This window comes from Amphiprion ocellaris, chromosome 6, assembly GCF_022539595.1.
Source record: "Amphiprion ocellaris isolate individual 3 ecotype Okinawa chromosome 6, ASM2253959v1, whole genome shotgun sequence".
NCBI lineage: Eukaryota > Metazoa > Chordata > Actinopteri > Pomacentridae > Amphiprion > Amphiprion ocellaris.
This window is the reverse complement of record NC_072771.1, coordinates 20831167-20975345: the sequence shown is the minus strand read 5'-3', so window position 1 is coordinate 20975345 and position 144179 is coordinate 20831167. Positions and strand designations below refer to the sequence as shown.

The following is a 144179-nucleotide window of genomic DNA, read 5'->3' as shown; positions in this document are numbered from 1 at the left end:
TAGCAACAGACTAGAGGAAATAACTGCTGAGACAGCAGGAGCAACACAACAAGATGTGACACCACACCGTCTGCTACTGGGCCCAGTAAACACACACATTAAAACACAGGCATGCTGGCAGGGACTAGTACACTACGCAGCATGCAGGCAAGGCAGACATGCATAATAGACCCATCTGCTCTCATAAAGTCCAACACCTGCTCGGCATCAACAAAACGGAGAACATCATTGGTGCTCGTGCACTTTTGCCCTCTCCTCTCCACAGTAACATCCGCGTTCTCCTGATCAGACCGTACCACAAAAAAAGGTCCATTCATCTAAGATACAGGTGTTAATTTAGACTCAATCCTGCACTAAATCACTTGGTACAAATAGCAACTCAATATGTGCATCTGTCACCTTTTAACGTGCATTTTGTTGGTCATTACATGCAGTTCTTCAGCAGTCAGAATGGAGGTGACTTAGCTTGAACTCATCACTTTGTGTCTCAGTGAGATTGCACAAAATGAAAACAATAGCCCGAATCAGTGCAGGAATGTGCAACACATCTAACCGCCACACACATATGCCCCTCTAAGCGTTTCACTGTATTGATTCCTCACTCAGTGCATTCCTCTGGATGAAAGAGAGACCCTGACTCCATCTATTTCACAATAAAGTCAGATGGTTATGTGATGGATTGGAGCAAAGGATAAAAAGCCTCTTTGTACGGTTAAAAAAAAAAACATGAAAGAAGAGACCTGAATAGAAAGAACAGCAGAAAAGGTGTAGCACAGTGGGCTGACATACACGTACCTCGTGTTCTTTAGCCTTATTGAATATGTGGAACTGAAGGTTAATGACTTGTCCCTGGTGAGGCACGACATGTTGTAATGAATTCACACAGTGTAAAAAATGACTTTATTTTTCACTAGTGTCCTATTTAGTGTCAATATAATATAAGATGTAGCAAAACCGAGATCTACCGGCTTTGTATGTTATTCATTGACCCAACATGACACCAGCGGGATAAAAATTAAACAAACTAATCAACTTCCGCTTTAAGATTTAGAAGAAAACAACTGAAAACCGGAAAATTTTATATCTCATGAGCTCAAATGCCACAATTAACATACTAATGCCACCATTTCTATTTCTTGAATACTGTCCAGCTCAGCATCGTAGTCAGATAATATCTCCTCATAAAGGGTCTCAAGTTTCTAAGACTCCTGTGATAAAGGGGCTGATGACAAGTGTCCTGGACTGTAAATGACACCACACTCTGGAATCTGGGTGTGCATGAGTGTGTCTTTTTGTCAATGTTCAACAGAGCTGTATTCAGTAGGGGGTCTAATGTTCACAGGAAAAAGATAATGCTGGCATGAGACAGTCAGGTTCTGTTGCATAGTCTGTTGGCGCTGGGCTCAGTAGGTTAAGGTTAAGGTCTCTGGTGGAGACAGTCCATGCGGGGAAGAACAATGAAAAAAAGATGGAGAGATAAAAGGGACATAAAACAAATAGTAATCTTCTATGGCTGTCTGGAGGAAAAGACAAAGGTGTACTTCCTCGGTGCAATCTGGATCAGGAAAGTGGGTTAGCACTGATGTACATGGCAAAAAGGACCCATTTTCCTGCGACATCTGGGGACCTGAGTCTGAAAGTTGTGGAGTGGCCCACATAATATAGCTCTCCTGGGGAGGGAAGGAGTTTAGGATGATAGATGCAGCAGAATAAAACAGTGGAAGGACATGGAGGTTCACAGGGAAAGCTGGAAGAGAAGTAACAGTTTACCTGCAGTATGTTTCTTTAATGTCAAACATTCTTATTTAATCCAGAAGAAATTACACCATTTTACTGTAGTGCTTCATTTAAGCGCTATTCTAGTTTCTTTTATACCTATTTAACTCTGCCTCGGTGCCATTCATATTGTCTGGTACAGCTTAGCTAATAACAATGGCTGAATTCAAATCCTTCCACTGTGATCTATTCCTCAGTATTACAGTGAAACAGGCAAGAACCGACTTGCATAGCAACAGTTCAGGGTTAGTTAGATTCAAAAGCTTCATCCACTTCACTAACCAGGGTAGTAACTGAATGAGACAGGTTTGATGATGCATGGAAGAAGTTTCCTATCTGTGGGAGTGGGAAAGATTCCACTGATTATGCCTCCTCCATATATCTCTCTGCCTGTCTGTTAAGCGAGTCACTGGCGGTGATAGCCTCGCACAGGACAGTGTATGCTGAGTGAACAAAAGCCCGTCTATATCTGAGAATATGCAGTGGACCTTGCTGAAGGAGACACTGCTGATTAGTCACTGTCTGAGGGTGTGTGTGTGTGTGTGTGTGTGTGTGTGTGTGTGTGTGTGTGTGTGTGTGAACCAGAGGCTGAGAAACTGCAGTTACCATGAATGAGTAATGACAAGTTCAAAACATAAGCTTTCATTCATAACTCTGAATGGTAAAGGAGGAGAGAGGGGGTTGTGAATGTGCAGACCTACACACAGATGCAGACATGTGTGAACCGGCTACTGACAGCATGCGTGACTCACTTCCTTTGTGGGTCTTTACACTGTACACGTTTGCTATCTATGTTCACAGCTTGTTCAGACTGAAGCGCTATAATGCACAAGAATATGTATCTGTGGGTTGGGTGGGGTTTTTTCTTGCCACATAAGCGTCAGACCATCAGCTGTTAAACTGCGCAATGCCTGACACCAGTTGCCACATAAAGACACCAACCAACATTCCAAGACTGAAACACTTATATCCTCACACAAAGGCAAAGGCTACTCCATTTACAGTCTAGAAGGCATGGAAATAAATGACTGAATAGCATGGACAGGCTGTAAGAAAGCTGCAAATAATGGAAAAAGACATAATATCATGGGCTAAACAGGAAAACTCCCTATAAATCCTGAAATGAGATTCATATTTTCATATTTTAGGAACAAGAGGCCAGTTTTCCCATCTCTCCAAGTCAAGTATTAAATTGCTTGTCCGGCATGGTCGGCCAACGGGGCTTAGATAAGATAAGGCAGTGAGGAAAACGCTGTCCTTGAGTCTATGTAGCAGACCAGTGAAGGGTCAGCACTAAAGGACATCCTGTAGCTGTGAGACTAATGTTTTGCGTGTTGGTCACATAGAATAGAATAGACCTTCAGGGCTTTTGAGGCCCAACAACAAGTGAACGTATCTACAGTGTAGGATGACTGTCAGCTGATGCTTCGAACAGCTCAGTGTGGAAAATTAATAAATTAGAGACTGACAGAGATTATGACTGTAACAACAAGGACACACTGTGAATTATAATTGATGCATAAAATATCCCTGCAAACAAAAGGTCCTCTGTGTTAAATAATAAAGTACAATACAACCTTGCCTTGTTGCATAAAAAGATAAGTGTGTATGTGGGTTCAATAGTAGAAAAAAGCAAAAGAAGAAACAATCTTTATTAAACACTTTGAACAATAAGGCTTTGTTCTCTCCATCACCAAACTTATTAGGCAAACAGTCCAGCTATTGCCATGGGAACAACAGTGGGACATTGGTTGAATTTTACTCACAGCTTGAAGAAACTGAGATTAAACAATTTTTCATTTGTGCTAGTACTCAGAGGCTGTGTGGGAACAGTACTCCGCAATGATGTACACACAAAGCCTGTGTAATAAGAAAAGTTAAACATTTGCTAGTTAAAATACCCCTCAGCATACCAAGAAAGCCTCCAAGCAGAAAGCTCCAGTGGCCGGGCTTTGTTTGAGAAGAAGGATCTTAGAAGGGGTAAACTTTTCCCTGGCATCTCCCCTGTACCCCTGCAGTGTTAAATATGCCAGAGAGCCCTGAGGGTACGCACACACGCACGCACGCACGCACGCACGCACGCACGCACGCACGCACGCACGCACACACAACTCTATGTAGGGCAGTCTTGGCAACTTTTACACTGCAGTTCTTCAAGAAATCAAGAAAGTAGAGTGCATCCACTCTTTAGAACCCTCAGGCCTCCAAGCTCCTTTCTCTGGCATTTCATGCCTCTCAACTGTTCTTGGTTTTGGGCTGCAGAGCAGTGATGGACTATTGTTTTCTGAGTACACAGAGCTGCTCTAAATGCGGGAGTCGGGGGACGTTTTAGGATTCTTTGAAAGCGGATCTTTACTCGGTAGGTTCATGGATGGAGGTGTTTGGTCTGTGCTGGCAAAAATGTTGCCCTGACAACATTTACATGACCTCTGGTTTGTGAGAGATATGCTTCCATGAACAGACTTAGATCATCACAGTTCTCTGTCAGGCCACATTAAACACCAGCAGAAGCCACACCGAGAGGCTGCTGAACATGAGGATGCATACAGTGCTGGGCCTGCCCCTGTGAATTATAAACCATACATCTCAGCATCTGCAGAAAACATATTGGGGAGACAATATCTCTAACTTTGGACAAATAACACCAAGATGCAGCAGTTTCCATTGATAAAAGCAAAATATTCCACATCCATAAAAGTTGAAAATATGGAAAAGATGAAAAAACAAGTAACTGCAGAGCTGAAACAAGTTCAGATACGGAAAGGCTGCATCACATTATCAAAATTTATAACCAACATTTTCTTTTGAGGCTGGGTAAATATATTCTAACCAAAGGGAGCATCGATAGATTCCAAAATTTCACTAAAGCCACGACTATGTTAAGCTTGGATATTTGCTGGTGAGTGTGTGGATCTACTGGGTGGAGAAGGGCATAGCACCAAAGCCAACCAAACCGCAACCCAAAGCTGTTAAAGCTTTTACTCGACACAAATGGCAGACTCCCAGACCTTGCCATACACTCCAGCAGGCTGGGAAACAGTGTGGGTGGATGGGTGTGTCATCGCACACACCTAACCACTTCCTGGCCCTGTACAGCTGGAGGTAGCCACAGCGGTGTGGAGCAGTGTGGGCCATCCTTGAGATAAACATAACAAGAAGTCGTAGCGGGCATTGAAACAGAGGACATTCCATCCCCACCTCCATAATAATAACTGCACTATCCTGGGCTCCCACTGCATGCCTGGGTGGCTTCAGCTGAAACAGCAGAGCTGGTGAGGACAGTGACTGTGTACAGAGTGCAGAGGCTCACTGGTGGCCTTGTGGATCAGAGACGAGGGATGAAGAAAGCAGATGCGTTCTCTGCTCCCACTGAGAGCAGCATGCCAGGGATCGACAAGACGGCTGCAGAATGGATATCTGGACAAATGCTGTGTGATAGTGTCACTGCTCGCTCAGTTTCTCATTCTTCTGTTCTCTGACCATATTACCCTGTCAATTTGTGATATGCACACAGCAGAATGATTCCACACTGGACCTCAGAGGACATCGAGGGAAAACACAGCAAGACAGACTAGCAGGACTTCTTTAGATAACACAGACACTTGAATAATATTTACACAAAAACAATATCTTGCCACCATTGTACTATGTCTATCTCAAGGCCTTGCAGTATTTTAAACATTTCTATCTATTATTTACATAACTGATTGCTACACTTAGACACACAGTTTGTAGAAATCCCAAAAGCCGTGCACCGCAGTCTTTGTACTAATATTAGCAGAAATTTGGTTCTATAAAATCATGTTCTTATCTTTATTGGCCTCCAGGCACAGCAGCACACATACATTCATTATGTGAGTACGTGCATCTTTAAATCATTTCACTCCATTTAAAAAGATACTACAGTGCTTATTTAGCAAGAAAATTATGTATTAAATGCTAAATTCATAATCTTATTCGACAAACATGGTTCTCTGCTGTGAATGCTGTCAAACACACGAGGCCAGATTTGATAAGTGGAGCGTGCAGGGAGAATCCTAAACTGTGTCTCTTCTGCTGATAACATGTCACTGACAGAGAAATTCCAGACAAGACACCTTCACATACACACATTTACATAAGAGGCTCAAATGCTGGCACACACACGCACAAACGTGATATTCCCTGGCACGGTGAAAACAGGGTGCTTTCACACAGCTTCATTGAAATGCCACAGACCGGTTCCCCGGTGGCACTGAGAGCCCTAACACACAGAGCCAGAGGAAAGTCTCAGTCTCTGAAAGAGGATCATTAGCATGGGCAACAAAGGCAGAGACACAAATTAATCTTGTATGAGAACCAGCGGAGAGCAGATTACAGAGTTAGGGAAGCAATGACTGTTGTTGTTGTGAAAAGAAGGGAAGTCTTTACCCTGATAAATAACTAACAGAGAGACCAAACAGGGGGAAGTAATATGAGTTAGGGGTGGAATATCCACGAAGTGTGATTTAAATATTAATGTGACAGTTCAGAATCTTCTTTGTCACTCATCTCTTTTTGATTTAATTCCCTAAAAGAGTCAATGGGAGTAACAAAACTACTTAAACCCTGACCCTCAGCCAACCCTGATTGCAAAACAAACGTATAAATAATTATTACATAAAAAGAGGAATATATTTCTGCCCTGCCCTCAGAAAGACCACATGCCATTGCTCATCTCAGTGCCTCTGAGTAAAAATTGCTCACACTGTTTGAGCTCATCAGCTCTCACCATCTGAAAATAAACCAGAAAACATGAGATCACTCGCTCCCGTCTCAGACTTAACCACATTAACACAACTGCACCTCCATCAAGTGTCATGTGTTATTGGCCCGCGCAAGATTGCGTGTCAGAAATGAACTCTCACGACTCAGACACCCGATCAGAGCAATTCTGACTGCGGATCGATACGATGGAGTGTGTCTGACCTCCCAAGGGTCAGTAATGTTTTCCTGTGACATGAATTATAAACAACTGGTCGACATAAACTGACAACGTTTGTGCCTGCACACACACTGGGTGAAAAACCGAGAGAGATTCAGGGAGGGGAGGAGAGACCGAATCAATACTCAGCCTTTTCCTTTTTTGCTATATTGCACCATTAACATTCCTTAAGTATCTTCTTACAATTGAGTCTCCCTCATTCTCCCTCACACTCTCTTCCACAACTCTTACTTCTGTCTGGGAAAACAGAAATCCCTCGCTGAACTTCCACAACACCTTTAATGAAAACAAACATAAACAAGAACATGTTTCTGACTAAATAACTAAAGAGCCGCACTGTAGAAAGGAAGCTAATCTGCAAGCTGATGAGGCCTCACAGGCAGGCTTGTGTGATCGGAGGAGACAGTGAAAGGAAGCAGAAGAATGGAGAGGGGAGGACTTTCCATCAAAACAGTATTAAAAGTGGACCGTGAGTAAAAAATAATTAGAGGTTAGATTGGAAGTCACTTCTGAGGCTGTCTGCACCGCTGACAAACAGTGGCTAATATGAAGCAGATGTTGACATGGGAGCTTTGCAGAGAGGAAAAGGAAAAACATGCAAGAAGTATATCAGGATTAATCCAGTGATAAACAGCTGAGAGGGGGGAAACAGACTACGGCTTTGCCCCAGTTCTCAACTTTGAAGGGGGATGCAGTCTGTTTTTAACTATTCCCTTGGAACTGACTGTCCACAGACTGAGGCAGTTAAAAGAAACACAAGTGAGCCAGCCATCCATGTGTTTTGCAGAAGTTTTGAAACTTTACAAAGACTTATCCAAAGGGTAGGTAAAAAGAAACCTGGAATGTCTCGAGGGAGGACTTTAGATGCATTTAATAAAAATTCAAATGGGAAATAATGAAAGACAAATATCAGTCAGTAACCATCTTAAGGTGGCAGCATCCTATCAAAACTGTGAAGGAACACAGCACATTTAAGTTACTGTCTAGCCACTAAGGATGTTTCAGGTCTGTGTGGGAATATTATTGTTTTGTTGTTTAGAGTAAAGTGGTTCGGAGACGCCGCAATTAAGGGCATTAATTCAACACAGCTCTCCAGTCCAATTTAATTAAATGTCGTGCAGAGCAAAACAGAGAACACAGTCAGAACAAGATTAAAAAGTGTGCCAAATAAGTTAGCAGAGGAAGAGACATCAGTCGGAGCTGTGAACAGACGACCCCCCCTTTACTGTGTGTGTGTTTGTGTGAGACGGTGGTGATAACTGGCGCACAATCAGAGTCTACCTGTGATGTGTCCAGAAAAACGCTCTTTCTGAACTTCCCTCGCCGTATCTCCATTTCAAGGGCAGAGCCGCGGGCGACGGTCGCTCTCGCTGTTTGATTTCGGCAAAACATCGCCTCTGCTTTACTGGCAACTTCACAGATAGTCTAGTCCGAGCTACTTCTTCGACTTAAACCGCGCGTAAAAGGAATGAACCGCTTCGGAAAACTTCAGATCCAGGTGGCACAGCGCGTCCACCCCCACCGGCGTAAACTCCCCAAGAGATCTGGGCAAACCCCGCATGAAACAGAGGAGTTCCCTTCTGAAGTGGGGGCTGAGACTGGAGTAAGTCCACTAGCAGGAGCGAGAGAGAGGGGAAAAAACAAGATTTACAGGGTCTTCCTTCACTTCACAGCTGATTTTTCATTTTCCCAAACACTGGCCCGCATGCGTCCCGCAGTGACACGGTGACACCCCATGTGCTGCAGCTGAGACCTATAACTTTGGCCTGTCCTGTATCCGGAGACCTCTACCGGTAGTGAATGGCACAGATTTACTATGGCAATATCTCAGATGGCTTTTGAAGGCCTTTTTATGCAAGTCATTCAGCAGGGATGAATTATGCGCAAAACCCACTTGCGCGCATTTGGCCACGACACCAGTTGCTTCAATATGATTTGCTGAGTAATTCAGAATATGCAAAATATGTACAATCTGCAGCCATCATAAAAAATAAACTCAGTGAAACAAGACTCCTGTGGATGAGTTCTATCTATAGTTCCAGGTTAAATCTAAATAGAAAAAAATTAGAAAATGTTGCCACAACACTGGCTCATATTACCTACAAGTTCTAATAATGTTTTAAAGAAAACGTTCTAATTATTATCTAATGTTCAAAGAACCTTTCAAGGATATTTATGATTTCAATAAGGTTAAATGTGAACTAACACAGAACGTTTTAACAGTCACAAGAAGTTTGGAGGAAGTTGTCAGATTATTGAGAAAAGATGTTATCAAGATGTTCTGGAGGCCCCAGATAACAAAATGTTATTTTTTTTAAATACAATGTTCCTATGAAGTGACATATTAACAAAATAGAACATTTTGCCTTCAAAATCCTGAGGATGTTTGGGGATGTTGCTGTTGAAAAGCTCTTCTATAGAACTTCCCCACAATGTTACATGACAAAGGAAGGATGTTCTCAATGCAACATTCAGAAAACGTTTGAGGAACATTGCCCTTTAGAACATTCTGGGAACTAAAATAAAACGTCATGCTGAAAACATTACTGGAACTTTGCATACCTTTTTCAGAACGGTTTTAGAGCAAAACGATCTCAAGCTGTGAGAGGTGTTTTCTGTATGCATTTTGCCACTACAGGTCATTTATTCCTGAAACTGTTGTTGCTATTAAAGTTTCCCTTAAATATATTCAGTGTGAACTTCACCCCCTGCCATAGCACAGTATTCACTGCAGTCATTAAACTTGCCAACTTAAATATGTGCTTTCACCGGGCTATGCACGAAAAATTATTTAAAGACAGAAGTTGTAAATTTAATTAACACATTCCAAAAGGTGTCTCTTTTTTGACAGTTTATAACTGCTAAAAAAAAAAAAAAAAAAAAAAAAAAAAAAAGCATTATTGGAAAGCTTGATGTTTTGACTATAACATTGTGCTTTCAGGCCAGTAATGTTTATTTCAGTGATGGGTTACCACTGAGTCCAGCTTTGATGAGGTTAGCAGCACATAGCCCCCATTGCCTCTCATGTAAGGAGGATACCAGGAGCTTTTAAAATGTACAGTCTGTTTTAAAAAGTCATTATTTACTCTTGCTTGAACTCTGGGAATTCTTATTTCCTTAATACCAATAATGCAGCCTGTTTAGGCGGCAGTAAAGATGGGAAATATGGGCTTTACTTTGATTATAGAACATATTTGTGTGTACCTGCAACATACCATTGAGATCCAGCAGGAATGTAAATCATAATCTGTGGCGGCACCGCAGACTTTTCTGGACCTGCTGTGAGTGGAATTCTGAGAGGTCAGGAGGTTACAGAGGATCATTCTCACTAACACAGAGGTCACATCCAGAAACACAGAGAGACAGAGGTCAGCTCCTGTGGCCGAAGGTGATAAAACAACACTGCTTAGTCCAGTCAAAAGCAGAGATTATCCAGATACTGTTACCTGCATTCAGACCATCAGAGCTATGAACTGTTTGGTTTTTGAATTTACCTCATATTTTGTATATCTTCTCTGAAACTCCTTCCTCAGTCCCTCCTTTCCCTGATACGTTGTGCAGTTTAGATTTGATATTACTGTTTTTCAACAGCAACAGAGCTGCTGTTTGTTCACTTATCTCTTTTATACATTCTCAGCTAGTGTGTGACTCAAACTCTGGCTGTCTGAGTCACCTAATACTATCCACAAGAGAAAAAAAAATCAGATACCCAAAAGCTATAGATAAGTTAAAACACCTTAGGCTTTTCAACTTGTTAAGGCTGAAAATCCCTGCATTGAAATAAAGTCTTTATCAGTGTGTGTGTAAGTGCGAATCATTCTTTGCTGTGACTTTTCTTACTATTTACAAGATAACTGCTTTAATATCGAATAGGCAATTAACTGTGAAAATTCACAGTCTGACATCATGGTATCGTGTTTTGATGCCATCTTCTTTGTTTGTTTTTGTCTGAAACAGAAACAGCTTAGATACTACAATTTGCCTGCCAATCACAGAATCTGAATTTCGATACTGTTTGCACATTTTTTTCCTTCTCAGAAAATAACAAAGATGTACCTGCTGATAAATTTCAAATGCTGTGTTTCATTCAGGTTACTCAACAGGTTGGTGTTCTATGCTGACTGCGAAACAAGTCTCACAAACAGTTTAAATCTGTGATTTACCTGATAGTCCAAATGTATGCTTTCCTCCACCAATAAACACTTGATCTCCTGGGCTGGGGCTAATAGTTTTTGCACCGCAATTTTCAACATGTAACAGTGTCTGCAGTGAGTGTTTGGTGCTCTGTAGAAAAAAGCCAAGCATTTTGAACAGACCCTGTTTCTCGAATATCCCCCCAAGTCTCTTATTTAAAAGCAGGATGTTTGTTGATGTCGGGACTTGAGTAAATAGCTGAAGGCGCTGTAACTCATGCAGCAATGTGATCTCACTTGGATGTCTGTCTGTTTCCTAGAAGGGACTAAGTGAAATGCAGATTATGTTTACACGCCTCATGCCGCTCTGGTCAGTAGGGGGTAGACAGTCACAGAGGGGAGCAGTGCTTTCCCAAGCTAGGTCTGACCCCCTTTTAACTCCTCACTGGGCTCCACTGAGCCCTTTGGGCAGCTCAGTTTGCTGCAGAGTCAGGCAAGCAATGGGCTTATGTGCAGGCTTTGCCGTGGCAGATTTTAAACCCGTCTGTGGGGAAAAGATAGGGGCTGGTTTATCACCCCTCGTTTATAGTGCATATTCTATTTGTAAATCCCACAAACTACAATTTCTCCTGTTACCGTCCCGCTTTCTTCTCCTGTTTTCCCTCCTTTGCCCACACACATGCACACAAAACAGCAAAAACAAAAGTGACTGCTACAGTGAAATCAAATACAGCAGTAAACACTGGCAGTCACAGTGGGCTATAAAATGCCGACCACAGTCAGTGCACAAACAAAGGGGCCGCTCTTAACTCAGAAAGCAACGGCCGTGGAGCAACTGAAGGAAGATCACACGGCATAAAAAACAGGAGACAATCATGCTGTTACATCCAACCACAAAACCCTATTCTGTTTCCCCCTCTCTCACACAAACATATATACGGAATGATCAATTGCCCACCAGTTTAAAACCAGAGGAGTGGGTGTAAGCAGGCAGCAAATCGCTAGTATAGGGAATACGGGAAATCTGTTTGCTTCCCTTTCATGGAATGAAAGCACTACAGGCTCAGCAGAATGATTGTGGCTATTCCCACTGTAATTACATGTGGTTTTCTATACTCCAAATATAAACTTGCATACTGCATCTGCAACCATTGCCCTACTTCCTCTTCTGTTCTTAGGCTATTAAACCTCAAACATTCCTGCATCAGTTTTCAGGACATGGGAAAAAAATAGACAAACAGTTATCATTGTCCATTATATCAGAGCCAAGAAAGTCATAAACATCATGTGCTGACATATCGAGCTGTGAAATTGAAGAACATCTTCTCAAAAAAAAAAAAAAAAATCACCATGTTTTTTTTGACCGTCTAAATTCCTTTCAGTGAGAGGCTGAATTTGTCAAGTGCAAAAGACATCAAGACAAACTATCTTTCAATGATCGTAATGTCATGGTGATTTTGTTTAAGAATCAATCTTTATCTGTGCGGCTGGTTCAATGTGTCATACTGTCTGTAGCTAAAACCATGCCTACCATCAACCTGAAATATGCACCCTTCTGATAAGAGCTGAAAAACATTATGATGGATGTGATCCTATATTGGGTAGTAGATGAGGGAACACCTCAGGGAAAATAGAGAGCTTGAATGCAAGGCATACACTGGAAAGATTCACTGAATTAACTGCTTGGATATCACCAGAGGGACTAAGACAGGACTCGGGTCTCACTTGCAATCAAATTCTTAGTATGCCAAGAGACACAAGGGATACACACAGGAATAGAAGCAGAGAGTGCGGCACAATATAGCTGTGATGTTGTTCGGGTTTAAATACCAGTCTATTATGCATTCAAACCACACTTTTCTATAATGTTAATACATTACACTAGTCTGACTTCTGCTGGACAGTATTTGCCATTACAATCACACGTCACTGGGTCTGTCGTCCACAAACAAGAGTAATCCTCAGTAAATGCTTTTCTCTTTTGCCAACTTGTTAAACAAGAAAAACAGATTTCCAATGACAGAAAGAAGCAGGTTTAATTATACACAACCACTGTAAAATAAATGTTAATTGTATAACAATGTAGTGTAATAAAAAAAATAAATCAAACCAGTTAGCAACTCTGATCTGATAGCTTTTATTTCATCTATTTACAAACAATACAAAACGTCCTTCCATGAAGTGACATGAACAGTTAGAAACAAGAAAAACACACAACAGGTTGCTGTTCCATGTGAGGCCACAAGAAACCCAAAAACTCATCTTGAGTAAATCATTTCATTTGTGATGCAGTTTTGTCCAATTGGCAGCTTCTTTGCGTCCTTGTTTCAACCCCTATAAAAAAAAAAGAACATTATGCGAATATAGCGCCTCTTTAAAAAAAACAAAATCAAGGATTTCCACATATGAAGCTGATAAAGAGATTTCTCTTACTGAGAAGCAGAAGAGCAAAAATGGAGCAACTTTACCCAAAAAAAAAGCATCAAGATTATCACAAACGCCTACTGCTTTTTACGAAAGAATGCAAGAGTCTGAATCTGGAAATAAAAGCTGCAAATCCCTTTTCTGCGCCCGGCATAAGCCAACTAGCCTCAGTGCACATACCAGGTAGTATCCTGTGTGATATCCACTCATGTACCAGGAGATGAGCACGCTGCCCAAGGCTTCGTCATCCACCATGTCAGGGCTCATTGGTGGAGGTGGAGGGATCATCTGAGGCAAAAACATCAACAGTGTGATCAGCATGCAGAAGCTGGAGGCTGATGATATTTGCTGTCAGTCGCTAATATGCTGTATCTAGTTGTTTCTCGATTTACCAGCTGGATGAGTAAATGTGCATTTTTTAGTAATATAACAGTGTCTGCTATAGATTTTGGATTTGTAATCAGCAGTATAAAGATTTATTTCCACTCACTGGTGGTCCAAAAGGCATCATGGGAGGCCAGGAAGGAGGTACAGGTCCATGACCACCATATCGTCTGCTTCCCCCCTGGCAGAAGACACAAAAGACAACTCATTGTGATCCGAGTATTACCGAAAAGCACCAATGATTATTTTGCTTTTAAAAGGAGGCTTAGAGAACACTCATCAGTCCTCAGTGAAATTTACCTGAAATAAAAAGGGTGCAGTCTAGAGATTTTCACTTCTTGTAATCACCATTACTACCACATGTACCATATGCAAGGTTTTAGATAAAAAATTATTTTTAGATATTTTTTTTTTGTTCCACTTTGGACTGCTTTATACAGAGTAACATCAATACAGAGTGTAGACCTACTAGGATAAATGCCAGTTAAATGTATTGCAATTCAATCCAACACCTTTGTGACAAATGCCAACTCTGAAAGGCTGTTGTTTATATTCTGTTTTTATTGTCCACTTTGTAGAGGCTTTATTATTTACATGTCATTTTACTGACTCTACCAAAGAGCCAAACTTCTCAGTCTAAAAGTCTAAAACGATTCAGTCTCAGTTTTAAAAATTCTAATTAATAATATGTATTATAAAAACTGTCGATTATAAGCTTTGTTTGGAGAGGAAAGCATATTCTAAGGAGTCTTTTCTTACCCGTCTGAAAGCGTGCATTGGAGGTGGGCCTGGGGGAAACCCAGGGAAACCAGAAGCCCACACAGGAGGTGGTTCTCTGGGAGTCTTGGGTTTTTGGCCTTTACTGTGTGCCTGGTGTTTGTGTTGGTTTGGTGTAGTTGACCTGTCACTCTCCTCTGTTGATGACTCTCCCTCTTTTTCCTACAGATTGCAGAGATATACAGCTTTAGTCTCAATTTGCCATGTTTAATATGACAGTGATGAAACACTGAGAAGTTCCAGAAATATCTTGAAATTTATTTTTGGAAACGATGAAAAAAAAGGTACACACAATAACCTGAAGAAAAAAGTTATCTGTAGTCAAATTGATTTACACTCCACATAGGATGCAGGAGCTTTACTAATTACAACCTAATCCTCAGCTTAATTAGACTATGAGACAGCAGTTTATCCCAGTCACTGATTCCCAGGGTTTATTATCTGATAAAGATTAAGTTCTTTCAGAGACGCTTTTCTCACTTTGTCTCAGCTGACCTCACCTGTCAATAATTTTCCACCATCATATCCATATTAAAAAGACAAAGTAAAGTTTTTTGGGGGAAATAAATGTCTTTGATGCGCTATTTTTTAAATCCAATTTGTCTCCCATAGTGTTTGTTGTATCCATTTGAAACTCATTGTGTGGACATTTGCAAAGTTAAAGACATGACTCTCTGCAAACTGTATCAGGAATAATCCTCCATTTCTCCAATGAATAAAGGTTACAGAAAAATTACCAGATTTGAGCTCACTGTGAATACTGCAGCATTATTCAAAGCCTGTATGGAATGTACCACAGATATCAAAATCTAAAGTTGCTGCCCTATATATAAATGAAAGTGCGTGTGCGAGAGGGGTTTACAAGTAATAAAAATGTAAATGTTCAGTCTGGAAAGGGCCCCTTACCTCTGATTCTGACTTTTAAAGTAGGAAATTTCTGGTGTAACACTAAAATTACTGTTTTAACATGACATCATATCTTCTAAATTCAGCACAAGAGAACGATGTTAAGTAATGTCCGACTCAATAGATGAAATGTAAAGTACATCACCTGTTAAATGCAGAGGCAAAAATGTTAAATAAATTAAATAGAATAAAACAAATTACTTCAATTATTTACACTAGTTTACCTTGGTATTTGATTCCTCATCACCCTCAGAGATTTCTGCCATTAAGTCCTCCAGGTTCTGCTCCTCTTCGTTGCCATAACCTGTATAAACAACTATACACGTTCCTCTGTTCTCGTCAATGGAGGAAATGGTGGCTGGATAGAGCTGGCCATCCTCTGACCAGTATGCAGTACATGAGTCCCCCACCTGCCACTGTGGCACAACACAAATTGTAGGTAAGGTCCAAGTGTTACCATATTGTGTTGTTTTTTTTCTTCATCTTCAGTAAATTACATCTAGAATTGCAAAGAGAGTAAACAAAACACTAATCTAGAACAATGAAATACACTAGTTCAACTGACTTATGCAAAAATGTATTTCACAGCTATGATGTTAATTTCAATGCTCCCACTGAAATAGAAAATTATTAAACCTAAACTCCCTTTCTGAAAATTAATCTGCCTTTCATAGTTGTAGTTCTTCACCTCTTTATCCGGTGGTGAGTTGGTTCTCTTCCTGCTCTGGTTCTTTTTGTTGTTCTTGCGTTTTTTCCCTGGTTGATGTTTCTTGAACTCTTGCTGATCATCTTCTCCCTTCAGGGCAGTCTGGCACACAAAGGCAGAGCAGAACTTTCAGAGGCGAGCATCAACATTTTACAGACACATACACTGAAAACTAAATTCCAGTTTACCTTGAACGATGCAACTGCCTTGTCATAAGCCTTTATCAGTGCTGTGTCATCCCATATATCCGAATCGTCACTCTAAAAAAAAAGAGAAAAACACATTAAGAACCTATGTTGACCTACGATTTTTTAACACTCGTTCCCATTCAATGCAAGCGAAGAAACCAGAGAAGTGCTACAGGACTCTGCTAATTTCACAGTGCCCCTCAGGCAGTTGACTTGACTTCTCATCTGACCCGTTTACCTTTACGTCGACAGTACGATCCATGGATGCTACAGTAAGTAAAGAAACGCCATCTTTGTGCAGTTACAGTTAATTCTTGTGATCTATGTCCACCACTTTGCTTTACAATAAGCCAATATTGCTTATTTTGGTTCCGCGTTTTCTGTTATTTCCTCTTTGTTACGATTAGCCGAACTCAACGTTGCTTTGTAGCTTAGCTTCATAGCTCGTTACCTCAACCGAAGCTACAACGACCTGAAAACGTTTACATGTGTTGTCGTCTCACACACAGAAATGTATTGTAACTCGCCTGCCCAGTTCCACGTGTAAACAGCACGTCTTTGCATCCATTCGCCATGTGAAGATGTGTTGAATTCAGTGCTAACTGTTAATGCCCAAACAACTAACTAGCAACGTGCGTCGGAAGTCGTGACGTATAAATCCTGCGACGGTGCGGTTGGCTTGGCAACGGCTATAGCTAAATATCGACAGTATTTCTGGAAGACTCGTTAACAGAAGAATTGTTGTGTCTTTTCGTCGAAACTGCTGTTATTTTCTTCAGCCAGACATCGCCGGACACCACGATCTTTGTTGTGTGAATTGCTTATGATGATTGATTCCACTTTAAGTTCTCTGGGTGCAAAAGTTGTCCTTGCTGCATCCAGCGATGAGAACCACCCGCCAGAAAACATCATCGACGGGTGAGTATTGACTCTGAAATGGGGGCTTTGTTAACAATACATGTCTATAAGAGAAGTTAAATGCAGGGGCTTGTTTACTGTTGAACACCCAATACTATTTTTTGATATGTGTTTGTCCTTTTCGCCCAGAAACACTAGTACGTTTTGGATGTCCACCGGGATGTTTCCTCAAGAGTTTGTCATTCGCTTTGCTGAACCCACGACGGTTGCTACTGTGGCAATGGACAGCTACAATGGTATACAGTGATACATATAATTTCACTAAGGTTAAGCACCATATTATTTTTTTCTTTGAAGTGGGAGGAGGTGATTACAGTCCCTAAAGCAAACAGACACAAACATGAGAGTTTGTTCAAATGCTATTGCCCTGCTGCTTATAATTTTCACAGCCTGCACACCCTTCCTGTTGCCAGCTAAGAATTTTCACCTACTTCTTACAGACCAACTCTGAAATATCTTTAGGTTGTCTTGTACTCACAGCATATTTGACATCTACCTACAGATTTTCAGAGATGTTAAGGTCAGCGGACTGACAGTGAAGGCCATTCCCACAGCTTCAGCCTGTGTTCTTTGCAGTTGCTCATGGTGGATTTTAACATAAGCTTTGGATCATAGAGCTGTTGTAGAATCCAACCTCTTTTCAGCTTTAGTTTCTTGACTCACAACATGAGATTTGCATCCAGAAATTGCTGATATTTATGTTAATCCATTCTTCCCTCTATCTAAGCAGTGTTTTCCGTGCCACTGGCTGCCACACAATGCCAAAGCATAATATTTCCACCCCCATGCTTAACAGCTGGCAAGGTGTTCTTTTCATCAAATGTTGCTCTTTTTTTTTCCAACCATACCTCTTTGTGATTGTTGCCAGAGAGCCCAATTTTAGCTTCATCTGTCCTCAGCACTTGTTTACAAATTAGTCTGGCTCATTCAGATGTTGCTTTGCATACGTTAGTCGTTGATTTTTGTGATGTAGTTACACGTGAGGGTTCTGATGACTTCATCATGAGGACATTGTTTTTGCCATCAGTGCCATGTGACAGCTTAACCTTCCTGCAGCTCCTTTTTCAGTCATAAGGAGAGTTCACTTTGTGTTTCTATCCATCAAATGTGCAGTTACATCAGAGAGTTCTTTTAGTCTTCCAGTTCGTGCATTGACTTCAACAGTTCCCCTCAACTGCCCTTTTCCTAATGACATTAGTGAGAGTTGATATTAGAAGCTGGAAGCACTTTCATATCATTTTAATATCCTCCCCCTGCCTTCCCTTGCCACTTAGATTCATTTTCAGAACTCCCATCAGTTGCCCAGAGGAGCCCATCATTGTTGAGTGTTACTGTGAGGTTAGAAGAGTCAAAGAAATTATCAAACTCTGTAATCGTCATCAGCTAACATCTGACCAAGTTTGGGGTCACCCAGACAATTTTATGTTTCCCATTAAAACTCACACTTTCATTCATGTGCTAACATAACTGCACAAGGGTTTTCTAATCATCAATTAGCCTTTCAACACTATTAGCTAACACAATGTAGCATTAGAACACAGGAGTGATGGTCGCTGGAAATGTTCCTCTGTACCCCTATGGAGATATTCCATTAAAAATCAGTCGTTTCTAGCTAGAATAGTCATTTAGCACATTAAGAATCTCTAGACTGTATTTCTGATTAATTAAATGTTATCCTCATTGAAAAAAGATGTTTTTCTTTCAAAAATGAGGACATTTCTAAGTGACCCCAAACTTTTGAACTGTAGTGTATGCATATCACATCATTAACATATATATACAATCAGCTTTTATCTCACCTCCTTTTCACTTTGTCATGTCTTCTATTTCAAAAGAAAGTGCCATGCAATCAATATTTCTGCCATGTCTTTAGTCGTGATAAATCTATTCATAGAAATCTATGTAGTCCATGTAGTCAGTAATGTCAACGTCATTCACAACAAAATATAAAACTATATTATAAGCTATGAGAAACAGACATTCTCACTACATTTCCGAAAACCTTGGATTATATATGTGTATTATACATGAATTAAACTGTTCCTAGACAGATTGATTTCTGATCTATTCATAGGTTGTTGGGCGGTCATTTGAAGGAGGAAAAACATGATTCAAAATAAAAATAAAATCCTGCCGCATTTTACAACATCCATGCTCATTGTCAATTTCCTTTCTAAGCAGATGTGTTTTTCTTAAAAAATATATATACTAAGTAAATTTTTTTTGTCATATTAATATTTGGTTCATTCTTAGTCTTATTGTGTCTTGTTTTCTTTTGCAGTAAAACATCTAAAGATTGAAAAGAATACGTCACAAAATGCTTTTCAGTTTGAGCCTGTTACAGAGAAAGGTAAAGGTATTTTGTTTGCATTACATTAGGTTTAAATTCCAGAGAACTGAAACTGGGATTAACAGACTGACTGTCTTGCAGAATTTGAACACACTGAGGGACATCTTCAGTCAAATGCTATTTCAGTAAGTTAAAATGGAAATAGTCTTATGTAAAGCCTGTGGATGTACAGAATAAGAATTTGTTTAAAAAAAACAAAAAAAAAACCTACTTGTCTTTATTTCTGTCTTTCAGCTAAACGGCAGCAGTGCAACTCATCTTCGTTTTCTCATCATCTCCGGATACGATCACTTTGTCTCAGTGCACAGAGTGACTGTAAAAAACTGATGCATTTAATTGTAATTGTTGCAAATTAAATCCTTCTAATGTGCATACACGCTTTGTGGCATTATTTCATCGTGTTAATCATAAATAAATCTCATTGTATGCTGTTTGACAAAGATAGCTGTAACAGTAACTTGAAATCTGAAAAGAATCTTCAGTTGATATTTTAGGTCAGGGGTAGTCAACACGGTGCCCGCGGGCGCCTGGTTGCCAGCAGAGACCATGTGAGTTGCCCACAACACATGTTCTAAAAATAACACTCGTCACCAGGAAATTCCTTATAAAAATTATAGTTGCTGTTCTTTTTAAATCGGAAATACTTACATTAATGCAGATTTCAAATTACATTATTTATGATAATTTAAAAAAAAAAAAAAAAAAAAAACTAAAATGTCTTGTCCGAATCAAAGTTCACTGCGCATGTCAAACCACACGTCACTCTGAAGCGTCCGGGCGCAGACACTTTGGGAAGCTAGATGTGGTTTTTACCCCCAAAATATGACAGAGAAGTGAAAGAGAAAACACGATTTTCACCATGACTGGGAGGAAGAGTTCTTTTTCACGACAGTGAAAGATAAATGTATGTGTCCTATTTGCGGGGCGACTATTGCGACGGCAAAGCGGCACAATGTGGAGAGACGCTACTTTAGCCGTTACAAAGCTTCCATGCTAACTAGCCACCTGGTAGCGCACATAGACTGTATGCGCACTACAGACAGGAAAAGCCCAGGACTTGGGTTTGGGACGTACGGACAGGAAAAGCCCAGGACTTAAAGGCAGGTTTGACGTGTACTACGCGGCTAAAAGTTGCTTCGTGGAGAAAAATGTACCATTAGAAAAGCTTGTTTCAGTTACGACGGACGGGGCTCCTCCATGACGGGTCGGCATGCAGGCTTCACTGTACGATGCAGAGGTGATCCACACTTCCCAACATTCCTACATTACCACTGTATCATTCACCAGCAGGCCATGTGTATGTACAGTGGCTGGATTTGATCGTAAATGGCTCCAAAGCCAAACAACCAGGACATTGAAGGTGCTGCTGGAGGAGCTGTCAGCTGAACATGGTGACATGTTACTACACACAGAAACCCCATGGATCAGCAGGGGACCAGTTTTGCAGCGTTTTTTGTCACTGTTGGCCGAAATCAAAGAGTTCATGCAGTCCAAAGGGGAAGACACCTTGCTGCTTGAGGACACTGAGTGGATTCTTGCCCTTGCATTTTTAACGGACATCACTGGGAAACTGAACCATCTGAACTGTGAGCTGCAAGGTAAAGGTAAGACATGATAAGCTCTGCAATGCCAGGCTTCCCACTAACACACATTTACAGACAAAGAAAGAGGTAACATGTTGTCATTCAAAACACCGTGCCATTACACAAAAATGTGAGAAATAATTTGTTGAAAACATGTAATGATTTGTTGTTATGATTTGTTAAAAATGTTGCAATGTTGGTGAAAAACGCTGGTGATTAATACTAATGTGATAGGATTCATTTCAAAATGTGAAAGAGTTGATTTTTTTTCTTACATAACTGATAATTTGTACAAACATGGGACAGAGTTCATGAATTGTTCAAAAATGTTACAAAGGTAGTAGTCTGTACAAATGAAGCATGATTTGATGACAGTTAATGATTTCCTAAAAATGTTAGAAGTGACAATTTGCACAGAAATGTAACTGGTGTGATATTAAACAAAATGCTGCAAATATGCTGATTCATACAAAACTGCCAAGAAAGATATTTACAAAAGTTTCAGCGATGGGATACCTCTGACTTTGAAATATTGGAACAGATTTCCATATATATGTGTGTCTGTGTGTTTGTGTTTCCTACCATCATTGTTGTGGAAATCGTCATGAATAATTATTGTAAGGAATAATTAACATAAATGTGATCAGACAGTCTTTTTACATATTATTTTCATTATTATTGTTTAAAGATGATGCGCAAGTTTGCTATTGAGGAAGTTTGTATCAAACAAGGTGCCCTTCGTACTACTCAGTACCCTTGAAGTTGCTCTCAGGTTCAAAACGGTTGGTGACCTCTGTTTTAGGAGTGAAACTCCAGTTGCAGACAAAGCGTATGCCTGGAAGCTGTGGTGCTATTTAAAATTTGCCTTTTAATTCTGATATTTGCTTCAACCTCATTTGACTGTTTGTGCTTATTCGATGCTATGGATTCTATTTGTATCCCATATTCGACTGTTCCTGCTAATTTCGCAAGCTGATAATTGGCAAAGCTTTAGAATAAAAAAGTCGGATTGTGATGAATGGTAGAATTACTTACAAAGGAAGTTTCTCTCTGTGTGAGAGATAGAGTTAATTAACTAATTTTGAGCAGCATGGACTTATATTGGCATCCGGACAGCTTCTCCCCCGCCACCACCTACACAACCACCACCCACACATTTCCCCATGAGCAGAATATAACATCCCCACAGATATGGGTAACCATGGGCAATGTTTCTGGGGGGGGGCACCAGATGGTTTCCCAGCCAACCAGCGAGTGTCTAAAAAGCACGGGCCTATTCACACAAAGTGCTCAGGCCACCTCCTGCACTTATATCCTTTACACACACACATGCTTACACACAAGCACTGACTCCTATCTACCTCTATTGCCATTTCAAGTTGTCAGTAGAAAAGGCTTCAGCAGTATGTGAGAACCCTTTGAGACTCCCTCCCCAATTACTTTGCTGACTGTAGAGGAGCTTGGGGATTTGCAGAGGCAGTGTTTGCTATAGTCTGGTCTGCATGCAGGGCACCGAATAAACCAATAAAAATATGAAATACATGCCTGAGTAACTAGCCCCCTGGTATTTTAGAGCCACTAATTGCTTGGGGGTATGGTTTGGATACAGCACATTTGAGTATGTGAGTGTGTAATGAGTAATGAGGGCAAGGTAGAAACTGATACAGTGTTATTGACTCATCTATTATTTACTGGTATGGAATATTTATTATAATGTTAGAGGTGAGGGCTGGGCTTTGATATGAAGTGCAAACTCCTGGTTTATCGGAGAATTTGTTTTTTTTCCCCCCTACACAATAGTTCAGTTTATGAATTTCTTGCATTTGTTTGCTGCGAGTAACCAGAGATTCCGTTTTTGTATGTGGAATAGGTTTGCAAAAGCACCTCCCCGTTACTAATGAATTCAGGCCCCTTTGTGCTTGACTGTCAGCCGATCAGGAGAGTCACAGCAGGATATGAGTGCATTATTATCATGTCACTGCAGGGCAGGGCTAAATTATCACCCGGTGTCTTCTGATGGCTGCTTAACTGCTGTCCAATCACACCGAGACATCTGCTAGACCAACAATTCCGTGTAAATCACAGCAAAACACTGCAGCAGGGATCTGTGTTTATTCTATGCAGCTCCGTATGTATAGGTGATGCGTCTTACATGGTTATTTTGAGGAAGAAATCCCCCATCCGCGCACCTTTGTTATTTTCTTTCATGCCAAACCAGCGACTTTGAATTTCTTGTTATCTCTTCGGTGTGGCCCTTCTTTCATGTCAGTGACAGAGCCCCACACACTGACAATGGGCCTTAATTTGATTTCAGTTTTGATTTGGCTCAGTTATGACAGAAGCTGAGATGCAAAGAACTGTGAGGAAGGAAACAGTATCAAAAGGCTGAAATCAGATGATTAGATGGGAGAAGAAAACAATCTTCTCGTTATTTAAGTCCAAGAGGAATGGGGAATGATAATGAGGAATTGACAAAGAGTGCAGTTGAAGACAGCTTTGAATACATATCAACAGCAGTCATATTTATTTCTGAGTCTAAATCCAGCATTTACTCGTCAAGTTGTGTTATAAATAGTAGTATCGGTTGACATTTATTTTCTACATCTAACACCTCTATACATTAATAACTGCAGCACAGTGTCTAGTGTGGTGTAGTTAATCAAAAGTATTCATCCATATACCTTTCAACTAGGAGTGGATTAAAGGATGGTTTGAGTGATCATCAAAAGCAAGCAGAATGCAGATTAGACCAAATACAATGATTGCTGATGTTGGAATACAGATAAAAATGCTCATCCTTTTTTTTTTGGGGGGGGGGGTTGGATATAAAACGCCTCAGTGAATAGATGAAAAATTCACTTTTACATCAACAGAATAGAGGAGAGTAAATGAGCAAAAGTGTTGTGCAGCGATGCACAAATGACAAACATTTGTTGCTTTTCAAATCACCTACGCATTTGTACCCTTGTTTGTTTGTTGGCACTCATTTCCAATTCTATTTCAGCGCACAGACCAATTCACTGAGGGGGTTTTGCCCAAGGTATACAAGGTCCTCTACATTTGATTGATTTATTTTTTAACATATTGGATTTCAAGCATTCTTTTTCCTTTACTGGTACCATAGCTGCAATATTAACTGTCCTTTTGCTACTTCCCTATTTAACCACTTCTCTGAGTTTAGGCCCAGAGTAAAGGATGGAAGCACTTATCAGTCACTTGAGCCTGAGTGCCACTGGTTACAGTACCTCACCTTAGATTCCACTAAGTCTGTCTGCTTCCAAAGTCCTCCTGACCTGCTCTGGTAATGTAACATAATGGTGGGTAGCTGAGCAATCTCAAGCAGCCTCGTCACACAGATTGCTGCACATTCTTGACCAGCGCTGCGTCTGCGTATACCTCAGCCTGACAGACTGTCTATGTGAGCCCCTGAGTACTGAGTAGGTGGAGTAGTTAAACTTTTGCTTCCCAAACTACTTTTTCCCTTGTGGGAAGTGGAATAGCTCCAAAATAGTAGATCCAAATGGCCGGGGCTGCTGCTAGGAAGGATTGTTTGTCTCCAAGTGGAGCTGTGCCAGCTAACTTTTGCAAAGTTGAATGAACAGTGTAGGGAGAGAGATAGACACTACTGGATGATTACCCTTTTTCCCTTTGTTTTTTTCTCCTAAAATATTTGCTTTTATTGTATACCATCCAGCCCTTTTTAATCCCTCTCCCTCTAAACACTCACAGAACACCAAGTGAATGTCAACATTTGCCCTTGGCTTCTGTTTGAAGGGTTCTCTGGTGTATATTGCACTGCATTATGTTTATTCTTGAACCTAGCAGGAGTTATGAAGGCATATTCCATGTCCCAGCGTTCTGTTTTATATATGCAGACAGAAGATTTGCTTAAATACAAACTATTCACAGTTCACTGATCCAGCATTTCAGTCCTTGCTTTGTGTTTGTGGTATTGGCCATCGTAAACAAGCATAGACAAATATATTAAAAAATATATGTGTTCATTGGAGTGATGTTGTTGTAGAAGTTAATTTAGGACTTTATATGGCACTTTCATTGGCAAAGCCTTGCAAGATGAATTCAGTAATGATTGAAATATTCTTGGTAACAAAACTTCAATTTCACAAGATCTGCAGAGTGACAAAAATATACTGACATTTTTAATAAAATATATTAACTTCACTGTTTGTCTCTTTGCATAATATGTTTAAAGGGTGAAACTGCATGAGAGCCTAACAAGATTTCTGTGTGTATTTTGAAGTGGAACATTTGAAATGGAACTTTCTTTTTTCTTTTTTTTTTTTAACATTTGTGTGACTAGTAATTATATTGACAACTTAAAAAATGTTTTAAAATGACTAATGGAATGGTTTAAAACTACTTGCCATGCTCTAACCCTTTAAGAATAGACATTGTGGGAGCATACAGTGGCCAAGATTTAGGAAGCTACACTCACAATAGATGATATATCACTGTCATTGTGTCATGCTGGAAGAGACAGATGCTCAGCAACTATCATGCTTATCATGTGTTACCATCAGACATTCATCATGGAACAGCTAAGTCAGCTGTTATCTGGTCTGTATCAATTATCAGCTAATAAATGGTATTTAAATTACAACATCGTGGATGATTTGAATGTGAAGTGATTCTGTTAGACAACATGTTTTAAAAAACAATCTCATTTGAACATTTAATAACTTACTTTAAAATAGGTAGTAACAGTGCCTTCACCAAACGCTATTTTTAGTACTGTTTTCGTGTCCTGGACACAAAAACCTCTACATTATGCACATTCTATTAAATAACCCCTGTAAAACAGTGCATGAGCTCCTGTTGCTGTGATGTTGTGTGACGTCTAGACAGATAATTATCTGTGGCGAAAAAAATAGGCAAGATCCAGTATCACATTTACAGAAAGCATGCGAGTGAGTGCTCCCTTCAAATCTCTGTGGCTATGACATCGTCATAAGTTTGTAACCCTGAGCTGTAGGTCATGTCCATGCCGAGCTCCGTTCGGCTTTCTAGTTCAGCCGTCAGCTCCTTCAGGATCCTCTCCAGATCCTGGTTCTTCTTATGCATCTGCAGGTAGTTGATCTGGAGCTGCTTCTGGTACTTGATGACCCTGTCTTTCTCCTTGTTCCACGTCTGCTTTTCTTGCTCGAAGCTGCTGGCCAGCTTCTCTTGAGCGTTTTTCTCCTCCCTGAGCTGCTGCTTTAGTCTCTCCACTTGCCTTTGGAGTGATTCTGTGGGGATGTGTTCCCTGTTCTCCTCCGTCTGGCCCTGGTCGGGGGAGTCTGGACCTTGGATTAGTCTTTCCAAGGCCTGCGTTGGGGAAAGGGCATCGAGTTGCAAACCATGCTGCAGCCTCTGCTGTTTGGCCGTGGCCACTTCCTGCTTCATTCCCTGAATGTCTTTCTCCAGTTTGCCCACTTTCTCTCTCAGAAAATCAGCCTCATTCTTTTTGCGCTGGAGTTCATTTTGGCACACCTGAATAGAAAATGGAAAACATTCAGACGTAGGCAGCAATTAAGAAGATTATTTTGAGTGATATAACAGCGCCTAATTATATGAAGTGTCAACTACGCTCAGTTTTTAAGACTGTGATTAAGACTGCTAAAACATGGAAACTGAGAATGCTGCACTCAACCCGTCAAATGTGGCGCATAGCACAAGCATCCTTCCTAACCAGAAGTGTCCTATAAGTGCCTTGTGGGCATTCTGAATTGTAGAGTGAATTGCTATCAAGAGACTGACCTCAACTTCTATGGTGCGAGAGTGGAGTTTGTCCTCATGGTCTTTATTCTGCTTCTCCAGCATCTCCATTTTTGCCGTGTTTCCCTTCAGTGACGCCCTGAGGGTGACTATCTCATTTAGCTTGTGGCTGACATCTGCTTGGCAGTCTCTTAGCTGCTGCTTCAACAGTGAGATCTCTCCGGTCTTCTGGCATACCTACATTGGAACAGAGACAATTATGAAGATGAAATAGTGAAGTGATGTCTGTAATATGTGCTAAATGCACGTCTAACAGAAAAGAAAGCCATTTGGTACCCTGACACTGTTATATCACCTGTTAATAATGTGCATTTTCATTTTAATGAGTTTTTCACAACTGAACCTCATTTACATTTTTCGCAATTATGAATTTTGTGCATTTCCCACAACAATACACAGAAAATGGTTGCTAACTGTAGATCTGGTTTTGAATACAGTTGAAAATTATCATACACTCTGAAATGCTGAATGCTTGTAGTGGGCATGGAGTATTAGTAAAATACATTCCTCTACCAGGAAAGCATTGTGTGACATTGTCATCATGGGAAATAACACATTTTCATCCCATGCTCACAGTAAGCTGCTGATTTAGCAGTACAAGAAATTCACAGCAGGTTTAAACATGCATTAACTGTGCTTCTTTCTTTGGCCAAATTAGGGCAATGCAACCAGCTGTGACGTGTACACTGAAATATTAACACCATGTAAAGTTGTTAGGGCGTAACGTGTCAAGAAACAGTCTGCTATTTACATCAAGCAGACACAGAACTGCAGTGCGAGTCCAGTGTTCACATTCCTTTTATCTCTGTTTTTTTGATCTCCACCAACTCCTGGGGGAAACATATCTAGTTCTTGAGTTGTTAAATGCTGCATCGTGTTGCCCAGGTGGTTGATAACTTTGTTTGCTGTTTGGTTTTGTGCGGGTAGCCTGCAGTACCAGTTTATCATGGCTTGTTGTTGCTAAAACCTCTTAGTAATGGGTGAGACTGAAGTGAAACAGTGAAGTTATCAAACCAGTGACGTGAAATGTGTCAAAAAGCTCTTTCTGATAATTCTGTGAGCAACCCATTTCAGACAGTTTATATATAGAAGTCTGTTTAAGGAATATATAAAATAGATTCTCTGGAGATTTCTTCGCACCTAGATATTGTAGCTATAGTGACAGCAATGCAAAGGGTTTCAGTTTTAAAAAATGGAAATAATGTTGCGGATGTAACAGCAGCAGCGTGATTGACTTTTATGATAGATTTCTTTAAAGTTAAACACGATGCAAAATGGTTTATTTTTCTTTTGGTGATGGAAGACTGTATGTTATTGCACCTCAGCACAGCCTTCAACTTTGTATCACATTGTTTTGTATGCGACAAGGTTCCATATCCATCTCACTGTATATTACGCATGTGAGGCAAGGCTCACCTCCCACTGAGTTTCCTCGAGTGTTGGAGCGAGTTGTGTGCTCTGTGTCTCATATGATCTTAGTCTGAGCTGGACAAGGTCTTTCTCTTGCGTCAACTTGAAGACATCTTCCTGAAGCCTTTCCTTCTCTGCCTGCACGAGAGTTTAAATGACATTTTCATACAAGTGTGCAAGGTAGGCATCTGTTGTTGCTTTGTTTCTTATGTAAAATTAAGGTAAAATGAATGTATGAAGATGAACCAATATAACAGCACTGAATAAAGGCATGCAACGGCTGACCTGGAGCTGGGTGACCTGCAGCTGGAGTGCTTGATGTGTCTTTGCGGCCATTTGGGACACTTGTCGTAGCTTCGTGGAGCATCGCTGCTTCAGCCCCTCCATCTCCTCAGCACAATACCTTTGTCTTTCCTCAAACAGCTGGCAGGTGTCTATCTCCTTCTCCTCAAAACTCACCTGTTGAAAGATAAAGCCATCTTAGCAAGAATTTGCCAGACAGATGTACTGTCTAAGTACTCATGAGAAGCATTCATCTTGATTAAAAGCACATTAGTTTTTTTTTCCTGTGACAGTTTGGTACCTGTAGCTCCTGCAGTTCAGTTTCTCTCTCCAGCAGCCTTTGTTCCAAACGTTCAATCAGTGACTCATCTGTAGTAATGGGGGACTGAATCCCACCTGCAGTTTCAGAGAGAGAGCTTGGCTCATCTGTAGAGAATGGGGAGCCAGCATCCTCATTAGCCTTAGATGCCAGCCCGCTGCTGTTTAAACCAGCCCCGTAACTACAGTCAAGGTTAGTGCTGTTTCCGTTGACCCATGGAGGGAAATTGGATTGTGCTCCCTTGCTGAGGCTGTTTGCGAGAGCTGAGCTGCCATCGCTGTGACTGACAGGGCCTGTGGAAGCACTTAGGCTGCCGCTGGTGCTGTGGGTGGGCAGGCTAGACATAGAGTTACGCCCGGAGTCGGACAGAGTCCCTGAAAGAAAAAGAGACGACACTGTACTTTTCTATAATTTGTCATTCAACCTGCGTAATCTAATTTTAAAGCAACATTTTGCCAATATAATATAGACAAAAACCTAAGGTATCTTGCTTGTGTCTAATATTTGGACTGCTCGCTCTCTTCAGAGGATAAAGGATGTGGTCCAGGCTGTTGTGGCCCGTCTCTGTGGACACAGTCCTTGTGGGATTCACGGGCTTGAAGGCAGTGGAACGGACCAATGACTTCTCAGCAGAGGTCTAGAAGAGTGAAATGACACACAGTCAGTCCCTATTTTTGTTTTTATATTCAGTGGCTCCTCTTAGCTGACAGCCCACACAAAGTCCTCACGTACTACTGTGGAGAGTAGAAAGGGCTGAGGATGAGTCACATTCTGAAACTTAAAAATCATAATGACTGGTTTTCACATAGATAAATATTGTCACATGCTGGAAGACTGTAGAAATGAAATGGATAAAAAATTTTTTTCCAGTGCATCTCTTCATATTAGAAATAGAAGCAGTGAAGCATGCAGAATTGCTTCACTACAAACTGGCAGTATTAAAAGCCACACAGCAGCGGTTGCAAGTAAAATCCACTAGACTGTCATAAAAGAGAAAACTCATTTCAGAGATGAACTTATACTCCACGTGCCCCATCTGTGCTGTCCAAGAATGTCACAAGCAGCCCCATACCTCCCCTTCTTTCTGTCCTCTTCTCCCCTCTGCATCCCACATCTCTCCTCCATGTGCTGTCTGAGGGAAGATAAATAGCCCTTCTCTGTGATATTAATAATATGAGCTATTGCTGAAGTGTAAGAGGTAAAGCTTGTGAGCTCAGCATTCCTTCTCACTGACTTCATGGCTGGGATGCCTTTCCTTGTTTTTTCTTTCTATCCCTCAAACGCTCTTTGGCTCTCTCTCTCGCTCTCTCTCTTCCTCTTTTCTCCCCGATTCTGTGCTCTATCTCTTTTAAAACCCCCACTTGCCCCCGAGGAATAAAGGCCTATTGAAGAGGATGCAGTTTGCCTACGTATTCTTGGCACAGAAATGCCTTCTCCGAGAAGATCAAGGCATTCTTAGGCCATTAATCTGGGATGAGGTGATTAATAAGCTGGGAAGGTTCAACACAGGTTATGAAGAATGACTGCTACCTATTAAACTACCTGCTGTGCATGTTTTATTCTCTGGTTCACTGTGAGGTTTTCAAAGTCTGTTACAAGTTACGCAGTATGACTTCTTAATGGTTGTAAGAATAACCATAGCAACTGTTCCAGTGAAGAAAGGCAATGACAGTACATTTTTTGATGGCACAGGAATGGACATAAAAGCCTGATCTCAAGTAGTATCTACATCCTACACTTTAAATAATTGTTTGAGGTTTTCAGGGTTTTTGCTGGCTCTGAATGGGCCTTTGTGAGGTGACTACTTATGACAGCAAGCACAATCTCTCAATAAAGGGAATGAGTCTGCGCTACCTTATTTGAAAGGAAAAAAATTGCTTTTTCCTCTTATTTCTGGCCATTTCTTAAGCAAAAACATCACTTAGGCTTGCTTTTAATGGTCAGTTCTAATAATTTTGGTGTTAGTGGGTTTTCTTTGGTGCCTGCTTAAACCTCTTTGGGACTATGTGCAGGAAGAACCCTAACTTTGGAGAATACACTTATTTACTTTTCAGGAATTCAATGACAAGATTGATAGCACTCTTATGTGTGCTACATGTGAAGCTACCACCAGACACGAGCTACCTGGAAGCAAGAGTAAACTGCTAGCCTGGTTGTAAGGAAATGTGCTCATATTAGCATCCTTTCAGTTTATTACTTAGCACATTATAAAAGCAACAATTTGCTGTTTTATAAGCACTGGACTGTGTCTTGGCTGGGGATACTAACTTCAAGGAGTCTCCGCTGATTGCCTGGCAACAGCTTCCAACCAAGAAATAACTGCATCATAATCCTTGTAATATGGTTAATTGTGTTTGTTTTTTGTCTGTGGATGAAACAAACTGAATTTAATGCGTTAATTAATGAGACTGGCAGGTGTAACAGGGAATTGTATTACCTATGGAAAGAGTCACACTTCCTGTTTCTGATTGTTGGTTTTTATGCTAAGCCAAGCTAACCATGCTGGGTCCAAATACATATTTTTATAAATAAATAAATACTGATTTTTACCATCAGATGTGAGTTTTTTCATGAATCAATTAGTTCTCACAAAGACAGTAAATGTGGATATTTCCCAGAATGTTAAACATTCCATTAAAATCTAGCATCTAGAGAGAAAAAAAATCTGAGCTCACCTTCTCCTTATTTTTTCCCGACATGAGCAGCAGTTTTGGTTGCAGTCGCCCATCTGATTCCCCATCTTTGTTCACTCGCTCCTCCATTGATCTTTCTCTGTGGTATGCTGACCTCGGTTTATGGCTCACCTTATTTGCAACAGAATAAGCATTTTATACAAAAAGCAATGTAATAGGCCATACATGTTGTCATTTTACTTCACTTCATTTACAGATATAATTTATACATGTGATCTCACCTTGATGTAAAAGAAATCTTCACTTCTTCCCGACCGTGAGTGGGAGAGGCCCTTAGAAGGATGAGTGGAGCTCTGAGCGAAGCCACACTTCAGTAGGCCGTCAAGGCTGCAACCTCCGCTCTTTCTGTGGTGGTTTGTTCCTTCCTTTAACCTGTACTCAGATGCCTTGCAGTGTTTGTTATTGAGGCTGTTGCCAGTAATGACGCTGCTGACACTACCCATGGTCCTGCAAGCATAGGTGAAGGCAGGATGGGGCCGAACTCCAGGTGGTCAAATTATATAGAAATGAAAGGAAGAAATGTCTCATGACCCCTGAGAGGTTCTGTCAGTGGGTTGTTCTGCAAGACAAGAAAGGGAAAATACATATGAAACTCGAATAATATTTAGTCTCTGACCCTTAAAGATCTCTTGCAGTGATTATCAAGTTTTTTCATCTTGGTCATGGAATGTTATTTTTTTTTTAATTTGAGAAGACACACCATGAGTGAAATAAGCAGTTATCACCATGGTTGTGCCACCATAGTTCATTTCCACCTTGAAGCTGCAGTTTCCTAATGACCATGTCAAAAACACAAATTCAGTCATTCAGGGTTTGTAACAAACCAAAAGAACCAGTTTTGTCACCTTGCAGGGTCAGTAGATAGATGTGTTAGCGGTGAATCAATTTCTGGCTCAAACATGTAAGGCTAAATTTCTCCAATATTACAACTTGCCATTGTGTAGCACAAATAAATTTTACAGTGTTTGAACAGAGTTGTAGGTGAGCAGGCATGCTTCAGCTGCAGTGAGTAGGAATCAGTGGATGGAGAGAGAGGCGGGGACTTCTCAGGTCTGCACAATCTAAATCAAGCAATTATGTTTAGGACATTTTAAGGCAGGTAGGGAGTGTTTTCAAGGAAATAAAACTCCCTTTCATAAAAGGACAAAGTCATGTCATAACATATTCTGATGTTTATCAATGTTCTTTAATTATATTGTTTCCTGTTCAGTTGAGGCATGCGATGTTGAAGCAGGTGTGTTCACATTTGCAAAACAAACAAACTGAAAAAAAGCCCATCTTGGCACTCTGCCTGGCTTTGTGTGCCTAGATTTATGGCTCGACCGTTGAATTTGACAAATAACCCTTTGGGTGCCCTTCCTCTAAACAAACTGGCAATTAGGCTACTTACTACCTACTCAACATTTGGCTTGTGCTGCCATCTGAATAACAGTACAGTATACAGTCACTCTGTAATTTGCTATTATACTTGACATAAAATGGATCACACAGTAATATTAGGTTTTACTACGATTGGCTGAAATAATGAAGTAAATGTTAAGCAAATAGAACATGAAAGGATTTTTGTAGTAAATTCTTCTTGAAGGCCACTTATTGATAAACTTAGAAGGTACTAGTGTTGGTGTGTCTCTGTCCCCACCTCCTTTGGTAGACAACCAGACCCCAGATGTTGCTAACATGATCTCTAACCCACAGGGGAAAAGTCCTCTCAGCAGTCACTTTCAGTGGCAAAGGGTTCCATATTGGCTGATCACTGCAGGCTCCTTCAACCACCTGGTCCTCAGCCTTTAAGCATTTTATAATAATCACAGCAACAAAGCATGGGGCTAACTGCTTGCTATAAGTCACATGTTAGTTTACATTGCATCTGACTTGAGGTTAATCCATATTATTGGTTGCACTGTGGTATTGTAAAGAAACACATAGCTGTCATTGTCCTGTTCCAGAGGTGTGTGATGTTTGAGGAGCAAAATGCTGAGTGAAAGTGGGAGCTCTGATCAAGGCTGTCACTTTTCATCACCTCCCAAACAATAATAAGTGAGATGAGACATGTATAAAATGATTGCTTGATGATGAGGAGAATAATAGTACCATCAGTGACAGACAGAAAGTGAGAGACAGAGTAGTATGCATACAGAGGGAAGAAAGATTTTTCCGAGTCTGAGTGGTGACAGTGGCAGAAAATAAACAGTTTTAGTCTGTTCTTGGTGAATACAGGAAAGATAATCTTAAACTACATGAACCCTCCTAATCATGAAAGTTGTCTTCCAGCAAAGCTTCAGTTTTGATTTCCCTTTTTGCCACTGAAAATGTTGAGAAATGACATATGCTGTTAAATTTGTACCTGCACAAGCACAAAGCAGAGCAGTCATCTGTGCCGCTGTAGTAAACAGTCTTTGACATGGCTGGGTCTGCCTCTGGTTTATTGTGGCTGGATGTGTGCTCCTAAAGCTGAGCTTCAGCCTTCACTATCACTCTCAGATATTAGCATTCACCACTGACATGGGACTGATGTAATGAAACAATAGATTTTACTTACTGCCTGGTCAAACTAAGCATCCATCTCTAGCGAGGCCCCTGCAGAGTCATCTATCCAGTCTTGAGGAAAACAAACAGGCAGGCGTTGTGCACGTCTGTGTGTGTAGAAGCAGCAACTGCAACCACTATCACCTCGGCCAGGAGGGTCTGCTAACTGTTCTGCAGAGGGGGTGGGTCTTCCTGCTTGTCTCGTCAGCCTGTACCCAGCTTTGCATTATAACTGACATGTAAATTCAAGTGTGTGTGTGTGTGTGCGTGTGTGTGTGTGTGTGTGTGTGTGTGTGTGTGTGTGTGTTTTGGGACCTCCCATTTCTCTCAGGGGAGCCGGTGTACAACATGTGCTCCCATAGAACTGGCGTGTGCCGCTCAAGTGATTAACTCCCACCCCTCACAAAAGATCTTTTACACCCCCCCCCTCCTCCCCACACAATCACCCACAGACTCCCCCCATTTGTGCATCGACTAACTGTGTAATAACCATTCATCCTTCCCTTTCGCCCTCCCATCAGTCCCTCCCTCCATCCATCCGTCCTACTTGGTTCCCTGCACCCACCCTGAACAAACAACTCTTCATCTGAAGTTAAAAAAAAAAAAGGCGCTCGCCCTCTATCTTTTCGTTCTTTGTCTGTTGAAGTGTGCCCTCTTTGTGTGGACTCTCGTGTGCGGGTTGATGTATTCTCCCCAAACAGCCCAGGACCATATTTGAGTGTTAAATAAATGACTAGTCCTCACAATAAGAGGGCTGGAGAGCCTCAGTTTTAGAGCGATTTACCACCATTCTGCCTTTATGCTGTTTGTTCAGACAGACACACACAGACTCACTCTCTAACACACACCTTTACAAGTCCACACAAATTACACACACTTTCACAGTGTCGTTGCTGGAGTCCCTCTAAGGCAATAGAGCATTCAGCATCCCACAGAGTGCACACAGTTGACAAAACACCTTGTGGATGAAATACAATCACACACCACGACAGGAAAATATACAAGGCACTGTGTTCCAAAATGAACAAACAAGAACAACAGAAAAGATATGGCCCCACTATGCGGCTGACAAAACAGGTGTAAATCTTCCACCCCATTTTGTCACGAGTAAACGTATACTTTCCCTTAATGTGAAAAAAACAGAGTGCTTTACCATGTTTCTAGAGATGGAACACCACTGATTTACTGATAACATCACATGGAAATCCATTTTAAAAAGCCGTTTGGTAAAATTGAACTAATAACAAACTGTGGGAAGTAACCCTGTGCTAAGATTTTTCAAGATGTGCAGACAAAATTGCACAAAAGTTACCATCGTATTACATCACACTGTCTGAAACCTCTTACCATAAAGTGTTTTCACCGTCTTTTGACCCACTTATCGCTGTAGATCTGCCATAATCATTTTCAGCAGCACTGCTCACTCATCCCTTCAGCTGACTACCATTGTTCCGCGATTAGTTCTATTCAGACCCTGAAGCCTGTTTGTCTGAACAATGATCCTGACATTTCACTTTTATGCTCCTGCTCACTTGCTACTGAGAATTGGTCAATTTCTCTTCTATTTGATGCAAATATAGAGGTGATTTGAAAATCATTTCATTGCTCCATCACTGCAAATTTTAATAAGCAGTACAAATGGTCTGACCCCGCAGCGCTTGAGTGGACAGCGTGATTTAAGACCTTTGGTGAGGCGGGAGAAGTGTGTACGAGTGTGTGTGGATGCATGAATATATCTAATCGTATATCTGATTGGCTGCATATTTTTCAGTGTCTGCACAAAAGAGTGTTGTGCACTCATTTATTGTGTGTGTGTGTGTGTGTGTGTGTGTTCCTGCGTGTGTGTCAGTGTGGGCGGGGTGTCCTCATAGCTTTTGAGCCCCAGCTGACCTGCCTAACACAAAGGCCTGTCCTGCACAAGACCAGCTGACAATACAACCCCCTCCGAATCCACCCTGAAACACACAAATACACACTCACAAAAATGCATGCACACTCACAGAGCATGGCCAATCCATTAGCACAGCCAGTGGAAGGCAGCAGCGTGTTATAAAGGTTCAGGATTTATACCTGTCTCACAATGACCATGAAACTCTCCTCTGTTCTCACTGTACCTCCACACTGCCACTGCGCCAGATGGCATCACTTTAATTCTCACTGTCTATATGGTAATTTCTAGCAGATGCATGTGTAATCTATCTAGTTCAGTGTGTGTTTTTTTAGGTCAGACTTGGGAAGCTTATTGTTCTTTGTTCATGTGTGCAGTCTTAGGTGAATATGGAATCTTATATAATATCTTCTTCTTTGAGGGCTCAGGCTGCTTTATGCAGTTTATTCGCAAGGTTAAACTTAATGTATTTTTGGAATAGCGAATTTAAACATGTAAAATAAATTTGAAAACTAAAAGGAAAAAAAACTTTAATACTTTACTCCATTAACTATAAAGTTTGGGTATTTTATAGTTGAATTACTGCAGCTTGTGAATGAAACTGAGATATTCTGGCTTTTAGTCCTATGTATGAGTAAAAATCCCAAAGCCGATCAACAAAGCAGTTCTTTATAGTTTCTTTTCTTAAACCCTCCATGTAAACAAAGGCTTATGCCTACAGATTGAAATACAGAATTTCTCACAAAAAGTAAAACTGTAAAAGCCCAAAATAAACTGGGTGATATCATAAAAGATAATTTATTAAGACTCTATGGAGATTGTATAAAGAGCCACAAAAGTAATACAGCAGGTTACATAGATTATGAAGCAATAGCCATGAATGATTAATGAACTGATCTTGATGTTTGAAATCTACAAAGTTGCCTTTTAACATGAACTCCACACAATTCTCAAAACCTCACTACTCAATACTCTTGACTTTTTAGAAATTTGTCACGTCAGTACTTCATTTATAGATTTATTAATCTGTCAGTAAATATTTAATAGTATTTTTGTATGTCAGAGCTGTGCTATTACGGTGAGTTAATGGAGATGAAAGCACATGTTTTTCCATTTTGCAAAGGCTTCCAGCGGGATGCAAGTCCTGGTAGGGATGTCTGACATGCAAGACTCCTGAATAAAAACCTTTTACATGCAAAAACCTGCCAAACTGACATTATCATTGCCACAGAATCCATGTTTGCTCATCAACATGTGAGCCAACAGGAGGCTATATCAGACTGTGATTTACTGCTGGTTTTTATACTGCCCACAGGAATGTTAAAAACAAAAAGTAAATATTTTAAGGGCAGTAGTGTGCCTTAATATTTTACTTTACAAAACAAATTTTAAAAAAAAAATGCTGGACCTTCAATTACCTTCAATTCTGGTGGAGAAATCAATCTAAATAAATCTTTACACTGTTCGATCCTGTGAATGCTGAACATGTTGCTTACAGTGTGATGTAACACATTAGATAACTGCAATCGATTTGCGGTTCACACAAAGTAACTAATGATTAATAGGCAATGGAGCAGGCATTTCCTATTATCGGGCATGACAGTGGAAATGAAACTCCCAAATTACATGAGGGGAAGAAGAAACGGCACACGTGTGACAGCAGAGAGTATATTTCCAGAGAGTGATGGGCTAGTAGGTTGAATTATTAAGAAGTAATACTTTGTCTCTTTCTCTGTCATCCTCTGCAGCCTGTCAGGCCGAGACTCACACACACACACACACACACACACACACACACACATAGAAACACAGAAACACACACACTTCCCCGTGTTGTGTCTTACTCACAAGAGAGGGGATGAGTAATGTGGCCTCCAGCACAACATCAACTGGGAATGAAGTGTGGGATAGAGACAGTCATCTATCTTTCACTTTCACTGCTAACACATCTATCTACTGACCAAGCACACACACACACACACACACACACACACACACACACACACACACACACACACACACACACACACACACACACACACAATGGCATCCAATAGCAGCTAATTGGATAATCCTTTTAGTGCATTGTAAAGGAGATTGAGCATGAATAGGGCTTCAATGCTGAAGAGCAGAATACCAGACACTCATTACCGCCCCAGAGTAAGGAGATGGAATACCAGGCACGGAGAGGGAGGCACGAGCAGAAAGAGAACGAGACAGACATGGAAAGACAGCCTGAGTGTGTGTGAGAGAGAGATTTATATTCTGTGGAGCTAACATTGTATTACACATTGATAACTGGTGCATTGTCCAGCGCACAGTCAGTGTATCCACTGTTCAAAGTTTAAGGGCTCTGGATGCAGAGGAAAAGCTCAATCATATGAGTAAACATTTATTACTCATTAATTTGATCTCAGTGTCTTCTCTTGGCAGCTAAGCAAGCCAAGTGGCCGAATCCTTGACAAGAGGCCAACTTTTAGTGAAGGACCCTCTGTTGAAATTAGATTGCTTTCAGATGGTGTTACGTGCATCCAAATGAGACATTAGGTCAACCAAACAATCGACCTTCTTGGGTTTTAATAGATAAGGAGGTTGTCTGCACTGCTCAGTGGGTTTGCATAGCTGGCCAACTACTGCTCCTGTTGTGCACACATTTGCATAACCTTGGCAGTTGGAGTATAGAGGAAAATGTATTTTTAATGGAGGCTAAATGGGAGCCTTTAGTGCTGCGACAAGGATGGGAATTGATGCTCGTGAATTTAAAAAGTCCTAAAATTAAATGTCTTAAATGTCCTTTTATATTACTTTATTGAGCTGCATTCACCCATACAAGATTGATTATTACCTTACAATATGTCTCTGCACTTTTCTGTAATAATTCAAACTTATGCGTTGCCCTAGAATCTATCCAAAAATGGTTTTAAAGAGCATGCGTCTTCCGTTAGATACGGCTGATCACCGTCCAGCGCCACAGTCATGAAATATTTACTTCTCGGGCTTTTATTCCACTCTAAAAACAGCAAGTGAAAATGCACTGCAACAAATGGCGATATTTTTAGACGTTTGGAGTTATTGCTCATCCATTACCCATGAATATATACTTTTTCCATTAACCGTTACTTGTTTTGAATAATATGACTGCCTTATTATTCTGAAATCTAAACTTGACGCATTGTCATAAAAGCTTTGTTGTGATGTCAGATGACTGTGCAGAAATTGAAGTTTCAACAATGGAGGCACGCTTGCTGTCAGAATGTGGAAGTTATATTCGTAACACATTATTCTGATGTCAAATAAGGTTTCAGATAATAGGTTTTTCTTCTTTTGTCCTTTTGTACAAATATTACAAAATCAGATCATAAAATTGTCTTTTAAATGCAACTGAGCGATGCAGTGTCAGTGAATAAACCTCCCCGAACATTTCTCACATAACCACACATAGTCATTGCACCATGCCTTAAAGCTCTGTCTTTGATACAGTATAACAGTGGGATGACATGCATAGGTAGGTGGAAAAGAATGAGGCCTTTCCTGGCACTGGGGCCCATTGACCCTGCAAGCTGAAGACTCAGTGATAAGGTTGTCATTCTTGAGCATAACCATCCTCCCATCCTCCTAATCTGCTGTGGCTGTGTGTGTGTGTGTGTGTGTGTGCGTGTGTGTGTGTGCGCATGGATGGTGTAATGTGGGAGTAAGAGAACACACAATGAGCTCACTTTAAGGGGTCTATATCATCCTGAAAGCAGCTGGAAATATGTGCTGCAGGCGATACCTGTGCTCAGCTCCAAAATAAAAGCCCTCTGACCTTGTAATGCTAAATTGTTCATTGTAGGGAAAACTCTGCAAGCTTCTTTCAACAGTTCAAGCTGCCATATCTGATATTCACCTGCCATTCTACCTTAAATAGAAAAGGAACCATTACTGAAAAGTTGACAATGCTGCAACATCATTATGAGCTTAGACTCACAATGCTGGTGGGATGCTGCACTACCCTGACAGAGTCTTCATTCATGAGAGGATGCTGTATTTGGGTATCTGGGGCAGTTATTTTTGGAAGCGTTTTCTTTGGCAGGTCATGAGAGCACCGACTGATTGTCACATGGTACAGATATGGAACTGAGCATCAATTCCCACAGCAAAATGCAAAAAATATATAGATAGGCCTGTGAAATAAAGATACTTACATCCATAAAAGGATTTCTGCATTTCACATCGGAAAATCAAATTGCTCAGCCATGACACGACAGGGGAAATGTCTTTGCTGCTTTTATCCTCTAAACCTTCTCTTTGTGATGCCGTCTATCCCCTGTGGTCTTCTATGCACAATAAGTTACAGCACATTGCAAAAGCTCAACGTGCCTGAACAGGTGCCCTATACTTACCCAGTCACCTTGTAACCAGTATAAATGAGCTGTAATTCATGATCCCTGCAGGTCTCAACACATTCATTAGTGCACACAGGTGTGACAGCTGGGAGGTGTCAAAAAAGCCACACTTTTTTCAGCCGATCTCTTTCTCAGGTCGCAATGAATTATGCAACAATATCATAAGAATATTTGAGATCACTGGGTCCAGTTACTTTCTTGAATCACAGGGTGGGACATATATAGATGGACACAATTTAAATTCACTGTGCAAACACCTGCAACAAGCATTTAGTCCCTAAATTGCTGTGTATAGTATAACATTTAAATTGGACTCCATCCTGGTCCCTATTATTTCATATTTTTCAAAACACTGGTTTGTGCAGTAATGACTGTGCTGAGACTGTGTGTATGAGAGTGTATGAGAGAACATGATTAGCACTTTTCTTCAAAGAAACAAAGCTGAAAGCGGACATTTCATTCGGAGCTGGCATGTCCTCAAACGCAGAGATGCTTTTACTTTGAAATTCAGTTTGCATATTAAAAGTAGCAAAAGACTTGGACTGCATCCACGCTTAGAAACTTTGGTTCAGTCAGAATCTTTGATTATGTAAACAACAGCCATAATTCAGTATGATTCTAAAATGAACCTAGTTTACATTTTGCGCCTTGTTTAAAACTTAATCCACTTAAATCGCTCGCACTCAAATCCTTGTTCATCAAACAGACTCACTCCTGTTTGCAGTTAGAAGAGCTGTGAGCACCAACTTGAGTCTCCACCATCATTTTTTCCCCACCATTTCACATCCAGTCAAACAGCCATACTTCTTTTAGTCCTCTCTCGGGGTGACTTACCTCCATTATAGTCCACTTGCCCTCATGGTCACAATCACTGTCGCTTCTGCTCCCAAACTGTGGACAAACCACCCTTTAGATGGACACTAGCTATCAGTGTTTCTGGTGTGGAAATAAAGTGGTGTCTGCCTTTGTTGCTGATGTTCCCCTCCTCACACCACTCCAACACCTGGCACGGTACAATCAGTCCGTCCCATCTCCCATACACTGAGCGCTGTCACATTCCTCCATAAACACGCTCTTTCTCTCTCTCTCCTCCCTCTCTTTTACACTGTATCCTTGTTGCCGCCCTCCTGAACTCCCTCCCACTCCCTCCTTCACTCTGAACATCCACCACTCTGTCCCATCCTCCCTCCCTTTGCTGTGTGCAGCGTCCACCTCTTGTATGCATTCTCCATTAGTTGTGCACTATTTCTGGAGTATTTTCACTCTTTAATCCCTCGTTCCCTGCATCCATCTCTCTCAACTTGTCTCCTCTCACTTGGTTGACCCTCCTGTTTTCTCTTTAACTGGCAGTAAGTCTGTGTGTAAACACAACACATCAACCCTGAGCCATGAACTGTTTCAGTACAGTAAATAGTCAAGCTGTCTGTGTTTGAAGGGATGCAGAGTAAAAAAAAAAAAAAAAGAAGTGAGAATTAAAAGCAGTTGCAGTCCATCCGTGTGACACTACAATCACATGATCCTGTATACCTGTGTGTGTGGGTGCACCAGCAAGTAAGTCAGTAAGTGGTTGCTGGGCTGATGACTCATTCATGCTGTTACCCACCATGCTCTGCTGCTGTAGATTTTACCTGCTTCACTGCTCCAACTGACTTTGTTGACTCACAAACTCATACACACTAAGAAGGCTCTGCTGTGTTTTGGTTTATTTCAATAACAGATGAGTTGAATAAAATGCCAAGATGGTAGTGTGCAAGTTAGAACCCCACAATGACGTCTTAACAAAATACCCCTTTGACTTGCAAAGACGTCCTCTCACCTTCCCCCTCAGCTCGTGTTTGTTTCTATCGGTGCCCATCATGTTCCCTTGTGCTCGTCCACTTGTCTTTATTTGTTCTGGTTATTTCATCCCTCTTCGCTCTTTCCTCTTTTAGAGTCTAGCTTCGTCTTTCATTCTTAATCTTTTGCCCCAAAAGTCTCAACAACTGCTGCATCCCAATTAGAGACATCAAAATTTCCCGATTCTGTCAGAATTGATATAATGAAATAAAAGTTTGAAGCTACTCTGCAGGCTGTGAACAGAAAGTACAATACTCCTCTTTACTGTCTGGGCATGCTTGGTGAAGATATTAGGACTTCCTCCGGTGTTCCTGGTGTGCTAATTTGTCTTGAAATGATATCCCCCTCCTTTAGCCTGGATAATGATATGTAATCAGCAGCCAGGAACACAGTCAGAGATATCACCTTTACACTCAGTGGGTGCCAAGGATGTCTCCGTCTGTATTTAACTGTGTTTGGGTGCTTGATACAAGCCCCTACTTTTACTAGTGGCTGAGGTGTCTTTGAATCTTCTTGTTTCGCAACTTCACAGTATCATTTTCCTCAATTTTTTTATTTCCCGATACTGTAGCCAAACATCCGCAGGTTGTTACTGTGTGCGTGTGATAATGACAAAACTAATATCTCTTGTCTTGAAAAAGTACAAACTCTTCTTTGCACCTCCATCTAAAGGTGGCAAAATGGTAAACAGCGTGGTTAAAAATAATTGTTGATTCTTCGCATACCTCAGCTCCCTCTTTGAGCATTTGTTTGTATTGTAATATATGTGTGTATAATTCTTCGTGTCACTGTAAGCTCACTGCCATTCAAACCTGCTTTAAAATCTCTCAAGATTGCATTACAGAAAAAAAACAATTAAGAGATGTTTGTGTTTTCTGCCAAAGTGAATGAACCGGTGTGATTACTCATGTGAGTTTTGTGTTTGGTGTTTTCTCTACTTGGAGGAGCAACTCAGGCTGTCAGGCTGGGAATGGTCTGCAGCAATTGATTGGATTTTTATGTCAAATTTGCTCTTCCAGAACGTGCCTCCTTTTCTTGGCCTGGCCCCATCTTCTTCCTGCTTATCTTAACTCACCCCCACAGACACACGCGCGCGCTCACACGCACACACGCACGCACGCACGCACGCACGCACGCACGCACGCACGCACGCACGCACGCACGCACGCACACACACACACACTTAACACATGGAAGAAGATCAATACTTTGTTGAATAGTTTGTTGAATAAAAAGGACCCAGCATAATTTTGTTGACCCAGCTGGCACAGGAAACTGACCCCGGTTGTGTATCCTGGTGCTGGAGGCAGGACGCAACTAAGATGCACACAGAGACACATACACACTCACGCAATCATTACATGCACACATATGTCACACACATAATTGTGCAGGTAAAGCCATTTTCATGTATACATGGGAAACCTTAAATACATGGAGTCATACATGCACATACATATAAACCCTCTAGGATTTTGGCACACCAGTGCTTTAACAAGCATACAAAAAGCCACATACACACAGACATACACACTGCCGATCTCAAAATCCAATTTCTTATGTAAGCTTGCTCACTGTTTGCACATAGACCTTTCTGGCAGACCGGAGGAAGCTGAATGCGTATCCAATGTGAATCCATATTACAGTGATGATAAAATAGACACTGTAAAGTCATGACAAACCACGCATGAAACAAACATGTACAGAAACTGTCTGATTTACAGGCATTACACTAAGCAGCTGGAAAGATTAAGAAATCTCTTGCTAAAATAATGTCTGACAAAAGCTCCGACAAACATTCATGTAAAATTAAAGTAAATGAAAGCAGAGTAAATTAGTTTGAGATTTTTAATCTCATACCAAATTAGATTCTTAAAAAATGAGTAAAACATACTTGAGTGATTGCTGGCACTAAAGTGTAGTCTTATATTCTCACGCACAGTTGTTTCTTGTTTAATTTGAAGGACAGAATAGGGATAAAATAAATTAAAATGATTCCAGAATAACCGTAAAAGATTTTAGATTCCATCCCTTCATCTATACTTTACAACTTCCTCATAACTATTATCTCTGAAGAATCATTTTCACGGGGAAATATTTCCAGGAGAGATTAAAGTACCAATTCCTAAAATAAAATCCAAGTCCTTTGTGGGAGGACGTCATAACGGTAATCGGCAGTAATAAATGCAAGCCAAACCTCCTCGCCACAGGAAACTGCTACTCTTTTGGGTTGTAAACAGGTAGCGGTAACGTTGACGCTCCGGTTTAATTACTGTGAACTACTCCCCAGTGCTCCTTCTGTCTCTCTAATAGCGTTGCCACTGCTGTCTATAATCGTTTGTGGGTACTACACAAGGCCCTCCATCATTTAAACTGTCTTTTTGGGGAACATTCACACCCCCCAGAACTTGAATCACTCAGGCCCTCAGAAAAAATTAAGTATGCATTTGTCTGATGTAGGTGCCTCTGCACTAACAAGCTGAATGGCCTTCGGTAATCCACAGGCCTTGGTCCTTTCTTCCTTTCTGAAGTTTTTTTCTCTTTTTTCCCCCATCTCCTGTCAAGGCTGACAACTCCACTGTGTATTAGCATGTCGACCTGGGGCTGAGCAGAACTGCATATAGAGATAATATTGACAGAAGGTGTTGTCCAGCACAGATAAATGATGTCGCTCGAAAACGCCAGAAATGAAGGAAAGACCGGACAAGAAATGTAAGAAGAGAAGGAAGAAAGAGATAGAATTTGAGAAGAAAGGAGGTAAAGAGGCCAAGGTGAAGTCTGAGTGCACAGAAGTAGGGCTTGAGCTAAGGCTTTATTGATTCTGTTGGCTTTGTCTGTCACCGCCTCAGAGGACACAGTTGGCCTATGATGTATGGCTGCTTCATTCTCTGCTGCTGCAGCAAGGGATACGAGTCAGGGAGTCAGGCACTACAGGGACCTGGTGTTACGCTGCTAGTACAGCAGGGGCAGGGCAGCCCTCCGAGCCCTGTACATCACAACTCCACTGGGAGCCGGCTTGAACCAAGGAGAGAGACATTCACCTGCTTGTTGACCTGTAAGAACGTGAGCTTGATTAATCTCCAGCTCTCACTTTGTGGCAACAAACAATGTAAACATGCCATCAATAAATAAAAACCCATTAATAGTTTTAAATTTTGCTCTGGTGTAAGACTTAACTTATTGTGAGTGACAGGGTGAGAACAAGCGTGCACACATACACCCACGGATGCTCACACTTCAAAGCAGTGATGGCTGTCTCTGTGGAAAGGCAATTTGCTTTCCCCAAGATCTCTCTCACCGGTAGCATATAAATAAGGCTGGCATCAAGCGGTCAGAGAGCACAGTAACAACCTGCCAGGTTAGATGAGGACAATGAAGTTGTCTGTATGTCAGATAGACTTGGTGAGTGGCACAAGTCGAGAGTGTAGTGCTGATGTTGTCACTGAGACACTCACACAAACACACAGAAGGATTATTAGTATTGATTTAATGTACCTTGCCCAACTCCACTAAGCTGCAGTTTGATGGGGCTTTAATTCATCAACATGCTCTCTGTGTGGAGGGTGTCGAGCACGGAGCCAGGGCATTGTCTTGACACATGAAAAAGGATTAAGTGACTTCAGATTAAAGTACAGGTGCGTAAAGATCCCCTCATCAGTATACATCTTCATGTATACTCATGTTAGGACAGGGATGCCTGTGGCACACGCTGAATCTTTCTTTGGAGCTCCCAGCTGCTTTTTTCTCCCTCATCTTACCTTTCAAACCAGATTTGTGCATAATCCTATTAAGTCATGGGTTTAATAAAAGAACTGTTGCTAATAATTTAAGTTTTTGATGCAGGAGTGTAGAGTTGTAGGTTGGCTGTGCCTGCATGCGGCGCAGATGGATCACTGCTAAAAGTCAAAGTCATTGAACTCGCTTTGCCTTGCAGATGTTATGTGCACAGTGTAAATACCAGAAATAAAGTCATTCATCTCTCCCCGTGGTTAACACTTCAGAGGCTGACAACGGTTAACTACTTTGAGAAGTCTTAAGCATCTGTTAATAGGGATTATATGGAGTGTAACTGGGCTATAAATTGCAGCAAGGTGCACACCCAGGTAACGTGAACAGAATAATAGAGTATACAAAACACCTCTTCCCCCCAAATATCTGTTTGCTTCATCGTGCAGTGTCAGATGATGTTAGGTCTACATGACAATTTTATTGGCTAGTTTAGTTTGCTTTAAAGATTGATGGTGTAATCTATGTAAATTGCAATAATAGCTAAGCTATCACTGACTCTTTGGCCTCTTGCCAGCTCTCAACTAGTGTCTCAATTGAATCATGAAAATAGCGGTGTGTAAGCCAGTAGTTATTACTTTGCGAAGAGGCCAAGCTGGTGAAAAATGGCCTTCACTATCCTATAATCAAGCGTCTGTGAACACTAGCGCAGCACTAAACAAATGTGTTAATACTTGCTACACTAATTAAAACTAAGACCCTGCTGCACTAATGCACTTATAAAAATGCTGCTATAGACATAATGCCAGCCTGTGATTGCACTTTATTCATACTGTCTTTTATTCTGTGCCACAAATGGCTCTTAAGCTGGTGTCTTTAAAAATAAACCCACTTCACATAGCCCATTTTCCTCAGACATTTTGTCAGTCCTGATCTTTCCTCATCACGTTATCCTTTTCTTGCATAGCTAAAGCAACTAAGGTGTACTGACAGTATGAGTGTGAACTGCACAAATCAGCTTCTTAATGTGTGTAAGATAAGAAAAAATTTGGAGCTCTTGCAAATATTTGGCTGGAGTCTCACTTGAATGCAGAGAAGTTTCTTATCAGCTTCACAAGGGGGCACTGTTGCCATTCACTTCATGCACTCAGTTCTTTTCATGCATTATTTTTCATTTTCTCCTCCTTCTAGATGATATCATACACAAAATAAAATTATGTTATTCCTTATAAGCAGGAGGGAAGTATTAACAACAGCTTCCCCGTTTCTCTCCTTGGTTAAAATTAGCTGAGTGCTGATACAGGGGGCAGTCCCTCCATTGTGCCTGCAACACACTGGGTCCCTGTTAATTTCCTAGCTCAGTGGCGAGGCAGTCATTATCTGAGGATGGGCATCTACAATGGATAATTATCCTGGGAAAAGGATTTCAAACTGTGGAGAAAATACTGCTTTCAGCAAGGGGGCCCGGATGCACAAAAACACTGGCTAGCAGTTAGTCACTGCCATTACGTCTTTCTATTTGCCTTCATTCCAAACACCCAGTTGCGATTTGGACCAACCCCTGACAAAATAATTTTAAAATCACTCTCTTTTAGTTTCCCCCCCCCCCCCCCCCCCCTGCATGATTCTATATTTATTGCTGTTTTAAATCTCATTTCTAAATGAGCTTTCTGGCCAGAGAGAGACCAGATAATACAGTGTGTAATTTAAGTGGACCATTGAGCAGAGCAGGAGATACAAACACATATACAGGCAAAACATGTGAACACAGGTGCATACACAGAGACATACACACAAATGCACTGTGACAGCTCTGGCATGTTTTCACTAACTGTTGAGCTGATATCAGTAATTACATCCTTTTGTTTCAAAGGCAGCTTTTTGGTGGGTTGGTTGTTTAAAGTTGGCTCCCCCCTTTATGAGAAATTATAGTTAGCATCAAACATTCTGTGAGAGAGTCCATTTATCAGCACAGACACTCTCACTTTCACGCAGTGACTTGTAATTTTGATGAATAGGAAGGCTATACTGCCGTGATAAGCCTTCCCTTCTGCTGTCAATCTTTTCAACAAGTTGAAAGATAAATTACTTGACATAATGTTATGTCAATGTTATCTCGCCCTCTTACGTGCAGATCAATATTGTGGTCAATGTCTTTGTCTCGGGGAGAACTCCATTGCGATAGTTAAAGCAAAGACTGAATGTCAAAGGTGTAAAGAGATCCTGGATCAGACGTGGTGTCGAAAGAAGTTCAGATGCCTCAATTGCCCTATGAACTGGAATAAAAATTCTTTTTGCTGTGAACCTCATATCTTGAAAAAAATGCAGATATTGAATTAATGCCTCGCTTTTCTGTGTGGTAAACTCAAATAAACTCAATCATGTTAGGCCCAAAGAACATTATTAATGACTTGGAGCAACTTCACACATATACAGACAGATTTTTGTTCATGCACTCTGCTCGATTTCCTTTTCCCAAGCTGCAGCAGTGATTGACCCTAGCGGGCAAGTAGGGAAGAAGCCAGATCCTGAAAAACACATTATATCCTAATAAGGTTAGCCCCTATGAACAGATAAAAGTTAAATAAAATAACAGGAATTCTCTCTGGATCGGGACTAAGCGGATGACAACACTGTTTTCTGATTTGTTTCTGGAGTACTGGTTTAGCTCAATATAATTGGCCATACGGTCTGCAGAACACAGGTGATTTACAGATAAGTGGGTCTGCATGGGGCCTGGTTCAGGCTAATGCTCAGCCACTAACGTCAGCAGTTGGTCTCTTTTTCGTTTCAACTCATTAGACTTGAGTGCTGCAGGGGGACGGAGCTGGGAACCGTAGAGCTGCAACTCTTAGAACAGCCTTGGAAGTGTAGATCTGTAATTTCTGAAATTAAAATAGTGTGAAACTTTAGAGTGGACTCAGCTGTATTCACTTACTGTCTTATAGTAACTTGCAGATCTGGGTGTTGGGGGAAGTGAAAAATGAGAGGAGACAGTGAGTGAGAATAAATATCATAATAAATTTTAAGCTCTGTCACGCTAAACCTGCCGCTGTCATTTGAATGCTGTAGTTAAGGATGTTTGGATTCTTTCTGCTCTTGCCTCCTCGCACTTTCAATCCCTTTCCCAAAGATGCATCTTTATACCTGTGTCAGTGGATTACATGTCCCAGTTGGCTGGAGATTAAAGCAAAGATATGCACAAGAAAGACAATTTCAGCCAACATCTTTGCAGTCTGGTTATGCATCATATAGTTTTTTTTAATATGTATAATAATATTTACAGTCTCCAAGCTAGAGTCTGGGTTTATATTCAGATGTTCCCACTTTTCTATTAGTCACTTAAATTTGGATCAGAAAGCCAACAAAGATTATGGATAGCTGTTGAATGCCATGACCTTGGCTGGAGTGTCTGCAGTGTATTAGCTATGAGAATACTTTGATGTTAAACAGAAGGAGTCTTCATGCTGTCATCTGCTCATAAATCTTGCCTTAAAATCAAAGCAAAAGACAAACACGACTGTGCTGCTGTTGACAGGAAGCATTTGGAGGCACCATTTATATGAGAACATATCATCAGCTTTGCATTTGCCCATTATTGTCTTATTGTCTTCCCCATTAACTGCAAGCATCAACAAGCAGCCGTCTTCCCTTTCAGTGTACTTGACCTCCTCAATTAATCACCCCTCCTCTTACGTTTTCCATGAAATGTTTTCCCTCTTTGTCTCTGTCCAGCGCTGTAACTCTCTATCTTTTCTTTCCATTTCATGGAGTCTCCAGTGATGCCTTTGTAAAAGATGGAGCAGACATCACGCCAGTGATGGAGAGCCAGCCATTTATGGCAAAGGCATGTATAAATTCACTTCATTTTGAATCTAGCCTCCCAGTCGTGCAGTTTAAACTTTAATATTTTAAGGAAATGTACTTTTATGCCTTTTGTGAAGAGTTAAATTAGAAAATCTATGACACTTTTGCATTTGTCGCTTAATTTTGAGGCTATAGCCAGGAGCTTTGCACCAAGACCAAAAACAGGGCATATCAACTAGCCTGACTTTGTCCTGTAGTTACATAATATATCTACAGGCACTTTAAAGCTCACTAATTAAAATATAATATATAGTTTGTTTGTATATTACATACAAAAACTGAAGCATAAAAATAACAATTTTCCATTTTACAGGGGGCTTTGTACCAGATTATTCCATTGCTGGAAGCAGTGTTGTCTCGAGTGGGCAGATTACATTATCTACAGATGGGTCACAAATTAAAGGAAAAACTCACATAAAGTAGCTCCACAATCTGCCAGAAAAGCTTTCATACACATTGACATTGATATTCCAAGTCTCTGGAAACCTGCTGGAGGGGTAAACACCATTCTTTTAAAAGGTATGCCCTCATTTGATGTTTTCATCATAGTGGTAGAGTGCACTTTCTAACACATTATCCCAAAATCTTCCACAGCAGTTCATTTGAGTTAGGATGGTGTGTGCCATAGCACTTGATTCATATTATTTTTAGACTTGTCAAACCATTCAGTGGCCCCTTGTGCCTTATGGACTGGGCTGTTGCATTCCAGGAAGTGACCATTCTCATTAGGATAGAAATGTTTCATTATAGGATAAAGGTGATCGCGCTGAACAACTTTGGATGGATTTGCAGAGAATTTTCCCTCCAAAGGAAAACCCATGCAAGAAAAATGTTCTCTTCTGCCTAAAAAAGCCACCAGATCCCCTCACCCTACAGGTTGAGCATTCAGGCCTGTACTGTCCTCTTTGTGTGCATCACACATGCACTCACATCCTTGTTGAGAGTCTGATTAAGGATGACTCCTTTGACCGTAGCCCATCTTTTTTTCACATCTGTAGTGCCCCGGGTTTTCTCACCACTGAACTCTGAAGCATGCATTCATCTTAACGAAGGCTTTATGCAATGCAATTCCACCATTTTTATCTCTTTTTATGTAACTAACTCAGCCCAATTCCCCCCTCCGTTGACATTCTCAATCACCCAAATAAGAGTTACCCTCTACAGATTGCACTACAGCACATTTTGGTCACCAAATGTGCAGTCGACCACAATTTCCAACGCTACTTCATGTCTTCCCCACAGATCTCACAGATATTCCTTAGTCACTGTTCTTGTTGGAACATCAGCCAGTTGAGCGATCACAGTGACTAAAGCTCCTGCCATCCGTTCCCCAACAATGAACCCTCTTTTAAAGTCACTTAGATCTTTTCCTCTTACCATCTTGATACAAAATCTGAATCTTCTAGGCCCGCTTAGCCTTTTAATACACGCCACAGAGCACGATTAGATGTTAATTGCTTAACTGTACCATGCAGTGCGCCTAAATGGAATCATATGCAGTAATTGTTTTTCTCCAGTCATTTATTCAGGCTTTTCCTTTCATTTCCAAACCTCTGTAAAGAGTAGTTGCTTTCCATTACCTTTGTGCTAAGATGGTGTGTGTTTGCTGCAGAATATAGAATAGGACAATAAGATAATATAGATAGCTGCTTCCAGCCAAGAAATATTGCAGGCCAAAACAGACCAGAAAAAAGGCAAATTATTTTTTGATTAAATTTTTTCTTTGTGTTTCCCTTGTTTTCCCTTTAGATATAATGTGTTGATGTGTGAGATTTAGAGGTGCTAGTAGACAGATTTGTGAAATGAAAATGGTCTGGATTTCTCATCCAACCCTCCACCAGAAAACAAATAAATGTATTTCCCAAAATGCTGGACTCTTCCACAAACATTTCCCAGTGGAAATGTTTTGTAAGCATAGTTTTCTTACATTTGAAATCAAATATTACATATGCTGTTTGTTGATGATTTAAACTCCCTTGGACTTCACTTAAAGCTGCAAAGTACTGCTTTCTTTACACATCTGTGCTGTATCGTATCAGTATTCACTACAAAACTGCTGTAGTGGGAGAAAGATCCAGAAAACTGACTTGGTGGGGGGGGAAAAAAAGAAAAACAATCTTCAGCCAGGTTCATGATTTCTCACTTTTGTGCGTTTTTTTTTTTCTCTTGGTCTCTGCACCCCTCTTTATGGCCAGCTTCCTTTTTACTGCCTTTCTTTAGTTCTCCACTTTACACGTGCATACACACCACACACATCCACACAGCATATATATATATATATATATATATATATATATATATATATATATATATATATATATATATATATATATATATATATATATATATATATATATATAGTGTAAGATACCACCCCTCCCCCACCACACCTTTTATTTCCCTTCCATCTCTCCAACTGCCTCATTATTTCTCAATGTCTGCATCTCTTCCTCCACCTTTCCTCCCTGTGCTCACCCCTCCTTTCTCTCTCGTACGCTCTCTTGTTCCCTCTATCGCTGCACAACCTGATGTGTGGTTCTAAGAGGAGGTGCTTTGACCTGACATTGGGTTTGTTCGGCACGTCCGTCCATAGCTGCTGGAGGCCCTGTGGGGTCCTCTGGGGTCGGGGTTTGTTGGTTGTGGAGTGTGGTTCTCCAGCCAATAGACCCATTCAGAATACAAACCTGCTGCTCACCTCTGAAGGAGGGAGACAGGGACATGGGGTAAGAGTCGGGGGTTCAATACCGCCTCCTCTTACCTCCGTTCCTATCTCCCAACTTTAGGTCCTCTGTCCCCCCCCCACTCTCTGTTCACCTCCCTCTCTATGCCTCAATGCATACATAAAGTACACAGACTCGGGGTAGTGCAACGGCCCTGGGCAAAGACCTAAAAATACAAGCTTCAACACACCCTTCCATGAAGCTACACACACACATGCACACATATACATATCACACTGAGATTTCCAAGGGCCCTCTCTACCATTGCACTGCACTCTGTATAATGTTCCCCTTTACTCAGACTTTGCGTCCCACTAAATAAATCTCTGTCCACGCTTTCTCGCTGCAGTTTTTGATCGGAGCTTAAATCTCTTGTGTTTTTATCTGGTCTACAAATTAGGCATTAAGATGTTTTACATGGCAGACTCTTTCTTTTGTCTCCATCTTTGCCCCTTTATTCTTTAATTCATGAAATGTTGAAACATTGTATGAAATTTTTAGCTCCTGATGCTGACAAATGTTCATTATGATAATGCCTTCTTATCAATACTGCTTCATATGTGGGCATGTCGTTTCAGTCATGATGAGTGATCTAATGTAATGACCGCTTTATGCCAACAACTCCACACCTATACGTTTCCCTCCTGCTTTTGGTTGTGCACTTAAATGTTTATAATTCATTAATATTATTTGCAGCTGGGTATGATATGACTGTTAACATCAAGAAATAAATAAGACCACTGACACAGTTGCGGCAGATTTGCTGGAGCAGCGAAATACACAGTTTTACAGTAATTGATGACGCACTGGTGTACAGTATTTCATATGCTGAGTAATTTTCTAATTGGTTGAGGGGTAGCAAGTTGTTGTGCAGCTCTGCAGCACCCTCACTGAGGGAACACTTGTTCATCAGAGAGAAAGAAAAAAGAAAGTAATGAATTGTTAATCTCCTTAAGATATGGAGAATGAAGTGTGTGTCTGAATTTTTATTAAAAATATACATTTTTCCAAATATTTGTCAAAAAAGATGGACTGCCAGATTACTCACTGTACGTTTTTTTCCCTCCTTTGCTTTGAAACGGCAATATTTGACTTTCTGTTGACCCTCAAAATCCTTCCCCACTGATTGGGTCTCATACAGTATTCCTGCTAGAGTATATACAGTGCATGTAAATATGATTACAAGCCTGTATGAGACTTGCATCAGGTTAAATGCAGTGTGCACCGAACAACTGTAGAGAAGCCCCTGTATGGGGCCCCTTCAACACAGAGATATGGGTTGAATATTTTTGCATAATGGATTTTCACACTCTACAGTTTCTTAAGCCTGATGTTTGAGATGAAATTGAAGTTGTAGAAATGCAATATCATGGAAACTGTTGACACACAAGATAAATTTTGATCACAAAAGGAGCACAGAAAATGTAATGAGCAGATTTTCAAAACGGTTGCTGTCTAACAATACCTGCTTCAGACCTCATTTAGAAAAGACTGTAATCATGTAATTAAAAATTTGAAAGAAGTTTGCAAAAGCCAAATGGCATTGATAAAAACGTTTGTTTTTTTGCAGGTGTTTTGTTTTATCTGCAGAAGGTATCTTGAAGCGTCATCTTGTCTCAGTTCAAATTCAGCAGAGAGAAAAAACAACACTTTTTGTTCTTGGGAGCTCAAAAAAAAAAAAAAAAATCCACCCATACGGTTTTAAATCACAGCAGGCAGCAGGAATAATGAATCTTTCACTATGTGTATGTCATAAACATGTAAACACGTTGGGCCGGGAGGTGCAAGAGTAATGAGGAGCAGTCTAAACAGTCTGTCATCATCTATGCTTTTAGAGTGGGTCCTTTACCCAGGCTCCCGCAAAGTATATTGGTAGCATTATAGCATAGCGGTCCTCAATTTATCAATAAAAGAACCAGTGTGTCACTCCAGCAAACACACAGCCAGCATTTGCATTCAAGATAACCAGACCTGTCATGTGAATTTTATACTCTGTCTCCTCGCTCTGTTTGTGCTGTCCCTCTTTCTCACTCTCTTGCCTTTCATTTTTCTTCCCTTTGGAAATTCGGATGAAAGCTCTTCCCGTGGCCACAACGCTTATTCATGTGCCAATGTAATATTCAGATTCCATTGTAGTTTATTACTGATAAATTCTTTGCGTCATGCCATTCCTTCTACTTTATTTCTCTTTTTTCTATTCTATTCTATTCGGCTACTTCGCTGTTTCTCCGTCCTCCCCTTAATGCCACTTGCAGACCTCTTTCCATCAACCATCTGTTGTTGAATGTTACCTGCAGCCACTGCTGATACCAACTCTGCTTCTAGTTTTCTACTTTTTTCTGTCCTGTGTGTTTGCATGCTGTCTTTCTGCTATTGCCAAAAAAAAACCTAACATGATTTCAGAGAGTGCAAACACAATTTAACTTATAATTCAATTGCCGGCACTCTTCTGAGAGTAAAAAAAACAGTATTATAATACAGTAAAATGCACTGTTGACAGCCCAAATCAAGGAGGGTAAACAACAGCTACAGTGGTGAGCGGCAATATAATCCCTGTGTGTCGAACTTCATAGGGGTGTGTGTATTCGTTGTGTATATGTATATGCCCTCCACAGGACGGCTGTGGCTGTTCAATAAAGGCCAGACTACAGCTGTGAGAGAGAGACAGAGATCCCATCACTAAATCCAATAAGAGGAGTAGAATTTCATAACAGATGTTCAGCCTGGATATGACGGCTCCATCAATAACCACCCCACATGTGAGAGGCAGAGGGGTGAGCATGACGCAGTCAAAGTCGTACAGCCATGGCAGAATCTATATCGGATTGTTTCACAGTTCCGCTAGCCTGAGTCCTCTTCTCCCTCTTTTGCCTTCTCCAACACTTCTTTGTTCTTGCTGATGCCTCTCTCCCATTCTCCCTGTCTTTCTTTCACCCTCACTTTTTTTTTTTTTTTGTCTTGACAATAGAAATGTCCAGTCTTTCTTCAATGGAGCAAGGAATTACATCTCAAGTGGTTTGGTTCAATACTGCTGTCCACTCTTCTCACAAGACAACGAAGATGTTTGGTTTAAAAAATATGTAGCCCTTGTTTTGATTTCCATTACGGTCTCTCCCCCTGCGTCTGAGTCTTTCTCTTCTTGACTGAAACAATTTTCACTTGTCAAAAAGTGTGGCATAAGTAACATAATTTCTTACATAGCAGCTGCAGAGACAGTTTAACAGTTAGTTAGCACAACACACAATATAATGGGGGAAAAAAAAATCCCCTTTTTTCTCATACAAGATCATCATTCACTTCGAAAATCAGCATCTTCCGTATTATCAAAGGTGATGCTGATAAATAATTGGAGAATTATGTATAGTATGAGCTGAAGTTACTAAATACTAAACTTTTTTATTACATGTTTTGTTTGTCTGTTGGTGGCTTTTATGTGTGAAGGTCTTATGAAGGTTGAGTGAACTTCACTGGACAGTGAATCGTCACAAAAGACGGCGTTGTCTGGCAGAGTTGTCATTCCACTTTAAAGTTTTTGTTTGAACAGTCACATGAAGTAATATGAAAGTCTGAAGAAATCCAGCAATTTTTCAACCCATTTCACTTTTTCAATCGCATCAGACGTTTGCTTTTTTTAGACTGAGATATCTGAAGGCTTCAGCCTTTTCTCTCCAGTCTATCACTAAAATCGTTTTGTGTTAAGAAATTCATAGGCTTCCTGAACACCTAACACAGCAATGACACTGATTTGACCCTCGAATCTGCTCTTCACATTGTGAAGAGCTTCTTTTCATTATATCATACTAATGTCATTACATCATGAATGGCCTCCAACTTGACACGATTTTCTAGACGTGATGAAAATGTTTCTCAGAAGTGACATAGACAAGAGCAGATTAGACGGCAATGTCTCACATATTTTCCATGTTGGTTATTATATAATACAAAAAGAAAGGTCACACAAAACAAATGTGTCATTTACAGTGATCAGATTTATCTTGTCATGCAGGAAATCTACTGGAAGGGCAGACTTATTTGTGCAGCCAACGACTGGTTTGGATGAGACCGGCGTATTGAGTTCACATTTTTCAATTACATCTCACTGCCATCTGGAACTGCCGCCATTTATGTCCTGCTTTGGAGTCGCCATTTGTTTTATTTAATGTGTGTTTAAAAAAATACTTTATTTAATGGAAGCACAAGATTCCAAAATGCATCATTAATGTTCTACTAAACAAGATTTTATCATTTACAGTCACCTGTAGTAACAGCTAGAATCACAAAGTGCATCAAAAAGGAGCATCCCATGTTGCCTGATTAAGACTTGGTGCATTTGCTTCTTTTTTATTTAGAGCCTTCCTCATGGTGATATGCAAACTTCACAGGAAAGAAACTGGTGGCTGAACCAATGTGATGTGCGTGTTACTGGGACGTGCTCGGTTTAGACATGACAGATCTGCTTTCACACTCATCTCTCGAGTTTCCCTTTTCTGGTTTATCTTTTAAAAAGAGGCCCCCAAAAAAGTCTTGGTTACAATAGGTGCAGTCTGTCACGCTGGTGCTGCATCCGTCTTCCTCTAATCACTTTATTCCCCTAAAACTGCCATTAATATCGTACTGCAATTTGATCAACCAGAAAGGATTTATCACATAAGGGTAAAATACGAACTGCTTCAGCGGAACAAATGAAACCAGAAAAATAATTGGGCTTACTGCTTGTGACAAAAAGTGTATATTCTTTTTGCTGGCATTAAAGTGATATTTAATCTCACTAGGATATACTGTATACTACACGCATCAATGTGAGCACTCCATTACACTGAATTTATTTGTCTGCTGCTCTTTCTTTTCTCATTTTCTCCCTGTGATTTATGCTATTATATTCACAGTACAATGCAGTGCTAAGAATACATGCTGTGGCTGGGATTTTTCCCGACCAGGCATCAAAGCACTATCGTTCTCAGCTCATATCACATTGGTTTTGAGAGCCATTAGTGCATGCCATACATATTTATCTAGAATCAACACATCCGGGCTGCATATCGAACTTGATCAACAGGAGTTTATATCAAACGTCCAGTTCTGTCATGCGTGAAAGTGCTATATTTTCAAGCACATCTCTATCTGCTCCCAAATATTCCACCAGCAGATCTTTTTCAGCTGTCAGCCAGCAGCCTACTATACTTTTCCTTCTGCATGATGACATAAGCCACATTAACAACTTATTACAAGCGTTTACATCAGTTCCTGTGGTAATCTCCAAACAAAGACCATGATACACCCTGTGAACTCCACAGTGGCAGATGTATCACACACTCTGCAGACAAAAACCCACTGGCTCCTTACCTAACACAGGGCATAAAGGGTCCAATTTCATCAGCTACAAACTGCTTTGGAGCAGAGAAGAAGAAGAAGAGCACCCGACAAAAACAGGTGGGTGAGCAGAGAAAGGGATGATGGGACGGCAATGGGAGCCATCTGTGATTGGAGCATTCCTAGCCTCAGTAAACCTTTCTTCTCTCTCCGCCATGTGCAGAGCGTGATAAGAGACATCATCCCACTGACTCATTAATCAACTGTGAAATGTACAGCTACCTGCCGCTTTCTTATTCCCGTGCCCCCAAAACCTCTCCACTACCTGCCTCCTCCGCTTCTCCTCTTCTAGTTGTCTGTGAAGAAAAGAAACAAACTGGACTCCACAAGGATTCCTTTTGAGTAAAAAAAAAAAAAAAAGAAAAAATTGCTCTTCTAGCAAATTTCCTGTTTCAAGATTTTTTTTTCACTCCCTCCCATATCCACAAGCACACAGCCTTGTTTATACGTGCATTCACACAAGCTCGAGCACACACTGCTTAAACACAGGAAGGCAAGGACATGGGACAAAAGCGGCACCAACAACTCTACTACCGGTTTGCACTTGAAAGTTGTGCAGCTGAGCACTTTGCTCGACACACACAGACACATGTCCTACGCATTTCTGTCTCAGTAGCTTAAATTATGCTCATGCAGACAGATAACCATATCATTTTGGCTTTACATCTAGCATCCAAGCCCGGCTGTCACAGTTCACTTTTCCTCTTATAAAAGCGCTTTATTCTGGCTCTTTTCAGCCTGTCCCACTGCTGCTGCTCCAGCACTGGTGATGTCTCCAATAATATATGGGATATTTTTCCAAATTGCACTGTATAATGTGTAGGTCTCCTGCATTTACATTCTCCTAAACTGTGGAGGAACTGCTGATATGCTGTCTTTTTCACCCTAAAGTCAGAGCCACTCCCGGGAGGAGGGGGTAAGAAAGGGGGGATTTGAATTTTGATGAGTTTATTTGCATTTTCTGCATGTCAAAACCTTTAATTTATCTGCCAGTTTTGATTGCCTTTATAGGAAGCTGACCATGTAATCACTCACGGTGTGTCATCAGTTTTTTCTGAAAAGTAAGCAACAAACTGACCAAATCAAAGTTTGATTAATAGGCAGGGAGGTATGGACTTGATTGTTCTGGTGACAGCTGCTTAAACAGGAAGCCTTGAGAGCTTTTAGTTGTAAATTTTCTGATTGAGCAGACGGTAAAATATACACAATGGGCCAGAAGTTCACTTGCAGGCTGCATTAATGCAACAGAATATACTCCGAACAGGTAAATGCTGTGTCATTTACATCTAAAGGGTGCTGCAGAGATGTGCAGAACTCCGTTTGGTGAAAGACCGAAAATAAAACTTTATCTTGTCAAATGGATTGAACATTAAGTGTCAGTCAGCGACTTCTTGCAGTACACAACCCAGAAACATCACCAGGTTCTTGTTATCATCCATGTACAAATGCTGCAGTCTGTTTGCATTTTACCTTCTCCCAGTCATAATCCAGCTGTAGATTCTACTGAACTCTAAATAATTCAGGCCCAATGTAAAATACATCAAGTTGTTAGTGACTGCAGGTAAAGGAGGGCCTAAGCATCAAAGTGGACAAACACATCTTGCAGTAGTAAGCTCAAAAACACGATATACGTAATTCAATATGAAAACGTAAGAATATCAAAATAATAAGTTTACTTGCTATAAAAAGAACCAGTGTTTGCTAGAGAAAACTGGCCTGTGTCTGTGATGGGGTCTGGACTATATTATGACTGTATTGCATTATGGACTAGTGAGGCTGTTCTTGCTGGAGAATTGACAGCTCTGCTTCATCTTTGATGGATTTCTCCCTAAGATAAGAAACTCCATTTATTTATTTTTTACTTTTTTTGGACTCTCCCACATAGAGCCTGACATTTACTGGTGATGCTGTAGATATGTTTTAGATGGCGAATATCATCGAAACTATTTTGCCCAATCAGACTTAGTTTGTATTTTTACTTAGATGACCGTATTGACAGAATTGATGCCTTGAGTGAAATACAGAGCAGCTTGTAAACTTCTACAGTTACATTATCATTAAAAGTTTTTCAGCATTGCCAAGAGCAATAGCAGATAAAAAGAGAAATGCTTGATGTATGTGTGAGTTGTAGTTCAGTGTTGACACCTCGCACAAATTACTGATGTATTCTGCATCATTTTATCTTTCAGTATATTTTTGTTGTCTGAAATATTGATGGATGTTTTTAATGTGTGTGATTATTTGTTATAAGGCTGGTGTAAACTCCCGAAAATTGAATTGTGTGTGTACAGTTAACATCAGTGTGTTATTGTATCTTCTGACATCCGAAAGGCTGAGGCCGAGCCATAATGTCAAACATGGTGTCACTGTTCAAATGTGTTGAATGTGTAGCTCGCAAAGAAAAAATATACATGTTATATTCATGTCTCTGATATTTTATATTCCCAGAGGCCCAGAGCAGTAAACTCACCAGTTTAGGAAATTGCTGTAATTTCTGCCAGACCTGACCGTACTGCGCTTCAGTCACAGTTAACAATAACACACTGAGCACAGTTTAATTATACATCTGTAAACCTTTTCTAAATCAGCCGGTAACACAAGCTGTTTGGTTCTCTAGCATGCATTTATGTGGCATAACAGTACACTTGATGTGCTGCCTAAAGACATAAACAATTTTGTGGAAATATCGGTTGTAATGGTCAGCATTCGTTCACTGCAGGGATAAAATAGTGCAAGAAAAGGGATAGAAAAATATGTCCTTCATCTGCACGCATGCCATTAAGAGTTTAAATGTGTTGTCAGCACGTCAGAGTGTATGTTTAGCAAAGGAAAGCAATATGTCATGGGCAAGATAATATTCTTAGTGTATGATTACACAGATTTTCTAAATGAATGCTCCAATATGATTCACTCATCTTATTTACAAAATGTTCTCCTACAGTGTTTTAAAAATAAATGTGGTTTAATTGAACGTTGTATCAGTCACACACAGAAATACTTTGAAGGCCTGCTAATAGTGGACACTGAGCGGCTGAAAACACCAGCTACTCTCGTTCAAAACTTTGAAATCTGCCGGCTGGAGACTTTGTAATTCAAATGCAACAAATAAGCCCGTGTGGAACAATTTCCAATGTGGGAGCTATTCAAAAGACAGGCTGACATTTTGTCAAGTCTACCTTATTAATAATAATAATAATAATAATAATAATAATAATAATAATAATAATAATAATAATAATAATAATAATAATAATAATAATCTGCCTTAATAAGACACTTGCACGTCCGCATGTAATATAAACTGTATGCATAAGTTATAAACTGACTTCTTAAAGGGCAGGTTCACATTTTTTAATAATATCTTTTTTTTGCAATTAGATACGGTGATATATGTATGTGAATTAACAAAAATTTTGTTAACAGACGGTGGGACCATTAAAATACGGAACAATATAACTGTTGGTTCTTTTGGTTGGGTCACACAATCAGGCTCTCTGAAAGACTTAATTACAATCTACATTATAATGTCTGCTCTCTGAAGGGGGAAAACAAACCGTCACACTGGCAATTTTAAAACACTACGTACAAACTACTTGTATGTAAACACATACACACGTTGTAATGAGCGAGTACACGCACTCAGTAAACATAGCACAATATTCACACACGGGTTATGGCTTTCCAAGCAGTTTGAGCTCATTTAATCTCATCCCTGTATACATTCTTTGTGATCAAACCTTAATAGACAAATATAAATGCAGATAATGAAGGCCTTCCATTGGTACCATATACACAGCCACCTTAGCATACAATAATGTCCTTTCAAGACACTAGATATCATTAGGTTGAACGAAAGAAAAGTGTTGTTTATATACATAGAGACAGGAATATACACATGTGCAGGTGAACATATGGTGAACACCCACAGTCACCAACAACAACATCTTAAATGACCATAGAACCACTGACTTTTAACATCGTCACCTTAAGGTCTTTTCAATGCCTGCTGAAAAAGGATACTGTAGCACCCAAATGAAAGATCTGTGCTGTAGATTGATTATGGTCACGGATACTATACCAACACTTAGAACACTGAGTAGGCTTTACAGTTTAGAGTTTACACTAGTGTTGAAGAGACAGAATGTAATCATCCCCCATCCCCGCCCCTAAATTTATGGTCTGTTCGTCCAAGAGAAGATTAAGTCAAGAACCAATTCAAGACAAAAAAAAAAACAACAAAAAAACCAAAGTCTCTCTTTTTTTCGCTCTCACTATACGACATTTACTTCATGCTCATTCCTTTTCTCTCTGCAACAATCTCTTTTCTGTCAATCCTGTCTCCTTTTAATTATGTTGTTCATTCCCTCTGTCCCTCCTTTGGTGAGAAAAGTGCCGAAGTCTTTGACATGAGCGGCTTCAGTCGTCCATGTTTTTGTGTCTCAGTCAGGAGGCAGAGTCGTTCCCAGAGAATGGACGTCATGGCCTCTTCTACCAAGGGTCCTTTGTAAAGCCATGTGCTCCATCACAGTTGCGGTCTGCCCCGAACAATACATCAAATGAACAACAAATTCACAGTTGTAAAATTTCAATAATTTCCACCTCTCTTGACCCTTCTTTTCCCTCTTTCATAAATGCCATTCGTGTCAACTATCCAGAGATTCAGCCTTCTTAATATCAGTCTCAGAAACAACACCTTCTGCATTTGGGATCAGCTTGTGGGTGGATGACCTCTTTTTTTCTCCTACTGGGGCTTCTATAAGGCATGCTGGGCCAGGACCAGAGCCAAAGCGAGGCTGGGAAGCAGAGCCCAGACGTTGGCACAGAGACAGGGAGAGTGATCCTCTCCCAGGTCCAGGCCACCGTCTCTTGGTTCAGGATACTGGGCAGATAGAGGGGACACACAGAGGGAGAAAAAAAATGTGTAAAGGTTAGACGTGACTCAGACACTCGTGCTGCTTTTCTGTTCTGGCATTTGATAAGGGAGGAGGAGGAGGACACGGGTGGGAGGTGACACTGGACAGGGTCAGAGCTGACGGGGGGTGGGGAGAGAAAACACAAGTTAGAAAGTCAGAATGAGGAATTACATGTATCCATGGCACACCCACTTTGGCATGAACATGAAGTGTTTGATCCACCAAATGTTTTGATATGTGAAGTATATTTCAAGCCCCTGCTGCTTAGTATGCTCACTGCTTCTTAAACAAGTTGGCAACAAAGGAGAGCTTCTTGTGAGCACTTTCTATTTTTTCTTAAAGTCTTTTAGGTTGTGCCAGCAAGTCTCTAAACAGTTTTTAAAGCTATCATTACAGACTTTATTTACAAGGAAAACATGCTACGAAGCCAAACACACATTACAAGAAGCCAACAGCAGCTGTGAATTTCTTTTCAATATTTCATAAGGCATATCTTACAGCAAGTAGAGGCTAAACAAAACAGTTGTGAGACCCGTTGTTTGACTGTGCACAATCAAAAAACAACAATGTTTTTTCTTACGCACAAGAGAAAATAAACTTGTGTACAGTGTGCAAACTGAGAATAAGCCGTGCAGTTTGCCACACTGTTCATGTTATGGCAGGGAGGAGAGGGAATCAGTCCAGATATTAAATTCTATGGCCTCCAGAGTTCCACTGTTATATCCACACTACAATGGGCTTTATTATGTGCTGTTCCATAAAATTGTTAGCATTTTGAATACTTTTTCAATTTTCTCGGATTCTTGTAACACAAAGCATAACCATTTGCCTTCAAGTTAAAGTAGTCCCGCTCAATTTGTGGAGGCACCATTTTCAGTCCAGCACAGCAATACAGAGGCACATCATAAGGAACATGAAACATTTTCTCCTCCTCCTACTCCTCCTCCTCTACCACCAACCCTCACCTCATCTTCACCAACGCAACCTTTGCAGAGATTGCACTTTGGTCCATTTCTCGGTACACAGAGAGGGGGGAAAAAACATCTACACAGATGTTATCTATCAGCACCTCATCTTCCACCAGAACAAGCTAACACCTGAATGTGAAAATAAATAATGAAACAAGAAAATGCTTTTGAATAATATTAACAAGAGTGCCATTTTTTCTCACTGTTAAGGGAAAGGAAGAAGGAAGCTAGAGGGAGAGTGAGGATCCAAAATAGCTGCAGTTATCACAGTACCTGAGCTTCTGTATTCACACTTTACAAAGAAATGATTGAAATGACAGTTGCCAAAAAAGAAGGGTGTGCGGAGGGACAGCAATGGGTAGCTTGACAATGCACCAAACACATCCGCGACTAAAAGCCAATTAATTAGCAAGGGCAGTGATGTGTGGCAGCAGCCTGTTGACATGAGTCCAGATCTCTGGCTGCAGCCAATATCCACACATACTACTCTGGCTAGCGTAGAAGGTACACATACACATAAACCAGTGGCTAAAGCACAAACACATGCATACATATGCATAAACCGTGACGGAATACAGACAATGTCAAAACATGCACTCATTTGCTCACGTTATATCCCAAGCACAGAGAAAGAGGATGGAAAATGCTCCAAACTAATTATTCAATGTGTTGAAGAACTATCTCACTTGTCATTGAACAAGTAACTGCACACATAAGCAGCACATGCTTTATTGTCAATCAGCACTATTGTCAAATTTACAGTGAAACAGAGCTGCATTTCCCCAGGCTACTTATCGAGTAACGCTGAGTTATGTGGCTTCTGTTCACAGTCAATTCCATTCAATTGAGTTGAAAATCAACAGAGACAGTGTTACATGGAAACAGAGATGACAGCAGCTCCCCGCTGTTACGAAGTTGGTGGTGGGGAAGGTGGGGAGTCACATACACAGGTTGCTTTATATTACATTGCAAATGACACTCTATAGCCAATAAAAATGAACAGTTCACTTAAAACAATTACTTATTTGAGAATTTGTCAAGTGAGGGAATTAAAATTCAAATCAGGAGACAATTGGAAAACAATTGTCTTTCTCTGAATAAACAGAGCCTGTGATGGATAACCCCTGATTTAAAGCCCTCCATACTTTCTACTGTTGCACTGTGTCAAGTACCTTTGAGTCTGAAGTTTAGGATGTTTGATTAGTGTAAATGTTGCATTCTGTATGTGGGCACAGTAAAACGATGTATGCTTTTGGTAGAGGTGGAGCTGCTGTTCCAAAATCTGGAAGTATAGGTCAGTATCACTTGCCACTTTTCAAACATGACCCTCACTAAGGGATCACTGTGGTGTCACAATGAAATTGAAAATTTACTAAATATTTGGTCTGACAAAAGCATCCAAAAATCAACCTCACAGAAACCGTACAAATTCCAAGTCGAGTGTCCTGCTTGTCTGTGCAAGTGTCTTGTGACAACATAAGTGTACTTAGGGACAAATCTTAAAGGTCCCATGTTACACCCCCTTTAAACAACTTAGTATTAAAAAGGTCTTACATGACCCCAGAATGTGAGTTTCAAGTTTCAGCTTAAAAAACCACACAGATTGTTCATTCTATTATGCTATTCCTAATTTTAGTATGTACCCAGTGGGCTGTTTCAGTGTCTGTAGTTTCAAATTCAACTTAGCTGCTGCTGTCCACACCCCTTTTCAGGAAGAAGACTTTCTCTTTACAGCCACTCTGTTCACTGAGTGGCAGAGAGGAGCCCTGTAGGAGGAAGACATCCCAACAGCCTGTAAACCTGAATGGCTCTTTCAGAGACACATTTTCTGATCTATGCACGGAGAAAAGAAACGAGGGGGTGGCTTTTATTCATTTTTGTAGTTCTATAGACACACTGAGGACACAACATTATGTCCAAAAACAATGAAAACTGTATTTTTACAAGGCATGGCCCTCTCAATGTAAACACTCTGGTGCAGTATAGATCAATCAAACCTAATCTCCAAGCGTCCTTACAATGCTGAAAGACCCAAGCTTTAGCCCACGTTTACTCAGCGAGCTTGGGATAAAGCCCATAATGACTGACACTGACATTGTGAATAATTACACAAAATTATCTGAAAATACCCTATAGTGTATAGGAGAGCAGTGTAACTGCCATGAGCATTCACAAGCGGCAGATTCTCCTACACCCTATTATCCTTGTGTGTCATGGTGATAGTGTCTATCCATCCACCACAGACCGCATATATTTCACTCAGATCATTTGTAGAGATGTGTACTCACACATCTGTGGCCACGTTGGCTGCCATGAGATTTACAGCTCTGGACAGTCGGTCTTTTGCCAAGAGGACTCATACCATAACAACACTCCCCCAGTTTATCTGCCATGGAAGTTTGACAAGTTTTAATTGCCAAGCATAGTTGTCTCAGAACGCAGGGCCACCCAAAATGTCCCTACCAGCTCCCTCTCTAATTATAAACTTCCTGCTTGAGTAATCACACGTCTTATTGTTTCCTAATTACCATTTTTACAATAAATTAAACACCATGCTGCAGTGAGACAGGCACTGAGCAGTGCATCAATACTGGCATACACACATAAAACCTTTGGAAAAAGCAGTTCCACCATCTATTCCCTCCCTGCCATCCTCCTTCCCCACCAGTACCTTTCCTAAACATACTCACTGTTATTGTTATCAGTGGTGCTTGTTCATTAATTCTCCTCTTTGCAACATTCTTAAGGTTTTAATTTGCTGTCTTCCCAACAATGAGGGTTTCTGTGTAAAGCACAATACTGCATGACTCGGGTGCAGTGTGACCATTTAATGGCTGTGATGTGAGATGTCTTAATGGGAGTCATTCATTCAGCACACAAATTTGCATTCATAAACACTGCACGCTGCATGGATTTAGATCAGTAATAGTCACTGAAAAATGACACAAACAATAACATTAGCAGAAGAATGCTTTACAAAGGACACTTTTATACTACAGTATCTAATTCAGTCAAGCTTGGTAACTGGGTCCCCTGAAAAGGTGAAAAACATCATTAGTCTTACACTAGAAGACTGCAATGGCACATCTAAACTACATCTATAAAACACAACAATATTTCATTATGAAAACAAATCAAACTAAATGGCTGGATTAAAAAAAAAGAAGAAAAACCCTGTCCTTGGCCAAAAGTGCAGAGTGATATATTTGTCACCTGTTCAAGAAAAACAGAGAGAGGAAGCCTTTGGCGGACAATATGGTTCTGTCATTTTCACATTTATTTGAGGAAAGAATGAAGTGCAGTTCCATTAAAAGACAAACACATATACATTTGTGCAGTACAGTAAACAGTAATGTATTTTTCTGCTCCAGACAGTGGACCCAGTTATAGTTGAGTTAACTGCAGTCTTCAGAGTAGACAGTATTCAGCAGAGAACAGGCCCTGGGCCAGTATTTTAGAACCTCTAATCCAGATTAAAGCTCCCACCTCCCATTCCTTTCACTATTTCATTGTCTGAGAGAGAAATATAATATTTCAACCACATGTCATCATCTTGGGTGTAGCATAAACTGTCTTATCATAAAGCGCCTGTTTTGATGTGCCAATTGCTTTAACAAGCATAGAGATGGAATGTGATGCGAATGTGAATGATGAAGCATGTTGAGCTTTATGATTTTGCCACTGTACAAAATCCCCCTTTCATGGATGCAGGGTGGAGTGCTTTTTTTTCTCACTCTCTCTGAAATAGGTCCATTTGAACAAATTTATGCAAAAAAGTTGCTGAAAAGTGATGGAAATATATGGAAATCTTTTAACAGGAAAAACAAAAATCACATCTGTTAAAATTTTAGACAATGAGCTGTCCTACATGCGACTCCCAGATTAAATCTCTACATTCTAAGAGTCTACCTGATTGACAAGCAGGCATTAAATGATACCTCTACATTACATTTTTCACATAAATTTAAAATTTGTAATACAGCATGCAATGAAACAGTAAGTGCAAACCTATTACCTTTGGGATAGTGACAGAAGGATGCTCTGAGATGCCTGTTGACCAGTCGGGCCCTGTCTTCGATGTTGCAGAGGGACCTGGGACAGACACGTTTTTGTTCTGTGTGTTGTCTATCCCATAACCAAAGGCCTGAATGGCATTTCCTGCAGGGACAGAGATGTAAAGTCATTTGTTTTTGACTGCTGTCCCAGCAAGAAGCCAGCTAGCAGACAGACAGCTCTAAGTCAACTTCTTGGTCCCCTGCCCAATCTTTGGCAACTGAGGGAATGAGGCAGAGCGGAGTGGGACTGAGAAAGGAAGGAGTAAAAAGAGCACAGAGAGTCAGTCATTTTGCTTTGTCAGTAACCTTGAGAGTTGTGAAACAAACTAATCACAACCGGCGATCAGAAGATTTGTTTGTGAAATCTGTCACAGGGGAGGCTGCTCATTTTTTTACTCTTGCAAAAAAATATATCTGCCACATGTTTAATGTTGTAAGCTGTGTCTCAGTTTGAACTGCCTTGCATGTTTATGCTATCAATTTAGCTCATAATCATCTTTCTATAGGGGAATCATGCAGAGGCACAAAGGACACATTCATCAAATACAAACAACTGCAGTTTGCGGCTCATTACAAAAGCCCTTTTATGTTGCAACACTCGTTCTAGTATTGCAACAAGCTGACCAAATAGTGGCATAATGTCCGCACTTGAGATGATGAGCCCTAATTTGTTTGCCGGCATGGAATGGCAATAGAATCTTTTAAAAGTAGCAAATCAATCAGTTCAAACAGAGGACAGTGGTCTGTGAATACGCATGAGTGCTTGTGTATCTGCGCCTGCAGATGTACTGTATGCATGTGTGTAATTTTGTGTCTAAGTGCATGTGTGAGTCTCTGCAAAAATGTGATAAATCCCTGTTCAGTCAGCTTTCCAGCTAGATATGGTAAAATAGAGGCTGAGTACCTTTTCACTGCTCATCCGTTTAAAACACGAGGCTTGTTTCTCTTTGTTCTGCCAGAGAGAAGGCAAGGCATGTAATTGCTTGGCAATCACCTCCATTATAAGGTCAGCATGCAGAAATGACTTTGAATAGATTTATGTGACTGATCAAATTCAAAACATTCCCAAACAAAGGAGAAATGGCATTTCCCCGCCACCACACAAAGGACAAATAGGATAGGTGTGGAATGCACAGGCATAATCAGATGGCCACACAGTCCCGAGGACTTCAGATGCATGGCCACAAAGATTTGTCTGTCAGATCACACACAAGTACATACAGTATGTGGCATAGCAAAACATACAGAAAGGTAGAAAGGTACATATACATATGCACCTGCACATACAACAAACATAAAAGCCCCCTTCGTGTTTTTCATTCTGGTTCAAACTGTGATTTGGGCTTCTGCAGGAGGATCACAGCTCAGAGAAGGAAGCAACTTCATTCCTAGCAGTAAAGAGCTGGTGGAGTACTGCTGAGACGTGTGATGTTACACATCTGTTTGTCAGGGTTGGCTATAGCTAGCTATCCCCCTACAGATACTGTAAGATGAGGGAATAATGTCATAAATCAAAGGAGATGGCTGGAGGGCCTCCACCCAGGATGTTTTACTGCACCCAAATGTTCCACTGAGTGATTAAGCTCATTGTCAATTCAAATTTTTAATGACTGAATAAGTTTTCCTTTAACCCCTGGGCATGGCCTGTATTGTCCTACCTGCAGGGGCTGATGAAATAAGAGATAAAGGAAGAGAGAAAGAGAGAACAGGAGGAGAGACACTGTGAGAGAAGAAGGTATCGGAGTTCAGACTATGTTTGACTATCGTTATTATTCTTTTAGCTGGAATGTTCTTGGCCTCTGCACATATTTTAGTCAAATATATATTCGGAAAGTATTCAGATACTCCTTTGCTTGAACCTGTGAGAAAAAATAGGAAACAGAGTGAGGATAGAAAATGATTTGTCTAGCACGTGGTTTTCATTTGCAATGTCCTTTGATTTGTCAGTCAGTGTTAATATGTGTGTGTGTGTGTGTGTGTGTGTGTGTGTGTGTGTGTGTGTGTGTGTGTGTGTGTGTGTGTGTGTGTGATTGACAGAAACACAGACAGAGAGACTGAAAGTGGAAGACTAGTGGTGTGACCGAGGGGGTGAAAGAAGAAGCAAAATTTCTCCAGGGAGAATAATACATTCAAAACAACAAATGCTTACCACAAAAGACATGCAAAAGAACAATTCTGATGAAAGCAGGAGCAAAACTGTCAGTACCACAGGAAGGGCACTAAACAAGGAAGGACCTCATACCAAGAAACCTGGCTGTGCTCAGTTCTTGACCAAAAAGCACATAAAAGACTAAACTGGGAATGTTTAGTCCCATTTATAGTCCCATTGATTGCATAAGAAAGGCAAGACATGCTTTAGAACAAGAAAACCATCCAACAATCGAGCATGGAGGAGGATCATCCTGTTGTGGGGGTGTTTTTGCTGCTTCGGGAACTGGTTGACCATGTGACTGTCATCTTAAATTCTTTGGAACTGCAAGTCATTTTATAGATTAATATGATAGCATCAGTGCATCAAGCTTTGGTAAAAATCTGCCTTTCCAGCAAGACAATGGTGATCTTAAACATAGTCAATTAAAGTTTGGTTACTGATAAATATTGACTTTAATGCTTGAATGATTTTGCTGTTCAACCTTCTTCAACTAGATGTTTTCATAAAATGTAATTTTAATGTCCTGCAGTTTAGGGTGATCGAGTATGTATCATACTGCATAGTGACTTTGTGTTTCTGTGTATATCCTACTCCCTGGTGTGTGGAAGTTTATCGCCTGTTCCCCTTGACTGCAGAGAGGAGATGCTGCATTTTGTGTTATTTTTCAAGACGCCTCCTCAGCTCCCAGCCTCATCCCTCATCCTGCACACTCAGCTAAAACGGTAACCCAGCAATCTATTGAAATGGTCAGAAAGCATTATCCACACAATAGAACATGTTAAAGGCAACGGTGTCTTGTAGCGCTGATGACACTCCTCGCTACGCCATAGCAAAGAGGGAAGCTCGCTATATTTGACTTTTCGGTGAAAAAGGCGTGAGGTTATTTGAAGTAACCCCTCTGTCGTGCTGCACCCTGTGTGTTATGCATTAGATGTACAGATGATATGTATTTTAGCTTTCCCTATTATTCCATTTGTGCGAGTCGGTTCCTTTTCATGACATTTTTCTCCCCATAAGGGATAAGCCCTTTAACTCCCTCAGATTGAATGTGAAAATGACATGCAAATGGTTTCTTTTGTATTAAAGTCTGGGCAGATCTTGCCCAAAGGAGGGATGAGAGGTGATAAGAAATTACTTGCTTCTGAGAAACTAAAAATGTTTAATTCCAACTTAATCAGTGGACATGGGAGTGTATGTGGAAAAGTTGTATCCAAGTGTGCAGCAGACATAAGACATTAGGATTCCAAGTCCATTCATCCATGCATTCATCCGCAAATATTCTCCCTTAATCCTTCTGCCTTAATTTCCTATTTGTCATAACCAAATTAACAAAAAATATGTAAAATAATCAAATTAAAAAAAACCTTTCTTTTAGCATTTTATACTAAATTGTTTGAAGACTATCCAGAAGCCCCCTGCTACTAACCCCACCTCTCTTTATTTCCACATTCTGTCTCCTCACTAACATCGCATCTACAGTTATTTCACTGGAGAGCTCAGCGACATTGAAAAGCAGAAACTGACATAAAACCATTAAAGTTGCATTAGATCGAAGTTCATGGCTCACTCTGCTCTTACATAGCATCTAAGAGTAACTACAGCATCGCACAGGTTGTGTGCGTATTAATATTACATGACTGCTGGAGCCATATCAGTTACAAAACACATTTCAGATGGATGCAGAGTGTGCATGTGTCAGGGTGGCTCACTTAGGCATGTGTTATCGGTGAAGTACCGCAGGAAGTTCAGACATTCCTCCTCCTGGTTTCCACTACCCTTGCAGGTGCACCATGGGGAGATGGTCCAGTTGGAGAAGCTGCTGTCAACATAGTTGGGGGTGATTTCCGTCCCTGTGAGGACAAATGCGCACACACACACGAGCACACACACACACACACACACACACACACACACACACATTAGGACAAACAGTTGCAGGTCACTAATGGACAATAATGGATTACATTTATTGCAAATATTATGTAAAATGAACAACAAGATGTTAGTCACAGGAATGGTCTTTCACTGCTGGAGTTTATGGGAAGGTGAACCACTCTGTAATGCTTTATTTTACATGTAAAGAGGCCATTATGTTATAAATATTGTTCAAAGGAAGTTGCTTTAGGAAGTGTGTGAATACAACCCTACTGCACCAAAACATTTCACATCTCAAATGTCTCTCTGTGTCAGTGCTTTTAGCTGGAGTCATGAGTGTTAGATACATTTATTTTTGCATTTTCCACAGAAAACCAGGAAGCACTGTTGCATATTATCACTTTATGCTGCCTGATTTATGACACACGGTGAGAAAGCACTGACTGATACTGAAATATAGATACTTCAGCAACCATTAAGCAGTGAAAAAAAACAGTTCTATTGTGTAAATTTGCCTTTGGAAATCTTTGAGAGCTCTGCCACAACATCACGTTGGTGCTGCTGGCTCGGAGTGAAAAATATGCATATACTAGCCTGCAAACATTGTTTGCACAACATTTATTATGAGCAAACAGATGGTCATCAAGTGTTTTAATTAAGTAAACACTCTCTGAGCGCCTCTACTCCCAAATTATTTCTAGTACTAAGCTGATGTCCAGTGTGCTTGTGGAGATATCAGGCCAGGAAGTACAAAAAAACTCAGTCTAACTCCTCTGTCTGGTCCTCATGATAAATGCAGACTAGACTATTGCTGCACCGTCTCTTCTTATATACTATTATAACATCACTCATTATCTCACCATGAAGCTGCAATTTCAGAGAGATATAGTGTGATTGTGCATTCTTGTATGTACCCCTCCGTTTCACTCCCACATTTAATTTCTCTCTCATACACAAACACACTCTCAATCCATCAGTGTCCCCCACAGCCCCCTACTGACCAATGAGCCTTGCATAGGAGGCCAAGCAGGCTTGGTGATTGTCTTGATTGGGACAAGTGCTCACTGTGTGCGGGGTCGTCCAGCAGTTCACTATGTAATCAGCCAGTCTAGACCTGCACAGCAAACATGAAGCACACAGGAAAAAAGAGAGACAGGAGGTCAGTCATAAACTCAAAGCACATGACAGATGAACACAGTGTACATAAACAAATTCAGACGCACTGGGCCTAATTTTTTGGCACCATTTTTTACTACAAAGCAGCTGGCAATTGTGACCAGCATCAAAGTAGGAAAGTCGATGCAACATCTGTTTCCTGGTTGCTACAACAGGTGTCCTGAATAGTAAACCGGTTTCGACTTATGCCTCACTACAAGTTATTTAGCATCTTCACAGCATTATCCTGGACATCTCGATGGTCTCCCGAACTCGTTTTTTCCCCACAAATGGAGGAAACTGATAAAAATAGTATGTTTTGTTTTGGTGTGTTTGTGATAAGAGCTTTAAGTCTGTGGAGGCCCCCAGGGTGGCAATGCTAATCTACTTAAGTAGGTTTATTGGGAGTAGCGTGTGCAAAGTTGCTCTGTCTGTACTGTTCACATCATAGCTGCCCACTAAGTGAATCACAATCCATTGCACATTTCTCTCCCTCTCCTTTCCTCGTTCTGTGTCTCTGTCATGATTCATTCACTCTGACCCGCTCTGACCATTTTTTCAGTCTTAAGTTTAAAGGTACTGTAATATACCTGCGGCTGTCTTGTCCTTGGTGAAGACATACACACAAACATATAAACAGCAGATTTTGCAGATTTAGTGAATGCAATTTATGAAATGCTTTGTCTGGTTGTTCGACTGGTTGGATGGCAAATATCGAGCATATTGACAGGTAACTCATAGGTCAAATTAACTGTTACATGTTAGGCACTCTGACAGCATTCTTTCACTTACTCAGTCTCTTGTATGGCCATTTGTTACTGTGCTTTTTAAACAGCAATATGAGGCCAGTTTTTAAAGGCAATAAATTCTTGTCACGTTGTGACATTTTAATTACAATAAAGAAATAAATTGCCAGCCAGATGCCAACCACAACACCAGCAGCCTTTATCTCAAACCAGTTGTTGGTACTGCTTCTCACCACTATTTTAGTAAATCACACTGGGAAAACATTTACTTCTAATATTATGATAAGCTAATGATCGCTTGGCAACATTTTTATACTGGACAGACAGTTCCTCTCATCTAACTGTTGGCACAAGAGCAAGCTTCCCAAAATTTCTTCTTTTCTTTTCTCCAGGTCCAGAGCTTTTTTTTTTTTTTATCCAGTCAAAGATTCTCTTTTTCACTTTGTAGAAGAAGGTGAGAGTTTTTCAAAAGAATTTTTCAATATTATTCTAACAAACCTTAACACCCTGTCTACACTGGAGTCAGGCATGTCTTACTGTAACCAGGTTTTTCATTCGTCTGACAGAACCGATTGGTTTCTGTACACTTAGCTGTCCATATCAGACAGACACACAGACACAGTACAACTGGAGCTTTACGTATGAGATTACATTTGTTGCTGTGGCACCTTTCTTTGCTCATTGTTGTTGCTGTGCACCCACTGCAGATAAGACACAAAGAAAAGAAAAAACCTCGAAGACTTCCCATGAAATTCAGGGAAAATGGATCAAGTGTTTGATGATTGTCTCCTTCAGATGATTGTCTCCTTCAGGTATGTAATTAAGTTTTTCAAAATCAATGTGCAACAGTCACTTCATGATAAAAATTCCCAAGATATCTCACCTTCAAAGCATATTTTCCTCACAAAAAAACACATTACATTACAAAATATGTGAATTATGCGTTCGTACATATTTTTATATTCACATTTCACTGATGAGCAAAAGCTTAAATGATTCGTTATGACTCATTGCTAATTTATTCACTGAATTATACTGTAGTTGGTGGGAAACTTTGACTGATGCATGTACAGAGTCGCATTCATGCAGTGAGCAAGAGACTCGGAATAAAAAAAACAACAAAGTGCTGATGGTGCAAATCACTGCATACCACAATAGCCTAAAAAGGTGGAATGTTAATGTCACAGAAATTTACATACTGCCTTGTCTTTAAATATGCATTGCATCACTTATTATACATTCAACAGTGGCACTACTTGATCACTTACTCATCATTTTGTTCCTTTTCCATGAGGCTCTAAAGTAATTGGAGTAGATGAGATGCATTGTGATGATACTGAGCCTCTACCTGCATGTTTATCTGTAAACACAGAATCAATTGTTTCCGGCAGGAAGGTACATTGTCATTCAGGAAACTTAAGGAGGAGAGTAAATGCATCCAGAGTGCAGTCTGTTGGTGAGAAAGTCCCTCTGTTGTTGGAGTGACCAATATGCTGTTATTCTGCGTCTAAGTCTGCAAATAAGGAAACGAGCAGTTGGCTGAGAGGGAATGTGATAGCAATCTCCCTGTCTGTCTATCTGTCTGTGTCCTTCTTTCTGTGCCTTTCACCATCGCAGACATGCAGCCAGTGTGGTGTGATAGGTTTGGACCTCCAGCAGCAAACACCACTCAGACACACTTCATTACTCCATCTCCATCCGCCCTCCTCACAAATCACCCAGAGAGCCTCTCAACGGGACATGTTGCTAACACCACATGTAAAACCTCGCTTCAGAAAACTGGACATATGCTCGCGCCACCGCTGCTGCAGAGACAGATCCACACAAACACACAATGCATATGAACACACACAAATGCAAAGCTCTCCCTCTCAACACTTGTCCCCCTCACTCAAAGCCCTCTCTCATCCATTTCCATTCAGAGGGAAAAAAAGCACTTGTACCCACAATCATGCTACAGATGATAAAAAAGATACAACAGACAGAAGAGGGGAGTGGGAGCAACTCTATTGTGCCTACACAAAGCTACCTTTAGGAACACCTTGTTCATTTTGCCATTTTTTATGAGCAAAAGGTCTTTAGCACTTCCCTACTAATACAGAATGTGAATGTCAGATTTCTGTAGGAATGGCAAAGACCACGAAAGATTAAAGAAACCGAACAAGCACCATGCTTCTTTTTAGAAGCGGTGCTCTTTCAGACAATGATGGCTTAAAAACAGTAATTTAAAGTTTAGAGAGGTGTACTGAGTGTTCAGACAATGGTGTTCCAACACCAGGATGCAGCACATTTCATGGCTTCCACGGGCTTTCCATTATACCTCGGCGAAGCGCCTCTCGCTGCTGAAATTACAGGCTGTCTAGCTCAACAGAGTTTTATGGTCATTTCAGCCACTCAGCCCCCAGGGAAGTGGCAGGGGAGCCCCCACAGAGGTAGACTTCTTTCAACCAACCTGACACTTTAAACACAGTGATTCGGCTGAGCGCTGAGTGCCCGTCCATCCAGCTTGGCAGTAATAGAAAACTAATGGCCTTTTATATGGATTCTTATTCCTATCACTTGATGCCCGTGACAAACAATGTGACTTAAATCAGATGAGTGTCAGTCTTGGAAACCATTTCCTTATGAAGGAGGAGAGGCAGGAAGAAAAACTGTTATCAGACTCCAAAGTCTTCTAATAGCTTCATTTCAAAAACAACAGTTCATTGAGAGCCCCGTGTGGTTTAGAGACTTCCTCTCTGCGCTCTGTCTACAAATAGATGAGTTCTTCCACGGATGGTAATTTCTGTTAAATGGGAAATTATGGCTGTTCATTCTTATCACTTCTCCCAGTCTTCAGCCTGGAGAGGCTTCACAAACCATATCTCTCACTCATCTACAGAATGTGAAACAATAACCATGACACAATAGCTGCCAACATAATAGCAGTTACAAGAAGCAAATGAGAAAACAAAAGATGTTACTCTCTGCTCTGCCCCCTCCCTCCCCGACGGTGTTGTTCCTCTGACCTTATCGCTCCTCTCCTTCTTCTGCTCTCTCATTAAAGTCCTGTTGTCACTTTCATATAAACTGATTGTCATTGCAGCTTCAAGTGCTCATGTGCAAACTCATGGCGAGAGAATCCGACCCTGGTTTAATCAATGGGACTCAACCTTGTGTGTCCTTTTGTCACTTGATTTTAAAACCCAAACAAAACAATGGGGCTCGGAAAAACTGAGATTTCACTGTTACTCTTTAGAGTTGTGCCGCCTGGCTCGATACGTCACAAAATCTATTATGAAAATCCTAAAAATGCAGCACTGACCTTGTGAGTAGAGTGCTATGAATATATTTTGATTAATATGGAATAACATCTGTCAGAGTTGTTTTCTTCTTTCCACTAAAAGACAATAGAGAATCGTCTGCTTCTGTTTTCCCACTTAAATTTCTTCTGGTAAACCCGAGACAGGATCTCTCACTCAGGTCAGACGTGACTGTCCATTTTACCCACAGCTACAGTATTTTCACTTAAATGCATCTGGACAGAGGCCTGCCTTTTTTAGGCACCACTGTACTCATTGGAATTCCCAGTCAATACTCTAAAAGGGCAATGTGGACAGATGGTATTCAGTCAAAACACGAGGCACTTTAGCTTAGCTGTCACATGACACAACCTTTCACCCCCTTACTCAGCAGAGAATTGAAACCAACAAAAACTGGCCGGTGAGAACTTGCACTTTCATTTAATTAAGCCACTTTTTGTTTTACTTTGAAAAACTTACTTGTGCATGACTGCAGTGCTCCTTGTTTGGTGACAGGAAAATTAGCTCGCAATTGTTTCTTTTATTTTCTCGTGCTTTCTGTGTCTGTTTCGATCTACACCAACCAGCTGCAGGTGTCTTACAACCCCCTACTGACTGTTGTGTCACCGGGATTAATGCTAAATCAAGCATGCCACACACATTACCCCGCACTGCTTGTTTGGTAAACGGTGAGTAGTTTGTCCAAGGTTATCTAAAGTCCCTAAATACTCTCCAAACACAACAAACCGCCATCCTCTATAGACAAAGTGTACACGTCAAACAAATGGATGAACTGTCCCCGATAAAATGACACCATCACCAGAAGGCTGCAGAACAGGTACTAGCAGTAATTACACAGCCATTAGTCACATATGAAACACGTCTGTGTTTACAGAAAGGTACACGGTGCTGCTTTCAGCCTTAAGTACTAAGAGAAGTTCAGAAGAAGGATGATAAAAAGTGAAAGAGGAGGCTCTAATTGACACGTTCAAAACCACACACCAACCATTCTGCAGATAAGTCCGAAGCTCTATTGATAATGTTTGCATTAATAATAGATATGGTACTATTGAGGGAGAGATTGCAAAGGAAAGTATGAGGTCTAGTCCGTAATGACTGCAGATTTCCGCTATACCATGTTCCCGTAGAGATTAGAGTTAGGAAAGTAAATGGGCATATACTAATCCATGTATTGAAATTAAATGCACAACTCTTTCTGTCCAGTTCCTGCCCCATCCCTCTCACCACCTCTCTTCCACTCTCACTTGCTGTCCTTTCACCCCTTCTGCTGCTCTCTTGTGTAGCCAGCAAACTAAGCACGTCTCCGCCGAAGCCGATGCCTGATTAAAGCCACACACTGCAGCAAACTATACTATGTATGAGGAAAAGGTCACCAATTGACACATGCTTTGCTTGCAAAACCAGAGATTAATACTATCAGAAAAGACACTTTGATAGCTTGTACTGTAACCAGGGAAAAAGAAAAAAGTCCCGGTATCGCCTTGAGCACAGACTTTAAAAGGTAAGTGAGGAAAATCCATGAATGATTTTTTTTTGAGGACCATTTTGAGACCTTGAGAGTGAGAACATTTTTTTGGAAAGTGAGAACAGTTTGATCCGTCCTTCTTCTTCAGCAGGGTGCTTTGTAGATAAGACTTGGATTTACCTGCATGAATGGACTTAGATTTAGGTTTAAACCTGCGCTAATCAGTAAATATTGTTTTATTAACAATGGATTTCAAATGATTAAGTGTAAAAATTTGTAGACAGAGGATGTTTCAGCTGCATTTCTTCCTTCACTCACACTTCTAATCAATTTTCTTTCCACTTCATTCTGAGTGCTGCCCAAAACGCGTGTGACCTACACTCAGTATTCAGTGTTACACCTGAGCACATCCTGTATAGACATGACAAAGAACTGAAGCTGCTGGTGCTGCTGCTGCTGCTGCTGCTGCTGCTGGTTTGAACGCTCGCTGCTTTAGGCCAGCTAATATGAAATGGGTAGTTAGTTGTGACGAACCCACAGAGAATTATCAGCAGACTCTGCAGTTTCTCTAAACTTTTGCTGTCTTTCAGCTCATTGTTTTGTGTTACAGCAGCAACTCTACCGTTTTCATCATTGCTCTTATTATCCTCATTTCCAGCCAGTGAAAGAGCTCAGAAATCCACTCTAAGCAACTAACTGTGACATAGTGGAGCATTTAACAGTTTCACAGTCAGATATTTTTCATAGGACTTAATGAAAAATAACTAGAAGGAAGGAGGAGACTGAATATTGAACTCAAATCTGTTGGATGATCAGAAAATTATGCTGAATGGAAGCTAAATCTGCTCTGTAACTGCTAAATATGCACATATGCAGCTGTTTGATTTGAGCTTTATATGGTTAAAATATGTCAGTCCCCAGCTGCATGAAACAAACAAAAATATAACAACAGAAAAATGTAATGATAAAGAATTCAAGTTGTAGTCCTCTGTTGAAACTGGTGAGTGTACAGCTTTCTACATATTCGGGCTGGGTATATAATTTACATACTCAGCTCCAGTTATGCACTCATATCTCTGTTGCCACTGTTTCCCGCACACAGTGAAGTAGTTCATTTCCTGAGAAGTCTGTTTCCACACAGTCAAGTCTTGGTTGCTCATTAAAGTTACAGCAACCCATCGAGAACTGACCGTATATGTGAACGAGAGGTTAGGAAAGAATTAGAGGCCAGGGAATACTCGGAGTGTCCTCAAAAGTGCATGAGCACAAAAGTGTGTATGTATGTGTCCGTGTGTGTGAATGTGAGAGAGAGATAGTGAAAGAAACTGATGATAACAGTGCAACAGCATCCCGATTTCTTTCTGCTTCATTTCAGAAGCTACAGAGTAATGCCATCCGGGCCAGTCATTCTCCCTACACTGTTCCCCTTCAGTGGAGGCTTGAGTTGTCAGATATAGCAGAGCACATTGTTGATTTAGGGCACTGAGTGTGTGTGTGTGTGCCTGTGTATGTGTGTGTATAAAAGACAGAAGGTGAAACTGTTTGAGTCTTCTGTAAGCAAAAGCAGCCCAGTACAGTAAATTTCCAAAACTGGGTCAGGTTACCTGTACAGTGATCGATTGTCTCTCAGCTGCCCACTTTGAAAACCAGTGGCCACAGAACTCAATCAAAGAGCACCCAGTGAGCCTGGAGACCAGGGGAAATAAATCAAAGATAGAAGTGTTGCATTGATCCTAGAGATAATCAATACAGTACACGTATACAACTCAATGCGCTTCGGGTTCGGCTTCATTGGGCTTGTGTTGCGTGAAGTGACATGGAAATGGATAGGGAGTTTTGTCTACTTGCAAACATGAACGGACACACACACACACACACACTACACTACCCCAAAACAGTGCATCCAAATATAGCCTATTGTCACTCTATGGACTCAGCGGTCCCAACAGAATAGATGTTGGATGCACTAGAAGGATTGTGACAAAACAAGGTGGGGAAGCAGAGAGGAGAGGAGGTGAGAAAAATGGAAGAACACTCACAAACAAAGGCATGTCTGTTTTTGTCTGTTTGTACAGGATTATGGAAGGTAATAATGTAATAACTGCAGAAGAAGCACTACCAGGTGTAAGAAATAAGAGCTACTCCTTTTAATTCTTGTTCTCTGTCCATCTACAGTCCTGAGATCTCCTGAGTGCATCAACAATTGCTTCTGCAGAGACCAGAAAGAGAATGAAATCTTTCAGTGCAATATGCCACCAAAGCCCAAGCCAAAATTATATATTTGAAACCCTTTCAAATATTTAGTTTCTGTTTGATTGAACTCTGGGCTCCACCTGGAACAATCCAAACTGTCTCCAAAAGTGAAATCACAGCCAATTTGGCATCCAATGTGCTCCCAGTATAAGTCTAAAAATAAAGTATTTAAAGGCATTTGTACAAAATTGGTGGCCTTTAACAGTTTAAAATGACCCATAACACAGGCGAGGATGCATTTTTAAATAGGCTTTGACTTGTGTTTTTGTGTGTTTTGAGCCATGACCCCTACTTCACTGGAGTGCGTTGCGGGGAGCTAAGCTTGTCTTTGAGATGGCCTGCAGAGTCTGCAGCAGAGATCCATAGCTATGTGACCAAACCACTGACCTCCAACCTGCTCCAGTAGCTTTGCAGTCCAGATCGATTCTGCGACCCTCCCTCTCCTCCTCCTCCCCTCTCTGTCTCATTATCTCTCCCCTCCCTCTCTTTCCCTTCCCATTCCCCCTCTTCTTTAGATCGGTCCCCTGTGTTAAAATGAAATAGGTTTGGGCTAGCTGTGTTTTCCATGTTTGGAGTCAGACAGGGATCCCCGAGGGAAACGGGTCTGTTGTTGAATGATCTTCTCCCTGCTGTTATCAACACATCTTTGAGAGAGGAGAACGGCGCAGAGGAAGGTTTCTTCTGGTGTTGTACTGGAGTGTGCTGTGATTTGTGCGTTGAAAAAGTTCCAAACGAGGGCTCTTTGTAAGCTTTTTTCAATTGTGTTTATCACCAAGGTTGCACCAAACAAACCTTAATCTGGGGATTTTGTCTTCATTAGCATGGCAAATACGTTCTAAATTCAATCTGCTTGTACAACATATTGAAAGTGCAGAGCAAATTAAGGCCATAACGTGCTGGTTAATGCATCATGTCAATGAATTATCAGATCAAATAAGACTGAGCAGGTCTTCAAGGACATGTAACAGTCCTGTGATGGTGTCTGACATAAAGACAGATAGAGGACACGTTCAGAATATCTCACAGGATGGTGATGATCATGGACAACTTATGGCAGGATAAAACCACCAATCAGAGAACAGTGTCAGCCCAGCACTGACCAATCTCGCTGTAATTGAATCGCAGTGACATTCTCTTGCATGGCAGCACTTATTCACCGCAGGAGAATGCACAAACAGAGGATTATTAGAATTACGCTCAAGCTCGGAGTGGTTGTGTGTGAAGGCGTGTGTGTGTGTGGCTGCTTTAATGGTTGGTGGTCCGCTGGTGCAGAGGCGAACGTGTGTCCGTACTGCGTGAGTGTGTACACACTCATCGAGCTGTTGACCTCAGCGGGGCATTACGCAGCCACAGATAATGAGCTTTAACGTTCTATTTCATCTTTCTCAATAAGGAGGTGCACAGCAGACACCCGAGGGCCTAAAGGTCAAAGAAAGCAACTCAGCCTGAAAACAGATTACACAATGCAGGCAAGCAGGTAATTATCGAGACAATCATAAATTGGAGGAGAGGTGATAGAGTTTCAGTACTTTAGCGGTGTGGTGGTTGGATTTAGTGTTGGTGGAAAGGAATTACATTTTCGCCATTAACACTCAGGCCTAGAGGCTGCTCACGCCAGAAAACAGGAGGTAAGTCAACCTCCAGAGAAATACTGGGTTTTAAAAAAACTGTTGTGCATCATTAGACAGACTAATTAGAATTTTTGTGATAGCAAATTATTCTCATTTTTAACAAAACTAGCAGCTCTCTCTTGATTTCCAAATGAGAGAAAAATAGCACCAAAGTGGTGCTTTGCTTTTACACACAGGATTGTTGTCTTTTTATGTCTGTTATTCAAATTGTGCCACACATCTTTTTTTTCTTTTTTTTGCAGAGTGAAATTCTGCAGCAAAATGTTTGAATGTGCTTCAAATAATTTTCTGCCATGTAGCGATTGTTGTGTCCGAAACACAAACGCTGCCGAAAGTTAAAAGCATTTCACTGAAGAAATGTCTGTCTCTGATTTTGAGGCAGCTACTGCATGTAACAAGCCAGGAAGGTGTCATCATCCTCCATGCCTACTGAGGCTGGACAGTTACTCGCTGTATTAAACTCACAAACACTGTCCAGACCCGTCACTGATTGTCATCGAATTGTATCAGCTGCCTAATCATCTGTCACACTGGGAAATGAAAAAGTAGCTAAAAGTTTTCCCTTCTGTTAATTCTCACTTCATGAGTATTATTTTTAGCAGGGTCTAACACTTGGTTGAACTCCATTAGGCTCATAAATGAGCTTTTAAATGCTTAGAATTATTCAGATGTCCCACATTTTTTATGCTATTAGACTAATTAATGCAGAGCGTATCTCCTACAACCGGCTGGATGTTCAGCCGCTTGATGGCCAGATATAGCACAGGTTTCTGGAGGTAAAAAGATCTTGACAGCTGATTTGGCTACAACCACTGTGTTTCACCTGCTCTCAGCAGCACTAACACAAGGAAACATGTCACGGCTGGGTGGGTGTGAATTGAATCTGGCCGCTTGAATCCAATAGAGGCCCCATGGAGCCAAAGTGATGCACTAATGTTTTGTTCAGCTTAATTGAGCATTGTCCCTTCAACTTAGCCTCACATCTTCATCCTGCATCTAATAGCCACAGCTTCTCCGAAAGTCTAATTACTTCACTGGCAAAGTTACAACAGAGAAATATAAAACTTTAGGATGACATGGGAGGGAGGAAATTACCATCAAACAGAAACGCGATAAAACACACAGATTCAATTTTCTTTTGTTTCCATTTTATATGAATATGAGATGAAATTGAGTCAGCTGTGCTTGGTGGTAACTTGTCTTACAGCACTAAAATCTATCGATTAAACCAACAAAACAAAAAATCACCAGCGCACACACACACACAAGTACCCACCCTGACAAGCACAAACCCACACAGGCATGCATGGACACTCAACACATACAGTACAGCACATTCTCCTTCTGCAGTCTACATCCCAAAGCCTTTCACTCCACATTCATTCTCTTTCCTTCACCTGCAGAGAGGATCCTGGCGACAGATCCCGCGTAGCTCCAGACAGTTGGGTTTCTCCTTATCTTTGTAGGAGCAATCAGGCACAATTGTTTGCCTGCGTCGCTCTGCACAGCCCTCAGTCTGGCAGGGGCAGAAGAGGAGCCGGTGGCTGAACTCAGTGGGCACACGGTCCAGGAACAACCTCAGAGCCTTGTGGCAGCGCTTCTTACTGCAGGTCTCTCCCTTGTTGGGGTCCTCCTTGCTGCAGGTAGCTATGTAGGTGGAGCGCTGCCTCTTGCAGCTGCCGTTGAGGTTGCAGGCTTTGGCTGCATCAAGACAGGGGTTGCAGTTTCTCTCGGCGTCAGGACAGTGAAAACCTTTTGGGGCCACTGTGAGCATTCCTGACAGTAAATACACAAAACGGAGAAAGAGAAAGAATTCAGTGACTTTAGTTAAATGCCAAAGAAGTTCATAGCAATTCAGTGTAAAAAGCAAGAATCTGGCAGCAAGGATGCCAGAAAAATATGTAAAAACATGCTCAAAAAATGGAAAAATGGTGAAAATTATTACAACTATTTGTTAGATGGTTTAAATACAATAATAAACTATGTACACACATTGTAAAAGGACAAATGACTATTTGCAACAATACATATTTGTGATGTGGGTGTGATGTGGATAGTTTGGGCCTGTTTTTCATGTAAATGACAAAAAAAAAGTTTGTTATTTTATGATTTATCAGTAATTTAACAAAACAGAGAAATTCTGTAAAATTACAGTAAATTTTCTCAAAGAGTTCAGCTAAAAACTTAGTATTTTTTACAGTGCAAGTTTACAACACTTTCTGTCTCTCAACTCCTGCGTGTGGTTAGGGTTACAAAATAAAAGCACTTGTGGTCTGGGTTTTTAAATGATTGTAGATTTGGTTAAATGACAATAAACACACTGTCTCTCATGCTACTGCAAACTATAATTTTACTGTTCAACCAGACCCACATCTTTTTATGCTCTCAACAATGCCTGCTGCCTGAACATAACCACAAGAAGTTTAATATAGTAATTCTGTTGTCACTACAAGCTGATATTGCACTGGAAGATGTTTGCTTCAAATCATGCATTGTAGCATTGATGATGTTACAAATTTATTCATCATAACCATATTAGCAACTTGTCAGTCAGCAGCATTAATCAGCAACATTTCCTCCTCACATTAGCAGAAAGCATCACTGCAGAAATGTATTCCAAATTTGCTGCATATAAACATCATTTTTGGTAGAGGGGGATGTAATATTTAAGCAAACATAACCTGGATCAAACACAATCACAGCAGAAGGATACAAAATCTCTCCGGTGAGCCTCTGACTCAACATCATTAATCTGATATGGTTTAGAGTGGGTTTGGCTGCAAAGTACTATGAACAAATAAAACAATAATCCTTGAATCTCTGACTTGCACACTGAGGGAGGCTATTCACGATCATCTGTGCTTCTCTGTTTCTCACACCAACAGTGAGCCACCGGAGGGATGCCTGCAGCTAGCCCCATCCACTCTAACTGAATTATTGATTCAGTCCGTTTCAGACCTTGAGTGAAATATGAATGAATTAAGCTATGATTCCAAATTGGATGTCAATAAATTATTCATTTTCAGGTATTAGTGTGATGTGATTACCATTATATTAGTAAATAATCAAGCTGCCAAAGAAAGGTGCATCAGTTTAATAGAAATAATATTCAGTATGGTGATTTTATTATGTGACTTCTAACGTAGTAAACAGTACATTTCTCATTAGTTGAATAGAAGTAATGTAAAGTAAACAGTCCTTGGGAACATATTGACGAAAAAGCTTATTGAGGCAAATACCAGTCAGCGGGAAACAACACTAAATACTCTAACATCTGACCAAAACATAGCGAGCTCAAGGACTTGCCAAAGACTCAGTGTTGTGATACACTTTATGCTGTATGTTTCACTTATTAGGCGGTTCAACTACAAGATAAAATTCCTTTATTTTTTCCTATCTCAAACTGAAACACTGCAATTACCCCTCAGGCTGCACATCACAGTTGTGAGAAACAGATTTTGTTATTAGATATGTTTGGGTGTTCTGAGGTAGCGCATACACCGCAGTCGCAGTAAAAGAAAAAAAAACACACACACCTTTTCCTGAGATATATCAGTAATAAAGAAGGCTCATGTTCACTTTTGGCACCTCTCTCTTATATTCAGGCTATATTAGAGAAGTTAACCTCCCTCCCCTGTAGATAATGATATTTCAGAGGTTGTGGCAGCATGGTGACACTCAGAGAGATTCATCTCTTATTCAGCAGAACCAATCTCACTCTGTGTCTATCAGACAGCCTCCAGCAGGAAGACGAACATTTATTTTGGAGGGGTGTGCTGGAGACACTGTATTGTTTCCAAGTGGGACATTGCAAGTTATCAATTCTAGAACTAGGTATGCATAGAACATCAACATCAGAGTGAGGGGGTGAAAAAATAAGCAAACCCCATAAAATTAACGATTTCAGATCCCATAAGATAAAACTAAACCTGCAACCAGTGAAGAATAAAAGAAGTAGAATATATAATAGGTGTTCATCGCAGAAAGACGAGCGCTCACTTCATCTAGCTTTCCGTTAACCAGGGCTTTCATTTAGATGTATCAAGGTTAATGCAGCAGGCGCGCTGATAAATGGACAGGGTGTCGAGAGAAATGTCCCAGGTTCAACAGATGGAGATGTTCAGAATTACCGCTGTCTTTTCCAGCGCTTGTCACAGGCCATCAGAGAGAAATTTTCCTTCTTTATTCAAATAATACAAGCATTAACTCGACTCTTATTAAAATAAGACATCATTGAATCATCAAAAGAAACTTGTTTATCCTCGCGCTCTCTGAGGGGAGAGGATAAACACTCAAAACAACAGATGTCTGGCAGCAGAGCGTCCTCAGTCTTGTTAGTGTAAATGGCAGACAAGGCGGGCAGAACTGTGCTGGTATCATTTATTTGACAGAAACAGCCACCAAGTCGTCGTAGGCAGAACGTCAGAGAAGCAGCCGACCCCGTCAAGCAGGAGCAACTTGGTTGATCTGCGATTAACAATGGTAACTGAAATGAGGGCTGGCTTTAGCACCAATCATGAGGAGGCCAAAGCGAGGGCCAAAGTTTTAGTAAAGTGGGCCAAGTTTGGCTGAATCGGGCCTGAAGGGGGGGCTGGGATGGTCCAGCTGGAGGAGAGGTTAGCGGGGCGGCTGTCCAGTAGTTCTGGCTACATTACATTGATGGATTGCAGCTCCTAAATCTCCCCTGGCCATCTGCAGGCTCTAATGTGGGCCACAGGGGGGGTCCAGGATGAAAAGAAAATAGGAGAAGGATGAGCTACTAAGATTTATCTGACCAAGCAGGGGCTGAAGCTGCTTTTGAGGCTGCAGCGATAGACGGATTTTTACTACCTTTGATTGGGGAGCTGAGATTGAATTTGGTGCTCAACCCAAAAAGATGTCCTGGGGCGAACATAAGACACAAAGCCCACTTGATGGCTCTGACGTGCTTACACACAAACAAGATGATGGTAAGAGCAAGAGCAGAGAAGGAAGGAAGCAAAGAGGTTGGAGATGGGGAGGGGAAATGTTCAGTATTGTGTTACAGAGTTATAATTGATTTTCCAAGTGCATTACAATAAAGGTTTTCAGCAAACATATTCTGCCATAATGTGAGGAGAAAGAGGTTGATAAGCTAATGATACGAGACGTACAAAAATGGAAAAAGCTTTAAGAGGGGAGAGAAGACTTGAGCAGTTGATTACAGCAGCCGATCGTGACCGATGGAGCGATGAAATGAGCGGACACAGAATAACAGATTGGACAGCCACTCACAGAGATGTGCTGGAGAGCTTTCAATTAATCCAGCCTAATTCAGGAAAGATGTGCGACTCTTGCTCGGAATAATTAACCCAGCTCGTCAGCAATGCAATCAACAGCTCTCAGCATCACAATAGTGTCCACATATCTATTAACTTACCTAGCTTGCTGTTGTACTATACATTAATGAGCGGCGCACGGACTGAATGAGCAGTAAGGGAAGCGGGTGGGTGCACTGATTGACTATTAGAAACTATAAACACCGTCACTGTCATTAAGTGAAGGACAAGCCATAAATACTGTGAGTTTTTTTCCCCTATTATGTTGTGGTACTTGTTGGCTGCAAAATAGACTAATATATAAATGTGTGCAGAGATGCTTTATGTGCGCTTGTAGCACAATGTGACATATTAATTGAATTTGGGGGGAACACAAAACCTGAAATCACAAAAAGATTGTTTTGTGTTGTTTAGTAACAAATGCTTGGTATGCCTTGGAAATTGTGGTCTCGTAACGTTTAGTCGATGTCAACAACAGTTAAAGCACTGTCAATGCTTTTGGTGGTCTTGCTGTTTGACTGTAAATAGGCTTTTAATAGGGCTCTCTACTCTATGGGCATCATAAATTAGACCCCACTGATGGCAATGTAGTGGAAATAACCATCTCTTCCCTCTGCACATATAGTACACACTTGGAAGGGAACAAAGAGAGAGAGAGAGGGACAGGGATAAAGAGAAAGAAGCAGGGAGGTAAAATGTGAGATAGGAGATACCTATAGGGAGACAAATGAAGAGAAACAGAATTACCAAAGACCTGTGTTACAGTGGGAAAAAAGGGAAAGGAGGATAATGAAGAGAGAGAGAAAGAACCAGAGGTGGACGTATGAATTGGAGGAAGTGGATAAAGCGTTCACGTATTCTGTATCAGGATTTTGATACTCTTTTTCCCAAAGAGAAAGGGATCTTCTTTCTCCAGTAATTGCTCTCTGTCAGCCTAATTTGAATTCTGCATTTCATATATCATCCCATACTCAAGGGACGCTGCGCTGCAGAGGGGAGTTCAGCCCAGGTTAGGAAGAGGCTCTTGGCTTTGGGTATGTTCTCAGTAATTAGGAAAGGTGCCAAAGTTTGGATTTAATACGGCCCTGGGTGAGTGTGTGAGAGCTTGTTAGGGAAGTCTTTAGTCTGGACCCCGAGGAGCATGTCAAGCATTTCTGTGTCAAAGGGCTCATCAGTCATTAGCTCTGTACTCCATGTCACAGTGGGGTTTCCACAGGGGAAGGAAGAAGGTGCTCCGAAATCCACAGCATCATCTTCCTAAGCCTTACTGTGCAAGTTAAATGTGTAGATGTCATCAGAGGAGGAGCGTCGGAGTTCATGAGATGTTCGCGGGAATCAGCTGAATTTTGTGTCAGAGCTGGGAATTATTGCAGAAAAATGAGACAATGTGCTACTGAGAGAGAGAGAGAGAGTGAGGGGACATGGAAATGATGAGAGAGAGGACTAAATATTTGTATGTGAGAATACAATGTGTGTGCGCGGAGGTGGCAAAGGCTTGTCCAAGGAATTTTAAATCACTGCAAACACACTTCTAAATACTTGAGCTGTTTATGAGCAGTTGCCTTCGAGCAAAGTTTCCTCCTGGTGAAATTCAAAGCTGGAGCGTCTTCAGCGGCCCCCTCAATATAGCTCTTTCCACTCGTCACTGGCAATAATGCCGAATGTGTTGAAATAGTCTAACAAGATGCACATTTCAGGTCAGCCTACCCAATATAGACTCTATAATCTGCCTCCTTGTTATTTACCAGCATGCAATCAGGAAAAACTACACATACTACCAAACGTAAATAACAAACATGTTCTGTTTACTGTTGTTTAATTTAAACTTGTTAAAAAATTGCTGACTATTACTAAGGGCATTGGATAAATGAGCTTGGAACAACTCTCATTACTGACCCGCAGAGAGACAAGCTGAGGCTGGGCTACGGGTTAAACTGAAAATTCACACGGAATAATGAAGCATCTGAAGTAATATAGTGCACACAGGCACATTTGCAGGCACGCACAAAACCAATCGTGCTAACAAACACATGCAAAGATGTGCTCAGATCCCTAATAAACCAAAAAAACCCCACCGTACACATGCAACAGAGGATGTCAGTGTTTTCCAAAGTAATGGTAATTGTTATGAGGACAAGGCAAAAATGTCAAACATTTCAACAGCATGCTGAGCAGGGCCGTTGCACCGTTTCTTTTTCCTCAGCTGTGGAAACGGCTTTCTGGATTTAATTGGACGGTGGCACACTGCGCTGAGAGGTGAGAGGCTTAGTGCCGAGAGTTACAAGGTCTAACTAAGGGATGTTAAATGTAATTCCTGCAGGGACGCCTGAATCCAGGACTCTCTGCTGCCCTCTGCTCCTAATAAGTTAATTAGCTCAGCGTTGGGTCAAGAGGAACAAAATACACTTCGCTTGGAGCATATTAAGAATTACAGTCAATGACCACTGATATAGTATCTTTGCATTCAGCATATAATATGGAATTCTTCTGGGATTGATAACGGTCCACTGCGGGGGAAGGATTTTCTCCCACATCCTTCATATATGATGTCTTATTGATCTGAGGACAGGACTATTGAGCTGCAACTGAGAAAACACTGGTCATGTTTGTTTTTTGTTTCTTTCTATCTTATGAATTCTCAGAGTTTTACACTGTTAGTTACACTAAACAAGACACCTGCCTGAACCTTGGGAAATATGATGAGCATTTTTTCACAAATTTCTGTCTGTTATAAACCATAACTTTTGTTAATTAATCAATAAGTAAAATGTAGATTAACAGAAAAAAATAACAATAAAAAAATATTTGTCAACATAATAATTGTTAAATCGAAGCCATCCAATGTCGGAAGGCATTAAGCATCAAAGGTTATTCAATGGGGTGATGACACATCTGTCACAGGCAGGTGTGGAAGTGTGTAACACCCCGTGCTTCATCTTTGTGTTTTAGTTGTTAGATTCCCACTGCCGCTGATTCCTATTTGATTACAACAGGGAGAAATATGCATTAATATTACTTACTGCACTCAGCTCTTGGGTAGGTAACTGATGGGTAGAGGACTGATTATCAACAAATTGCCTCTGGGTGAGACTCACTCAGCATCCTGTATCACTTGATGATGGAGATTTTGCCAGTGGTAAAAACAGATGTGCTTTTCTTTGTATGAGGTTCAATGTAATTATTGTATCCAAGCTTTTCACTGATGACAAAACAGTGTGTTGTACAAATCTCACAGTGATAAGAAGTCTCGGTGGTACAAAAAGAGTTTGGGTTTTGGATGGAAAGTTGATGCAGCAACTTTTCGAATGTTTTTACAAACATGTAGAAGGAGGCTAAACTACATCTTGTGTCTCTTCTTTAATAAGATTATAGCTTAAAAATAGTTTTAAAAATCCAATACATAACATATGTCTGGCCTGCTGGATTTGTTGCAAGTTTAAATACAAAAAAAAGCACACACTATTTTTAATAATTTAGATCAATTCTTAAAAAGTAGTGGTAAAGCATAACTCACGGCAGTGAGGTGATTAAAAGAAGTTTGTCCTGTGTTGATATTGTTAAAATCCTTCTGTTGCTACACACTATGGGTCTTGACATTGTTGTTTTGTGTTGTTGAACGGAGAGAACCTGTGAAGTGCATTGTGAAGTGCACTTTGCATGTATCCTTCAGTTTGCAGCAGTACTCTTTGCTTCCATCATTAAAGTGGTTTTTATTTTTGTCCCAACAGCTCAGATGCTGATTTAAAAAAATGGAACCCTGCCTCTAAAAGATTAGATTCCTATACAACTAAACTGTATTCTCAATTATACTTTAAGGGCGATGTATTTTCTCCCAGATTATGTTTGTGATTGTTCTATAAAGATGTTTCTACTCATCTTTGCCATTTATTTGATTGCGTTAATGTTTGTCCTTTTCAACCAAGTGATCGTCTATCAGATTGAGCAAGAGTCATCACTCTGGTAACCCAGAAAATAAATGAAAACACAACAAATACTGGTCCTGCATGGGACATGAACCACAGTCTTACTGCTTTCACTAAAAGTCTTGTTGCTGACTTGTCCTGAACCTCCTATTGCAGTTTTTGTGACTCTTTCCAACTAGAAGCACTTCCTACTACATCATAGTTCTACCTTCTGGGGAGAAAATCACAATTCTTTCAAAATGTACTTGAATTTAGCAGTATACGGATGTCATTTCTGCGAGATAAGGCTGCCTAATCCCTTTCCCTTGTGATCAATCGCGTGTTCAATCACTCTCTTTGTTGGCTGGATGGCATATTTTTTGGTTCTTTAAATTTCTCTTGTACTCATTTTGTGCTGTCTATGGATACGTGGGGGAAAAGGTGTCACCTATCGGTTCTTCTCGTATCCATAGTAACACAGTTCCCACTAAAATGTTGATTGTGAAGACATTTTCTTTTTCTTTCTGTGTTTCTTCGTGTCTCACACACAAATGGTGTGTTTGTATTAACAACAAATCTTCAGCACATAGTGTTTACAAGATATTGTTTTAACAAGGGGGAGCCAATTCAAAAGACAAACTAGACACCCGTGTGAACAAAACTGCAGTTCTGTTTTCAAATACGAGTTTAGTGTCAACAGCCATAGATGTAAACAGACTGCATTCATTTCAGAGGTCGCAACGACTTCCAGAGGAGAATCAGTAGCATTTTCTGAAGCATTCTCACTTGATGGTAACCAGGAGTCACTTCCACTTAGCTGTCAGTACTGTCCTAATCACACATTTACTGTCCTTTAAGCTCTGCTCTCTAAGATCGATCACCTCAATTATCTTCAGCGTCATATGCTGTCAGAGTCAGGACAGAGGTGACGCTTACATAAGTCTGCCCAGTGAATAATACCTGCCTGAATGCTGAAGCAGAATGTGAAAAGGTGTGCAGGTGTGTAGCAACACACCTTGTGAAAGATATAAGACTGTCCAGATTGTCTCTGGGCCAAAATGTGGCAGAATTCATTTGATACTGAACTTGTTTGATGGGATTGGGAGGCAGTTTTGTTCCAGCTGAAAGCAACGCCAAGTTGTGCCAAGTTTCTGGTGCTGTGTCAACTGGACTTGTTCATTTAAAAGAATAACAAGGTCCAAGGAGACAATAAACACCAAACAGATTTTGTGAGCATTTGTTTAGCACAGGCGAGTATGCTTTTTTGTGACTTTCTAGGTAGTTAGCAACCTGTCATGTTGCTGATATACTTAGTACTGTTACCATCACTCTGTAGAGGTTAGAGGTGTTCAGCAGTGGAGGAACAGAGAGTGCCACCAAGCTGTCATCACAGCAAAGAGATCACTGGAAAAAGGCCCACTGCAGTCAACGGGGACACTAGTCAACCCAGGATGCAACTGTGCTGAGGTGATGAAACACCGCTGATGCAGGTGCACTGTGCCAACCAAGCCAGGGCCAGAAGAGCACAATTCATCTCTGTGTTTCTGACGAAGCCATCCTTGGCTGTGTTGTCATCACTGCTGCTGAAGAAATATGGATGGAGAGAGGTAGAGCCAGTGCCCTCATTTCAGGGGACACATCCCACTGGGTTAAAAGTGTTCCTTGTCTTTTTGTGTTTTGTACACAAGCAAATTGCAAGTGCATTCAAAGATATGCAAAAACGAGTAGCTATGACTACACAGTCCCATTAAAGGGAGAAGGGCGTGCAAAATGGTTTTTCAGGTATCACTTGGGGCAATTTCATTTTAACTACACTGTGAGTGTATATAGCAGTATAGAATTCTATCTGTTTCTCTCACAACTTCTGCCCCTTATCGTCCTTCCAGACAAAAACTTTTAAAATAGCAGAGATTATTTTTCAATTTTCTACCTTTCCTCGCGGAGAGTATACATTCCCCTGTCCTCATCAACCAGCCAGATATCATATATTCCCCAAGTCTCTGTGCAGTTTAACATTTATATACATGATTATGAATACTTTTGTGGGGTTGAGTAATCAAAGTGAGCAGTATTTCCATAAAACAAGTGTGTAATTACTTATCTGTTTGCCTGTGGTTTTCTCTCAGTGCCACAATCAATTACTCTGTCCTCAGAAATGATAAATAATGAGGAAAGCTTGCGGCTAAACAGATTTTGGAGAGCAAATCCAATATTTCACCTTGGAGAGAATGGAGGAAACAGCTGAAGCAAAATGGATACAGTAATGAGTCCCCCGTTGTATCTTAGTACATCTTGGTACACTGTATTGCACTCCTTTTTTTCAGCAGGGCACGTATTCTTGTACTTCTGCACCGGTAGTCCAAATATAACGAGCTGTGCTTTTTCATTCTTGTTTTGTTTGATTGAAAAGTTAGCAGGACATCTCAACAGGGATGCCATGCATTCAGTTTTTTAAAAGGGTATAGTTTCACAACCCCACTGCATTCCCATGAAAAGCTTAATTCATCATTCCAGTTTAGTGGAAACTCAGTTTAGACCTAAGGAAGAATCCATTTATTTGCTCTGTTTGCTCAATTATATAAAGAAAAAAAAAAACTCCTACTGACTTGGGTGAAAGACACAAGGCCTGTATTTAACAGTGATAATAAACAAGAAAATGTCCATGAATAGGCTTGCTTCACAAGAGTAATGATTATTTAGGCAGTTTAGGAAAATTCATACTCTCAACATGTAGCTACTGCTATTAATGTTATTCGTTTAACCTGTGACTCTTTGCTCATGTTTGTCCATTTCTTGTTTTGAAGGACCTATTTCAGGACTGCTGCAATTTTTGACAAAAGCAATGAATTAGTGCTGATGATATCAAAGGACAAAAAACTGACACAGATGCTAATTGAGCGTGGGTTAACCACTGATTTGACAATCCTTTAAACACAGAAATTCTGAAGCTCTTGGTGATATACAAATTTATTGCAGACATGCTGTTTTCATAGTATGAGCTGAAAATGTTTTTCCATTCCACACTGTGGTTTCCACCACAGTTAGGATCAATTGTACAGGACTTCTAAAGCCACGTTGTCAAGAAGCAGTACAGTTATCACAAAGTCAGATGTAGAATGAATATAAACACCTGGTTTCAAATTATATCACTTAAAGCCAATTAGAACACTTACTGTAAAGGAATTATACTATTCTATAGCCATTGAATGTATTTATTTATGAGTCAGTTATGTTTGCAGGGACAATGCATAATTAAAAGTAACTGCACCAGAGTTAGCTAGCAGGTAATTTGCAGGTACAGAAAAAGAGAACAACCACAGAGGAATAAATACACTTCATGAAACAACACAAAACTTCAAAGCCCATCCGTGTATGACAATAAGTAAAATCAGCAAAAACAATAAATATAAGGTAATCACTGGTGGTGACAATTTTGTAGACTTCAGCCAAGAGGCTGCTTTTAAACACTGAAAAGCTTCCTGAATCTTTAATGTCTGTGGAGATTGAATTCCACCTTTTCACTGCTTTAACTGAGAAAGCATACTGACCAAAAGCTGCCTTTCTGAACTGAATCTGAAACAACTACATGGACACGATGTCTCTGCATCTCAGAACTCGACAACACAGGTGTCAGGAAAATTTAGGAAACGTTGACCATGTGACAGAACAGAACTGTTATTGGAAAATGTAGTGCTGAAGTGTCTTTTTTCACAAAGCATTTAATTTTTTTTGCTCATCACTTGTGAACTGGATTCTATCAATATATGGCACACATATTTTGATCTACGCAGGTTTTTCCAAAACTTTAGAATTTTGTAGTTTAAAAATGCTATTCAGTCTTTGCTAGATTCAGTCTATGATCATTTTGGATGGAAAAAGGGTCTCATTGATTTTTCTGCGTTTTTTGTTTGTTTTAATTTCTTGTAACTGTAAAATATGAGACATTTCTGTGTGAACTTTGCATCTTCTCCATATGTCTGAAGAGATTCATGAGAGGTTAATAGATTATTCTACATTGGCTGTAGATGTGAGCATGGTCGTCGTTGTCTGTATTCACCCTGTACTGGACTAGATGTGCCCTGCCCCTTGTTCCATGTCAGCTGGGATAGGCTCCATCTCTACAGTATAAGTGTGTATAGAAAATGGATGGATGAGTATTTAAAACATTCTATGTTTGGACAGAGCAAAAGCAGTATTTGGTCAAATTTCACCATGTGGGTGGTACTACAGAGACATGATAAACTGAAATGACAATAACTTCAATGTCATGAGTCGTATTCAATTAATGTTTATTTTTGCACAAAGTCCAAATAAAGCTAATTATTTATAAGGGTGATGTATGACTATAAATAGTTGTTGCAGTGACAAATTTTGAGAATTGGGCAGCCTTGGCGGAAGTGTGCACTTTCTGAATGTTTTCTAGATGAATATGTACTTGCATCAGGGAAGGCAGTTTGCCATCATCTCTAAAAACTCTAAACCAATCAGAGCCTGCACTTCTTAAAATTTATTCTTGTTGTCTCTCTGTCTTTCAATATATCAAACAAGTGTATTTTCAAAAACAAGTGACACACTGCTGATTTCAGGCTAAGGGGATTATGCAAAAAGCATGTCTTTCTTGTACCTCCCAGTTATAAAACAAAGCAAGATACATCAGCCAAGAGAAAGGGAAAATGTGCTGTCTTCAGTATTTGTAGATTGCTCTTGGCTAAAAAAGAAGAAAATAGAAGGCAACATCCTCCGGAAATTTCTGTCAGAACTGGATGAAAGAAAGCGACTGAATTTTCAAGTGACTGTAGCCTGTAGCTCTGGCAATGGACAGGCGTCATCGCTGTGTCCAATCGCATCTATTGTGCAACTTGATTCTCTGAATTGCATGAACTATTGTAGCTGTGTCTTATAATAAGAGCTGCATTGATTAATGATACCATGACGATAGTACCCAATAGATTAAAAAGCAGGCTATAGCTCTCCTGCTGGGTGCTTGGCTGTTTAATTAGTAAACCAAAGAGGAAATCAAACTGAGAGCAAAATCAATAGTAGGGAAAAACGTAGGGTGGTGCACTGAGAGTGTATAGCTTACATCATAAGCCCACAACAAGCATTGTATGTCACAAGAGAAATTAAACAATAAGAACTCAGTGCATTCAAAGGCAAAACAGTTGAGTGTCGGATGACCGGTGTTTGCATCATACTCCTACTCAGATGATAAATTTAGTTCTCAGTTAAGATCAAAATTGCAATACCTGAAGAGATGGAAGCCAGGCGAAACGCATCAGGGTGCCGGTTGGGGGCCACGGGTTCATATGGAGATGAGTCCTCCATGTCTCCACCTGAAACCGTGAGAAAAACGATTCCCTATCACTTAAGTCAACCGAATCATTAGGAAACATGCATTACACAGAAAAGCATCATAGGTTCACTTACATAATAGAGGTAAATGGAATGTTTTTTCCTTTGAATTTTCCCACAGACTCATAAGACTTGAGTTTTTCCTTTGATGTGTCAACTGAATGCCTGTTTTGGATTTAAATGTAATTTTCTACTTAAATGAGTTCTTTTCTCAGTATTGGCTGACCAACAACTGCCTCCAATGAGCGGTTTGGTTTGGGTTTTTTTTTCTTATGGAAAACAGTATGTTCATCATGATCAAATTATTTCGTTTTGGAGAGAGCATTTGTTCCTGCAGTGGGTTGATTTGGGGGAGTAGCTGAAGGACTAAATCGCAAGCACTGCATCTTCCCTGCTAACAATGTGTTGCCGGAGCTGTTAGTAAAAAAAAAAAAAAAAATTAAAAAAAATCAAATTAGCACTCAACTGACTGAGTCTCTCCCATGTGCCTGCTTCTCTGTAGGCCCTAATCCCACATTTAAAATTCATAGCCATTCGGTGTGATTGAGACAAACCCTCTAGTGTGTAATAGCTTTGCATTCTGATCCTAACAGAAACACAGTGCGGGTGTTGTGAGGAAGGCTTGGAGGCCCGCTGCTACAAATGAGAAAATCTGAAACCTGTTGGTACAAGACTGCGCTTCCAGGACAACCAATCAGTACAAGAGATCAATAGACAGAGTACGTTTAGTTTATCAACATGCTGCTCGGATGTTTTTGAAAAAGACGACGCAAGCTGATAAGATGTTGTCTTCTAACTGTGGCGATAACAGGTAAACCTGCTGTAGAAGGAGGTGTATAGGTGTGTGTGTGTGTGTGTGTGTGTGTGTGTGTGTGTGTGTGTGTGTGTGTGTGTGTGTGTGTGTGTGCGCGCCATTATGTACATTATTGTAGTAGATCAGAAATAAAAGGCAAAATAATATCAGCTATGTAACGATACTCAGTGGAAAAGAAACTAAACGTTCAAGTTGAATTTATTCATCAAAATTAATCAAAAGCACACAAAATAAGCCACAGAGTAAAGAAAAACAACCTATGACTTGTGTACAGTCTTAGTGTCACTGCTTTACGTGCAGTTCAACATTACCCTTTTCATCAATACTGACAATCATAACAAATTGGAGCAGCTCGGTTGGCCATTTTCTGAGGACATATAGCTATTGACATCTGGCTCAGTTCAAAGTTGTTGGTTTGAGAGAGAAAAAAAGGATCCACGGAGAGAGACACAAAGGAGAGAACAGAAAAGATATACAAAGACAGACAAAATCACAGAGGGAGAAAGAAACAACACAAAGAGAAGCAGAGCGATTGTTTAGAGACCAAATTACCTAAATCATCCAAGTTTATGTATATACAGTATATAGGTGTCTTTTGTCTTTTCTGTTCATGTTTTTATTTCAAGCTGCCTGTGCATTACGATCATCTGTGTTCATGCTGATCTTTACATTTCTATCAAGAGAAAGGGACTTGAGAGGCTCCAGGACTCGAGATCTGTTATTATGTCTAATTACACTTCATAAACTATAATGCTCTGAAGCTTTTTAAGAACTACCACTTGCACGGCAAAAATCCACCTTAACCCTCCTCTTGTGTCTTTTTTCAGCAGCACTCACCTCTGTTGTGTGTTTCAAATAAGTGGAAAAATTTGTACTTCATCCAGTGCATCGAGAACAGTTTGTACTCTACGGAGTATCGTGGAATAAAAGATGCCCTTTCTTTTGCCAAAAGCTAACCATCTTGTTATAAGGTTGCTTACCATTTCGTTCAGGCAGCGTCTTACAGCGCTGGGAAGCTTCGCTGCACAATCAGATGGGAATCGAACAATGTTAATTCACATTAAATTTCATAAGAAGAGCTGTGCTGCCGTGTACTATGGTGATCCTATAAAACAATAATATCAAACCACAACAGTAGCTGTAGTTAATGAATTCTAAAAGCTTATTTACATGGATGTTACAAGCCGTGCTGAATCATAAAATTGCAAATCACACACACCCCGAGGATGTGAAAAAAAGACTCACAGCAGGAGGCTTTGTTGTACTTTAAAAAAAAAAAACTGCTCTTTGACAGTCACCCTGGACCCAATTATGCATTCATCAAGTAATAGAAAATTCTTCCCAGCTGTTTAGTGATAAGATGTTTTTAGCCGCAGGGCAACAACTTATCGCTGTAATTAAGCCTCCGTTTGACTTCATTTGCTCTGACAGGATGGAGCATGACCGGCACAGCTCAGACAGACAGTCAGGTCTTTCCCTGGTATAGCATGAGAAGAATATTGCTCTTAAATGGATTCACAGTTTTCTCCTTTGCCATGAGGGGTTTTATAAAGCCGTTAGGCACCATCACTCATCCTTTTCATATGCATTATCAATGAAGTTAAACTCCTGGGGTGATGGAAACTGTCCTATAGATTTTTCAGTGACATTCTTGGCAAACAGTTTATGGTCAGAAGCAAAATCAATTTTAATAATTGTCATTCACCCAGTGTCTTTAAAGGTGCCTTATACTGATTGTCCTCCGGTTTAATATTTATCTTATCTTGTTGCCTATTTTTGCTGCAGGCAATGCAGAAAAACATCCACACCTGCTACATATAACGTCCCATTCATATGACAGAAATATACAACAAAATTGCTTCTGTTCTTATATTAATTACCAAGAAAGCTTAGTTCAGCCCAAGCAGCCTGGAGCACTGCTGGAGGTCTTTTACAAAGCCCTGCTGGCTGTGGCACAAAACTGAGCTGGTAACAAAAGGTGACCGAGGCTTTGCTGTTTAGTCTCCCAGAGTTTACAAATGAGTTGTCAGTGGAGTTGACGCTCGCCAGGCCAATCTGTTTTTAAATCATGCCTTAAAGGACACTTGCCTTAAAGAACTGTATCAGAGGAAACGCTGGAATATGGGAATTCACATTTTTATTACATTAGGATAAAATGCGTTAATCTTTCCTCTCAACTTCCTCCCATTACGTGCTCATTTCAACAACGAAAAAGATAAAGCTACGTGATACCACAAATGCAGCTCTCTCAAATTGGGCTTGAACAGAACACAAGTTGAGGCATAAATTCAGTTAACGGCTCAGCTTTTGAAGTGATATTGACATTTTAAACTCAATTTCAAAGCATACAAATAGAATATTGGATTAGCTCAGAATAATATTTCAAGTCACAATTCCAATCCAGCGTGGCGTCGGTGGGCAAACATAGCTGAGAAAATGAGTGCTGAAATTCTTCAGCCTTCCCTTTGGCTATGTGGATGTAATATTAATATGAAACGTCACATACTCACTTACCTAAATCAGTTCTGTTCTAGGTATCGGGTGCCAAATGTCGAATAGTGATAGGTAAAAACACTGATTGCTCATTCCTTCTCTCTGCTCAGTTTGGACGCAACACAAGTGAAGAGAAAATCCCACAATTTTTGGATGCTTCCAACAGCTTAAATAGTCAATATGAAGCCGCTTAAATATTTACTGCAAACATGATTAGTGCAGCCATATAGATAAACTGGTAACTAAGGGACGGCTGTGTAAAATGTGTCGGACTCCTATTTATGCTTTGAATTCCTCCATATGGAAGTCAGAATAAAATCTAAGCAGCTATTTCACGATGCAGAGTTAAAGAGAGTGACAGGCAGCAAGAGAAAGAGCTCACCGACCCCAGTAGTTGACTTCTATGATGCACATTCATTCAGCATCGCTGTGCATCTTTCTGCCAGGAGTGAGTCTTAATGCCCACATCACGACGGTATTCAGTGAGCAGAATGGCCTGTCACTCACTCTGGCCTCTGATCGAGAGCCTGAGAACTCACTCTGCTATAAAAGGCTAATCTAAACCCCACTACTGGGCCCTCATTTGAGCCGCACTGTCACACTCCATACCAGCCTCACAGTGAATGGGAGTCATCTCAGGCATTTCACCTTACAGTATAGAAAATCATTAGACAGATTTACGAGGACAAACACCGCCTGTTTTGTCATCATATTTCACAGATCCTTTTCACATTTTGGGATGAAAGATGAAAGGGGAGAAGGAGGGATGAAAAGGACAAGAGAGGGAGTGGAAAGTTCTGAAAGACTTTATTGATCTCATCCAGAAGCTATCGACAGGTTCTTTCCTCTGATGATGAAGTAGCCACCTAGAGAGTCCGTTTGGTCTCCAGCGCAGAGGGGGAGAGAGCAGAGCGGACATACTCAGCATGCAGGAGCCTGCTCCCTCTATCCCCTGACATGCGGGGCAGGCTGGAAAAATGTTCTGCTTATGACAGTGGATGGCTAAGGTAATGGCCGGTGACTGCCACCATTGCTCATAGTAATGATGGTTTCACCCAGGAATACTGTGTACCTTGTCCACCTCCCCTCCTCCTCCGTGGTTCCTCCCCATGACTCTCTTTCTTCCTCTCTCTCTTTCACTCTTTGGTTTTCTCTGCCTCTCTCTTAAATTTCTTCTCCCCCCCTCCCATCATTTATCTACCGTCCTGTCCTCGCCTCCCGTCTTCCCTCTCGCTCTCTCCATTACTCCTCTCCCCTCGTCTGTGTCTATCATGATGTGCACAGCATTCTCACACTGTCCGGTTTCATGTAACTTCCACCTACATTATGGGCATGCTTGTGGTATTAGAATGATACAGCGACATATTCAGCAGATGACCTTTGCAACGCTGACATTCATAAAAATGGAGAAAATAAATCATTTCACAAAACTGCCTGGTGCTCTAGTCATTTCTTGTGAAGACACAGGCTCCTCCACAATGAAGGAGCTGGAACAAACTGGTGTGGAGCACTGATGGAGCTCTCCTTTCTCTTTCTGCGCTGGAAGTTAGCTCAGCTAATTAAACTGCTCTGAAAGGTCCTCACAAAAGTTCTTCGATTCCAACTTTGAGACCAAGGATGTGATTTCACAGCTGAGGCTATAAAATAATGTATGTCTTAGGTGTGGAACTTATCGTTTAAATTAGCAATTCTACAGCAAACCTGCAAGGCTTTATTCACATGAGGCCCAAAGCACAATTGAAAGAGAACCACAGCCACCTATACAATATCCCAGCATGTAGCAGCCAATATTTCTTTCTTAGTAATTACTTCTTTTTATAGATTCAAACTGCTGTATAGACCCCATTGCCTAACACCGACACAGGCCAACTCAGAGCAGAAACCACCCATTATCCATCAAGGACGGCTACATTGACGCATTGAATTCATTTGCCATTTTCCATTAGAAACCACAATTAACAGGTTACTGTTAGCGCTGTTCCTGATACTTCAAAGATTGGCATTATAGTACCCTTTATCTGGGATTTTTAAGCCAAACAGGGCAGTGCAGTAGCCTAAAGGTAGGCAATAGTAATCAAAGAGGCAATCTGAACCAACATTGTAGCTATTGTAGCTACAGGACTTTGATATTCAAACGCGTTCACATGGGTAAGGAAGGTGCTTTTAGATTTATAGTGTTGCAGAACTGTAGCTGAGACCCCCTGCTGAAATGTGCCAACGTGCGCTTTCTGCTGATACTTCAAGAGGACACAACAAGCAACACTTGATGACAGTAATGAATCACGCTGTTGTCACTCTGTGGAGGCACTACTGGAAGTGTTTTCTCTGCAGTGTTTCAACACACACATTGTCAACTTTGAAACACATTTCCCTTGTTTGTTATGACCAACGCAATTTACAGTTGCATCTAATGGACACGGTGCACACAGCAGCTCGAGGGCCTTACAGGGAGTCTGGTTTGACTCAGTGAAAGATTAACTTTTTACTTTTGCTTTCAAGTGCATCTGGCATTTTCAGTTATCAGACTGACGGTGCAGTGAACTCTCACAGGAAAAAGAGGAGAGAGAAGTGCATGTCGCACACTTTAACACAGAGCTTTAAAGCATCAGCGCTGTTTCATGACTCTAAAACTCACATGACTCCATACTGGGAGCAGAAATCTGTCAGTACACTTACTGATGATACACCATGTGAGGGCACATTGTCCTGGGAAGAAGTGCTGCTGATGGTTCGCTGCTGGTGGCAATTATCTGCAAATAATTAATTCAAGCAGACATCCGATATTCCCTTTGGTGGGAAAAAATTAACTAAAGTGCAAAAAGAGCAACCGGTTGAGTTGTTTTGTTATTTTTTCTGTCTTTTATCTGGTCTATGTAGATCATTATTATTACAACAACTCATCCCAAACCTAAATATGCTGTTTTACAATACAGAATCCTGCTTTAACTTAGAGTGCTAATAGAACCATTTTGTAGCTGAGTTCCTTAGGTGGAAGGGAGAAAAGATGAAGTGGTAAAGTAATGAATTTGAAGAAGCAAACCCTTCCAAGGTTGTTTTGAACCTCCGAATGACTGATATTCTTTACATGTTAGTACAGCCACTGGAACGATTTACATGGTGAATTTACATAATACCACATGATAGTGTCCTTCAACTGGAAAAGTCCATTTGATCTAGGAAATAAAAATCATCGAGATAAAGGATGCGGTAATCCTCTCTGATACTGACATCTCTGATTCAAGTACCGACCCCCCAGACTTGCTCAGTGCTTGATGTTCTGGAAGTGCTCTTTTCTTGATTTACACATGAAAAACGTGTGGCTTCACTATAACAGTCTCAATTCCAACCAAATTAAAGAAGTGAATTTGAATTAAACTTTTTCACCTTTTCGAAAGAATATTATAAAGAAACGATCATACAATTATTTGATGAAGATAGTCAAAGGAGTTTAGAGTAAACCTTGATGTGCTCTGGTTAAAACCACTGACAACAACTATTTTTCCTATTTAGTATTTCTACACTGTAGGCCTACATTCTCAAAGATGTGTTTTTAATTGAACCATTTGCAACATTCACTTGGTTTGCAATCAGGAATATCGGTGTACACACTCACTAAGTTAGTTGGTTAAGCTTGCCTGAGGCAGCTGAGGATCTGTGAGCTGTTTGTACAGGACTGGTATGGGAGCAGGCTGGTGTATTAATCCCAGTCCATTCATGGTCAACTCTTGCTTCTCCTTCACAGGCACAATGGTTAAGCCCTCAAGCTTGCAGGCCAACTTCCTGCCCCTGGTCAACATGGGTCAAAAGAAATAAGAAACATCTCAAGTTCCAGCTGTGGTGAGATTTCTTAATAGCCTTCTACATTCTCAACACTATACTGGCCTTGGTGTATTGATAGAATATCTGAATATGTTTGTCCTTAAGCCATCAACTTTACAGCTCTTCATACAGAAAATATCACACTGGTAGAAACTATATAGGCCTTTTACTAGCTCCTTCTTTGTCTGCATGTTAGTCATCCATCACCTTTCATTTCTTCCAGCTCCACCGCTTTCAGTCCCGTGTGTCTCTTCATATGTTTTTCCCTCACACACTTGTGCACCTTTCAACTCTCCATATTAACATGAGTACAATAAAACTTAAAAGCCACATTACACAATATATAAACTAAAAACTACATCAAAATCTTCCCGTTATACCCACAAACGATTTTTAAAGTGGTTTAGCACCATTTCAAGAGGGTCTGCTGGGATTCAGCCTTTCGTGTTTGTTTCCAGAGATGGATGTTGTACATAAATTGTTTCCAGTTAACAAAAGCCTGCTTGACTGCACAATAGATCGTGATTAGATTAAAGCTGCACTGTAAGAGCTTTTCGTTCGTGTTAAAGCAGGTTTTATCTCCATGGGCCAAAGCGGGACACTGCTGAGGAGCATTCATCGGAAAGAAACACATGGTCTGTGAAGGGCACATTGCAGGCGCAAGAGGTCTCTATCCTTGACAGCCAGACAACTTACATTCAAACACAAACACTTTGACTGATGCTGCTATTTGTTAGGGAAGAAGAGGGTATGAATGAGGCACAGAGGGAGAACAGAAAGATCATTACATAGGAGAAAGAGTTAGAAAAAAGAGAGAAAGTCAGGAGGGGAGACAGAAGGCCTGGGGAGCATCCATGTCATTACATTTCCCTTGAACTCATGTCAGGGACCCTCTGCTGCCATCAGTCTGATGAAGTGTAGCTGGTGCTATGAGCAGTCAGCCTGCCGAATCACTGCACGGATCACCACACAAAAGCCCTGAATGCTCCAAGCCCAGAGACTTTGCAACATTTCCACCATTACCCCACGTGTCAAAACGGCTGAGTACATTATGTCCTCCATGTTTACATGGACACTTGACTTCAGTCACAGAGACTCTGACCACATGTGCAAGTGTTACAGAATGTCACTCCTGCATTAGGGTCCCCCTTTAGGCTGATCAGATTGGGAAATTCGATGTGCTTTTTCCCATATGGATGAAACAAGAGTCAGTGAGGCTTCTTTATGCCTTTTAAATGTATTAAATGTAAAACCAGATGGTTGCAATGTTACAACAAGAGTGAGATTTTATGTCCTACTTAAGTGGACACAGAAGGGCCTGTGCGCTATACAAATGTAACGTAATTACATGGTAAAATGGAACACTTTAGGTGAAAAACAATAGGTCTACCATATCAGTTCTACCTAATGTAATCCCATTATGGCTCCATTATATTTGAGAGGGGGTGAGGAAAGTAGGAAAGCATATATTTTTCATCAGGGGCTTCTGGGTATCACTGTAAGAGGACATCAGGGAATAAGGCATCATCAGTGGGTGTGGTGTACATCCCTCTTGTCTTTGCTTGGAAAACACTGAAAACACTGGTACTCGAGATCAGAAGATTCATCTAAAAGAAATGTTATAATGCTGAAGAATGTGCTAAGTCATACACATTAATACCACTAAAAGCATGTTGCACAGCTACAGTCACAGAATACTTGTTTCAGCAATGAACATGCAGCTTGGTGTGGGTGTGCCCTGTTCAATAGCAAATATATTGATATATTTACTTATTAAAAGTTGTGGTGCTGCTGTGATATATATTTCAATATATATTAGTTGGTCAATACTTTTATTTAGTTAAACTATTTACTGAATGCTATTTTGTGCTCTCTATAATCTTGCGTATTTATGAGAGATTTTCAAATAAAACCCACTTGGTTTTCTGCCTCTCCCTGCACTGTATATTCTTTGTTAATACCTACTTGACCATGAAGCTTAAAGATTCCTGCAAGGTGTACTGAGTTATAACATCACTGAACATCATGCAAGTTGGATTCACACCTACTGAGGGAAAATACAAAGAAACAAATGACTCTGAGGACCTAGACTGTTCATAATAAGCTGACTGGCCAAAACCTGAAAAAAGAAAGTGCTGATTTCACATGAATACGTATGTAGTGTTGCAAAGAACCTGCATGACTTAACGACCTATGAACATAATACTGAATGTTATATTGCAACACAGTAAACAATGATGCATTGCAATCAGAATTTTCTGAGCCCATGAAACCATCTGCCTCCTACCTTCAGTGAGTCCCATGTGGATGGTCCAGTAGTTCTGCAGACACTGCAGCTCCTTCTTCATGCCCCTCTTGCAGCGGCAGTCATACAGCGGGCTCACCAGCAGCACTTCCAAGGCTGCCTGGCACTCCCTGTTGTTATCCAGCATGGCTTCCTTCTCCTTGCCCACAAGGCACTGGCGCATCACCCGGTACCGAGAGCTGCAGTAAGGGTTCTGGTTGCACATGTCACTCGCCTGGATGCAATCCACCCATTCTGGCTGGGCTCCAGGTCCAGATGCGGTGCTTGGAGATCCTGGAGCACCGCTGGCCAAGGACACAGACAGAGCTGAGGGGCCATCCCAGGAACTCGCTGCCTTGTCTAGGTGGGGACAAGCAGAAAGATGTGGGGGTGACAAGAGAATGTGGGCTCTGAGCATTGCAAATTTCTGTGTGATTTTGTGCTTGTATATGTGTGCAATTATTCATGGCTGGCATAAAGCAGCTTTCACGTTTGTTTTGTTCCTGCAACAAGTAATACGTGAGACCCAAACAGGTTTGATTGCCTTTTACATGCCCATACACGCCAAAGCATCTTTTGGCATGACAGCCACCTATAATCTTCCTTATCCACACAAGCTTTTGACACTTCGAGGTGAGATCTTGTCATGTCTCATTTACTTCCTATCTAATAATTTAACCCCCTTACCTGCAATGCTTTTAGTGGGTCTAAAAACACCAAAAAACAAACGAGCCTGCACCTTCTTATTAAAGCCAACCAAATGAAGGACTCAGCCACTGAAGAATATCTAATTATCTTGTGTCAAGCGAGCGTCTAATCAAGAACTACTCTTAATTTGCATCTAGGTAAGCAGAAAATGAGCTTACATTGAGCAAACAGTGATGCATGGAGCAGAGACTTAGGTGCTGTCATTTGACAGGAGTCGAGATATAACGCACCTTCGCACACAAACCTAAGTACAGAGAGTTCTGGTGAAATGACAAGAGAGACCCCTTGTGGTGATGTTGAGCACTGAGCGCAGCAGGGACGAGATGGTTCTACATCAGTCTGAGAGCAACGGGTAAGAAAAGAGTTACATGAAGTTAAGTGTAATATTATTGTATCAGTCAGATGGTTCCAATGGGAGTATTGGCGTTTTATGGAAGATACCGGCAATAAAAATCATTAGTGATGATGATGATAGACGTGATGCTGATGGTGATGATGTTTTTTTCTTTCTTTTTTTTCATATTCAACCAACCAAATCCAAGCGTAGTACAGAAAAAAAACAACCCTCAGGGATTTCTCTTACTGACTGAAATCTGTATTGTGCTGCTACAATAATGACCTCTTTATTTCCTCCCTGGAAGCTGCGGGGGTTTCACTGGATCCAATAGAAGCGATTGACTTCGCAAAGACCAAGTTCGATTTGTAGCTATGGGTGAAAATTAAATATAATCAAACCATCCAACCATCCGGCTAGAAGCTGAATGCTCATCAGAATTTTACTGCACATAATAACAAACAAGAGAGACAGAGAGAAAAAGGCGTAATAACCTTGTGCCCTCAGAACAACTCTTGCGTGAGAAAAGTGGCCACATACCAGAAAATTCTCCCTGACAATTACCACTGATGTGATCATTTTTCTGTGACCCGCAAAATCCACAATTTGCACACAATTGCAGACCTGCGTGTTATTTTATTTTATCCTCCTGCATGTGCCACTTCTTACCTAGGAGCAGAAGAGAGATGCAAATGCACATCCACACAGTGACAGACTTCATGTTGGACTCGGCGGGCAGGAAAGATGAGTTGGGGTCCAATTGCACTAATATTTCCACCTTTTTTGGGGAAGGTTAATTCCTCTCTCTGGATCCTTGACCCAGGGTAACTGTGAAAAAAAAATCAATATCCTCATTCAACTCCAAAATAAACACATTCGATTACAAAAAAAAAAATCCTCCCAACAAGATGATAATCCACAATATTTTGGGGGGAATAATACACTAAGCACGACGCAGAAAAATCCTCTGATACTGGAAAAATAATGAAAATCATATACCAATCAATCAGTCAGTCAATCCATGAAAGCAGTTTCTCAGGGTCCGTCTGCGCTGCGTTCATACCGACAAACTACTGAGACTTGATCTCTCCGCATTCTAAAGGGCTCAGACCGGCCGCTCCAAAATGCCCCTTTGGAGATAATTTGTCCCTGGAAACAGTCCTTAAACTGGCGCAAAACGATCTGTCAGCTCTTCCAATATCTCTAACGAGGTAGAAGAACTCATCTGAAAGTGCTACAGAGCGCTGACTGGATTTTTTTTCCTCCCCACCACTGTGCTCCCCTTCAAATAAAAAAAAGAGAAAAGCTGCGCGCTCCTCTGGAGGGGAGTGAACGCTCCTTTCTCACTGACTGCATGCGTGTCGAGGCATCGCGGCACTTTTATAAAGAAGGAGTCCTCTGCCGGCCAGCAGAGGGCGCCCTGGGCGGTGGGTGTTCTCATTGGAAAGCGCGGCACACGGTCAACACTGTGGTCCAACAATAAATATCACCACACAGAAAAATCACCGCGATATTCTTGTAATTTTCCTGCTGGGAGAAGATGCACCTGTGGTCCTCAGCATGTGGAATTACAGTGACCTCACTTGGCCTGTGGTGCTGATTCTTTGATTTCCTGTGGTGGTGCTGCTATAGGATTTTCTATGAAAGCCTATACATTTTGTTAAAAAAAAATGACTCCAGTGATTCATAATATCCTTCTTGGATGATTACTATCTCTTTCATGGGGGAGTCTTTCCACGTCTGCTCAGTATTCAGCTGTAGGAGGGAGAGAGTATGCAACTGCAACAGATCAAGGAAGGAATTAGGGTAGTGTATTGGATACATGCACTCATAGCAGGAGCATCCAGTCAGCCCAACACAGTGAATCTTTTATTCAAGACCCCAGCAAGGTCACCATCCAATTCATTTTTTTTTTTTTTGGCTGACATCAGGGTTTCATTCCCACAACCCATAGAAAATTTGCAAATGATTCTTAGGGATAGGGTTCAAAGGTGGACTCAACAATGATGATGAAAATGTCATCATTCATTTCAGCGATATCCCAACACTTCACACATCTGTGGTTCCTCCGATTGAAAAAAAAAAAAAGATTCTTGAAAAAAAAAATGTGCACAATGTCTCGTATTATATTTATGGTCTGAGGAAATAGCCTAGCCCGCAACCCGCAGAATCTGTCATTTTTCAAAGTGGCTTCACATTAAACAAAATGACTTTGTTGTGCATCATCGCTTAAATAGTGCCTAGAATGTCATAAATCTTTGCAAATCTTGAAAACAAAGTCTCTATTTAGAAGCTGTGACAGTGACAAACGGCAAGGCCACTGGCTCATAATGATGTTTGACTGTCAGCCCAGGCTTCCATCCAAGAGGGAAAACAACTCGCCCTTATAATGGCAACATCAGCCTCATTCTGCCTATATTGGCCCTGGCTTATTCTCGTCTCTCGAGTTTGAAGTTGCTGTCATTATGAGGACACTGTAAAGCATCATCCACCATCACGAATATCCTGCAACTGTTCCGAATTAGTGCTGCAGTGGCTGCTTCGGCCCATTCTTCACGTGTTTTTAGGCTGAAGTGGATATTTCAGCACAAAAATGGCAACCTTTTGCCTTTCAAGCATTTATTTCAAATACCAGATCAATTTTAATGTTTTATTTTAACAGAGAACAAAGAGCTGCTAAATAATTTCTCACTGAAGATTAGCTACGTAAACTGGATGAAGTTAACTGTTGCTTGAGCAGTGGGCTCAGAAAGAAGGAGACATTTCTAATAACGCAAAAAGGCATGAAATCAAGAGAAACATTAGCTGCAAACAGAGTGAATGAAACAGCCAAATTTGCATTGTAAATTTTTATTGAGGCATCCCATTATGTCTATGCATGAATGTGCAATATGGATAAATCCTCTCCTCACATTTTTTTTCTCTCCTGTCAGGTCCGGGGTTGGATTTTATTCTTGTTGACATTGCACAATTCACCCCCTCCGTGGGTATTTAATTGCTCCATTCTGACTTCATGAAGCATCTGCAGTTCTTTCACGTGTACAATTAGAGGAAGCCCACAGAGAAGCACATGCACTCACATGGCTTTATACCTGTACACCCTTTATAAATAAGCATATAGTTACTGCATGTGTGCTGGAGAGGGAGCAGGCGCACATGGAGATGCACATAATCCATATGTCAGATAACTGTGCTCCCACAAGATGACTCAAGACCGTGAAGATAGGAAATGACAAATCTGGATATAGAAGTCATTGTTCTCCCCATTGAGGGAAATCATTCTGTGCCTCTGAGAAGTGTGTCTAATATGGTGAATATAGATGATATCATTATGAATTCATGGGATATGAAATAATGATACAGATAACAGTCAAAGTTAAGACTTTGTGCAATAACTTGTGCTTAGTGAGACAGCAGGGGGGTTTGAGAGTGAGCTCATGCTTACTCTCATGGGTCAAATAAGAGCTTAGACAGTCTGAAGCTGTCACCTTGAAAGCAGGACGGATAAACTTGCATACAAATGTGCATGCAGGTGTACTTGCGTCACTGCTTGTGTTTTCACAATGACTATGGCCATCATTCGAGTTGGACCCAAGTGTATCTACCACATTAAAGTGTTAACTATCTAGAATAACACCTTGGACGTATCATTGATCCTCGTGCTTATTGTCTCATCCAATCATGTTTAAAATTAAAAGAGCATCCTGCAACACTGATAAGGATTTGCATAGATTGGTTAACACCAAATTTTTGCTTGCGATTTATTTGAGGCCAAAGGTGACTGTATCTCTCCGTGCCGGTCATGCCTACTGGAGAGAGCACTAATGAACCCAAGCATACGGTATCCACGCACACACACACACACACACACACACACACACACACATGCAAGCACTTGCAGAGGTTAAGCATGACTGATTAGATTAGGAATTATGGGCTGATTAATGTGTATCTTGGGAGACCTGTGCAGCATGCTTATTAGCAGACACAGCCGGAGTTAAGCAGAGAACATGACAAAAACATAAGTGTTGTTAATTCCCAGTATTAAATTAATTTAAACAGTACACTGAAGCTCTATTCCTTCCTGTTTTATTCACTTCAGTGTAATGAGAGGAGCTAAAGATGAAACCTCTGCCTGTGTATACTGTTCAGTCATCAATTATTTAATGTTGGGACTTGCTGTTGCAAAACATCTTTGAAACTTCTCCACTAATACTTTTTACGAAGAGTCAATTTTTAAATATTAAAAAGGCACAAAAATATAAATATATGGGTCATGATATATTTGAAACATCTCAGCTTTCACAAAGAGTGCCTGTATCAGGTGCAGAGGCTGAAGTCAGTTCAAATCAGTCCATTCTAATCAATGCGAGAAGCACAATAGCCAACGAAATTAACATCAGTAAAGTCAATTGTGGAGATGGTGGAGTGACAAGTGCAGCTGTAGGCTAATTCACATTACGAGTAGGGCCTGTGTTTTATATTCTGCTCTCTTCTGTTGCAGTTGCATGCAGTAAAACAACAATCTGCTCACATACAAGGTCTTAAACGTCAGTGTTTATGTCTGTATGACAACTTTGTTTTGGGTTGTTTTGAACGGACAACACAAAATTTCTGATGTGACCTCCGCTAGACTCTCTGGAGGCTATCGACCAGTTATAGCCATTTGTTTTCCAGGCATTTCAGACATTGTCCATTTCTATCACATTACTTTGACAGAAATTGAATTTCCTCTGATGCATTTTTATGTATCCTAAGTGCTGTTCTGTTCTCGCCGGGAGTATAGTGTTTCCAGTGGTATGATGATGCAAAAACACTTTGCGTTTAACAGAAAAATGGGGAAACAATTTTTTTTAATGTGTGTATTGATTTTAATGTATTTTTTTGGAATGCTTTCCACCTAAAATATTAGTCCTTACGGTATATATGATGCTCTGGCTGTTGTCTAAAGGGGTATTTCACATTCTTACAAGAACACATAAGAACACATAGAGGACAAACTTTGTCAGTGTGCTGATGCCATGCTGGGTTTTCTGTCTTGTTAGTCTCCAAAAGAAAGCCATCTTTCTAACAGTAATGGCAGCACACAGTGAGGACACGCACCTATTCCTATCTAAGAGGCACAAACAAATAGCATGAGGCTGCAGTTTTTACCTGCTCTTGTTTCTTTCCTAATGTCTTTTACAGCTCAGGATATTTTACTGGCAATGACATCAGCAGACATATTCTACTCTGTTTATAAAGTGGCCGGTTGTTGGTTCAATTTCAGCAAATTTGCCGCGCAGTTACAAACAGTGGTGCTCTTAGCCCATCCCATTAAACACGCCGTGGGTCCCATACGGGATATTGACAGGGACCTCTGCTCTGCCTAGCTCGGTGAAGGTCTTGGCATCCAGAACGAGCAGGAAAGTACTTTTCTCCTGGAAAACAGATACAGAGCAGATTAAATATGTTATGTAAAGGAAAAGGTCAAAGAAAACCTTTCTCACAGTAATGATAGAGCAAGTACCAAAGCATTTATCTCCCCCATGCATGGTAAAAATATCTGTCTGTTGTTATGTCTCAGTTTTCTCGAAAAATCTCACAGCTAGAACGTCATTGTCACCCAAAATAATGTCGTTGTTGTTGGAACTAATTATCACTGCATTCTTGCATTTGTGTAAGTAAATTACCTCTCTGGGTGTGATGATGACTGACAAGACCACTCCATCATCTTCCTCAGTAGCTCTGGGCGAAGCAACAAAGACAGGCTCAGACGGGAAGAAGCCAGGATAACGCCACACCTAGACAGGAGGGATTACATAAACATACCCTTTTTTACTTTGCGCTCTTTCATGGTATGAAAAAACTAACTCAGAACCCTCTGCTGCCCTTTCAATGGTGGCGAAAAAGAAGCAGAAACAGCTTTGATGTGACAATACCCAGCCCAGTTAACAATCAGGTCTCTCTAAGTACTCTTTGATTGATAAAGAACCTTAAGCTCTTTGGTGTGGACATCCATCTTGAGGAGGGAGTCGCCGAAGACGTGTCCAAAGCCACAGGCGTAGAAGTAGCGGTACGGTCTGCCATTGTACTGGTCATAATTGATCTGAGGGAACTCAAGGCCGCCGTACTGCAGCAGCTCATCGTCGTGAAGCTCCTCATGGGTCATGTAAACCTGTAAGGTCAGGATTTTATTCAGATCAGCGCAACTTTTAAGATTTTAGCCAAAAGTTAAGGCACACCAGCAGCCCTGTGAGTGCTATAAATCAATACTGCATTATTCTCTAAAATAGGTAATTGGTTACCTGGACATTTGTTAGTTAAGAATGCATCAAATTCTTTTAATTTTATTCCAAAAATATATGTACTTTCAACTACAGTAACCAATCTATATTGTTCTATTTGTTTTCAGTGAGTGCGGTAGGCAGCAGCACTTTTCTAGCTGCCTTTCAGTTGTTCCCTGTACATAACACCACTCTCACTGAGAACTAAGACTGAGGACAGTGTCACTCAGGTAGCCATGACAACTAAAACATCACTTTTCTTTCAACATTTCAGCTTTTTTTTTCTGCTGTAAGAAAGTGGTGAACAGCGAGTGTGTGTGTGGGCCACACATAAGTGCTTAAACTCTGATTGTTTGGCTGCATGCTGGACATCATTTTCAACTGCTATAAGTCATAAAATTACCATCTTGCAGAAAGCAACTTAAGCATCTCTCATGCTGGATAATTGCGTAGAATGTGTGGGAAGGAATTGGCTGTATTCATCATGATTATAGGTCTTATTCTTTGCCCCATACAACCAATAATGTGCGGTTAAACATTTAACTTTATAAATGCAGTGACCATACTGCACTCTGCATAATGTTTAATCTCACCTCTCCAGGGTTTGTCTTCTTCGCTGTGGCTTTATAGTTAGGCAGAGTGACAAGGTTCTGGTCCAAAGGAGTTTCTTCATCCACACTGAGAGGTAGCACGTATCTCCTCGGGAGGTTTCTGCACATTGAGTTGTAAAACTGCCAAAAGAAAATCAGACAGGACTGACAAACCACACGTGTGGCTCCTTGGAATAAAAAGGTGCAATGCAACCTTGGGAACAATCAGACACAAGCAGGTACAAAATATTGACGCAAAATCACATTTTTCTGTTTTGATGAAACTTTGTTTTGATTAATGTAATGTGCTCCACCACATCTGAAATCGCAGAGATTTAAGAAGCCTATTGCATCAGAAACTGGCATATACAAATGAAAATAAAAATAAAAAGTTAATTTTGAACACAATTGAACAATCCACACCCAAGACACAGACAAAACCCCCTCAAATTTTCTGCTGACTCTCTTTCATTTTAGGATGGATGGACAGGTGGTAATATTATAAAAGCATATCAACTCACAGTCTGAACAATGATGCAAACAGAAACACTATTATACGAAAAATATTTTTGTTGTAATAATCTGAATGCATTTACTTTGTCCATTTCCTCTCCTGTGTCTCTTCTGAGGTTCTCCAGGGTGTAATCCGCGATGACCTCACCATCGTCTCCACAGCACATGTCCATAACCAAGAACCCACTGTCCTCAAAAGCATTGATCTGATGCAGCGTGAACATGGGTGCTGCACAGTACTTCACTTCACTCTTCTGTTGGATCAGATACGCCAAACAATGAGAGCTCAGAATCACAAAACATCAAGAAAATAATGCAGGTTTACACAGGCTGTTAGTCACATATGAAGGAGCTGGTGTGTTGTTTTTAACATTTGAAGACAAGCTCCCTCCTTGGCACAGCTGCTATTGTGTTGCACCTTAACGTTTTGAAAGTTTGTTATTGTATGCTTAATGGGTGTGCTGTGTAATGAGATGAAAAAATTGAGAGTAACAATGTATGAGGAAAGGCTACGCCATCAGAGTGTGACTTCATCAAAATAAATAAGGAAAAATGTCATCATGCATGAAGAGACTTTTTTTTGTTCTGACTATTCAGCAGCTGTGTGTGTTTCCTATATTACACTTTAATGTGCAAAGGAAAAAAATCTGTGCACTATACAAATTCTAATGCACCTTTCCAGTGTGCCTGTTGACCAGGTGGAAGATGGTTTCATACGTAGGATCCCAGGTCATGACTTTGTGAAAGCTCTTTCCCGCTATTCTGTACAGCATGAACTTCAGCAGGTCCAGCTTGATCGGCTGCTCAACAAACACAATATAGTTCTCTGACATGACTAGAGATGGACGGCGCACACACACACACACACACACACACACACACAAGGAAATCCATGTGTTAAAAGAAGCACATGACTGGCAGATCTTATTCATCATATTTTCATCATAGCTCATAAATAACATTTTCAAGCTTGTATGCTGTATCTGCTGTGTCACGGTGGGATGATAAATTTCAGGGTGTAACTCATCAGCGCAATGCCGATTCTATATTTTCATGACAGAGTTTAATGTTTGATGAAATTCCCCTCTGATCAGGCTCATAAATGTTTTCATAAACATACATAAAAGAGGTCCTAGCAAATTATTGCAAGGCCAAGAGACCTGTCAACAAGATTTCCGTGGTGACTTACGTTTCTGTATGTAAACAGAAAATGAGTTTCTAAGTGTCAGCAGTTAATTGGACCAGTACTGGAGTAGTAAAGTGCCACTGATAATATGTCACTCTTTTTACAGAAGGCTACATAGATTGCTAGCTTTAAGTTTGTGCAAATTAATGATTAACCTTTTCTTACACTTCTGAGGGAAAACAAATATTGCTCTTGCACATAAACACGTCAAATTGACTCTAAACATAACCTCTTATCTAATGTAACTCAACTGGGGGAAGTAGTATGTGGAGCCTTCTGTAACTGTACAATACGCCCCCACTTGTGGGATTTGTTGGTGCCCTAAAGTCTGGCAGGGCAGTCTGGACAAGGGGTGGTCTGCCGGATATATAGACTGAGATATAATCAGGAAACTGGTGCAATACAAAAACCAAATGGAGTTACATTGTGTTAGATCAGCCAAAGGATGGAGTCACTTTCCATTGGCTGACGGGAATCCGCATAATGCTTGATTATCAATGGCTTCTTCATTTACTGCTTGGCTATCAGCTGACTAGTAATATCCAATCATGGTCTGCATCCTTCTGTGACCCTTTGACATTTTACTGTTCAGATACAGTCATGCCAGTTCAGGTTCCTCCACCTTCATGTTATGTGCCAATCTTTGGATAGTGTTGACATTACACAGATCCAATCTTCATGCATATGTTAATTAGGGGAATAAAAAGTCTTGTTCCTGCTGGGACTCTTTGAGTACTCCCTGGAGGAGCAGAGCCTGTTACACCACATCTAACTGTTAATGATCATAACATTTTGGACTGCATTTTAAATATATACAAGTAAAAGCTGAATTACAACCAGAAAAGAAAATATGAAAACACTAACATGCAAACTGTGTGTATTTTTGCAATAGTCCTCCCAAAGTTAAATCAGGGGAGAAACTACAGTAAAAAGTTAGTAGTCCATTTTTCAAACAGATTTCATGTTTCTTATGAGAGACACAGAGTACAAGTGAAAAGTGTGTAATTTTGTGTGAGAGTTGGAAGGAGTGGTATAGACAGAGAGAGAGATAGTGAAAGCTGAGCAGAAACAAAGGAACAGTGATTGACAATAAGGAGCAGAACAAGAAGAGAATTCAAATTAGTAATTAATAAGCGCAGGAAAAAGTTTCAGTGAAGTAGACTCACCGTGTCAGTGCAGGCACAAAGCAAAATCTCACAGAATTCATTAAATTCTCTACAGTATACATTCAGCATGCAGAGAACCTAAAGAAGGCGTAGGCTGCTTGTTATGCTGTAGTGTGTATCTCACCAAAGCTGTGAAAATAGGAAGGTTTCCTGGACTCAGATGCTTGGATGGAGCAGATCACTTGGGCTCCATTCAGGTCTTCTGAGTCCTCCTTTGCAGCATTCTCCTCAGGAGGAGGCACACGGATGATGTTGTAGAAAAAGCCTGGTGGACATCACACATTGTAGTGTTATGTTTTGTACACTATTAGTTAGAATGCAAAACATAAGCTTCATCAGCTTCAAACGTAGCTTCCTTTACATTAAAATGCATACCACACCAAGTAACAAGCACAGAAAATTATAAGTCAGTGATACCATTTCATGTATTGCAAGAAAATGCAAACACGCACAAATGAAATACAAACCTGAATAAGGTTTTCAGCTTGTCCATTTACCTTCCCATACAGTGCCTATAAATAGTATTCAACCCCCAGGAAGGTTTCTCATTTTATTGCTTTTCAACACTAAATCATGGTTAATTACTTTTTTAAAAAAAAACAAGAGCTTGAAAAAAAGACTGTGGCTACAACCCCACAATGAAGGCAAAAGTATCCTCTAAGCAACTCTGTAAAAACATTATTGAAAAGCGGGAGACACATACAAGAAAAATTGCAAATCACAGTGAAATCCACCATGAAGAAATATGGCACATGTATAAATCTGCCTAGACCAGGCCGTCTTCAAAAACTGAGTGACCATGCAAGAAACAGCCTAGTGAGGGAGGCCACCTAAACACCTATGACTCCTCTGAAGGAGCTACAAGCTTCAGTGGCTGAGACTAGAGAGACCGTGCATGAAACAACTGTTCTTCATCAGTCTGAAAGTTATGGGAGGATGGAAAAGAGAAAGTCACTATGAAAAAAAAGCTCATGTTAAATCTTGATACCAGTTATGTAGGAGACTCTAAAGCCAGCTGAAGGGGCTTTTGTCTGATGAGACCTTAATGCAGCATTTTGACCAACAGACTAGGCGCTGTGTGTGCTGGATACCAATAGACATCATCACAAACACAACATCCCCACCATAAAGCATGGTGGTGTGAGCTTCATGATGTTAAGATGCTTCTCAGCAGCAGGCCTTGGAAGACTTGTAAATGTAGACAAGACAGTAACATGAAGCAAACAACCAAAGCCTCACAGAAATGGTTTAAAGACAACAAGGTGAATGTTCTGGGGTCTATGAGTGTGAGCTCAAACCTCATTCCAGCTACAATTGTCTGGCTGGACTTGAAAAGGTGTAAAGGATCTGAGCCCCATGCAACCTGGCAGTTTTGCAAAGAAGAATGAGGTAAAATTGCAGTGTCCAATTCTGTAGTCAGTTTTTAATTAATTCATTGTGTATTGTAGAAATCAGCTTTCACTTTGACAAGAAAGCGTCTTGACAATTCTTGTTAACAAAAAAAGCCACGTTATATTGACTTTGATTCAATATTGAAAAACAAAGAAGTTTAAAAGAGGGTTAACACTTTTTATAGGCACTGTACCAGTAGGTAAGTAAACAAGTATGCCACAAAGAGTGAAGAACAGTTACCACTTGTTCCATAGGAATTGCCCATGTTGTATGTGGCTCCGTCACGGTCATAATGTGGGTGAGCCGTAGCTGCATTGACAGCGACATACTGACTCCAGTCCACCTTACATTGATAGAGAAAAAAAAAAAACAACCATCCTTGTCATTGTAGGTACTTTTATTTTTATCTCCACACCTTAGTCACTCATCTTTAACCTCTGACTCTTTATGAACATTGTAAAGAGATGTATCTGTAGCAATATTACTGACTCACCTTCTCCTTCGTCTCCAGGCTTTGTGGATCTACTCTCCTCATGTAGTTGGTTTCTGTACTGACATAATAGTCTCCCTTGTACTTGACAAAGTTCACACCTGCGTTATCTGTTGCCTCTGTTAACACACATGGATGTCAGGAACATATAACACCTCAGCAAAACTCATCTTTGTCACAGATTTCACAAGAAACTGCTTTACACATCAATTCACCTCTCCTTAATTTTTCAGAAGCTTTATGTTATGCTTTCGATTGTTTTTCCCTTACAGTAAACACATATAGATCCACACTTACAAATATTGAGTTATGTTCCCTTTACCTTGTAATGTATAATATAATGTAATTCTATCTTTCAATAGTCTGCAAAAACATTTCACAATACTACATCTACAGTCAAGGACAAGAGTACTGAAGAAGAAATGTACATATATACTTTTTTCTTAGGCTATTTATTTGACTTGACCTTCACCATTGGTAATCTTGCACAGCTGCTTTCTCACCTATATGCATAAATAAATGGTTTAATAATGCATTTGGTACTGCTGCTGCTACATTATGCTGCACTGAAGTGGATTACACAGGGGACTATGCATTATGTAAAGAAGACATACATACTGGGAATCGTGAAGCGAGAAAAGAAGCGTGCAAAGATGTTCTTGCAGGGATCAGGCATGGCCAGTGTACCGAACTCGGAAACCACAATGCGATTCCTCTCTGAGTTGAGGACATACGAGTCACTTCTCAGGAAGCGGCTGCTGTAAGTGACATTGCCCTCACAGATGTGGAACCGGTGCATCATGGCCATGCCGTCAAACCAGTGGGTGTACCTGAGAAAGGAAAAGGCAATTAGTTTCTCACAGGGTATTTGTGCAAGAAAATAGAGGGAGCTCTGTTATTTGGGGAATTGGTCTCTTGTTAAACAAACACTGAGAAGGAAAAACCCTCATTTCTATCTGCAGGGATTAAACCTCAGAGAACATATGCAATGTACAAAATGTTTTTTCACAGTGTTCCTCAAATACCTATCTTCTCCAAATTCAAATTTCCCAGGACCATTTCTCAGGAAGCTCCCGTTGATCCAGGTTGGAATAGTTCCCTTGATGGTGGTGGTGATGGGGTGAGGGGTCTCCTCTGCCGTAGACACCAGAGGGGCTATGCTCTCCAGCCCACTGGCCTGTGGACATCGCTGCCTGCTGGATACTGAAGACAAAATAGCAGATGAAGATTTCTGAAAAGCAGAATTTGACTAATACACACTGCAGTTCATTTGAAGATAAAGCATAGAGGAAATCTTGAAGTTTTACATGAACAGAAACTGAACCCTTGGCCCCACAACCCCGCCTCTTTCCAACCAGCTCTGTGTGCTTTTCCTTCTTTGTGTGTCAAACACATACAGAGGTATGAAAGGATAGGGTGTAGCTGTGAACCATTTGTAGCTTTTGAACTTTGAATAAGTGTGAAATAGCAAGTGGCTTAAGTTCCAGGTAGCAAATTATGTGTTAACAATAAATTTTCCACAATCGATGTGATTAATTAGTAAGTTGGATCCCTTAGGAACTTTATAAGTTTCCTTAATCAGTTGACTATACATGACCAGTCAAAAGTTTGGACACACCTTCTTATTCAATGGTTTTGATTTAATTATTTTATACATTGTAGATTAATAATGAAGGCATCAAAACTATAAAAGAACATATATGGAATTATGTTGTAAACATAAAAGCATCAATCTTCAGTATTAATCTACAATGGAGAAAAAAATACAAATAAATAAAAGCATTAATTGAGAAGGCCCAAACGTTTGACTGGTAGCGTAATCTCATAGTCTGATAATTGTGCAATAAGCAACTGCAAGTTCTTTCTCCGCCCTCAAATCAAACATTAAAATCCTGTAAGGGATTAAAGATGGTTTTGTGATATACACATATTTTCTGCGGCAGAAGAGGATTTGTACTGTAACAGCTCCTGCTAGTGTGTATTCATGGCTCTCCAGGGTCATGCACTATGAATGACTCCTGCACTATCTGCTGTCTTATCTGTTATTCAGTAACCAATTCCTGTTCATTACCTCATGTCTCTGTGAGCCTATGAAGTATATATGAGAGTTACGTGATTAGCAAAAGCAAATCGTTGAGGTTCAATACGAAGCCCCATGCTGAGTTTTGGTTACAATATCAGAGTTTTTCTTACTATGTGAATTGTTATTGCATCCAATCAGCAGAGCTAGAATTCCATTCATTCCCATGACACAAGTACAACTGACAATAAAAATGGGAATGTGCAATACAGAGATAACCACTGTAGGCTTTAGCAATCTTTTACAATGTTGACTTTGTGAGTTTTGAATGTGATTACTGCAGCATTGCAAATGATGCCTGAATGTGTGCTGTCATTTTTAGGGGGGTATTTTCTGTAGTTTCCTACTGCTCCTTTCGAAATTGAGTCTCTTGAAACCAAAGCAGCAACACTGACGAGCTCAGAACTGTTGTGGATAATAGCCTCAGGTATTGCTTTTTCTTATATTTCATTTTTGGTATAATCGCAATTGCAACAGTAGTTTATTTGTAACCGCGCTGTCTTTAATGAACTGTTTTCCTTGTGGCATGAACTGTATGTCAGCATACAAGTAAAGACCTTGTTGGAATTCACTGTCGAAGTCCTGCACATCTTTTTTTAATTTCACTTCTTTTTATTTTCATTGTGAAGGAACCTTTCAGCTATTCTTTTACTTAACAGCAGAGAATGACTAAAAGCTATGCAATGTGCATATTCTTTTAACAGCTCTAATTCAGCAGGAGTCCTTGGAGCAGGAACAATAGAAAATGCCAACATGTCTTATTATAACTGCAGCTCTGACTTTGAAACGTAGCAAAAATACCATTATGACCAGCTGAAGAAACTACATTATCTAAATGCACACCTGTACATGTGTGGAACTGTATACAAAGGGTTTTGTACTTGATGCTGTTAAATTGTCTCTTCCACAAAAAAAGGTGTACACAACATAGAATCGTGCTACATATCTCGAGACTTAGAGTATAATTGCACTTTAGATTGTGATTCATTTAGTCCTGCCCTTTCCCCAAAGTCAAGGGTAATAAAAGCAGCCTCTTGTAAAAATTCTTGAAGTTTTATGCCTATGTAGCAACAGGAAGTGTGCTGAGTCAAGTCGCCACTTCAACTCAAAGCAATGACATATTTTATTATAATGAAATAATATAAAATGGCAAGGAAAAGGTACACCTCTTGTAAAGACTAAGATCAGCCTCATTCATAGTCATCTTTTGAAATAATGTAAAATAATCAGTGTACTAGAATAAAAGTATAATTTTCAGCTCAGTCTCATTTCATTCTTCATATGTATGTGCATATGTGCACACCATTTGGCTACATATCTGAAGGAGATGTCTACTTACCGCTGTGTGTCTGCTCTCCTGTGCTCTCAGACATGGCTGGTTGTTCTGCGGATTTCATCAGGGAAACATACCGGATTTATCTAAGCAGTGAGAAAAACCTTTGAACCCTTGCGTGCTAAAAAACACTTCAGCATTCTGCAGGTCATATTACTAAACTGATGACAAGAAAAGTGACAACAACAACAGTAGCCATTGCTTCAAAATGCAGGTCATTTCTTTTATAGCGTGACATATTAGTATAGATTTACTAGGTTTAGCAAGCAAAAAAAGAAGAAAAAATAAGAACAAGGAAAAGAAAAAAAATAATAATTCTGTATATTTATCTATTCTTGAGAAAAATTTAACAATTTAATCATTAGACCCAGATCTCTAATCTAAGTCATAAAGCATACACACAAAGTTATTACATTATTTTTCGTTAATGGCTGTAATTTGTGGCTATTGTTGTATACTAAATGTGCACTGTATTCATTTCTGACCCTGCAAATGACCCTATGCAGAGCAAGCCCACGTATTCTGTCCACATTTGCTGCTTTTATCTAATCTCGGCATACACTGTCTAGCTTTACGCAGTTAGGATGTGTCAGAGTGTTATCAGGGTTCAAATTACATAAAATATCCATAATTGCTGTACATGTCATAACATGTAGCACTGAGTTAAACTGATCCATTAGCTTCGGTCCTGTATAGCCTTGAAATACTTCATTTAGGTGGAGTGATGAAAGTCAAATTTGCAATAAACTGCTGTTAAGATATGTGTAGAAATAGAGAAAAGTAATGAGGAATTTTAATGGCACAGCACTAATTACACACACAAGATTCTGTCCATGTGTCTAATTCTGATAATGCATGCAAATTTCATGATGCTACATGCTACCCAAGACAACGTGTATATAGAAGAAACAGAACGTGTTGGTCTGAAACGATTGTATTGTTTCCAAAAACAATTGTTCTACTACTACCAATAACAGTGCGGATATGTGTGCACAACATTAATGCAGGTTTTAATGCAAAAGACATGAAGCTGGATCGGGGAAAAAATTACAAAATGACATAAAGATCAGCCAAAAAAAAAAAAGTCTCAAAACTCTCTGAAGTGCTTGAAAAGATCAGTTTGGGAGGATGAGGCAATTTAAAGAAATAAAGGTAAAAACACACACACACACACACACATATATATATATATATATATATATATATATATATATATATATATATACACACACATACATATATATATATATATATATATTTATTTATTTATTTATTTTTATATATATATATATATGTGTGTGTGTGTGTGTGTATATATTATATATATATATATATATATATATATTTTTTTTTTTTTTTTTTTTTTTTGCACCTCCAGACTTGAGTTTGTTTACCTTTAATCCATTTGCACAGATATTAGAGATATTAGCCACTAAAAATAGAAACACTGTATGACTGTAAACCTTTGGCACATGAACAAACCAGACACAAATGACAAAATAGATAAATAACATTTTCGAGCAGTAAGCAGTCGTTAGAACATTATACCGCTACATGTGGTGAGAAAGGCTGCACCCAGTCCCACTACTCCCCTGCTACTCTACCCCTACTGAACATGAAAGAAACTGAAAACTGGCAAGTATGTACAAGACCAGTTGGGTCATGATGTGCTCGGGAGATTTAATTAAATTAGTAGTTCCCAACCTGGGAGTTCTCAGGCATGAGGAGCAATGAATTAAATCTGCAGTAAACAAAGACATCAAAATGAAATAAACATATGCGGCAACAATTGAAGAGTAAAAGCAGGGAAGGCCTTCTGTTAACATCAGTGCGAACAATAAAAGGAAATCAGCAGCAGACAACTGATGGATTTACTTCAGCCCTCTGGTACAAAACACACTGCCTGTGGCAAATGAGGCAGCCACTGGAAAAGACAGCTGTATATTTTCTAAAGGCGAAAGCTTAACAATATGGACATTAGTGGGCTCAGAATGGGGTAAACATTAGACTATCGCTACAAACCAAAAGTTCCACCCCCCTGTGTATAGTCATATCACATACCAGTGGCGGAGGTATGTGGGGGAAATGAACCGCACAGCTGGCTGCAGCCAATAGCACAGACGTGGCACAATAATATTTATACATTATTGCAAAATCTGTCTCCTGTTGCTCCACGTGGAAAATGGCAATGGCCAGTACAGTGTTTACTGCCCCGACATGATATAAACCAACCATAAACCCCTTAAACAGTGTCATTCAGAGTTCAACTGCTGTTCTGATAGGGAAAACAGTCTGAAGCATACCTGTTACAAATCCCCGGGGGAGTTTCACTAGATGAGGTGTTCTGCTTTGCTCAGCCATAAAACTAGTAAGCCTCATCCCAGAACATGACAGACGGCCTCTGGCTGCATATAAACATATTTCAGTGGTAAGGAGCTGATCTGGAAGATCAGAGGTTTTAAAGTCAAAACACAAAAGGTTTGGTTATATTTCAGATCAGGTCGATATGTTTTACTACAAAAACAGAGTCAACTCAGATCATTTACTTCATCCCCCCCCCCCCCCCCCCCCCCCTTTTAGTGCAGTTGTATGAGTTCAGTGCACACCTCACTTCATTATCTTGTGTCATCTGGTCACTATCAAATTAATGAATACAAGAGGTTTAATCAGAAAATGGGAAAGATGAGGCGTCTAGTCCGGACACTGGCCTGTAATAAGTTTAACAGTGTTTTACAGATTTGAGGAGTAATTTTAATTGGATTTCAATTAATTAATTAATTACATACCACTGCTGTAGAGAAGCACACACACACACCTTTGTATAGCTGTCTTTGTGAGGACATTCATTGACATAACACTAGCCTCTGTGCTTAGCCTTAACCATCCGAGCTTAATGCTGACTTTTAAGCCTTTACCTAAACCCAGTTGTAACTTTCACCTTAAAACCAAATCCTCAAACTGCCCTATAAATGGTTGGCCGAAATGTCTTCACTTTCCCAAAATGTCCTTACTGTGATTGTCTACAACTCAAACTGGTCCTCATAAGTATAGATATGAAGGCACACACACATATGAAACCACAGGCTGGGGATGTCAATGCTTGTTTTCTTGCTGTAGTTGCCTTTCAAGTGTTTTTCATTCCATCGAGAAATCGCTTCACCCTGTAAACTATAAATGGGTAGCTGTAACTGAACTTTAAAGCAAAACTTTAAAAGCAAAGCTGTTTTGTAGATTCAGCTTTTAAGAGTTCTACACATTCACGGTGAAGGTATTCTCTTTGGAGTATGAGGGCCTCTGTCTATCATTTTCAGTGTCAAAGTTACGCCTGACCTCCTTTTCAAATGCTGCAACCCAGTTAGATTTGGGATCGATTTTGTAAATGACTCACTTTGCAAAGCTTGGATGTTGTTTTCTTACAGCAAATGCAGCATGAATTTTGCATTTTGCTCTTTTTGTAAATGACTCAAAGTCAGTTTGGTGTCTAAACAGATAAACTGTCCCATCTAGTGGTGAACTGGGAAACTAAATGATTCATAAACAAAATGTCCAGTTTGCCATCTGAAGTAGCGTGATGATGATCATGTTTCTGAACTATTATTTAAAGAGGGCACAGACAAAAGACGTTGAAGTTGATCTCAGGTTCTGCCAACAGAAACATACTGAAGATCAGTATGTACCAGCATTTTGCATTACATTTCTGACTCTTCCTCTCAACCTGACTCTACCTGTTTACTGCACAACACCTTTATCGTGCCATGTATTATTACCCAAGAAGCCTGTGACAGATTTACAGTGTCTGTGCGCTGAGTCACCTCAGGCCTCAACACTGTGACACTTTCATACTTCAGGAGTTGTGTCTGTGTCCTCCAAGTCTCGTAGCTTATTGAAGTTCTGTTCATTCAAGCCACTCTAGCATCCCCATGATACACTGAGTCAGTGTTTTCAGCAGTACATTTAACTTTACAGCAGCAAATATAATGCATGAAAAAATACCAAGAACGGCGGAATGTTAAATAAGCTGAGAGCCATGTTTAATCATACATACGGTCAAGACGCCTCATATTCCTCACACTGCAAGATTCACTGAAGCACTGGGTGGGTTGTAACATGTCAAAAAGATTGCGGTGTAGCTATCAATACTTTCTGCCTCAATGACACCATCTGTTTCCCATTGTGCTGTTGTTATTTATCACAGTAACATCTTAGTTGGATTTTTAGTTTTACTTGTTTCGGGGAAAACAAGGGCAGTGCCAGTAATCCAGGTGTTGGCTTCCCATGCTGTTATGCAAGTATTTAATTCCAGGTTCCAGGGGAAAGGGTTTTAATATGGAAACAGCAAAGGTGAGTTAAAATGCAGAAACTGTTGTTAAGGGCGTCTCAAGTGCATCTTCTGCATTTACAAATATTAATATACTGTGCCTGTCTGGCATGTATGGAAGCTCTTGAGCACACATATCCTGATGAACATACAGTGATTCTAATCCTAAAGAAAGGTCATGGGAAATGTTCCAAGAACCACACCTGTGTGATCCGTCAGCCACCCAGATGCACTGACCCTCTTCGCCATTGGTCCCTCCTTGTCCCCCAGAGGCCATGACAAACCAATAGGAGTGTGCGTTGCTGCATTCAGAGCGGGTGTTGCCTCTGGTGGAAAGTTTAAAAGAGAGTGTGTGTCCTGCTGTCCCTCAGCAGAAGCATCAATCAACATGATCCCTATTGTGCTGGCCTCAGTGCTCATTGCTAGCGGTAAGAACATCTGGTATTTTCAAATTCTGTGCATAATTGTTTCTGTGTGTTTGTGTGTGAGTGTGTGTGTGAGTGTGTGCGTGCTTGTTTATTACCACACAGGGAGCTAGCACTCTGCAATTCTTTATTGAAAAGAAAAATGGTGCAGTGTGTTTCTATTATGGGAATCAAATGTAATTTCGTTCTTCTCGTGTCCGTTCCGCTCACTTCTTTCTCCTTCTTTTCCAGCCCTTGGGTGCGGCAACCCACCCATTCCTCCTGTGACCGCCCGTGTGGTCAATGGAGTAGATGCCAAGCCCCACAGCTGGCCCTGGCAGGTATGCTAATGTGTACACATCTGTCAGTGTTTTCATATTCACTGGCAAACATTATGGGTCCTGCATCTGGTTATTAGATGTCAAAGCCAGTGGTTATTGAAAATCCTGTAATTAAATGTCTGTTTGTGTATTAAACCAACAAACTGTGCCACTGCTCTATGAATCCATGACCCGTTCCTTACTGCATCCTTTATGTTGTCCCTGTTCGTCTCTAGATCTCTCTGCAGTATGAGAGGGACGGTGTGTGGAGGCACACTTGTGGGGGATCTCTGATTGCTGCCAACTGGGTCATGACTGCTGCTCACTGCATCAAGTAGGAGCAGCAGCAGCATATAGTCACAAACACAGAAACAGTCACCACTGACAAATTACATAAACACAGATCTCAGGCTGGCTGTATTGTATTTATTTTCTGCTTCACTACCTAATTATGGTCTCTTCTTAGCCCTTATTAATATCAAGATTTGGCAAAGTCCATGCTCCAGAGGTTTAACAGTAGATTCACACTTATCCAAACCCCTGCTCATTTCAAATCCTCGTTTCACTTCCACCACTAATCAGTTCAAACTGTCTTCTGTCTGTTTGGCTTGGATTTCAATGTTCTTTCTCTCCCACAGCGATCAGTTCTCCTACAGGGTGTTTGTGGGCAAACACAACCTGGTTGAGGAAGAGCCTACCTCCAAGGCGATCCTGCCCGAGAAGATTATTGTCCATGAGAAATGGAACCCTATCTTCGTGGCCTTCGGGTAACACAACCACCACTGTACAGCTGACTCTCCTACGTACCAGTACATCATAATCTCATCTGTTCTGTGTCAATATGACAAAGTGCATTGAGGCTCCAATTTCATTTATTCACCTCGGTCCATCTCATATCTTTGACAAAAATTCTCCATCTTCTTTCATCGAAAAATGTCTACAAAGCCCATTAGTCGACAAGAGTGAACCAGTCTTTAGCCTTCTATTATACTGATCACCTTAAAATATGCAGCTGGACATTTTCCACAGTTGAATTAAAAAAAAAAAAAAAGAATATTACAAGTTAAATAGATCAATTATTCAGGATGCATAGTCATGATAACACACAGAAAGAATGCTGAAATACAGATCACTCATTCTCATTATCTCCTCTGCATCGTTCCCATTCTCTCTGGTTGGTTCTGGAGGACGATTTTAAATTGTCTGTCAGTGCGACCACCTCCCTCAGTCCCTCTCTCTCTCTTTCTGTCTTTTTGTAGTAACGACATTGCCCTGATCAAGCTGTCAGAGTCTGTGACTTTGAGCGACCAGGTGCAGTTGGCATGTCTCCCTCCTGCTGGCACTGTGCTGTCCAACCTCTACCCCTGCTACATCACTGGATGGGGCAGGCTGTACAGTAAGTCGCTGTTTGTTGAAGGGCCAGGTTGTGTTGATGTAGCTGTCATGGTTTTTTTTTTTTTTTTTTTTTTGTCATTCTTATATGTTTTCATGTCCTTTAGGGTGTCCAGCCGTTATGTAAGTGTGATGTTTGGATTTGTAACCTGCTGTGTGTGAGGGTTACCCAGGGAAACCTCCAAAGTTGGGATGAAAATCACATGCATGAGATTTTAGCAGAAACTTTTTTTGGGCTGGGGGATTACTCCTAAATTGAAAAATTGGGTCAGACTGTGAATTTGGCACTTGGGGAAATGCTGTAAAGCAGCTTTGACAGCCAGCTAGTGTATGTGGATGATGGTAATAGACTCTGCCTGTGTGTTTTAGCCGGAGGCCCCATAGCTGATAAGCTGCAGCAGGCTTTGATGCCTGTGGCTGACCATGCCACCTGCTCCCAGCCTGACTGGTGGGGTATCGCTGTCAGGGACACCATGGTGTGTGCTGGCGGGGATGGAATTGTAGCTGGATGTAACGTAAGTTTGTACTCTGTGCGTGTTTGTGGGTGTGCCTGTGTATTTTCAATTATGGGTATATAATCCGAAAACCTCAAACTATTGCAGTTACACTGTAAACCGTATACAAACTGCTTTTGCAGTTTTGTTCCAGTTTATCCCATTGAAGCAAATTTGAATTTCAATACAATGAGTGTGCAAAAATGCATTCAAAGAACTCCTGTGTTTTAAAGCTGCCAAGAAACATGACAAATGTTTCTTGTGTCCCATTATACTTAGTAAAACAATGATTCTGATTTTCAGCGTTGTGCTTTGCCAGTCTGCTAGTGGCTCCATAAAATGAATTAAACATAAGCCCTCCTCATCTCTTCCTTTGTCCAGGGTGACTCTGGTGGCCCCCTGAACTGTCAGAACAGCGATGGTGCCTGGGAGGTCCATGGTATTGCCAGCTTTGTCTCTGGCCTTGGCTGCAACTATGTGAAGAAACCCACTGTCTTCACCAGAGTGTCTGCTTTCAATGACTGGATCGACCAGGTAAAGGAGAAACACAAACAAGAAACCTCACCCTAATACTGCATCTTGCTGCATTTTTGAAGTAACGACCAACTCTTTGTCTTCACAGGTTATGATGAGCAACTAAAGAAGAGGGCATATCAATAAAAAGACTCACCAAAACTACATTTGTCTTATTTATGATGCGTGTCTTTTAATGCCAACCAAATCATTCTAAAACATCACAGTGACTGGTTGTGCCTCCTCTTTAGGTTTGCCAGAAATGGAAAAAATGTCAGCAACTGTCCAGCAGGTGTCCTCATACACTCGTGATAGAAAATCAGTTGTGACAGCTTTTCAAAGAAGGATACTGTGCAGAATTTACAATGTTTCTACCTGGAAAACAGCATCAATAAACAGATGTGATTCAACTCAAATGGCTCACAAAAAGCAAGCATGAAACACAAAGCTGCGCACTGATTGGATGATGAACAGTAAATGTGTGTGTTTAATATATATATATATATATATATATATATATATATATATATATATATATATATATATATATATATATATATATATATATATATATATATATAAATAAAACAACCCTGCATGTAATTGACCTGGTTTGTCTTGCCCTCTCAGCAGGAGGTCTTTATGGAAACCCTATTACTCTGGTGCAGATAGCTAAAGCCTAGATAACACTTCTGTCTATTGTTTTCAATACTGCAGTGAGGAGAAAAGGTGGAAGCAGGAAAAATTTGCAGCAAATTAAAAACTGAGTCCTGCTGGGTTTTTTTTCTGTCTCCCTCTTCCTCCTTCCTCTCTGACACATTTGCAAGACACACACACTGATAAGTTTTGACAGGGTAATGGAGGTATGCCAACATCTTCATTGACACGAGACACAGTGATGAGACATGACATGTCCTGCAAGTGCAAGTAATAGTGACTGTACATGTGTCTATGTGAGTGTGTGTATTAAGAGCAGACAGAAGGAGAGGCACATTGAGATTTACTGAGTGTCCATGATTCTTTCAGGCTGTATCTGAGCACATTTCTCTGATGTGATGAATCACACATCTGAGCTCTCTCTCTCTGGAGTATCAGTCAGTGATCCATGATCAGGATCCCATCTAAGCTCCCTTGTAGGCTGCAGCACATGTGCTGCTCTAATTGAGTCCCATTTTAATAAAAAGTATTAAGATAAGATTGTCTGCATTTAAAATGATAATGTAACACTGAATCGACATTGAATAATTGACTCTGCATATAGCAATTCTGACAAATTTAATAAAATAACCAAGTGCAAAATGTAATTGATCATGTTAATGTCATTGACTATGTCATGACATCATCCCAACTCTTGAGAGTAAAATATATTATAATAATTATACTGGTGAACTTCTAACAATAAGACGAATGTAATATAAAATAAATTTGTCATAACTGTTATTAAATAAAAAATTGACATATAAAAAAGTAACTGGCAGCAGTTCAATCTTCCATAGATTACATTTTTAGCTCATTTACTTAAGGCTTTAATTACATTAAACACTTGTTTCCTCCTGCACTAACTACATTGTCAATCACCGCATTCATATTTAACTTATATGATTCAGGTTTTAAATATTGCTAATGTGTACCCCAGTGTGTTGCCATTTTGATTCAGTTTGCCACAGCCTGAATCTGTTCCTCCTGCAAAACTTCTGCTTAAAGTCGGTAGTGAAGGGGGAGAATGAGGCCTCAAAAGAATGCTTTGTCTCTGCCTGAACTCTGGGTCAAGGCACCCTACGCTTCACACACAGACACACAAACACGTGTTTCAGTCTTTGTGAGGACACAAAATGCCATGTTGCATTCCCTATAGCCCTTTAGCTTAGCCTTAGCTGCCACAACTAAATGTCCAGCCTCATCTAAATTTCAGCCCAAGCCCTGAAACCAAGTCTTAAGCCTCAAACAGCCTTTTGAAAGTCTGAAAGAGAAGTCTGGCCAAAACTCCCTTCCTTCTATGGTCTAAGACTACAATCGGTCCTCAGAAAAATAGAAGTCCACACACACATACAAACAAAGGGAGGGAGACAGAGTGGAGCAGAATCCCTCAGGGACACCCTGCTGATGTCCTGAATACAAATGAGTAAAGAGGAGGCAACAAGTTTGCAGTTTGAGTTGCTGCTATTCAGCTTTGTGCAATCAGTTTTAGGGAAAAGAAGAAGAAGAGAAAGATGCTTGTAATTTTCTCCATATCTGCCCTTATTACTGTAATGATAACAGCAAATGCATATTTGCCTAGTATCAATGGTTCATGTGAATGTTGCTTATACCTCCGGACAGTAGGGGGCGTTCGGTGTCTGTGAGTAGATTAAGCGCAGAGCTCAGACATGTTTAAGGTTCCTGTCTGTACATGTGATGAAGCCAAGTTTTATATAAAGTACCTTCTTCTTCAAGTAACGGCTTTATTATTAAGAACCCACAACAAAAACAATACATGGTGTCAGAAGGTGGTCTTGAAGAGTGGTAACGGACACAAATATAAACAACGAGGACGAGCTACCGAGGCAAGCTAATGTTAGCCACCCAGCTAACAGTACCGACGCATCAGCTCAGCAGTGAACTTTGTGTTGCTAACTCGTCGTGAGAGAAAGAGGACTAGCGACGACAACGTGGACGGCTTACCACCACCACCCGCCCTTCAGTTTACTGGGAATGTGGCTGAAAATTGGAGGAGATTTAAGCAACGCTTTGCTTTGTACATATCGGCGATTGGACTTGACGAGGCAAGTGACAAAAAGCAAGCAGCAGTGTTTTTGCACGTAGTGGGTGAGGATGCACTAGAAGTTTATAATAACTTCACGTTTGCTGATGGAGACGGAATGAAGCTGAATAAGATAATGGAGAATTTTGAAGCTTACTGCATACCTAAGAGAAATGTGACATTTGAGAGGCACAGATTCCTCACATGTGTACAGAAGACAGGAGAGACAATCGATCAGTATGTAACAGAGCTACGGAAGAGAAGTAAGACGTGTGAATTTGGAGGACTGACAGACTCTTTAATAAAAGACAGACTTGTTTGTGGGATTCCTGATAATGGTCTCAGAGAGAGGCTACTGAGAGAGGAAAATCTCGACCTGAAAAATGCATTGAAACTGTGCAGAGCGGCTGAGACTGTAAAAGTGCAAGCAAAAGAACTGGTCAGTGACAGCTGCAAGGTAGATGCTGTGAACAAGAACACACAGAGTCAATAAAAAGAGTGCTGCCTCTGAGATTAAACAGCAATCAAAGTCACCAGTTAACAGAGACAGTAAAGAAAAGACTTGTGGTCGATGTGGCACGCAGCATCCTCCTAAAAAATGTCCGGCATATGGCAAAACATGCAACAACTGTAACAAAAGTTACCATTATGCTCGGTGCTGCAGAAATCATACCCCAAAACAAAGCAAAGTCCATACAGTGGATGAAGATGACACTGAGGAATTCTATGTAGATGCTGTGACAGAAAACAAAGTGGAAAAAAAGGATTGGATGATGACACTCAAAGTGAATGACACGCACATGGAGGTTAAACTGGATACAGGTGCACAAGTGAACATCATATCAGAGGCAGAGTTCAAGAGAATCAGACCCAGACCCAAAATACATGCAACTAAAGTGAAAGTAAGTGGATACTCAGGAGCAGAAATACCTGTGAAAGGAAAATACATGGTTAAGGTGACACACAAGGGCAAAGAACATACCCTAGCATTCATTGTGGTGCCAAAGAATGTGCAGCCCATACTAGGTTTATATGCCTGTGAGAGACTGAACCTAGTCAAGAGAGTGCTTGTTGTGGAAACTGACGATGACATGGAGAATGATGATTTGATGAAAGAATACAGTGATCTGTTCCAGGGTCTTGGCTGCCTTTCAGGAGAACACACAATCAGAGTGGATAACAGTGTGCCACCGGTAATTCATCCATGCCGCAAAGTACCGTTTGCTCTTCAAAAGCCAATGAAAGATGAGCTGGACCGGATGGAGAACCTGGAGGTGATTGAAAAGATCGATGAACCAACAGAGTGGGTGAGTTCTCTTGTTATTGTTGAGAAAAAGAATGGACAGCCAAGGGTATGTATGGATCCTAGAGATCTAAATAGAGCTATACAGAGAGAGCATTTCAAACTCCCCACGAGAGAAGAAATAATGTCACAGTTTGCAAATGCGAAATACTTTAGCAAACTGGATGCATCATCAGGATTTTGGCAGTTAAAGCTGGATGATGCAAGTTCAAAAGTATGCACGTTCAACAGTCCATTTGGCAGATATAGATTCCGGCGACTGCCATTCGGCATTGCTTCAGCACCCGAGGTGTATCACAAGACAATACACATGATCTATGAGCACCTGGAAGGAGTGGACACATCAATGGATGACATCGTTGTGTGGGGAAGCACAAAAACAGAACATGACATGAGACTGAGAAATGTTCTTGAGGCAACCAGAAAAGCAAATCTGAAGCTGAATAAAGAGAAATGCCAGCTTGGAGTGAAGGAACTGACATTTGTAGGGGACATCCTGAGCAGCGAAGGCATCAGACCGGATCCCAGAAAAGTGTCAGCAATCGAAAATATGCCAAGGCCACAATGCAAGAAGGATGTACAGAGGTTTAATGGCATGATCAACTACATGGAAAAATTCATACCCAATCTCTCTGAAAAGATGGCGCCACTGAGACAACTGACTGAAAAGAAAATTGAATGGGAGTGGAATCATGAACATGAGAAATCGTGGTGCGACTTGAAGAAGTTGCTCACAGAAGAGCCAGTTCTGAAGTTTTAGGACCCGGTGAGACCTATTAAGATCTCATCAGATGCATCACAGAGTGGGCTCGGAGCTGTTCTTATGCAGAAGTATGGTGACTGGCAGCCTGTTGCATATGCTTCGTGATCCATGACGGACGCAGAGACAAGATATGCACAAATCCAAAAAGAACTGCTCAGCATAGCATATGCCTGTGAAAGATTCCACCAGTTTGTGTCAGGGCAAGCAATCAGTGTTGAAACTGACCATAAACCACTGATTGCATTGTTCCAGAAGCCACTCAATCACTGTCCACTGAGAATCCAAAGAATGATGATCCGGCTGCAACGCTACACACTCAACGTGATGTACACCTCTGGTAAGCTGATGTACACAGCCGACATTTTATCCAGAGCTGTTGACCCAAAAGAGCCAGCAAACACCAAAATGGACAATAATGTAAAAGCATATGTGAACATGATCACAAGTGCACTGCCTGTCGCAGATAGAAAAATGGAGCTCATAAGAACAGAGACGAGCAAAGATGACACGTTAGAAACACTGTGCAAAACTATTATAGATGGATGGCCCAACTGTAAGCAAGACAGCCCACCTGTTATTCAGGAGGAGACATGCTCAAGAAGATACATGCAGGACATCTTGGCATTGAAAAGTGCAAAAAGAGAGCACACGAGGTGATGTATTGGCCACGGATTAATCAGGATGTGACAAATGAGGTATCAAACTGCTCAACATGTTTGAAATACCAAGCAAGCAATCCTGCAGAGCCACTTAAGCCACACCCTGTTCCAGACCGACCTTATCAGAAGGTGGGTGCTGACCTCTTTGTTTCTGGAAGAAAGGGATACATTGTGGTCACAGACTATTATTCCCTGTATCCAGAAGTCTGTAGATTGCACACTACGACTGCAGAGACTGTGATTACATCCATGAAAGCCATATTCGCAAGACATGGTGTGCCGAGTGAAGTTGTTACAGACAAGGGACCACAATTTGCCAACATGAAGTTTAGACAGTTTGCCACGGCGTGGGACTTTGTTCACACAACATCAAGTCCTCACTACTGCTATGGGCAAGGCACAAGACAGTGAAACTGACTTCTACCAGAGCCTGCTGGTATACCGCACAACGCCACTTGAGTGTGGTGTGTCGCCAACTCAGCTCCTTATGGGACGATGCCTGAGATCAAACCTGCCTATCCAGGATGACCTACTTAAGACGAAGGAGGAAAACAGTGTAAAGGAGTTCAAGGAGCAGCAAAAAGCAAAGCAGAAGTTCTATTACGACAGAGGAACAAAGAACCTACCTGAACTGCATGCTGGGGACCAAGTGAGCTTTAAAGACAAAACAAACACATGGACACAGAAAGCAAATGTTCTGAGTGAAGTTCAACCAAGGTCATATACCATTCAGACAGAAGATGAGCTCTCCTGAGACAAAATCTCAGAGATCTTCTCAAGGAACCTGCAACTGGAGAACAGAGGTTTGAGGCTGCTGAGCAACCTCAACACACACTCAAGACTCCATCACCTGAGTCACCTACCCATATGCAAGAACAAACACTCAGAAAGTCTTCAAGAAACGTGAAGCCACCTGAGACTCATTGAACAGATTTAAATGTGTTTATATGTTGGTCGTAAGGTTACGATATCATAATATGTCTTTAAGTTTAAGCACAGTTGTGTACTTGTGTGGTACAGACTGAGGTTAGTGCAAGCTGATTTTGTTATTAACTTTAAGTTAACTTAGTTTAGCTTAACAAGTAAAAAGAGAGCTATCATTATTCTTTAAGTATATGCATAAAGAAGACAATGTTAATTTTGTCAAGACAGAGCAAGGTTTTATGTTTATAATTGAAAAATGTTTTTATGTGAAAAAAAAAGTCATTTTGATAGTAGTATAAGTCCTTCATGTTGAACTGAGAGAGGTTATGTTTATGAAAGTAGAATGTGTTTATTTTGAAAGACGAAACAAAAAAAAGGGAAGATGTAATGATAACAGCAAATGCATATTTGCCTAGTATCAATGGTTCATGTGAATGCTGCTTATACCTCCGGACAGTAGGGGGCGTTCGGTGTCTGTGAGTAGATTAATCGCAGAACTCAGACATGTTTAAGGTTCCTGTCTGTACATGTGATGAAGCCAAGTTTTATATAAAATACCTTCTTCTTCAAGTAACGGCTTTATTGTTAAGAACCCACAACAAAAACAATACAATTACGACCAATAAACTCAGTGCTGTGTAGAGTTTTGAAATCAGTGGGTTCTTCTGCATTTAATTTGACTGTAATTTCACATTATGCTATAAAAATCTTATGAACGTGAATGCCAAACACAGCATTTTGCATTTTATTCTAAAGCCATACATATTAATATAAGAGTAGGAGAAAAAGCTTTTTGTAAAATGCCTGTAGCTGAATCCTCAGTATCTGCACAAGGCTCAAGTAGGAGCCACATTATTGTTAGTGTGCATTGGTGTGTCCTGTAATTCTTTTTTACTTTCTTCCCCTCTTCCAGGCCAAAATCCTTTGAACGTACTGTACTGCACCCCTTGATGAATGATGTCTTACAGACGCTCCGACCGCAGGATGTTCCCAGAGGTGAGAGGAAAAGCCCTTGATGGGATGTTCCAAGCGTGTCTTTATATAGAGAGAGTTGGAGCAGACTGAGCTACAAGGCAGGGAGTTGGAGGGGAGGGGAGGGGGAGGATAAGGGGGCGGAGGGATGATGAGCAGACACAGTGACAGCAGCATCTCCGCTCTGTCGCCCTGCGTCTGTCAGCAGTCACCGGGAACTGGCCGGGACACCGCCAGCTCCACTTGATTATAAAGTCCCAAAGTCCTGCAGACCTGCTGCTGAGCGACTGCCAAACGGTCGACGAGAGTTCTGTGACCTACTTGGAGGGAAAAGTTGTGCAAAAAAAAAAAAAAAAAATATCGGTACGTATTTGGAAACACACATCCACTTGCGCGCCAGGAGGAGTACAGCAACAAAAAAAGAAAAGTCCGAACGCATGGACGCAAGACACCAGAGGGGAGAATTAGGTAGGTAGGAAATGTTTCTGTGCTTTGAGGCAGTTCAGTCACCTGAGATGGAGGTCACTCGATCTAATTCACTGCCAGGTGATGCATTATGCACAACCAATGGCCTGTTTTCCATGTGGTCACTGCTACTATGACTGTGTCCCTGCATGCTCTGTCTACTTATCCCATCCTGTAAACAAGCGTGTAGGTGCAAGTGGAATTTACATGCGTTATTTGCATATATACACAAAAGGGCTTTATGTTTCACAGTGGAGCCATTCACAAATACACATCCAGGCTGGAGCACATATACTGTACTTGTATGTGCATGACTCCACTTTGAGACCAGAAGCTTAACTCTTTTGTGCTGCAGCCACAGAGCCATTGCATAACATTGTAGTTATCTTCGTATTGACTGTGGCCTCAGGGTGTGTGCATGAGGGTTAATAGTTGTGCTTGTGTTCTGATGTTTGGACCTTTAAAACAAAATTTTAAACATTTCAGCTTCTTATTGACACACTGGTTGATTGGACAGCCACTTTGAATATTTCAGTATCTGTGAAGCATTATTAACTTTGACATAATTAGAACACACAAACAAGCCTGATTCTCTTCTCTTATTTTTCAATACAGTGTTTCTAGTACCAAGCCATTAGAAACTTTGTGTTCTAATTTGCTTATCTTTCCTTTTTTTTTCTCCTTTGAATTCTTTCCTCCAGCATGGTTGCTAAAATGTATTTATCTTGCAAATAAGAAAAGGATCCTTTTAGCTATTAATACATGAACCCTAATTATGTACTCTTGGAAATATGAGTCAGGAAAATGTGTTAGAATTGATGATGATGAAGAAGTTTTCTTGTTATATGCACCAGCGATTGGATCAAATTAACTGAAGCACGCAAAAAGTCTTCTGTTTGAATACATTGCTCACACTCGTTTGTGTGTTCTCTCTTTTCCTCTAGCACACACATGCAAATATTCCCAGTCACATTCCTCTGCCATCCAATAGCCAACACATTCCTCGCTTTAGCTCTAATTGAAACTCTTAAAACATTTTGTGTCACTCGACTTCTGAGAAAAAGTTTGTTGTTTTGGATGTTTTGGAAATATTTTGGAGAAAGTGCGAGGGCAGTTTTATTGACAGTAATCCCAGTTGTTCATTATGAGGGTGGTTTCCCCCACTGCAATGCTACCAGCATCCTGAGAGGGACCCATGTGGTGCAAACAAAGACCAACTGTGTTTGTCGGAGCGCAGATCAAATGCATCACTGCCACCCTCTCTAACGTGTGGCTATCCATCTTTGTTTGGCTTGGTCATAAAATTCCTATAAAGGGAAGGATAACTTTGAAATGAGTTCTCAACAGCAGGCATAGACTGTTGCTGTATTGCCCTCAGTTGGGGAGAGAAGGAAATATGTGGTCTCATTAGAAATGCATTAGAGGGCAGGGAGAGAGGTATAGAAGTGAGGAGATGAGCTCGAGTTTTTTATCAGTTAAACTCTGAGAGGGAAAATATTCACACCCTCCATCTCATGCTTGCACCGGCTTCTCGCTCTCTTTCTCTTCGTGTGTGTCAGTCTCTATCGCGCACTCTCACACACACTAGTACACCTCAGTGACCCATTTAATATCAGCCACAAAACTGGCAACTATATTCCCACATGTTCCTCCTGAAAACACATTACTGCTAAGACTCATTCAAAATAATTCAGCAAGAAAAAGTGCTTACCAGCGCCTTCTTTATCAGTTTAATAACTTCTTCGCTCTCTGCCCGCATAAAGGAAACGAATGAAAAAGACTGTTGTGACACAAAACTGCAGCAGAAAGACACTTGTCCTGCAGTACTCTCCTGTTATGCACAGATTATTGGACGGAACAGTGGCAGTAGAATGAATTTCTCTGCAACCATCTGACACATTTCTTGTACATTTTTAGTCCTGAAATATTATAATAATACACCATTGTGTAGTTTTATTAGAAACCTCTGTAATGCGCTGTATTTGACACTTAGTGCCTCTGAGAATAAATGTCTTGAGAACAAAACCTACTCCTGCAGGCGCGCATGTAGGTCATCCCACATTTATCACCTGAGGGATAAAGCACCTTGGCCCGGTGACTAACGTGTCAGAGAGAAAGTAATCTTTACTGAGCTGACCTCACCAGTGGACCGAGCACGTCCATGTGACAGGCAGGTTAACTGTAGCCAAGTGTGCCACAGCGTGCATGTGCATCGGCATGTGCCTGAAAAATACATTCAGCTTGTTCATGTGTTGCTTTTTCTTCCTTTTTAGGGAGAATCTGTGGAACTGAAATGACCAATGTGGCACCAGTAGCAGAGCCCAGACCCAGCTCTGAAGTCTAATGTGACCATGGAGCATGATCTGAGGACGGGCCTGTCTGTGTGGGCCATTGTGGCCATTGTTTGTAACTCTGTGGTTGGCATCCTCATCCTGGTCCTCTTTGTCATCCTCTACAAGGCCTGCAAGGTGCCTTCACACCAGGAGAAAATGCCAGTTTTCACAGCAAAGCTGGAACAGAAGAACCCTGAAGAGAAGTACATACTGACTGCAGCCTAATTAAGATTTGAAGACACAACCTTGAGATGCAGAGACAATTCAACTTTGGCAAACTGATGGAATTTAAAAGATGAGTTTTAGATGACCAGCTGGACTTTGGCCCTGTCCCTGTTTTCACTCACTGTCTCCTTTTGGGCTACGTTCTATTTTCATCTCTCCGCCATCATCCCCATCTCATCTGCGCCATTCAGCAGAGCTCAGAGTAAGCTAACTGCATTAAGAGTTGCAGCAAGACCAACAACAAGCAAGCCCAATCCTCTTATCTCTACTGTGCGTCGCTGGGACTGTCCATCTGTCAGTTAGTTTGGTTTACTCTGCACAGACCGACCATGATCTCCTCCTCTGCTCCATTCTTTTTCATCCCTCCATATGAGACAGATGAGTGGGTATGGAAGGAAAACTACAAAAGCAACTGGACTAAAAGAGCCGGAGGTCACAAGATTGGCTGAGAGTCACAATAAAATTTTATTGGTAAAAAGAAAAGATAGCTTGTTAGCTCGCAAGCAGTTTGATTTTCAGTTGCTGTTCTAATCATGGCAGCAACGGAGCGGCAAACAAACAAAGGTAGACTAAAAGCCAGGAAGAAGAGAGAGGTTGATGTAGGAAGTGTCTGAGTCAAGACAGACAGAGATAAAGTTTGGTTTACATTTGGTGGGGATGATAAAGTGCAGGGGATGAATTGGAAAAGGTGATGCTTTGATGTGTTGTTGACAGAGAAGGCAGCTCGAGGGCCCTGTCTGACAGTCTCCCCATTCGACACACAAGCCTCTGCTTCCGATTCAACTCCCATGGGATTAAAAGTAACAGCAAAAAATGTTAGTCATGTCCCGGTGTGCCTCTCTTTTATCCTGTGAGCTCTTCTAAAGATTGAATAAGATATTTATAGACAGGCATCATCAGAAATCACTGACTGACAGAACTCTCACAGTCTCATACCTGTAGCCAAATGTTGTGTTTATTGTGGTGAATGTGCTGCTAACTGTGATGTCAAGATTATGTTTGTGGAAGCGAGATGAGAGACGACAGACTGACTGACAAAATATTGAGCCCATCACAAGTTCATCTCCACACCATCAGAATAATAAGTGGTGTGTATTTGTATAGTAGATGTTTTCATTAATGAAAGGGCTTCGTTTGAGAAACATCTGTTGTAATCTAATCTCAGGTTAACTTGCTTTTCAAATTGATTATACAGATTTTATTTTCTGTGCAGTCCTACTTAATTTACAGGATATTTCTGTAATTTGTGCTGATGACCACTCGTTTAATTGATTAATCAGATAAAAAAAATGTAAGAAATGTTTGTAAAACTTTAAGTCACAGTTAAGATGCAGCTTTTATGTGTGAGGAGTTTTTTTCAGTTCCATATCACTGTAAATTTAATAGCGTTGTTTTTGGTCAGACAGCACTTTAAAGGTGTAACTTGGTTCTTCTGATCTGTTCGTATATTTTTCTGGACAAAATCAGTCAAAGAATATCAAACAGAAATGACTTTGGAAGTAATCCTTTGTTGCAGCCCGACACGCGTATGTAATTGCCATTGTGCTCTATGCTTTGTACTGAAGGCAGTTTATTTTTTTACTGACAAAATAAAGCCATTTACTCTTGTTTATAACGAACAAGGGTCACAGTTTGTGTCATCATGCCCTCTTGGTGGATATTACCATTAATGACCCTTCAAATTCACTGCACATTAGAGCTTGAATTAAAATAACAACTGACTTTAGCCTCCTGCTCTCAAGTAATCAATGTGGAACACACTGACCGCAACGGTGACCCACATCCTGTTGTTAGTCAACTACAAGCATGTAATCCTTATCTTGGAAACCACAATCCAGCGTCATTATAATGGCTGTATGTGGGCAACATGTGAGTGTTAACTGCTGATAATCTTTTATTTGAATGACAGTAAACGTGATGGTACAGCATTTCATTAATGCCATAGATTATTTTTTCTTTTTCTTCAAAGCACAAGTGGTGTAACATAATTATGTATATTTAACCAAATGATCCTAATAGCAAGTGCAAAATGTATGTACTTGTATTTCCATTTGATGGCATACTAAATTTCATGGAATTTATTTTAGTGCTGTGGTTATCCTACAGGTTTTGACTTAGACATGATTCATGACAATATTTTCATCCAGTTGTTTGTTAAAAGTCAAGGAGGATCAGCTAATGTCGCTGTTCTTCCTGTACAATACCATGACTACTTTCTCATCATGCTAGTATGACAATGTTTTGAAAGCTGAGTTTTTACTGGAATATTTGTCATTCGGTGTACTTTTACATTTGTAAATGCTGCATAAAAGCAAGACATTGGCTTTCACAGATTTAATTAGTTTTTTGTTCTACTCAAGAGGAGTCATGGATTTACCACAGATCTTGTGAGATTAGGAAAGGAACAGTGTCATATTTGTTTATAGTGGAGCTATATCAGCTGTATGTTCAAGGAGTATGCGTTTGAGAAACAAAGGGTAAGAAGACATGCATGCACATGTGTAAAACAGGAGTTTATAGCATGTATGAGACAGATGGTTAGAGCCTTTAGTGTGCTGTTGATTTGAAACAGCCCATCAGAATGCCAGCTCTACAGCTGTCTAGTGTTTATCTACTTCGCTTCTATTTATCTGCCTGCCAGTTTCTCTCTCTTGTCTCCGTGTCTTTGGCTGTCTTTCGCTTATTTGTTTCTTCTATAGCCGTGTAACAAGACCAGTATCAGTGTGCAAACTGGCCAGCAGTGACCCAGTGATCTACTCCACCGTGAGCTGTTTGGGTGAGAAGGTCAGCACACTGTGACTCACACAGAGTACGAACCACCCTGGTTTTTAAAATCGGAGTTTAAGACCATTGAAGGAGTTAATTGATCCTGTGTATCACCAACCAGAGAAAACATTTAAGCATCCACGCCGTCATCCGTCTATGTTCTCCTTACCATCACACCTGTATTGATCCCTCCACCTCAGGTTTGATATGAGTTCATCCAGTTGAGATTGGACATAGCTGCTGAAGTCTGCATCAGTCACTTCATCTCACTGTCTCAGGGAACACATTACACAGCAACAAAGCAATTTCCTCCGTCTTCCAGTGGTAGTTGGGATGGAAGAGGGTCACTGAACTCATCATGGTGTTACATAATGATTGGAATGAATATTACAGACAGAGATTACTAATAAATGTACGAGGGGCCAGTAATCTGCAACTCCATCTGCACCGCTGGAGGGGTTGCATAACCCAAATCAGGCCACACTGAGTCATTGGTAGTGTTTATTTGTGCGTGCGTGCATGCGTGCGAACCATCTAACAATCTATGTTTTGGACACTACAAGCCCAAAAATGTGTGGGATTTTTGAAATATTTGAATCTTATGTAATCTATAATTTAATCTAGTGGCTCCAAATTAAGCCTTTCAAGTGTGTTTGTGTGAGTGTGTGCAAAACAGAGACATCTATTTGCACATCTGTTCTTTTTGAGCTGTCTGCTTTTATTTATGCAGTATAGTGAAGCACTATGCAGGTATCTGGGTGTGTGTTGCTGTCTTATTACCCTTGCGTATGAATAATTAATTACAAACTTCTAATCACTCCTAATCAGATCTTCATACCAGGACCCCAACTGAGCCATAAACACCTGTCACAATTACATGCAAACAGACACAGGTATTTGATTTTGTCAATAGCACAACTCTGATGATGAAATCATTAAAATTCTGTACAATTTAGTCAGTAGGAATATTTAGTCTGTCAACAGAGGTCTGATTATAGCTTGAAATAAGCTGAAGTAATGCCTGTGATAGGAAAAGCATCACTAAGGAAGGCATGTTAAAAACAAGGCGACATGGTGAGCTACAGATGAACAGAGGAACTGTCTTGTTTAATTTTTCAAATTCAGTTTCATCATTGCACAAAATTTTGG

General features: G+C 40.6%; 8 protein-coding genes across 14 annotated transcripts in view; 3 read left to right on the top strand and 5 right to left on the bottom strand.

Moving 5' to 3' along the window:
- Positions 1–8477, bottom strand: part of rtkna (rhotekin a) — a 55807-nt gene extending 47330 nt beyond the window's left edge. For 2 of the 4 annotated variants that reach the window (XM_023273728.3, XM_023273731.3), the window contains exon 1: positions 8021–8472. In XM_023273728.3, coding sequence (XP_023129496.1) covers positions 8021–8131 — 111 coding nt within the window. In that variant the 5' untranslated portion in view covers positions 8132–8472. Of the gene's footprint in view, positions 1–8020 lie in introns of all 4 variants that reach the window. The other 2 variants (XM_055011296.1, XM_023273727.3) reach the window with 2 other exon arrangements.
- A 4516-nt stretch (positions 8478–12993) lies between these two features.
- smn1 (survival of motor neuron 1, telomeric) lies at positions 12994–16930 on the bottom strand. Its single transcript, XM_023273705.3, has 8 exons — positions 16785–16930; positions 16258–16329; positions 16052–16171; positions 15588–15779; positions 14440–14619; positions 13787–13861; positions 13477–13584; positions 12994–13206 (listed from the first exon to the last, which is right to left on the bottom strand). Exons 1-8 carry the CDS (start codon positions 16830–16832, stop codon positions 13150–13152), a joined length of 852 nt encoding a protein of 283 aa, XP_023129473.1. The 5' UTR covers positions 16833–16930; the 3' UTR covers positions 12994–13149.
- On the top strand, positions 16377–19899 carry hspb11 (heat shock protein, alpha-crystallin-related, b11). Its single transcript, XM_023273706.3, has 6 exons — positions 16377–16529; positions 17037–17175; positions 17305–17411; positions 19457–19525; positions 19607–19650; positions 19760–19899. Exons 2-6 carry the CDS (start codon positions 17081–17083, stop codon positions 19850–19852), a joined length of 408 nt encoding a protein of 135 aa, XP_023129474.1. The 5' UTR covers positions 16377–16529; positions 17037–17080; the 3' UTR covers positions 19853–19899.
- A 3688-nt stretch (positions 19900–23587) lies between these two features.
- Positions 23588–41466, bottom strand: lzts1 (leucine zipper, putative tumor suppressor 1). Of its 2 annotated transcripts, none has more exons than XM_023273713.3 (9): positions 41221–41466; positions 31809–32146; positions 31570–31698; positions 29372–29531; positions 28877–29268; positions 28579–28752; positions 28300–28431; positions 26866–27060; positions 23588–26598 (listed from the first exon to the last, which is right to left on the bottom strand). In XM_023273713.3, exons 2-9 carry the CDS (start codon positions 32028–32030, stop codon positions 26050–26052), a joined length of 1953 nt encoding a protein of 650 aa, XP_023129481.2. In that variant the 5' UTR covers positions 32031–32146; positions 41221–41466; the 3' UTR covers positions 23588–26049. The 2 variants fall into 2 exon arrangements, with proteins under 2 accessions (XP_023129481.2, XP_035805593.2); XM_035949700.2 differs by lacking the exon at positions 41221–41466 and adding an exon at positions 34127–34418.
- A 20110-nt stretch (positions 41467–61576) lies between these two features.
- Positions 61577–108785, bottom strand: LOC111570773 (GDNF family receptor alpha-2-like). The gene is made up of 9 exons (XM_055011678.1): positions 108423–108785; positions 108097–108251; positions 106385–106745; positions 96866–96952; positions 83818–84196; positions 72870–72982; positions 71703–71843; positions 67802–67944; positions 61577–62784 (listed from the first exon to the last, which is right to left on the bottom strand). Exons 2-9 carry the CDS (start codon positions 108142–108144, stop codon positions 62659–62661), a joined length of 1398 nt encoding a protein of 465 aa, XP_054867653.1. The 5' UTR covers positions 108145–108251; positions 108423–108785; the 3' UTR covers positions 61577–62658.
- A 3485-nt stretch (positions 108786–112270) lies between these two features.
- Positions 112271–122602, bottom strand: bco2l (beta-carotene 15, 15-dioxygenase 2, like). The gene is made up of 12 exons (XM_023273695.3): positions 122446–122602; positions 120052–120229; positions 119645–119856; positions 119030–119145; positions 118777–118879; positions 117269–117409; positions 115467–115627; positions 114876–115046; positions 114283–114420; positions 113398–113580; positions 113096–113206; positions 112271–112843 (listed from the first exon to the last, which is right to left on the bottom strand). Exons 1-12 carry the CDS (start codon positions 122501–122503, stop codon positions 112727–112729), a joined length of 1689 nt encoding a protein of 562 aa, XP_023129463.3. The 5' UTR covers positions 122504–122602; the 3' UTR covers positions 112271–112726.
- A 4469-nt stretch (positions 122603–127071) lies between these two features.
- ela3l (elastase 3 like) lies at positions 127072–130045 on the top strand. Its single transcript, XM_023273694.3, has 8 exons — positions 127072–127185; positions 127414–127502; positions 127718–127815; positions 128120–128248; positions 128741–128877; positions 129243–129388; positions 129749–129901; positions 129990–130045. Exons 1-8 carry the CDS (start codon positions 127146–127148, stop codon positions 130005–130007), a joined length of 810 nt encoding a protein of 269 aa, XP_023129462.1. The 5' UTR covers positions 127072–127145; the 3' UTR covers positions 130008–130045.
- Positions 130046–130460: 415 nt separating this feature from the next.
- LOC129349158 (retrovirus-related Pol polyprotein from transposon 17.6) lies at positions 130461–140032 on the top strand. 3 transcript variants are annotated; one of them, XR_008602057.1, is made up of 3 exons: positions 130461–136148; positions 137183–137265; positions 139980–140032. XR_008602057.1 is itself a non-coding variant. In XM_055011603.1 (2 exons), exons 1-2 carry the CDS (start codon positions 133391–133393, stop codon positions 134681–134683), a joined length of 1059 nt encoding a protein of 352 aa, XP_054867578.1. In that variant the 5' UTR covers positions 130461–133390; the 3' UTR covers positions 134684–136921. The 3 variants fall into 3 exon arrangements, 1 of the variants encoding a protein (XP_054867578.1); XR_008602056.1 differs by having other exon boundaries at positions 130461–136371; XM_055011603.1 differs by lacking the exons at positions 137183–137265; positions 139980–140032 and having other exon boundaries at positions 130461–133522; positions 133757–136921.
- The last annotated feature ends 4147 nt before the right edge of the window (positions 140033–144179 follow it).

What these genes read in the sequence shown, in the direction of transcription:
- smn1 (XM_023273705.3), bottom strand. Translation starts at nt 16,832, where the DNA reads ATGGCGAATGGATGCAAAGACGTGCTGTTTACACGTGGAACTGGGCAG. An exon ending in ACTCACCACCGGATAAAGAG is followed by an intron (nt 15,780 to 16,051) that starts GTGAAGAACTAC and finishes GTTGTGCCACAG; the next exon opens with TGGCAGGTGGGGGACTCATG. An exon ending in ATGAGGAATCAAATACCAAG is followed by an intron (nt 14,620 to 15,587) that starts GTAAACTAGTGT and finishes TGCAATCTGTAG; the next exon opens with GAAAAAGAGGGAGAGTCATC.
- hspb11 (XM_023273706.3), top strand. Translation starts at nt 17,081, where the DNA reads ATGATGATTGATTCCACTTTAAGTTCTCTGGGTGCAAAAGTTGTCCTT. An exon ending in GGCAATGGACAGCTACAATG is followed by an intron (nt 17,412 to 19,456) that starts GTATACAGTGAT and finishes TTTCTTTTGCAG; the next exon opens with TAAAACATCTAAAGATTGAA. An exon ending in TGAGCCTGTTACAGAGAAAG is followed by an intron (nt 19,526 to 19,606) that starts GTAAAGGTATTT and finishes ACTGTCTTGCAG; the next exon opens with AATTTGAACACACTGAGGGA.
- lzts1 (XM_023273713.3), bottom strand. Translation starts at nt 32,030, where the DNA reads ATGGGTAGTGTCAGCAGCGTCATTACTGGCAACAGCCTCAATAACAAA. An exon ending in AAGATTTCTTTTACATCAAG is followed by an intron (nt 31,699 to 31,808) that starts GTGAGATCACAT and finishes GTTGCAAATAAG; the next exon opens with GTGAGCCATAAACCGAGGTC. An exon ending in CTCGCACCATAGAAGTTGAG is followed by an intron (nt 26,599 to 26,865) that starts GTCAGTCTCTTG and finishes TTTTCTATTCAG; the next exon opens with GTGTGCCAAAATGAACTCCA.
- LOC111570773 (XM_055011678.1), bottom strand. Translation starts at nt 108,144, where the DNA reads ATGAAGTCTGTCACTGTGTGGATGTGCATTTGCATCTCTCTTCTGCTC. An exon ending in CGCCAGGATCCTCTCTGCAG is followed by an intron (nt 72,983 to 83,817) that starts GTGAAGGAAAGA and finishes TTTGCTGTGCAG; the next exon opens with GTCTAGACTGGCTGATTACA. An exon ending in CACCGATAACACATGCCTAA is followed by an intron (nt 67,945 to 71,702) that starts GTGAGCCACCCT and finishes CTGTCCCTGCAG; the next exon opens with GAAATGCCATTCAGGCCTTT.
- bco2l (XM_023273695.3), bottom strand. Translation starts at nt 122,503, where the DNA reads ATGAAATCCGCAGAACAACCAGCCATGTCTGAGAGCACAGGAGAGCAG. An exon ending in AGGAGAGCAGACACACAGCG is followed by an intron (nt 120,230 to 122,445) that starts GTAAGTAGACAT and finishes TTTTGTCTTCAG; the next exon opens with TATCCAGCAGGCAGCGATGT. An exon ending in TTCTCGCTTCACGATTCCCA is followed by an intron (nt 119,146 to 119,644) that starts GTATGTATGTCT and finishes GTGTGTTAACAG; the next exon opens with AGGCAACAGATAACGCAGGT.
- ela3l (XM_023273694.3), top strand. Translation starts at nt 127,146, where the DNA reads ATGATCCCTATTGTGCTGGCCTCAGTGCTCATTGCTAGCG. An exon ending in CCCACAGCTGGCCCTGGCAG is followed by an intron (nt 127,503 to 127,717) that starts GTATGCTAATGT and finishes GTTCGTCTCTAG; the next exon opens with ATCTCTCTGCAGTATGAGAG. An exon ending in CCTATCTTCGTGGCCTTCGG is followed by an intron (nt 128,249 to 128,740) that starts GTAACACAACCA and finishes GTCTTTTTGTAG; the next exon opens with TAACGACATTGCCCTGATCA.
- LOC129349158 (XM_055011603.1), top strand. Translation starts at nt 133,391, where the DNA reads ATGATGACACTCAAAGTGAATGACACGCACATGGAGGTTAAACTGGAT. An exon ending in TACATGCAACTAAAGTGAAA is followed by an intron (nt 133,523 to 133,756) that starts GTAAGTGGATAC and finishes GATCTGTTCCAG; the next exon opens with GGTCTTGGCTGCCTTTCAGG.